The sequence below is a fragment of the Mya arenaria genome, chromosome 16 (assembly GCF_026914265.1).
Source record: "Mya arenaria isolate MELC-2E11 chromosome 16, ASM2691426v1".
NCBI classification, from domain to species: domain Eukaryota; kingdom Metazoa; phylum Mollusca; class Bivalvia; order Myida; family Myidae; genus Mya; species Mya arenaria.
In genome coordinates this window covers 37,082,885-37,227,063 of record NC_069137.1, presented here as the reverse complement: position 1 = coordinate 37,227,063, position 144,179 = coordinate 37,082,885, and the positions used below count along the sequence as shown (strand labels likewise).

The window sequence follows — 144,179 nt, the reverse complement described above, 5'->3', positions numbered from 1 at the left end:
CACTGAGCAAAAAGTATTGGCAACCAGCCCATTTCACCATGCACAGTTGCATAAGTGGTATTTTTACTGACACCCAAGAAGAATCTTATAGCTCAATTCTGTACTGTATTAATACAACTAAAATATTTATTCCCCCCCCCCCCAAAAAAAGGAAAAGTGTTCTGGCAGCATTAACCCTAGGTAAATATGTATTGCCTAACAATATACACACCCAAATTTCTTCTACCAGATCAAGTGACATACACCAATTTCTCTTCATAGACAAAAGGTATTGTAAGTCATCTTCAGTTTCAGCAAGTGAAACAATATCGCCAGTATAAAGCATAATTGGCTCATAATCCAGATCCTATCTTAACACATGCAAACTCTTTGACATAAATATTAACAGGAACCGTAGAAAGCGAACATCCCTGCCGGAGATCAAATGTTACTGTTAGCAAAATAGCTCTTGACACGGGAAAATGAATTAGTAATTGGTATATAAAGGTTTCATAGCAAACACCATATTCACTAACATACCGTTATATGAAAGCTTATGCCACAGTATATCTCTGTTGATCGAGTCGAACTTTTTTTGAAAATCAATGAAAGCACAACATGTAAATAATTCTAACTTCTTACGAGTATCTGTTATAATTGTCAAAAGATGATCAGTTGTGTATCTGCGTCGTCTAAAACCATTCTGCTGATCCACACTGAGATATTCTCGTCAGATCACACAATTCTATCATTTAGTATGCTAGAACATACAAATACATGGTTATTCCTCTGTAAGACATGGTTTACGCGGCGGCCTTGATTTAAACATATTTTATTGCCTTTTTTTCTTTCAACATGATCGGTATTTACAACAATGATATAGAGTATACAAAAAGCAAATTGATTGGACACAAGTTTTAACAACATTAGTAACGTCTTCTCCATGTGGCGGCCTTATTGCCGGACTCTTCGGTCTTGAAAGTTATCGTGTTGGAAACGTACATACAATAAACTAGGGAACATAATAAAGAAGCATCATTTTTCAATACCTTACGGATAGTCCGCAATGTCGCCCTATTGTTTGAAAAAGAGCACTTATTTTCTTGAAAGTATGGTTTAACTAGTTTGAACTAATTTTATGAAATAAAGTTGTTTCTTGGTAAATAAAAGTATCTCGTCAATACAAGTGTTCATTGTTTTAAAAACAAATCGATGAAATATCTCTATAAAACTAATGAGATGAAGAATGGTAAACTCGTGTATTGAAATACAAAGTTTTTATATGATTCTTTAGGAAGTCGTGAATAGAAAGTGTGCAATAGAAAGTCATGAATAAAACGTGTATATGTACATGTGCTTTAATTATGGGTGATACTTTTTCGGTTGTTTCACCGTATTAAAAAGTACAACTTCAATCATACACTCACTGTCGATGTAAAATATCTCCCATGTTCAGTCTTTAGAGGGATGTTATATAATGATATTTAATAAAAGAAAGACTTTCGCCGATAGGAGTTTTAGTACCGTTAGTCCGAAACTCTGGAACGAGCTTCCAATTAACTTTAGGAACTCTGTATCTTCAGACTGTTTTCAGAAAAACTTGGAAACGCATTACTTCAGGGATTACTATGCATTGTTCTAAATAACACAATTTTGGTGGGCGGACTGTTTTAATCCCAATCAATTTCCGTTTTGTGCAACATTTATGTTAATAATATTTAATCCTTTCATAAATATTTTAAAAAGATATTCTATGATAATCTATGAAATGGGCCATACAGTACTCACATAGTGGGGGTATATGAGGGCTAGTGTGGTTTCAAGTTGAAATTTTTCATATTATCTTAAGCAGTATAATTATTAGATTGTAATTCCGTGTCTTCCAACTTGTTCAGTTCGTGGTAGGGAGGGACACCAGGTATTTTACTTTGAGTTTTCTAAATCAATACCTTAGAAAAAAAATTTGTTCAGGCTTTATAGTAGATACCCTTAAGTTTTAATTTAACTAATTGTTTTTATTTTCACACAATTGCATTGTATTTTTTTAATGTCGCATTTAACTGTCTTAAAGATATTTTGTGTGTTTTATGAAATTGTATTGATGTTTTATATTGATTTACATTACTGTGTACAACGCCAATAATAATAATTGAAGCGAATCTTTAAAAATAAATAAAATATATTTATCAGTAGATGTATGCATTTACAGCGTGTGGAACAACGTAACTTCAAAGGGGGTTTCAAATGGTTCACAGCCGGTCACAACCGATTTATACAAACAAGTAAGTGACGTTAATATCTGCATAACATTGGTCACAAAAAAGAGATGAAAATATTTCTTAGCCTATAAAAGACTGTGCTATTTCCGCTTCTACGAGTGTAATATAAAATTGAAATTCAACTTCAGTGAATTTTGTAGATCGATGCAACGCTGAAATTTTGGCCAAGGACTGCATCATTAAATACATGCAAAAGCAAATCTAAAATAATTCACACGCTATTTAGAATTTATTTAGAAATTAACGTGACACTGCTTTGCTCTAAACGGCTGTTTCTTGGAAAACACAAAACAACGGCTTGTTTGATTGCTTGCATTTCTTGAAACACAGGAAATTAAAATTAAACATAATATTCATACAATTTATAAAATTCATTTATTATATCGTCAACCTCGGTAAAAAGTTTTAATGAAGTTTTTATTAAATTGTTCTACAATACATTATTTTCAGTACATTGTTTACATGTATACTTAAATATACTTCGACTCAAACCAATGAAAGGTTATATATTATTAAGTAGTATAGAGAAATACACATTTATACACACATGTATTATAAATATAACATGGTCATTAAAATTTATATAATTTGTAACATATCAGTATTAAATAAATATCTCTAAAAGTATGAGGAGTGATTCTATATGCATGCCCATGAAACAACAGGATGTCTTGGAACTGCAATTTCTGGCCGGTGTGACATGTATAAAGCAGTTAAAATTGGTAACATTATTTTCTACAGTGAGCTGTCTTTATTCATTGGTTCAGTTATCATAAGGCTGATATCATATCACTTGCCTAACAATACAATCACACCATTTCTATTCTAGGATGTTAAGAATTCCTTGGACATGATAATAGTACTTGTGTCATTTCTTTAATATTATGTTGCCATCAAAAAAAATATATATATATATTTTTCATGATTTAAATGTATTTTTTGTTTTGAAAGTATTGAATAATGTCTTAATTTCTATTGTTCACTCGTGCCCACTTTCACCCTCGATAGTTCCATCAAATGATGCTGCCAATTGGTTTCTTTTCTCTATTTTAACTCCCGCGTGCTCAGTTTCTTTCACAACTTCCTTTGATTTAATTCATTTTTATATTCCATTATTGCGATTTCTCTGCGTTCACGCCCTTTAAAGTAAACATACTCCCTTTGAAATTGAAGTAAAGAATATTATTTTTAAATTAATGTTATGATTATTGATTGATCTACTTATCACTTTACCAAAATTTGAAGAAGTATTTTCTTCTCTAGCAGCTTTCATCTCATTCATATCAAGAAATGACAAGCATTCTTTTTTATTCAATTAATGCAATGTCAGACGAGTCAATGAAAACATCATCTCCATAGTCCGTTTTCGCTATGTTATTTAAATAACCTTCATGGGATTCAAGTTTCCTTTTCTTTTTTTAATTTATTTTTTATGTATTTGATGACTTTTTACTTTTGTAGTATTTTTACTCTATTCATGGTATGGTGATATAAATACTTTGTCCCCCCTCTTGTTTGCCTGATATTTTGCTATATATACTTGGGGAGACCATGCTGGCTCTAAAAAATCCCTGAGGGCACCGCCGTAACATCTAACAAAAATGAAACGCGAAAACATCTATTTCTCATTTTACCACCATCAAATTTAAATCTAATAATCATCCATGATACTGCAAGGTTGCTGGTGAAATTGCCAATTAGTCTTTCTGCACGTCCGCCATTATGTTCAGAAAAAGAAAACAAACACATCGAAAACTCTCGATTTCCTTCAGACAGTAGGCACAGAACGTTGAATGCCAACAATGATATTAATTGCTATTAGTATCCTCTTCGTCATCATCCTCAAATACATTCTCCTCTTCCCTTTCATCATCATCAACATAATTTATCATCATCATCATCATCATCATCATCATCATCATCAGCAGCAGCAGCAGCAGCAGCAGCAGCAGCAGCATCACAACCACCACCATCATCATCATCAGCAGCAGCAGCAGCAGCAGCAGCAGCATCATCATTATCATCACCATCATCGACATCGTCAACATTCATGTGACAATCATCAGCAAGATCAACATTACCAACACTACTTTTCAAAAAAATTGCAAAATTCTGTGAAACACAAATCGAGTAGGCCTCAAACATGCCTTCTTGTAATTATGATGTCTTGTCTTAGTTTTTTAACAGAGTTTTTTTTTATTTGTTTTCAATTCTTCTCTCGTGATAATTGCGCATTTTACTCCTGATGTTATATTTTGAATTTCTGCCTTGCTTAATCCGCCTTTGACCTTGTAATGTTGTTTCTACATCTACTATTTTTCCGAACTACTTCTTAAACATGATTGGTTTTCATGATTGGCACATTCATTGTTTTATGTTTCTGACATCCCCAAACTGGAAAAAAATCAATATATACTGATATACACGTAGCTATTGCCATTTCCAAATTCGCATGTAACGAAGACCATTCATTGATTCACATGAAGGAATCCCTCGTAAATTATGTCCAATTCAATCGACTGCGAAGACGCATTCCAGTTTTATAACATTCATGATTTCGAGCTTGTTTCCTCTCTGTTTTGCCCCTTCTACAAATTTAACACAATTTGTTTTCTAATACCAATGGGTAACATAATGTGTTTTTTTTGTTTGGTTCTTGCTCCAAATATAACACCAACTCCAACCATAGTAGTTTAGGAATGTTTATAAGTATTTTTACCAACATTAAAAAAATACGTGTACGTTTTGTAATGTAAACTATATCGATGACGAACTGCACTATTTATTTACATGTCCATTTTTTAATCCTATCAGGAAAAAAAACATACGCAGTCGTTTTTACTCAAGACCTAATGTCTTGAATTTTAGTGAAGTTTTAAATTGTAAGAACTCGGATGCCTTAGGAAAACAGCAATTTTTGTTACAATCTTAGTTAATCACTTTAAACGAATCTGATCATGTGTTCAATAGTTTTCAATTTGTTATCTCATTACTGTATCGATTATATTGTATCTTTATTCAAATAAGTGAATCTGTTTTGTTTAAAAAAAAATAATACTATTTAAACTAACCACATTTCCCTTGCTAATCATATTTGTTTGTATAATGATGAACTCCAAACCTATTGTGAAACCGCCATTAACCCACCTCTTTATACCTGTGTTAACATATATATATTGAGTTTACACATGCTTTTACTTTAATGTAAACTGTGATACAATAAAAGATTATTGAGTTGAGTTGAGTTGAATAACTATTGTTGCACGCACCTCTTGAAAAAATCCTCATCTTCTTCTTTTTTTTCTTTCTTTCAGCAGCCTCGGGCATTTGTTTTTCTAAAATAATTCCACAATTCCGTCAATTTCTAGTTCTATGGAGCTCCCCAACCAGATACAATACAACCCAACACATCCCTGACATCTATTTTTTGAAGGTTTGTATTCTCTGGTTTGTCAGAGTTTTCTATTTGAAAAAATGACCACAGCCATTACATTTTACAGTTTACAGAGAATACAGTCCACTTCTCTTTTTGCTGACGATTGTTTACACATCCTCACCTTCTACAGCTCTCCGTCTCCCTTCCTCACAAAGAGCACTGTGACAACTAATCTCAGAAAATATGGCTTTTAAGGTTTTTTTTTTTTTTTGGCTTTGTTCACACACATTCTGTTTAGAAAAATTGTCAACCCCTGTTTGCATAATTTGATTTTGAACTATGTTTGAAAATTTCTGTCCAGTGATTTTAACATATACCTTTTCTTATTATTATTTGTTACAGCAAAACTATTAATACCACCTGCTTTATTAAATTTACATTGCTCTTTAATTCATGTTTTATTTGCCACGTTAAAAAATGTCATCAATACATTCCGTTTGTCCACAAAAAAGATAAATGTTATCATATAAATGTATGAGTGTATAATTGTATGTATAACAATCCAATCTAAGCGTAATGTTTGCCACCAATTACGAAGATAAATTATTCGATATTAGATTTAAATCAGATGTGTAGCATCATTGTTGCACAAAACTTTATCTAAAAACATGATGTATCAATAATGTGACACCTTAATTATTATTATATTGACATTTTTTATATTTGTTCATGAGTAATTGTTTTTGATAATAAATTTTAATATATATATGATACATAAAAAAAAAGAATAAGTATATAAAATTCAAAAACAAATAGAATATACGTCATTATTAAATATTATTAACCGCTACTTAGCTAACCTTTCTTCAGCAAATATTTACATGACCATCAGCAATCCATTTTACCTGTATAAATATGCTCGATCTTTTCATATAAACTCATCTACGGTAAAATAATATTTCTTGCGAATCGTGACGACCTTGCTCGTCAGCCATGCTGTGAAAGTTGGTTCACGTTTGTACATGAAAATATTGGTGAAAGTGCTGGGAAATAATTACTTCCGACTAATTTCAACCGGACTGAAAATTATTTCTCTATGTATTTTGATGTATTTCAAAACATATATAATATTTTGCTTATGAATTTAGTTTTAAAATTACAATCGTGTTTTATGGATGCAAATATTAAATTAATTAAATTACATTATTTTTAAAACTAAAAAAAAATGAAAGGAGTAATAACTTCAAAGAGTGATTCGGTGTGACGAAGAACGTAAACAAATAGCAAAACGGTTATTTATGAAGGAATTCCGTAAAAAATAAATGTTTGTTTCCCATTCGAATTTATAAACATATCGTAAACTAAGTGTTGCATTGTTTTTCAAACGCAATAATTATGTAATTAATGTGTATTATTGCCTTTCATAGTGCAACACAAGTCAATCAAGACATTTTGCAAAAATCCAAAATGGCTGACACATTTAGAACAAAAAAGCCAAGTCCCTTAGCCCTACATTGATACATTGTCATACTATTATACTCAATAATCAGTGTCTGTTTCATTTATTGAGATAACTGACACCTCATTTATGGTATGGATTTTTACTGAGAAATATCATGTTTCTCTATATTTGTCTTAAAAATGCTCTCATTTGAAATAACAAACAATGCATTCGAAATATGTTCTATATTTCTTTTAAAGATAAGAAATATAAGAAATGTGAAAGACATCTCATCATTTTAAATTTTTTTAAATATTTTTCATGAAATAATACATTTGGAGTAGCGGGATAACCTAAAAGGAATAAGATCAACACCCACAAATTAGTCAGCTTTGACATCCACAACCCCATTAACAACTTACAGTATACATATATCATCATCTGAAATGCCAACACGTCTGTCGTCTGCTTGTTTCATTATTTATAGTTAAGATATTACTCAACTCATATTTCCACTTATTAAGGGCATCTTGAACATTGTTTGATGTACTACCGTATTCTAAACCCGTTTTCATTGGTATAAGCTTAGAACGTTCTGATGTTCAGAAGCGGGGCCAGATTTTCGAATGTTTTTTTTCCAAAGATGTTTGTCGTTTTTAGTCGCATCTCCCAACAGTTTGTTCTGTGTCTTGTTTATACCAATACAAACGTTGACATCTCTGTTCATTTCTATAAAACGATTTTTAAACGTAACATATATAAACCCTAGCTTCTGCTTTTCTGTTCTACATTTGCTTAACATCCAATTCGTTTTAGCTAGCTGCAATTCTTTCCAAATAACGTCAAACTCTTCACACCTATTTACTCCTATTTTTATGATTTGTAAAGTTACTAGTGTTTACAATTTCGTATGGAATCATATCCTAATATTTGGTTTACTGACATTACACCATCCCTCATACACGACATTTAACTAAGAATGTGTTCACATACCTTGTTAAATAGTTGGGACAAAAAAATTCACTTGTTCAATAGTATGGCTGCCTAACATGAAATCATTTGGAATTGATTTCAAACGGAACGTAGCAAACCTATTTCTAACATATGAGTCTGGTGATGTGTCATCTTATATAGTGACATTTATATCCCATGAGATTATAAAGAGCTATTCTTTATTTCCTCCAAAACAAAGATACATTTCAAAATATAACCAGAACATAAAAATAAACACAAAGAACAAAATATTTCATTAAATTTATACAATAAAAAATATATCAGGTACGTTGAGCAACTATAGATGATACCATGACTACTGCAGTATGATAACTTTGCATCTATATATGAACTTAAATTGCGTGGATGAAACATAGTTTTATTATTTATTTACATTTTTTCGATCTACGACTATATACAATTTACTGTTATTTAAATTGTAAATATAATCGTTTCTTGCTCATATTTGTAAGGTATACCATGCTTAGCTAAAAATAACCTAAAAGCGAAAGTCTAGGTCTTATTCATGGAAGTTATACATTTGCTCTTTTGGTAGCCATACATGATCTGAATGTACTCAAGTATGGCTTTGAAAGCTTTGAGTCTGTGTCCTCTAGGGCTAGCAGCGGAAAACCAGCTTACAGTTTGATTATTTGTTCATCCGGTTTAAGGTTACTAAATTTGAAGAAAACTTTGGCACAAAGACATTTACACATTTATAATCCATATATCGTCTTTTGACGAGCACGAGAATGACGATTTTACAAAACAATATCTTGTGAAAAGCTATTTGTTGACTACTTGTGGAATATATGCTAATAACATGCATAGCAGTCCTGCATTGTTCAGCTGGTCTCTATAAAATTACTCAACTGCCCCGTTACACAAGGTTAATATTCACAATTAACTGAATTAAACACTTGCAATGTCATATCATTTTCCTGTGATTTTTTGTTATAGATTACAACACGATTATGGATGGATTTATTCGCAGTAGACCTCCAGCTATCAGGAGTCGGGAAAATCAATACCTCTGAAAGTAGCATAACTCATGTATTAGTGAAGATATTAGTCTAGAAGCATGTAAATTTGCATAGTCTTTTCAGGAATAAGTTTTTAATCTTTTTGAGTTGATAGTACGGCATAATTGTCCAAAACAATAATAATTTTCTTTTGTCTATATATGTCTATATATGTTTCTAGGGAATACTTTCCAGTACAGCTTAAAGCAGTCACTGTAATTGTATCTACTTTCATATTTGGCATAGGTTCCATACAAATTCTGTTTGCTCGTTGAATTGCCAATTTATGATGGTCTTGTAAGTCACTCCATAGCTTCGGAATCACGATGCTGAGGTATAGTTTTGCAAAGCCTTGTCATTTAAGCCATATCATAAGCTATATACACGTGTTATGTAATCGACCGATTCGTTATAAGTTTATGTAAGTACTCCTTGGTGTTTTAAATTTATGGAGTCCGATACTTCGGTGTTGACTATTTTCTTACACACTCTTTAAATTCACTCTGCTTTTCATTAAATGCAATGTCGTTGCATTCATTTTGATTGTTTTCATACCGATCCATCGATTGAAGACGTTTAGCGTTAAACGAGAGCAACATTATAACGCCGGCTACTGTATGACAGGCAAAAGAAGTGTCGTGTGTTTTAAGACCGCTGTCATGGCAATCCAGCTTTTCAATTAACCTATTTATGTAGATGACGTAATAAAATGAACTTATCCATTGGCCAGGCCCTTTTGGTATTTGTAAACATGTTGACAACATATTGTATGTTCAAACACAACTGTACATGGGTGTAAGCATATTTGTCAGAAGTTTGGAAAATTTAGGTGAAATCCCAGTGTCGTAAAGTTTGTAGACAAGTATTTCAAAATTCAAATTGTCAAAACCCTTTACCGCGTCTTCATAACATGGAAGTCGATTTGAGTTGTTTTCACATGTAAAACGTTTCATTCTTTAGTCATAAATGCAGTAGACATACAGTGTAAGCTTTTTTGGAACCCTCCGTGTTATAAGTGTATATCAATGTTGATATTATCTAAAAAAAATTCCATATAGCATTAGAATTGTGGAGCATGATATCGCTCTGTAGTTATTAGGATCGGATTAATATTGATTTCCGCCTTTAAAAATGATTGTTATTTTCCGCTTTTTCCACTTTTTTTTCATTTTACGGGACAATGGCCTAACTTCGTCATACTTGAAAACAGTTTGTTTAAAGATGCACTCTTACTCCCAAATAAGATTTACCACAATTAATAATATTGTTTTAATATTTAAAAAAGAGTGAATAAAATTCAAAAACAATGGTTCTTATGAAGGACGCCGAGTTTGATTGGAAAGAAATGTGCATAAAACACGGTAGTTCTATCTTATGAGACTATACTAGACCACAGTTAATCTTTTAGCATTCACCAATCATTGAATATTTTTGCGTTTTCAGCTATTAAAAACACGTTAACAATTTTGTTATCAATCAGTTATATTTTCCATAAGTGCATTATTTGGTAAGAAGTTTATTGTTCTGGCTCCTCACACTTAGACCAGCCCAATTGCGTTCATACCTCGGCTGACATCAACCCCGCAATTCATTCCTTAAATAATAAATACCATCATATCAACATGCCTTATATTGTTTCCGGGTTTTATGTTCTGCTATTATGATGTCCTTTTCTAGTAAATGATATCACTACCTTTATGATTATTTAATTACTTCATTTATCGTTTCCAATTTTTCCTAATTATTAGACAGATGATTGTGTACGGGTGTCCGAATGAGTAACCACGTTTTCAAAGTATTCCTTCCAATCATGGTTATTTTCATCAGGGGTTTTACTTTGTATTCCATCAAAAAACATTTGAAATGTTTTGCTACGGTTTCTTTTTCGTCTTTTCCTAAACCCATCGATATCAGGTTCAGCAGTCTCATTTAGCTCATTAATAGTTTAGTTGCGCGGCTCAGAAATTATATTCAGTGCTATTGTTCGCAAACAATTTATCAATGTGTATGCTATCCATAAGACTTGAAACATATTATATAAATATTACATGGCTTCCAGTGTGACAGTACATATTGTCAACATGAGGGAAATACTGTTACCCGAGGCGAAGCCGAGGGTAACAGTATTTACCCGAATGTTGACAATATGTACTGTCACACTGGAAGCCATGCAATATTTATTTTATTATACCGAACACAGTTACATTTATATACATATATAAGATTTTTACCATTACACAACTTTCAAATTTAATCATTTTATTCTGTAATTATTGTTTGTTTACATTATTAGCTATCATTTTGTTGCAAATGACGTTTAGAAATAATGCAAACACCGGTTGTAACCAGATTAACAACACATTTTAATAAGCGCTTACCACCTCAGCCTTGGGAAACCAAAAAATGCCTATATTTAGACCTTTTTGTACTTTTGGAATCTTTATAGACTCAACTAATGTATTTCCATCGGCCTCCGTATGAGAGGCAAAAGGTTAAGAATTCAGTTTCCACTGCCTCTGATGCCCAGACAAAAATATTATTATTTTATTTTTTTCATATCGTAGTCGAAAACTTGAACGGTTTTGTTATGCAATTTTATTTATTGTGCGGGCATCAGCTCTTATTATTAATGCGGCCATTAAAAATTCTAAAGCGCACGCGCATCTTTTCTGTGCATGTGATATTACTTTGCCAGTCAACATTACCGGGCAATATTAAAAAAATATTGACCGCTCGGGTATTGGGAATTTAACATAGAGAATACAAGTGAGGTATAATAATGCACATTATTGGACATTAAACTCTTAATTAAAATTATTTAGCACTTCGTAATTGACTAGACTATAACTGCACAGACTTTAACAGATGTAAAATCATTTGTTTAAAAACATGGTCTATTGAGTATGAACATGTTGTTATCAATCATAAAATGTATCAAACAATCTCCATAGATATTGAATTTAAAGAAGAATACTTTATTATGCAAATAAATCTGACAAGATCCATAGCATAGCAGAATTAACACCAAAGTATAATAATAATATACTGGTACAGCAAGATGTCATCTGGCATAGTAAGTTTACATAATATATTCAAAAAGCAATAAGAAACTTATCAACTTGGAGGAAGAATTTCATGTCGAGAGAGAAAACATGTATTCGATTCAAATAATATAGGTAACAGCACGTCAGTCATATACTAAATGGCGTCTTATTTCAAAAGCCTTAAAAGTAAATGTGGCAAGATGTTTTAATTCGACTGAACTTTCACTATTTATCAATTGCATAAATTTGAAAAGTCTTGGATAACGCCAAAATTAGTTGTTTATATATTTTTTAAAGGCGACTACATGGAACGAGTGATATTATCAACACACTACAACGACTTTTGAAATAACCACAAATCATAAAAACTCCCTAATTTTGAAATTCATACATTTTTTTCATTAAAACTTCTTTATTTTATTTTTGTTAACATCAGTATAATGAAATGAATATCCAAGTGGTAAATGACATATACAATGTACAATGCAAGATTTTGCAAGTGCATTTGCACATTCCCAACAAGTTTACATCAAATTTATTGTAATACGCCAATGGGCTAGGAAATGGAAGCAATATTACAGTCGAATCCCGTTGGCTCGAACTCCAAGGGACCAGCGAAAATACCTCGAGCAAACAGTTCTGAAAATTCGAGCCAAGCGGAAATGCTTACCTTCCGTAGATAGAAAAATGTCCTTAATATGCGGCGTTGTTGGGTGTCGAAGAGTCGTAAAATATAAAATTTAGAACACACTATGTCCCTTGAACCAAAGGCTCTCCCCCAAGGACAATTATGAATACATTCTTCGAAAGTGTGTGATATTGACGATTTTTTGTAAAAGACACATTTTAATACTGACATTTATATTTGGTTGCATCCGGAATACAGTCCGAAATGTCCAGGAATCCGGCGTATCAAAAGTAAGGATCAAACGCTTTTGTATATGTTTTTTTTTGGAATTCGTTACAATTTTTAACAAGTGCTGTACTCCGTCAACATACTATCTGCCTGAATATCATGTGTAGGGTTAAAGCTGCGCTCTCACAGATTTACCGTTTTTCCAACTTTTTTTATATTTTTTGTCTTTGAACGAGCAAATGTTTGCGTAAATATCTGCTAACCAGTGATGAAAGACTGCTGACAAAAGATCGGATCGCAGATTTTCATATTTCCATTCCAAATTTAATGTTTTATGTCTTAAACCGTTACTAACGGTTTAAGAAAACCCCCCATAAAACATCAATTTTGTGACGGAAATATAAAAATCTGCGATCTGATCAGCAGTCTTGTATCACAGGTTTGCAGATATTAACGCAAACATTTGCTCGTTCCAAGACAAAAAAAGTTGTCAAAACGTTCAGTCTGTGAGAGTGCAGCTTTAAAATAAATTATCAAATCTGAATGACACTGTTGGATAAATAAGTTGTCAGAAAAATCTTTATTTGCAGGAATATTCATCTTGATACAACCTGTAAAGTTTCAGTCCAGTGCTTATTTTGTTAAAATTATTCTAGTTAGCCTTTACATACTATCGATGAACTTAGAAAGATGATTTTTTGATTGAGTTTATAGGCAGTGTTGTTTCTGTGTCTGTATAAAAAAGATTTCGAAAGTAAAAAATAAATAAAAATGAAATTAATAAGTTTGTAGTTTATTGTTTTCGGCGTCTGGCTAACATTTCTGTATAAAAACATACTACATATCGGGCGTCAAAACTGTTCATTTACAACATAGATTAATGAAATAATTTGACCAATGGAAATATTTTAACCATACTTATAATAAGTTGTCTACAAATATGTTCTAAAGCATTAAATAAGTTGTAAGGGTTTTTCAAATTTGAAAATATATTAGTAACAAGTCTGTTTTTTTGAACTACTTATTACTACCCTCCATTTTGTTTTCTTTGTATTATTATATGTTTTGTTTTATTTTTTTAATGTATTATATGTATGTGTAAGTGTTTGTTTTTTAGTGTGTGTACACTTCTGTGATCGTTTGTATGATGAGAGACTTTGAAGTCTTAATCAAAATAAACTTCTGTTCTGTTCTGTTTTGATTTAAAGTGTCGACTTAGTGCGAAAGCGGGACAGTTATGTGTGGCAGGTATCTATTTTAACCCCACGCTATACACAACCTGAGCGCTGGGTATCATGGTAATCTTTGCTATGGTAATAACTCCTGATTAAAGTATGTTTTTATCTAAAATCGTAATAAACGTAGTTAGCAATACATATTGATATCAGACATAATATAGTTAGTGGTCAACATATTTTTTCTCCAATGAGAAATTTTGTCAATACATGTTTTCCAGTAAATCAACAGAAAGACGCTTTTGATTTAAATCAGGTGAACCGGTATATATAAACAGTGGCTTGTCTACTGATTGGGTGGCATACACTCTAGTATGTAGACCGCCTAAAAAGTTAAACATTGTCAATATAAACGGTTATGCGACAGCGCCATATCATGCCATTCATTTTATGTAAGTTTACATACTAACAAATTTTAACCATTTATACTTAAAGCATGGCCGATGCGTACATAAATATACGATGAAGACTCTTTAAATAACTTAAGTAAAACTGCACTGTACACTATCTTATGGTCCACTGTATATCGCCTTAAACCACCACCTTAAAAAGCACAGAGATATCGATAAAAATCTTACACAGCTATATTACTGTACAAACATGCTTAAACAGGGTTGATAAACCCCGCATACCACACCGTAACACGGCCTATAGCGGTAAACTCGTACAATGGAGAATTAATACTATACTTGTATAGCGAAAATCAATGGGCCGTTTGCGTTTGTCAATAGAGTGCAGATTGTAAGGGTAAACTTGTTTGGACCGGGCTTGTTTAATGTAATCTGTAAAGTCTTAAGGTTGAGATTTTAAGATTTGTGATTTTAGTTTACTGAAAGAGTTTTGAACCGATAGGATGTGTGTTTGTGAATAAGGAGACGAAAGGAGGACACTGTTTAAGTTTGGGTAAGTGTTTAACGATTTATGTTTGTTTGTTTGTATAACATACATGGGATATATACTTATATAAGTTGTTATAATAGTATACTGTACTCTGCTAGAGTAATATTTGTTTAAATTAAGCATTGAATGTTACAAAAGTGGCCATATTATTGGGAATAATGTCCCATTCAAAGCAAGAGCAGAATTTATGTGAAGGGATTATACATAGCTTTGAAGAGCAATCTTGTTTGTTCACGCTCTTTGATAACTGTATACACGTGTAAATTATGCATGGTGTGGCTGTATTTGCCTCAATTCAAAAGCTTTGGGACACGATATGCAACATGTTATTGTGAATATTATTCGGAAGTTAATAAAGATATTATTGAACAGTTTTCTCATTCGCTGAGTTAAATTGTACAGGTTTATGTGGTTTCTGTATCGACCTGTAATTTAATCATACACGTGGCTGACATTCGTGCTTGTATAAATTGGATAAATAGTTACATGAAAGTTAATATTTCGATGCACGTAAGTATATCAACGAAAATAACTAAAACTACACAGGCAGTTACATGTTAGTTATTATTCTGGTGTATTAATGCGGTACAGTCGAACCCCGTTGGCTCGAACTCGCTTGGCTCGAATTCCTCGTTAGCTCGAACTGGATGTAAAGGACCGTTTTTATATTGAAGGTAAGCATTCTCGCTTGGCTCGAATTTTTCGAGGCTCGAGGTATTTTCGCCGGTCCTTGGGAGTTCGAGACAACGAGGTTCGACTGTAACTGTTGACACGTGTAAATAAATCGTGCACGTGGCTGACATTCGTGCTTCTATAGACTTTGTTACACAGTTACATAGTAGATAATATTCTTAATTAAGTATATATGTACCAATGAAAAGCAGTTATAGTGTATGTGTTCATGTGGTAACTGTTGACACGTGTACATAAGTCATACACGTGGCTATATTTTGCCTGGTGACAAGCATGCATAATAATTATATACGTTGATACACAGTAATACGGTAGATGGTGTGTTTCTAAGTCATAATGATTTTGTTTAATAAATATGCACATGTCAACTCTGACACGAATGGGGGGGGGGGGGCACGAGGGTCGCGTGCATGCATGTCCCATAAAAGCACCCTTGACGCACATGATATTACTAGTCTCGTTGATATTGCATGTCCCATAAAAGCACCCTTGACGCACATGAATATTACTAGTCTCGTTGATATTGCATGTCCCATAAAAGCACCCTTGACGCACATGAATATTACTTGTCTCGTTGATATTGCATGTCCCATAAAAGCACCCTTGACGCACATGAATATTACTAGTCTCGTTGATATTTTATGTCCCATAAAAGCACCCTTGACGCACATGAATATTACTAGTCTCGTTGATATTTTTTCCCATAAAAGCACCTTGACGCACATGAATATTACTAGTCTCGTTGATATTTTATGTCCCATAAAAGCACCCTTGACGCACATGAATATTACTAGTCTCGTTGATATTGTTTGTCCCATAAAAGCACCCTTGACGCACATGAAATTACTAGTCTCGTTGATATTGTATGTCCCATAAAAGCACCTTGACGCCATGAATATTACTAGTCTCGTTGATATTTTGTGTCCCATAAAAGCACCCTTGACGCACATGAATATTACTAGTCTCGTTGATATTGTATGTCCCATAAAAGCACCCTTGACGCACATGAATATTACTAGTCTCGTTGATATTTTATGTCCCATAAAAGCACCCTTGACGCACATGAATATTACTAGTCTCGTTTGATATTTTATGTCCCATATAGCACCCTTGACGCACATGAATATACTAGTCTCGTTGATATTTGTCCCATAAAGCACCCTTGACGCTAATATTACTAGTCTCGTTGATATTTCTTGACGCATATGATATTACTAGTCTCGTTGATATTTTATGTCCCATCAAAGCACCCTTGACGCACATGAATATTACTAGTCTCGTTGATATTTTATGTCCCATCAAAGCACCCTTGACGCACATGAATATTACTAGTCCGTTGATATTTTATGTCCCATCAAAGCACCCTTGACGCACATGAATATTACTAGTCTCGTTGATATTTTATGTCCCATCAAGCACCTTGACGCACATGATATTACTAGTCTCGTTGATATCTTATGTCCCATCAAAGCACCCTTGACGCACATGACTATTTCTAGTCTCGTGATATTTTATGTCCCATAAAAGCACCCTTGACGCACATGAATATACTAGTCTCGTTGTAATTATGTCCCATAAAAGCACCCTTGACGCACATGCATATTACTAGTCTCGTTGATATTTTATGTCCATAAAAGCACCCTTGACGCATATGAATATTACTAGTCTCGTTGATATTGTATGTCCCATAAAAGCACCCTTGACGCACATGAATATTACTAGTCTCGTTGATATTGTATGTCCCATAAAAGCACCCTTGACGCACATGATATTACTAGTCTCGTTGATATTGTATGTCCCATAAAAGCACACTTGACGCACATGAATATTACTAATCTCGTTGATATTTTATGTCCCATAAAAGCACCCTTGACGCACATGAATATTACTAGTCTCGTTGATATTTTATGTCCCATCAAAGCACCCTTGACGCACATGAATTTACTAGTCTCGTTGATATTTTATGTCCCATTAAAGCACCCTTGACGCATATGCATATTACTAGTCTCGTTGATATTTTTATGTCCCATAAAAGTACCCTTGACGCACATGAATTATTACTAGTCTCGTTGATATTTTATGTCCCATAAAAGCACCCTTGACGCACATGAATATTACTAGTCTCGTTGATATTTTATGTCCCAAAAGCACCCTTGACGCATATGCATATTACTAGTCTCGTTGATATTTTATGTCCCATAAAAGCACCCTTGACGCATATGCATATTACTAGTCTCGTTGATATTTTATGTCCCATTAAAGCACCCTTGACGCATATGCATATTACTAGTCTCGTTGATATTTTTTATGTCCATTAAAGCACCCTTGACGCACATGAATATTACTAGTCTCGTTGATATTTTATGTCCCATAAAAGCACCCTTGACGCACATGAATATTACTAGTCTCGTTGATATTGCATGTCCCATAAAACACCCATGACGCACATGAATATTACTAGTCTCGTTGATATTGCATGTCCCATAAAAGCACCCTTGACGCAAATGAATATTACTAGTCTCGTTGATATTGCATGTCCCATAAAAGCACCCTTGACGCACATGAATATTACTAGTCTCGTTGATATTTTATGTCCCATAAAAGCACCCTTGACGCACATGAATATTACTAGTCTCGTTGATATTGTATGTCCCATAAAAGCACCCTTGACGCACATGAATATTACTAGTCTCGTTGATATTTTATGTCCCATAAAAGCACCCTTGACGCACGAATATTACTAGCCTCGTTGATATTGTATGTCCCATAAAAGCACCCTTGACGCACATGAATATTACTAGTCTCTTTGATATTGTATGTCCATAAAAGCACCCTTGACGCACATGAATATTACTAGTCTCGTTGATATTTTATGTCCCATCAAAGCACCCTTGACGCACATGAATATTTCTAGTCTCGTTGATATTGCATGTCCCATAAAAGCACCCTTGACGCACATGAATATTACTAGTCTCGTTGATATTGCATGTCGCATAAAAGCACCCTTGACGCACATGAATATACTAGTCTCGTTGATATTGCATGTCCATAAAAGCACCCTTGACGCACATGAATATTACTAGTCTCGTTGATATTTTATGTCCCATAAAAGCACCTTGACGCCATAAAATTACTAGTCTCGTTGATATTTTATGTCCATAAAAGCACCCTTGACGCACATGAATATTACTAGTCTCGTTGATATTTTATGTCCATAAAAGCACCCTTGACGCACATGATATTACTAGTCTCGTTTGATATTTTATGTCCCATAAAAGCACCCTTGACGCACATGAATATTACTAGTCTCGTTGATATTTTAGTCCCATAAAAGCACCCTTGACGCATATGCATATTACTAGTCTCGTTATTTTATGTCCCATAAAGCACCCTTGACGCATATGCATATTACTAGTCTCGTTGATATTTTATGTCCCATTAAAGCACCCTTGACGCATATGCATATTACTAGTCTCGTTGATATTTTATGTCCATTAAAGCACCCTTGACGCACATGAATATTACTAGTCTCGTTGATATTTTATGTCCCATAAAAGCACCCTTGACGCACATGAATATTACTAGTCTCGTTGATATTGCATGTCCCATAAAAGCACCCATGACGCACATGAATATTACTAGTCTCGTTGATATTGCATGTCCCATAAAAGCACCCTTGACGCAAATGAATATTACTAGTCTCGTTGATATTGCATGTCCCATAAAAGCACCCTTGACGCACATGAATATTACTAGTCTCGTTGATATTGCATGTCCCATAAAAGCACCCTTGACGCACATGAATATTACTAGTCTCGTTGATATTTTATGTCCCATAAAAGCACCCTTGACGCACATGAATATTACTAGTCTCGTTGATATTGTATGTCCCATAAAAGCACCCTTGACGCACATGAATATTACTAATCTCGTTGATATTGCATGTCCCATAAAAGCACCCTTGACGCACATGAATATTACTAGTCTCGTTGATATTGCATGTCCCATAAAAGCACCCTTGACGCACATGAATATTACTAGTCTCGTTGATATTGCATGTCCCATAAAAGCACCCTTGACGCACATGAATATTACTAGTCTCGTTGATATTGCATGTCCCATAAAAGCACCCTTGACGCACATGAATATTACTAGTCTCGTTGATATTTTATGTCCCATAAAAGCACCCTTGACGCACATGAATATTACTAGTCTCGTTGATATTGTATGTCCCATAAAAGCACCCTTGACGCACATGAATATTACTAGTCTCGTTGATATTTTATGTCCCATAAAAGCACCCTTGACGCACATGCATATTACTAGTCTCGTTGATATTTTATGTCCCATAAAAGCACCCTTGACGCACATGAATATTACTAGTCTCGTTGATATTGTATGTCCCATAAAAGCACCCTTGACGCACATGAATATTACTAGTCTCGTTGATATTGTATGTCCCATATAAGCACCCTTCACGCACATGAATATTACTAGTCTCGTTGATATTTTATGTCCCATAAAAGCACCCTTGACGCACATGAATATTACTAGTCTCGTTGATATTTTATGTCCCATAAAAGCACCCTTGACGCACATGAATATTACTAGTCTCGTTGATATTTTATGTCCCATAAAAGCACCATTGACGCACATGAATATTACTAGTCTTGTTGATATTGTATGTCCCATAAAAGCACCCTTGACGCACATGAATATTACTAGTCTCGTTGATATTGTATGTCCCATAAAAGCACCCTTGACGCATATGCATATTACTAGTCTCGTTGATATTTTATGTCCCATAAAAGCACCCTTGACGCATATGCATATTACTAGTCTCGTTGATATTTTATGTCCCATTAAAGCACCCTTGACGCATATGCATATTACTAGTCTCGTTGATATTTTATGTCCCATAAAAGTACCCTTGACGCACATGAATATTACTAGTCTCGTTGATATTTTATGTCCCATAAAAGCACCCTTGACGCACATGAATATTACTAGTCTCGTTGATATTTTATGTCCCATAAAAGCACCCTTGACGCATATGCATATTACTAGTCTCGTTGATATTTTATGTCCCATAAAAGCACCCTTGACGCATATGCATATTACTAGTCTCGTTGATATTTTATGTCCCATTAAAGCACCCTTGACGCATATGCATATTACTAGTCTCGTTGATATTTTATGTCCATTAAAGCACCCTTGACGCACATGAATATTACTAGTCTCGTTGATATTGCATGTCCCATAAAAGCACCCTTGACGCACATGAATATTACTAGTCTCGTTGATATTGCATGTCCCATAAAAGCACCCATGACGCACATGAATATTACTAGTCTCGTTGATATTGCATGTCCCATAAAAGCACCCTTGACGCAAATGAATATTACTAGTCTCGTTGATATTGCATGTCCCATAAAAGCACCCTTGACGCACATGAATATTACTAGTCTCGTTGATATTTTATGTCCCATAAAAGCACCCTTGACGCACATGAATATTACTAGTCTCGTTGATATTGTATGTCCCATAAAAGCACCCTTGACGCACATGAATATTACTAGTCTCGTTGATATTTTATGTCCCATAAAAGCACCCTTGACGCACATGAATATTACTAGTCTCGTTGATATTGCATGTCCCATAAAAGCACCCTTGACGCACATGAATATTACTAGTCTCGTTGATATTGCATGTCCCATAAAAGCACCCTTGACGCACATGAATATTACTAGTCTCGTTGATATTGCATGTCCCATAAAAGCACCCTTGACGCACATGAATATTACTAGTCTCGTTGATATTTTATGTCCCATAAAAGCACCCTTGACGCACATGAATATTACTAGTCTCGTTGATATTTTATGTCCCATAAAAGCACCCTTGACGCACATGAATATTACTAGTCTCGTTGATATTGTATGTCCCATAAAAGCACCCTTGACGCACATGAATATTACTAGTCTCGTTGATATTTTGTGTCCCATAAAAGCACCCTTGACGCACATGAATATTACTAGTCTCGTTGATATTGTATGTCCCATAAAAGCACCCTTGACGCACATGAATATTACTAGTCTCGTTGATATTGTATGTCCCATAAAAGCACCCTTGACGCACATGAATATTACTAGTCTCGTTGATATTGTATGTCCCATAAAAGCACCCTTGACGCACATGAATATTACTAGTCTCGTTGATATTGTATGTCCCATAAAAGCACCCTTGACGCACATGAATATTACTAGTCTCGTTGATATTTTATGTCCCATAAAAGCACCCTTGACGCACATGAATATTACTAGTCTCGTTGATATTTTATGTCCCATAAAAGCACCATTGACGCACATGAATATTACTAGTCTTGTTGATATTGTATGTCCCATAAAAGCACCCTTGACGCACATGAATATTACTAGTCTCGTTGATATTGTATGTCCCATAAAAGCACCCTTGACGCATATGCATATTACTAGTCTCGTTGATATTTTATGTCCCATAAAAGCACCCTTGACGCATATGCATATTACTAGTCTCGTTGATATTTTATGTCCCATTAAAGCACCCTTGACGCATATGCATATTACTAGTCTCGTTGATATTTTATGTCCATTAAAGCACCCTTGACGCACATGAATATTACTAGTCTCGTTGATATTGCATGTCCCATAAAAGCACCCTTGACGCACATGAATATTACTAGTCTCGTTGATATTGCATGTCCCATAAAAGCACCCTTGACGCACATGAATATTACTAGTCTCGTTGATATTGCATGTCCCATAAAAGCACCCTTGACGCACATGAATATTACTAGTCTCGTTGATATTGTATGTCCCATAAAAGCACCCTTGACGCACATGAATATTACTAGTCTCGTTGATATTGTATGTCCCATAAAAGCACCCTTGACGCACATGAATATTACTAGTCTCGTTGATATTGTATGTCCCATAAAAGCACCCTTGACGCACATGAATATTACTAGTCTCGTTGATATTTTATGTCCCATAAAAGCACCCTTGACGCATATGAATATTACTAGTCTCGTTGATATTTTATGTCCCATAAAAGCACCCTTGACGCACATGAATATTACTAGTCTCGTTGATATTGCATGTCCCATAAAAGCACCCTTGACGCACATGAATATTACTAGTCTCGTTGATATTGCACGTCCCATAAAAGCACCCTTGACGCACATGAATATTACTAGTCTCGTTGATATTGCATGTCCCATAAAAGCACCCTTGACGCACATGAATATTACTAGTCTCGTTGATATTTTATGTCCCATAAAAGCACCCTTGACGCATATGAATATTACTAGTCTCGTTGATATTGTATGTCCCATAAAAGCACCCTTGACGCACATGAATATTACTAGTCTCGTTGATATTGTATGTCCCATAAAAGCACCCTTGACGCACATGAATATTACTAGTCTCGTTGATATTTTGTGTCCCATAAAAGCACCCTTGACGCACATGAATATTACTAGTCTCGTTGATATTGTATGTCCCATAAAAGCACCCTTGACGCACATGAATATTACTAGTCTCGTTGATATTTTATGTCCCATAAAAGCACCCTTGACGCACATGAATATTACTAGTCTCGTTGATATTTTATGTCCCATAAAAGCACCCTTGACGCACATGAATATTACTAGTCTCGTTGATATTTCTTGACGCATATGAATATTACTAGTCTCGTTGATATTTTATGTCCCATAAAAGCACCCTTGACGCACATGAATATTACTAGTCTCGTTGATATTTTATGTCCCATCAAAGCACCCTTGGCCCACATGAATATTACTAGTCTCGTTGATATTTTATGTCCCATCAAAGCACCCTTGACGCACATGAATATTACTAGTCTCGTTGATATTTTATGTCCCATCAAAGCACCCTTGACGCACATGAATATTACTAGTCTCGTTGATATCTTATGTCCCATCAAAGCACCCTTGACGCACATGAATATTTCTAGTCTCGTTGATATTTTATGTCCCATAAAAGCACCCTTGACGCACATGAATATTACTAGTCTCGTTGATATTGTTTGTCCCATAAAAGCACCCTTGACGCACATGAATATTACTAGTCTCGTTGATATTTTATGTCCCATAAAAGCACCCTTGACGCACATGAATATTACTAGTCTCGTTGATATTTTACGTCCCATAAAAGCACCCTTGACGCACATGAATATTACTAGTCTCGTTGATATTGCATGTCCCATAAAAGCACCCTTGACGCACATGAATATTACTAGTCTCGTTGATATTGCATGTCCCATAAAAGCACCCTTGACGCACATGAATATTACTAGTCTCGTTGATATTGCATGTCCCATAAAAGCACCCTTGACGCACATGAATATTACTAGTCTCGTTGATATTGCATGTCCCATAAAAGCACCCTTGACGCACATGAATATTACTAGTCTCGTTGATATTTTATGTCCCATAAAAGCACCCTTGACGCACATGAATATAACTAGTCTCGTTGATATTTTATGTCCCATAAAAGCACTCTTGACGCACATTTGTATGTCCCATAAAAGCACCCTTGACGCACATGAATATTACTAGTCTCGTTGATATTTTATGTCCCATAAAAGCACCCTTGACGCACATGAATATTACTAGTCTCGTTGATATTTTATGTCCCATAAAAGCACCCTTGACGCATATGAATATTACTAGTCTCGTTGATATTTTATGTCCCATAAAAGCACCCTTGACGCATATGCATATTACTAGTCTCGTTGATATTTTATGTCCCATAAAAGCACCCTTGACGCATATGCATATTACTAGTCTCGTTGATATTTTATGTCCATTAAAGCACCCTTGACGCACATGCATATTACTAGTCTCGTTGATATTGCATGTCCCATAAAAGCACCCTTGACGCACATGAATATTACTAGTCTCGTTGATATTGCATGTCCCATAAAAGCACCCTTGACGCACATGAATATTACTAGTCTCGTTGATATTACATGTCCCATAAAAGCACCCTTGACGCACATGAGTATTACTAGTCTCGTTGATATTGCATGTCCCATAAAAGCACCCTTGACGCACATGAATATTACTAGTCTCGTTGATATTGCATGTCCCATAAAAGCACCCTTGACGCACATGAATATTACTAGTCTCGTTGATATTGCATGTCCCATAAAAGCACCCTTGACGCACATGAATATTACTAGTCTCGTTGATATTGCATGTCCCATAAAAGCACCCTTGACGCACATGAATATTACTAGTCTCGTTGATATTGCATGTCCCATAAAAGCACCCTTGACGCACATGAATATTACTAGTCTCGTTGATATTGTATGTCCAATAAAAGCACCCTTGACGCACATGAATATTACTAGTCTCGTTGATATTGCATGTCCCATAAAAGCACCCTTGACGCACATGAATATTACTAGTCTCGTTGATATTGCATGTCCCATAAAAGCACCCTTGACGCACATGAATATTACTAGTCTCGTTGATATTGCATGTCCCATAAAAGCACCCTTGACGCACATGAATATTACTAGTCTCGTTGATATTGCATGTCCCATAAAAGCACCCTTGACGCACATGAATATTACTAGTCTCGTTGATATTGCATGTCCCATAAAAGCACCCTTGACGCACATGAATATTACTAGTCTCGTTGATATTGCATGTCCCATAAAAGCACCCTTGACGCACATGAATATTACTAGTCTCGTTGATATTGCATGTCCCATAAAAGCACCCTTGACGCACATGAATATTACTAGTCTCGTTGATATTGCATGTCCCATAAAAGCACCCTTGACGCACATGTATATTACTAGTCTCGTTGATATTTTATGTCCCATAAAAGCACCTTGACACACATAAATATTACTAGTCTCGTTGATATTTTATGTCCCATAAAAGCACCCTTGACGCACATGAATATTACTAGTCTCGTTGATATTTTATGTCCCATAAAAGTACCCTTGACGCACATGAATATTACTAGTCTCGTTGATATTTTATGTCCCATAAAAGTACCCTTGACACACATGACTATTACTAGTCTCGTTGATATTTTATGTCCCATAAAAGCACCCTTGACGCATATGCATATTACTAGTCTCGTTGATATTTTATGTCCCATAAAAGCACCCTTGACGCACATGAATATTTCTAGTCTCGTTGATATTTTATGTCCCATAAAAGCACCCTTGACGCACATGAATATTTCTAGTCTCGTTGATATTTTATGTCCCATAAAAGCACCATTGACGCACATGAATATTACTAGTCTCGTTGATATTTTATGTCCCATAAAAGCACCATTGACGCACATGAATATTACTAGTCTCGTTGATATTGTATGTCCCATAAAAGCACCCTTGACGCACATGCATATTACTAGTCTCGTTGATATTTTATGTCCCATAAAAGCACCCTTGACGCACATGCATATTACTAGTCTCGTTGATATTTTATGTCCCATTAAAGCAACCTTGACGCATATGCATATTACTAGTCTCGTTGATATTTTATGTCCATTAAAGCACCCTTGACGCACATGAATATTACTAGTCTCGTTGATATTGCATGTCCCATAAAAGCACCTTGACGCACATGAATATTACTAGTCTCGTTGATATTGCATGTCCCATAAAAGCACCCTTGACGCACATGAATATTACTAGTCTCGTTGATATTGCATGTCCCATAAAAGCACCCTTGACGCACATGAATATTACTAGTCTCGTTGATATTGCATGTCCCATAAAAGCACCCTTGACGCACATGAATATTACTAGTCTCGTTGATATTGCATGTCCCATAAAAGCACCCTTGACGCACATGAATATTACTAGTCTCGTTGATATTGCATGTCCCATAAAAGCACCCTTGACGCACATGAATATTACTAGTCTCGTTGATATTGTATGTCCCATAAAAGCACCCTTGACGCACATGAATATTACTAGTCTCGTTGATATTTTATGTCCCATAAAAGCACCCTTGACGCACATGAATATTACTAGTCTCGTTGATATTGCATGTCCCATAAAAGCACCCTTGACGCACATGAATATTACTAGTCTCGTTGATATTGCATGTCCCATAAAAGCACCCTTGACGCACATGAATATTACTAGTCTCGTTGATATTGCATGTCCCATAAAAGCACCCTTGACGCACATGAATATTACTAGTCTCGTTGATATTGCATGTCCCATAAAAGCACCCTTGACGCACATGAATATTACTAGTCTCGTTGATATTGCATGTCCCATAAAAGCACCCTTGACGCACATGAATATTACTAGTCTCGTTGATATTTTATGTCCCATAAAAGCACCCTTGACGCACATGAATATTACTAGTCTCGTTGATATTGTATGTCCCATAAAAGCACCCTTGACGCACATGAATATTACTAGTCTCGTTGATATTTTGTGTCCCATAAAAGCACCCTTGACGCACATGAATATTACTAGTCTCGTTGATATTGTATGTCCCATAAAAGCACCCTTGACGCACATGAATATTACTAGTCTCGTTGATATTTTATGTCCCATAAAAGCACCCTTGACGCACATGAATATTACTAGTCTCGTTGATATTGTATGTCCCATAAAAGCACCCTTGACGCACATGAATATTACTAGTCTCGTTGATATTTTGTGTCCCATAAAAGCACCCTTGACGCACATGAATATTACTAGTCTCGTTGATATTGTATGTCCCATAAAAGCACCCTTGACGCACATGAATATTACTAGTCTCGTTGATATTTTATGTCCCATAAAAGCACCCTTGACGCACATGAATATTACTAGTCTCGTTGATATTTTATGTCCCATAAAAGCACCCTTGACGCACATGAATATTACTAGTCTCGTTGATATTTTATGTCCCATAAAAGCACCCTTGACGCACATGAATATTACTAGTCTCGTTGATATTTTATGTCCCATAAAAGCACCCTTGACGCACATGAATATTACTAGTCTCGTTGATATTTCTTGACGCATATGAATATTACTAGTCTCGTTGATATTTTATGTCCCATAAAAGCACCCTTGACGCACATGAATATTACTAGTCTCGTTGATATTTTATGTCCCATAAAAGCACCCTTGACGCACATGAATATTACTAGTCTCGTTGATATTGCATGTCCCATAAAAGCACCCTTGACGCACATGAATATTACTAGTCTCGTTGATATTGCATGTCCCATAAAAGCACCCTTGACGCACATGAATATTACTAGTCTCGTTGATATTGCATGTCCCATAAAAGCACCCTTGACGCACATGAATATTACTTGTCTCGTTGATATTGCATGTCCCATAAAAGCACCCTTGACGCACATGAATATTACTAGTCTCGTTGATATTTTATGTCCCATAAAAGCACCCTTGACGCACATGAATATTACTAGTCTCGTTGATATTTTATGTCCCATAAAAGCACCCTTGACGCACATGAATATTACTAGTCTCGTTGATATTTTATGTCCCATAAAAGCACCCTTGACGCACATGAATATTACTAGTCTCGTTGATATTGTTTGTCCCATAAAAGCACCCTTGACGCACATGAATATTACTAGTCTCGTTGATATTGTATGTCCCATAAAAGCACCCTTGACGCACATGAATATTACTAGTCTCGTTGATATTTTGTGTCCCATAAAAGCACCCTTGACGCACATGAATATTACTAGTCTCGTTGATATTGTATGTCCCATAAAAGCACCCTTGACGCACATGAATATTACTAGTCTCGTTGATATTTTATGTCCCATAAAAGCACCCTTGACGCACATGAATATTACTAGTCTCGTTGATATTTTATGTCCCATATAGCACCCTTGACGCACATGAATATTACTAGTCTCGTTGATATTTTATGTCCCATAAAAGCACCCTTGACGCACATGAATATTACTAGTCTCGTTGATATTTCTTGACGCATATGAATATTACTAGTCTCGTTGATATTTTATGTCCCATCAAAGCACCCTTGACGCACATGAATATTACTAGTCTCGTTGATATTTTATGTCCCATCAAAGCACCCTTGACGCACATGAATATTACTAGTCTCGTTGATATTTTATGTCCCATCAAAGCACCCTTGACGCACATGAATATTACTAGTCTCGTTGATATTTTATGTCCCATCAAAGCACCCTTGACGCACATGAATATTACTAGTCTCGTTGATATCTTATGTCCCATCAAAGCACCCTTGACGCACATGAATATTTCTAGTCTCGTTGATATTTTATGTCCCATAAAAGCACCCTTGACGCACATGAATATTACTAGTCTCGTTGATAATTTATGTCCCATAAAAGCACCCTTGACGCACATGCATATTACTAGTCTCGTTGATATTTTATGTCCCATAAAAGCACCCTTGACGCATATGAATATTACTAGTCTCGTTGATATTGTATGTCCCATAAAAGCACCCTTGACGCACATGAATATTACTAGTCTCGTTGATATTGTATGTCCCATAAAAGCACCCTTGACGCACATGAATATTACTAGTCTCGTTGATATTGTATGTCCCATAAAAGCACACTTGACGCACATGAATATTACTAATCTCGTTGATATTTTATGTCCCATAAAAGCACCCTTGACGCACATGAATATTACTAGTCTCGTTGATATTTTATGTCCCATCAAAGCACCCTTGACGCACATGAATATTACTAGTCTCGTTGATATTTTATGTCCCATCAAAGCACCCTTGACGCACATGAATATTACTAGTCTCGTTGATATTGTATGTCCCATAAAAGCACCCTTGACGCACATTAATATTACTAGTCTCGTTGATATTGTATGTCCCATAAAAGCACCCTTGACGCACATGAATATTACTAGTCTCGTTGATATTTTATGTCCCATAAAAGCACCCTTGACGCACATGAATATTACTAGTCTCGTTGATATTTTATGTCCCATAAAAGCACCCTTGACGCATATGAATATTACTAGTCTCGTTGATATTGTATGTCCCATAAAAGCACCCTTGACGCACATGAATATTACTAGTCTCGTTGATATTGTATGTCCCATAAAAGCACCCTTGACGCACATGAATATTACTAGTCTCGTTGATATTGTATGTCCCATAAAAGCACACTTGACGCACATGAATATTACTAATCTCGTTGATATTTTATGTCCCATAAAAGCACCCTTGACGCACATGAATATTACTAGTCTCGTTGATATTTTATGTCCCATCAAAGCACCCTTGACGCACATGAATATTACTAGTCTCGTTGATATTTTATGTCCCATCAAAGCACCCTTGACGCACATGAATATTACTAGTCTCGTTGATATTGTATGTCCCATAAAAGCACCCTTGACGCACATTAATATTACTAGTCTCGTTGATATTGTATGTCCCATAAAAGCACCCTTGACGCACATGAATATTACTAGTCTCGTTGATATTTTATGTCCCATAAAAGCACCCTTGACGCACATGAATATTACTAGTCTCGTTGATATTGTATGTCCCATAAAAGCACCCTTGACGCACATGAATATTACTAGTCTCGTTGATATTGTATGTCCCATAAAAGCACCCTTGACGCACATGAATATTACTAGTCTCGTTGATATTGTATGTCCCATAAAAGCACCCTTGACGCACATGAATATTACTAGTCTCGTTGATATTGTATGTCCCATAAAACCACCCTTGACGCACATGAATATTACTAGTCTCGTTGATATTGTATGTCCCATAAAAGCACCCTTGACGCACATGAATATAACTAGTCTCGTTGATATTTTATGTCCCATAAAAGCACCCTTGACGCACATGAATATTACTAGTCTCGTTGATATTTTATGTCCCATAAAAGCACCCTTGACGCACATGAATATTACTAGTCTCGTTGATATTTTATGTCCCATCAAAGCACCCTTGACGCACATGAATATTACTAGTCTCGTTGATATTTTATGTCCCATCAAAGCACCCTTGACGCACATGAATATTACTAGTCTCGTTGATATTTTATGTCCCATCAAAGCACCCTTGACGCACATGAATATTACTAGTCTCGTTGATATTTTATGTCCCATCAAAGCACCCTTGACGCACATGAATATTACTAGTCTCGTTGATATTTTATGTCCCATCAAAGCACCCTTGACGCACATGAATATTACTAGTCTCGTTGATATTGTATGTCCCATCAAAGCACCCTTGACGCACATGAATATTACTAGTCTCGTTGATATTGTATGTCCCATAAAAGCACCCTTGACGCACATGAATATTACTAGTCTCGTTGATATTGTATGTCCCATAAAAGCACCCTTGACGCACATGAATATTACTAGTCTCGTTGATATTTTATGCCCCATAAAAGCACCCTTGACGCACATGAATATTACTAGTCTCGTTGATATTTTATGTCCCATAAAAGCACCCTTGACGCACATGAATATTACTAGTCTCGTTGATATTATATGTCCCATAAAAGCACCCTTGACGCACATGAATATTACTAGTCTCGTTGATATTTTATGTCCCATAAAAGCACCCTTGACGCACATGAATATTACTAGTCTCGTTGATATTATATGTCCCATAAAAGCACCCTTGACGCACATGAATATTACTAGTCTCGTTGATATTTTATGTCCCATAAAAGTACCCTTGACGCACATGAATATTACTAGTCTCGTTGATATTTTATGTCCCATAAAAGCACCCTTGACGCACATGAATATTACTAGTCTCGTTGATATTTTATGTCCCATAAAAGCACCCTTGACGCACATGAATATTACTAGTCTCGTTGATATTGTATGTCCCATAAAAGCACCCTTGACGCACATGAATATTACTAGTCTCGTTGATATTGTATGTCCCATAAAAGTACCCTTGACGCACATGAATATTACTAGTCTCGTTGATATTTTATGTCCCATAAAAGCACCCTTGACGCACATGAATATTACTAGTCTCGTTGATATTGTATGTCCCATAAAAGCACCCTTGACGCACATGAATATTACTAGTCTCGTTGATATTGTATGTCCCATAAAAGCACCCTTGACGCACATGCATATTACTAGTCTCGTTGATATTTTATGTCCCATAAAAACACCCTTGACGCACATGAATATTACTAGTCTCGTTGATATTTTATGTCCCATAAAAGCACCCTTGACGCACATGAATATTACTAGTCTCGTTGATATTGTATGTCCCATAAAAGCACCCTTGACGCACATGAATATTACTAGTCTCGTTGATATTTTATGTCCCATAAAAGCACCCTTGACACACATGAATATTACTAGTCTCGTTGATATTTTATGTCCCATCAAAGCACCCTTGACGCACATGAATATTACTAGTCTCGTTGATATTGTATGTCCCATCAAAGCACCCTTGACGCACATGAATATTACTAGTCTCGTTGATATTTTATGTCCCATAAAAGCACCCTTGACGCACATGAATATTACTAGTCTCGTTGATATTGTATGTCCCATAAAAGCACCCTTGACGCACATGAATATTACTAGTCTCGTTGATATTGTATGTCCCATAAAAGCACCCTTGACGCACATGAATATTACTAGTCTCGTTGATATTTTATGTCCCATAAAAGCACCCTTGACGCACATGAATATTACTAGTCTCGTTGATATTTTATGTCCCATAAAAGCACCCTTGACGCACATGAATATTACTAGTCTCGTTGATATTTTATGTCCCATAAAAGCACCCTTGACGCACATGAATATTACTAGTCTCGTTGATATTGTATGTCCCATAAAAGCACCCTTGACGCACATGAATATTACTAGTCTCGTTGATATTGTATGTCCCATAAAAGCACCCTTGACGCACATGAATATTACTAGTCTCGTTGATATTTTATGTCCCATAAAAGCACCCTTGACGCACATGAATATTACTAGTCTCGTTGATATTGTATGTCCCATAAAAGCACCCTTGACGCACATGAATATTACTAGTCTCGTTGATATTGTATGTCCCATAAAAGCACCCTTGACGCACATGAATATTACTAGTCTCGTTGATATTTTATGTCCCATAAAAGCACCCTTGACGCACATGAATATTACTAGTCTCGTTGATATTGTATGTCCCATAAAAGCACCCTTGACGCACATGAATATTACTAGTCTCGTTGATATTTTATGTCCCATAAAAGCACCCTTAATATTACTAGTCTCGTTGATATTTTATGTCCCATAAAAGCACCCTTGACGCACATGAATATTACTAGTCTCGTTGATATTTTATGTCCCATAAAAGCACCCTTGACGCACATGAATATTACTAGTCTCGTAAATATTTTATGTCCCATAAAAGCACTCTTGACGCACATGAATATTACTAGTCTCGTTGATATTGTATGTCCCATAAAAGCACCCTTGACGCACATGAATATTACTAGTCTCGTTGATATTTTATGTCCCATAAAAGCACCCTTGACGCACATGAATATTACTAGTCTCGTTGATATTTTATGTCCCATAAAAGCACCCTTAATATTACTAGTCTCGTTGATATTTTATGTCCCATAAAAGCACCCTTGACGCACATGAATATTACTAGTCTCGTAAATATTTTATGTCCCATAAAAGCACTCTTGACGCACATGAATATTACTAGTCTCGTAAATATTTTATGTCCCATAAAAGCACTCTTGACGCACATGAATATTACTAGTCTCGTTGATATTTTATGTCCCATAAAAGCACCCTTGACGCACATGAATATTACTAGTCTCGTTGATATTTTATGTCCCATAAAAGCACCCTTGACGCATATGCATATTACTAGTCTCGTTGATATTTTATGTTCCATATAGCACCCTTGACGCACATGAATATTACTAGTCTCGTTGATACTTTATGTTCCATATAGCACCCTTGACGCACATGAATATTACTAGTCTCGTTGATACTTTATGTTCCATATAGCACCCTTGACGCACATGAATATTACTAGTCTCGTTGATACTTTATGTCCCATAAAAGCACCCTTGACGCATATGAATATTACTAGTCTCGTTGATACTTTATGTTCCATATAGCACCCTTGACGCATATGAATATTACTAGTCTCGTTGATATTTTATGTTCCATATAGCACCCTTGACGCACATGAATATTACTAGTCTCGTTGATACTTTATGTCCCATAAAAGCACCCTTGACGCATATGAATATTACTAGTCTCGTTGATACTTTATGTTCCATATAGCACCCTTGACGCACATGAATATTACTAGTCTCGTTGATACTTTATGTCCCATAAAAGCACCCTTGACGCATATGAATATTACTAGTCTCGTTGATAGTTTATGTCCCATAAAAGCACCCTTGACGCACATGAATATTACTAGTCTCGTTGATACTTTATGTCCCATAAAAGCACCCTTGACGCATATGAATATTACTAGTCTCGTTGATACTTTATGTTCCATATAGCACCCTTGACGCATATGAATATTACTAGTCTCGTTGATACTTTATGTTCCATATAGCACCCTTGACGCATATGAATATTACTAGTCTCGTTGATATTTTATGTTCCATATAGCACCCTTGACGCACATGAATATTACTAGTCTCGTTGATACTTTATGTTCCATATAGCACCCTTGACGCACATGAATATTACTAGTCTCGTTGATACTTTATGTTCCATATAGCACCCTTGACGCACATGAATATTACTAGTCTCGTTGATACTTTATGTTCCATATAGCACCCTTGACGCACATGAATATTACTAGTCTCGTTGATACTTTATGTTCCATATAGCACCCTTGACGCACATGAATATTACTAGTCTCGTTGATACTTTATGTTCCATATAGCACCCTTGACGCACATGAATATTACTAGTCTCGTTGATACTTTATGTCCCATAAAAGCACCCTTGACGCATATGAATATTACTAGTCTCGTTGATACTTTATGTTCCATATAGCACCCTTGACGCATATGAATATTACTAGTCTCGTTGATATTTTATGTTCCATATAGCACCCTTGACGCACATGAATATTACTAGTCTCGTTGATATTTTATGTCCCATAAAAGCACCCTTGACGCACATGAATATTACTAGTCTCGTTGATATTTTATGTCCCATAAAAGCACCCTTGACGCACATGAATATTACTAGTCTCGTAAATATTTTATGTCCCATAAAAGCACTCTTGACGCACATGAATATTACTAGTCTCGTTGATATTTTATGTCCCATAAAAGCAACCTTGACGCACATGAATATTACTAGTCTCGTTGATATTTTATGTCCCATAAAAGCACCCTTGACGCACATGAATATTACTAGTCTCGCTGATATTTTATGTCCCATAAAAGCACCCTTGACGCATATGCATATTACTAGTCTCGTTGATATTTTATGTTCCATATAGCACCATTGACGCATATGAATATTACTTGTCTCGTTGATACTTTATGTTCCATATAGCACCCTTGACGCACATGAATATTACTAGTCTCGTTGATACTTTATGTTCCATATAGCACCCTTGACGCACATGCATATTACTAGTCTCGTTGATACTTTATGTTCCATATAGCACCCTTGACGCACATGAATATAAGGCCTAAAAAAAATACATTTGGTTCGGGTTACCCGACCCTACCTACGGAATAGGCGCCGACCCTACCGTTTTTATAGTCAGTTTGAAAAAAAATTGAAAAACTAAAAAAAAAAAAAAAAAAAAAAAAATATTTCGTTTTTTTTTAAATTGCTTTTTAATGTTAAGTTTAAACCTTAAATGCTTGTACAGAAGATAGCTTTAACACCATTCTCCAATGATGAAAATTATATTCTTATATAAAACCTAATAAAAAAAATAAATAAAAAAAATAAAAAGCCTACCTACCCTACTTATTTTTTTTAAGGATGTAACCCTAACCAAACAATTTTTTTTTTTTTAGGCCTTACTAGTCTCGTTGATATTGTATGTCCCATAAAAGCACCCTTGACGCATATGAATATTACTAGTCTCGTTGATACTTTATGTTCCATATAGCACCCTTGACGCTTATGCATATTACTAGTCTCGTTGATACTTTATGTCCCATAAAAGCACCCTTGACGCATATGAATATGACTAGTCTCGTTGATACTTGATGTCTCATAAAAGCACCCTTGACGCATATGCATATTACTAGTCTCGTTGATACTTTATGTTCCATATAGCACCCTTGACGCATATGCATATTACTAGTCTCGTTGATATTTTATGTCCCATAAAAGCACCCTTGACGCACATGAATATTACTAGTCTCGTTGATACTTTATGTTCCATATAGCACCCTTGACGCACATGAATATTACTAGTCTCGTTGATACTTTATGTTCCATAAAGCACCCTTGACGCACATGAATATTACTAGTCTCGTTGATATTTTATGTTCCATATAGCACCCTTGACGCACATGAATATTACTAGTCTCGTTGATATTTTATGTTCCATATAGCACCCTTGACGCACATGAATATTACTAGTCTCGTTGATATTTTATGTTCCATATAGCACCCTTGACGCACATGAATATTACTAGTCTCGTTGATATTTTATGTTCCATATAGCACCCTTGACGCACATGAATATTACTAGTCTCGTTGATATTTTATGTTCCATATAGCACCCTTGACGCACATGCATATTACTAGTCTCGTTGATACTTTATGTCACATAAAGTCACCATATATTCATGCGTTCCTTTGAATTGCACCGCCCCATTTAAGCATTATTAGGGCCTGTGTTCGTGAAAGTGTCATTCAGATTTAGTGATCCAAAAACCAGAATATCAATCACTTTCAATAGTTAATTTAAAAATAAAACAATATGTTTCTCGGATTTAGTACAGACGGGAAATTTGAAACTGGTGTTATATTCTTCTTGGAGTTACAGTAGTAATAAACTCTGAAGAGTGAGACACGGTCAAGTTCATTCGATACATGGCATATTAAGCACTTCGCTAGTGAGATGATTGGCAGAAATATAAGGTTGGATAAAAAGAAACTCACTTTATTAGTAAGGCCACTGGCCGAGCCACCGACAGCGGACTTCTGCATTACTCTACCGGCAAAAGCTGACATGACAGTATTAATGAAACTGGATTTTCCCGCACCAGTCGGACCAACAAGTAGCAACCGGAAGTCAGTGATTCCACTTCCTTTTGGTGGAGTTAATGCCGCAAGCTCTTCTGTCATCTTAGACAAGTACTGAAATATGACAATTGCAATGTAACTCAGTATATTAACTAAACATAAAGAAACAAGAATGCGCCCGTTTCAATATTTAATTACAACCACAACATACATTAAAGGGACTAGACACCAGATGATACAAGTGCAAGAAGAAAACAAAAATTTTCAAAAACTTACATATAATTGACATTATTGGTACAACGCATTGAATCTTACTTACTGATTATCACAATGATTACGACGCATGCATCTTTCGATGTTGGTGCGCATTGTTCCCTTTCGAAACTTACAAGGGTTGTCTACCACGTAGATCCCAGTAATTTAAAAATAGCGTCGGCACACTTATCTGTACTCATAAACATACATGATTGAAACTGGTCAACTGCTATGCGCTATTCGAAACGGGGAAACACAGATGAGACAGCAACATGGTTGTCTTTTATCAACCATGTTAAGTGATGTATTATCGGCCTCCTAGAAACTGGCATTGACAGTTCTAGGCTTGTTTTGAGAAAATAATGTACTCGCCCATTTTTGGACCATCTGGGCGTCTAACCCCTTTAAGGCCTAGCTAGAACTTATGTAGTATAATAAAGCAATAAGACCGTCTTTTTTTATAAAACCCACAAACCGAAAACATTTTATTACATAGGTATTGATCACTGTTGTGTACCTTACTTTCAGTTAAAACATACCTCTTCATTGAGAGCTGGTGTTTTTCGCCACGTTGTTTGCATGGGCGTTGATGTTCGAGGGTCATCTGCTGGTAGAAAAATACACATTTAAAATTGATTTTGTATGTAGACATTGGCATGTTAACATTATGACGATAATTTAAAACTGAATAAGACAATGCGTACAAAAGCGAATAAATAGGAATGTTATACTCAAAATATAATATTCAATTTAAATAACGTAATTCAGAAAGCAATTAATCATTTACGCCCCGTGTATACTAATAATTGTTTTAACAAATACATACTATGTAAAGACCTTATTTAAGTTTTTAATAAAAATATTTTATAACAATAACGCCTCACCGGAAACAGCGTACACTTCCATCTCCGAGACAACCATACTCCCGTTGTTGATGTCGTCGTTAGAAACGCCGTTACTATGATAATAAGTCCCTAATGCAAGTGTGCCATTGAGAGGAAATGTTCCGTCTTTATCCATTGAAATCGTGTTTGAAAATGGTTGGAAATCTGGATAACCAAACAATGCACTGTACAAAAAACTGAAGAATAACGCCTTTGATGCATCTTTTGGTCTAAATGTATTCACAACACGTTTTCCCGAGAACATTAACCGGAATATAAATGCGGTGTCATCCTTGGTGTGACCCCCATCAGTCTTCCAACTAAGGCCCGCGTATCCACCGTACACAGAGCCCTGCGGGTTGTAGAGAACCGTCACGGTGGGTCCTTGATTGTCACACTTCCGGTGAAATTCGGTGGCACTGCAGCCGTCCCTTGTGATGCTGTAAAGCAGTTTAAAGCTCTTAGGTCCACAGCCGATCATGGCTTCTAATAGGTTCATCTGTTCTTCGGTCAGTTTTCCCGCCATTCTGAAACGTTTTAGATGCATAGTGAGTAGCTAAGCCACTTGGTCCGTATTAAATTAAACAATATTAATTCACTTTCATAACATGGTATATACAATGCACAAAAATATCATAAAAATTATATGTTTATATGAAGCCTCTTTATTTAAAAGTGTACCTTTTCCAAAAACTCAACAAGAACTGTATTATTTCAATGGTACAAAGTGTTACAATGCTTTTACATTTGCCTTTATTAGAAATATGGCTATTCGAATTTAAACCTGAAGGAAGGCATTTTAAATTGGTTATCAAAAAGGATATGTTGATGAGTGTTTGGTCTGTTTTTTGGTGTTTGTTCAAGTTTGTAGGGTTGTGTATCGAGTTACGATGTTGTTGTTTTTTCAAACAGGGTTTATATTTGAGTGTTTGACTACTGGACTTAGCCCTGAAGTTATTATTGTAATATCAAGATGTTTCTGTATAATTTTCCTTTGATGTTTAATATCAAAGGGCACAAGTCGATCCAGGATTTACTGCAGTTCTGAAGGGATGCAAATGCATAATAAGTCAAATAATCGCCAACTTGTCAAAGACGTTTAAGTCAAAAAAAGGGAAAAACGTTTCTTTTTTAGTTTCATTTTGAAAAATGTTCATGCTCAAACACTTCAACTTGGTAATATTTAACAGTGTTTCACGTAAACACTGTTCTATAAAGATTCCGTGTTGGGAAAACAACTTGAATTATAAGCTAGTTCAGTAGTTGTAGTATGGATACGTTAATGTTGCACGTCATTTCAGTAAATGTACTTTCGTAATGACGTCATGTGTGTGACGTAACATTAAGTATTCAAAATGCGCCATTCATGGTCTCACTTGGACACACGGATCTTACACAATATTTAACCATATGTGATGTTACCATGAAATATTCAATATTACTTCCTTAAATGTCATATAATTCAAATTCCCAATAAGATAACAAACCAAATGTATAAATGTCCAAAGCCTAAAATTGCACAATGCGGATCAATCTATTATAACATATGTCTATCGAATAGGCATACTTAAATTGCAAGTAAACAAGAACCTATCCTATTTTGAAAGTGAAGTGTCAATCATTAACAAACGTTGTATTGAAATCCGCCATTATAAATGAACCCTTGTTTACATAGGAATCTCACTTTATTGCTAACCGTCCGACCCCCTCATTATGCAATGTTCAACCGAAATGATATAAAAAAGGATCTCTTGCAAACTAAGTGTAAGCCTTCTGTATATAGTATGGATACGGATTCAGTAATTACCGGCATCTTATATGCGATAGCTGATTCTATTTACAATCTTACAATTACTTGCTCTTGTTAAATTTTCGCTCATTTTCATAATCTAGCGGCGTAAAAAAATGTTTAAAGGAATAAATGAATTTCGAGTGTTTACACCTTATTTTAACCAAGAAGAAAAATACGAAGATAATATACAGTAGATATTTTACTTTTAAATACTGTTATTGCATAGTTTGTAGTACTGGGACTGTTATTTATTAGAGGACAAATATGACAAACATCAGAAATAAGTATTTACAGATGAATGATAGAAGAGGTGAAACAATCAAAGTCAAGAACAACAACAATACATCAATATTCGACTACCGTTATGATAGTATCTGTTAACTGGAAGGATCCTGCCCTGTATTCTTTTCCATGTGTCAGGCCCTTTTTAATTTAAACATGCTTATAAGCTAACATTATTACAAAAAAACAGCATACATGTATATAATCATGAAAAGTCTTAATTCAAAACTGTACCTTTTCCATAAACTCAACAAAAACTGTTTTATTCCAATGGAACAAAGTGAAACAATGCTTAATGCTATGTTTTAAATTCAAACACTATTTTCTTGATCACTATGCCATGTGCACCTATTTATCAAAATCTCCTCTATGGAAACTAAACTCTTTCATTTGAACAAAACAAAGTATTATTTTCACTTGTGCAATCGTACATAACTGCCTCTAGGCGGTTCGGTTAGCAATGAGCAGCAATAAACAATACACGAAGACCAACCCTCCCTGGCGTATCGGGCTGATCACGCCTGCCCCATAATCGGTGTGCGACCAACAATTTCCATTTTTTATCATTTTTAGATAATATTAAAAAGGCAAAATCTATCAATTAAAATCATTTTCAACGTAGCATATGCCCCATGTCTCATCTGTTTCTTATGCACTTTATCTAAGTAGAGGAGCAGAATTAATATAAGTTATTTCTTGTTTTCTAATCCTCGAACATATTGTGATGTATTTCAATTCTATACATATAACGTATGTATGTTTGTATGCTATTTGTTAAATAAATAAAGTCTAAACTAAGCACTATTTTAAAGCATTTGCCTTTTAAGACGTATAGCAAATCAACTTTTAAACCTGAAGGAAGGCATTTCAAATTGGTTATCAAAAAAGATATGTTGATGCGTGTGTGGTCTATGTGTGGTGTTTGTTTAAGTTTGTAAGTTAGTGCATCTGACCCCAATTTCTCGAAACTTCTTAAGTCTCTTATTACATGTTTAAGCTAAGCTTACATTTTTTTCTTATATTGGTGTTATATTTACTTCTTTAAGCTTTTTAAACTTTAAATAGCAATAGTCTTTATGATAATTACAATTTACCATTTTTCATTTTGTCAAAATCAAATTAAAGTAAGTATTTTGGCTTATTGAAATAAGCTACTTAAGCCTGTTAAACTTTCGAGAAATTGGGGTCTGATTGCTATGTGCTTCTGTTTTAAACAGGGTTTATATTTGAGTGTTTGACTACTGAGCTTGGCCCTGCGGTTATTATTGTATTATGAAGATGATTCTTTATAATGTTTCCTGGGTGTATACTATCAAAGTGATATTGAAAGGAAAGGGCACGAGTCGATCCATGATTTACTGCAGTTCTGAAGGGATGCAGATGCATAGTAGTTCGTCAAATACTCGCCAACTTGTCAAAGACGTTTAAGGTACGACTGTTTTCACATTTCAGCAAAAGATGGGAAAACCGTTTTATTTTAAGTTTCATTTTGGAAAATCTGAACGGGCAAACACTTTAACTTTGTAAAATTTAACAGTGTTTCACGTAAACGCTTCAAGCTCAATTATTGTAATAAATACATAGTGAGAATTCAACACAAGCACAACTACTTCAGCTCTAGAAACGATTCCATGCTTTAAAAAAAAACATTTTTTAAACATTTCTGTTAATATGTTGTTTTTTTTTCAATTGCGAAGTAGGTGAACAAGCTCTAACTGCTGCAAACATCATCGTAGGCGATGATATAGCCCAACTTCCATGTTTATAAACAATCTCAATTAGGAGTTTTGACTCTGGAGTCTAAACTGTAAATCTAATGGCAGTGAAGTTTGCTTAAAATATTTCCATTCGAAATTGTTTTGTAATAAAATGCTCTTTCTGAGACTAAATCAGAAATCAGACTTATGATCATTCGTAAATATGGGCCCAGGCCCAAATATCATAAAAATAAATGTGTCCTGTCTCAACTGATTATAATTGAGCCGCATCGCGCGAATTAGGGCGTACATAAATATTTCAAATGCTTTTATCAATACAAAAATCACTTTTACAAACTTCTTTCTTTTAAAGAATTGTCATTGGAGCATCATTTTCTAGAGGATTTATGACCATTATTTTTTTAATGTTTCAATAGCAACCACGATTTTCGAACCGATTAATTTTGATTGCATTCATAGTATGTGTAAACAACGGCCCAATGGATTAAAAGTACAAAAAAGAATCATCAAAGTTTCTTCTTTCATTTTCCATAAAGATTCCGTGTGAGGAAAACAACTGGAATTATAACCTAGTTCAGTAGTTGTAGTATTGTATTGATACGTTAATGATGCATGTCATTTCAGTAAATGTACTTTCGTAATGACGTCATGTGCGTGACGTAACATTAAGAATTCAAAATGCGCAATTCATGGTCTCACACGGATCTTACACAACACTTAAACATATGTGATGTCACCGTGAAATATTCAATATTACTTCCTCAAATGTCATTTAATTCAAATACCCAATAAAATAATAAAGTAAATGTATACATGTCCGTATGCCTAAAATTGCGCAATGCGGATCAATATATTATAATATATGCCTATCGAATAGGCATACTTTAATTGCAAGTAAACAACCTATCCAAATTTGCGTCAAGCATTAACAAACGTTTGTTTGAAATCGCCCATTATACCCTTGTTTACATAGGAATCTCAAGTGTAAAGCCTTCTGTATATAATACGGATTCAGTAATTATCGGCATCTTTTATGCGATAGTTGATTGTATTGACAATTTTACAATAACTTGCTTCAATTTATTTTCCGCTCATTTTTATTATCTAGCAAAGGTTAAAAATTGTTTAATAATTAATAAATAATTAAATAATAATTAATAATGATTTTTAAGAGTTTACACTTTTTTAACTAAGGAGATAAAGATGAAGATGATATTCGTTTAACTTTTTAAGTACTGTTATAACAAGGTTGTAGTAGGGGGCCGAATATTCAAAATTAATATTTACAGATTAATGACAGAAAAGGTGAAACAATCAAGGTCAAGAATTACAACTATACATCAAACGTTATTCGACTACCGTTATGATAGTATATGTTTACTTCAATTAGTATTCTATCCCAGGTGCCATGCCCATTTTGAATTAAACATATAATTATGAGCTTACTTAAAATAATACAAAAAGGACTATAAATGAAAAAAACAACAACATGCCAATGGTTTCACAGTGGTTTGATGGGAATTAAATCCTGCTATGTCAGAAAATCTCGAAATGCATAAATTTCAGATATTTCGAGATTTGCTGACATTGTTACACTGCAGTAATTCATAGTTATTTTTATGCTAGATAGTTCGTAGGAGTGACTCCTTTGATAAATCTGAAGAATAATAAATATTTTGGATTAAATGTCACTAAATTGTGTACAGGTTATATGAAACCAAAGCAGGAGTTCATTCCCATAAAATCACTGTGAATGGTATATACAAAAAGATGTAATGAAATAGAATTGTAAAGCAGAATTCATTACAAAATTATGCATGACATGTAATTAAAGCATTTTGTTATTATATTCTCTGTAATGCACGCATTGTTCATTGAAACAAGTATTGCAAGTCATATTTAGACAATAGACTGTTATTATGAACTACAAATACCTTAGCGTATATTCCACTACAATAACAAAAACGAAAGCGAAAGTAGAATCCAGAAAATGTAGGGGACGTTACTCGATTAGCTTTAGAAAATATCGTCAACTTTCGGTTTCAATTACCAGACAACAGTTGAGTGGAATTCATAATTGACGAAAATATTGTTAACAGGAATTAGTCTAGCTTTTAAAAGACGCTTAGCAGGTTTGTTCTTGTAGTATATCACTGCTTTATTTAGTATATGACTAAATACTACTTATTATTGAATCAAATGTAAAGCAAAATGTTACCCTATTCTCTGCAAAGGACTCATTGAACATTTGAAATAATTGAGTTTTACAAGTCAGACATATTGGCAATAAACTTTTATCATTAACTACACATAACTTTACCTTATGAAGTATTCCACAACAATAAGAACCGAAAGCGAAAGTAGAATTTCTTAAATTTCTTAAATGTAGGGGACGTTACTCTATTAACTTTAAGAAAATATCGTAAATTTCAATTACATCACAAGAATTGAGTGGAATTCATAATTTACCAAAAGATTGTTAACTTAACAGGAATTATTCTAGCTTTAAAAGGACGCTGGGCAGGTTTGTTCTTATAGCATATATCACTGCTATATTATATTTTGTTAGATATTAAGTATACGACTAAACACTAATCAGTAGGCCTATAGAATTATTGAGTCAAAAGTAAAGCAAAGTGTTACTCTATTTATTGATGACATCTAAAGTAAAGCATTTTGTTATTATATTCTCTATAAAGCACTTATTGTACATTTGAACGAACTGGGTATTGCAAGTCATATGTAGACAATAGACAGTTATCGATAACTACAAATAAATTTACCTTAGCGTTTAAGTCCACTAAAATAAAAAATAAACGAAAGCGAAAGTAGAATTTCAGAAAATGTAGGGGACGTTACTCCAATTACTTTTTAGAAAACGTCTTCAACTCTCGGTTTCAATTATCAGACAACAATTTAGTGGAATTAATTATTGATTGAAAGATTATTTACCTAACAGGAAATATTCTAGCTTTTAAAAAAGCGCTAAGCAGGTTTGTTCTTTTAGTATATCTCTGCGATATTGAGTATACGACTAAAGACTTATTATTGAATCAAATGATTGAAATTAACGATGTGTATCTTGTACTTCATGGTGTACGTATGTACAAAATATTGAATATGCTTTGATGATATTTACATTTTCGTTATTTTATTTTTTGGATTGTTTAAAAGGCTAGTTTCAACCCCCAGTAAGTTTTACTGACCGTTCTAAGGCAGTATCTAACTCTCTTATTATGTCTCCCCCTCTCTGGGGGAGACATATTGTTTTTGCCCTGTCCGGTAGTCCGTCAGTCCGTCCGTACGTCACACTTCGTTTCCGATCGATAACTGGAAAACCGCATGACCTAGGATCACCAAACTTGGTAGGGAGGTTGGTCGTGAGGTGTAGAGGATCCCTATTGTTTTTGGGGTCACTAGGTCAAAGGTCAAGGTCGCGGCGACCCCAATATAAAAAACATTTCTGCTCAAAATCTTGAGAACGGTTTGACCTAGGTTCACCAAACTTGGTAGGGAGGTTGGTCATGAGGTGTAGAAGATCCCTATTGTTTTTGGGGTCACTAGGTCAAAGGTCAAGGTCGCGGCGACCCCCAATGTAAAAAACATTTCCGCTCAATATCTTGACAATGGTTTGACCTAGGTTCACCAAACTTGGTAGGGAGGTTGATCATGAGGTTTAGAAAACTCCTATATTTTGGGGGGTCACAAGGTCAAAGGTCAACGTCGCTGTGACCTCTAATGTAAAAAAATATTTCCGTGCAATATCAGGAGAATGCTTTGATCTAGGTTCACCAAACTTTGAAGTGAGGTTGGTCATGATGTCTAGATGATCCCAATTGTTTTGGGGGTAACAAGGTCAATAGTCAAGGTCGTGGTGACCTTCCATGTAAAAATCATTTGCGTGTAATATCTTTCACATATGTTTACCAAAAATTGTAGAGATGTTACTCGGGTGTACAAGACCCGCATTGTTTTTGAGGTCACTATGTCAGAGGTGAAGGTCACAGACACCTGAACATAAGAAAAGGTTTCCGATCAATAAGTGGAGTTCCTATTGCCTTTGAGTCTTGAACTTTTGCATGCTGGTAGGTCTTCTTGGGCAGATGATCCGTATTGATTTTGGGGTCACTGGGTCCAAAAAGATCATTAACTAGAGCTTATTGTGTGGAAATCCCTATTGAATTCTCACACCCTGCTTTCCAGCCAGATGTATCAGTACTTTACACCTCTAAGTCTTACTAAGCCTTCGGGGGAGACATGCGCTTTTCTCAAAAGCCCATTCTAGTTTTAGATTGTTGTTTTATAAAGTATATGTTTACTGTGTTGTTTGTGGAGATTTGTGTTGTTGTCACATGTTTCTGGATAGTGGTTGTTTGTTTTTGTCTTCTATGTCTTTGATGTTGGCTTTGTGCCATTAAACGGGGTTTATGTTTAAATTTTCGAGTATTGTGCTTTTTCTGCAGTTTTGCATATACATATTATATTGTCAACAGCATGTGAATCATTTTGAAGCATTTGTTTTAAAATGTTTGTACAAAACACAGGCCTCAAGAAATAAGAAGAACACCTTGATTATTTGTCCAATTTGCAATGTTATTCTAAACCATTCTCGTAACGCCATGCCGCGGAATACGTTTCGACGGCAAATTTATGTATTTACCTGTTAGCAAAAACAGGCATTACGGAACAAATGAAGCCATATTTTCCGCGCAAATATATCCGCCAAGAACCAAGAGGAAGACAGTAATTACACTTCAACAATTGGTGGATTTCTTGATCCCTGCTTCTCTTTTCCCACTGCCATATGGCAAGAGCAATGCTGGGGCGAAGCCAGGCTTAAGAAAACTTGTATGCCCGATGGTTGTTGGTGGGTTTGATGATACCCCCCCCCCCTCGATTTCTTTCTAAATTAGAAGCAAAATAGTGCAAGTTTGGAGCATTCCAGGAGCAAAACAAAAGACACAATTATATCCATTTTATATGCACTTTACACAAACTTAGATAAATATGCAATGATTACAATAAAATCAAGCCATACACCCTGCACGCAGTTGAAATAAACACCAGACTTGCTTTGGTTATAATAACGTTCTATCCAACTTTTGAGTTGTTCAAAGTGTTTGACTAGCCTAGCTATTAGTTTTATTGGCATGTTAGGGTTATTTAAATGTGATCATTTTTCAAAAAAGTTGTAGGCCAGGCCTACAGGGCCTATAAGTAAACTTAACATTACAATGCAAAAAATGTGAAACAATATTGAAAATATATAGACAATACAAAGTGCATAAATGTTTTTATGAAGACAAAATTCAATATGTTTTGACATTTTTGGCATCTATTTTATAAGTTTGGAATAAAATATTTTTTCTATTTAAAATAAATAAATTGAGTTAGAAAATTGGATGCCAGTGATGACAATGCAAAAAAATCAGTCTTCGAGATTCAATGAACATAAGATAAGTGTAATAAAACCTTAATTTTTAACTCTTAATGCGAACTATTTTTTGTTCAGCGATTCAGATTTGGGTTCGAAAACAATATCATACCAAGTCACATGTTTATTGTTTTATTGATAATATCCAAGTATCAATGAGTCACATTAACCAAACACAAGTAAATGTTCTTTTATTTAGAGTCAGTGTGTGTATACTACGTGATAAATTGCGTCTAAGATGCTACGTCGGATGGCAACATTTTGCTGAATATGAAGACTTATATCAAAGATAACTTTTCTTTTACTACTCCGTTTTAAATAAAACAAAGGGCAGTCTATGCCGCCTAAAGAGCCCCGCCTTCGTTGCATTACCGAAATTTGATAAGTTCATTAGTTTCATCAAACACTTCGACAAACCTGTTTCCAAAATAATGTTTTGACAGTGCTCCATCAGACGGCCGTATTGTGGAAAGGTTTGTCGAAGTGTTTTAAGAAACAAAAATATCACTAAAACTCGAAATCACCGATTGCGGGGCTCCGTAAGCGGCCTAGACTGCGCTAAGTTGACCCAGAGTCTAAACTGTAAATCTTATGGCAGTGAAGTTTGCTTAAAATATTTCCATTCAATAATGTTTCGTAATAAAATGCTCTTTCTGAGACTAAATCAGAAATCAGACTTATGATCATTCGTGAGTATGGGCCAATGCGTCCTGTCTCAACTGATAACAGTTTTAAAATATTGTTATTATATATAATTGAGCCGCATCGCGCGAATTAGGGCGGAAATAAATATTTCAAATGATTTAATCAATACAAAAAACACTTTAACAAACTTCTTTCTTTTAAAGAATTGTCATTGGCGCATCATTTTCTCTAGGATTTATGACCATTATTGTTTTAATGTTTCAATAACAGCCACGGATTTCGAACCGATTTATTTTGATTGCATTCATAGTCTGTGTAAACAACGGCCCAATGGATTAAAAGTACAAAAAAAGAATCATCAAAGTTTCTTCATTCATGTTCCATAAAGATTCCGTGTGAGGAAAACAACTGGAATTATAAGCTAGTTCAGTAGTTGTAGTATTGTATTGAAACGTTAATGTTGCACGTCATTTCAGTAAATGTACTTTCGTAATGAAGTCATGTGCGTGACGTAACATTAAGTATTCAAAATGCGCCATTCATGGTCTCACTTGGACACACGGATCTTACACAATATTTAAAAATATGTGATTTCACCATGAAATATTCAATATTACTTCTTTAAATGTCATATTATTCAAATTCCCAATAAGATAACAAATCAAATGTATAAATGTCCGAATGCCTAAAATTGCGCAATGCGGATCAATCTATTATAACATATGCCTATCGAATAGGCATACTTAAATTGCAAGTAAACAAGAACGTATTTAAATTATGTCAATTATTAACAAACGTTGTATTAAAATCCGCCATTATACATGAACCCTTGTTTACATAGGAATCTCAATTACCATCCGTCCGACCCCCTCATTAGGCAATGTTCAACTGAAATGAACTAAAAGGGCCTCTTGCCAACTAAGTGTAGAAGCCTTCTGTAAAAAGTATGGGTACGGATTCAGTAATTACCGGCATCTTTTATGCGAAAGTTGATTGTATTGACAATTTTACAATAACTTGCTTTAATTTAATTTTCATTATCTGGCAAAGGTTAAAAATTGTTTAATAATTAATAAATAACTAATAATGATTTTTAAGAGTTGACACTTTTTGTAACCAAGGAGATAAAGATGAAGATGATATACAACATACGTTTAACGTTTTAAGTATTGTTATAACATAGGTTGTAGAAGAGGGTCATATATGGCAAAAATCAGAAATGAATATTCACAGATTAATAACAGAAACGGTGAAACGATCATAGTCAAGAACTACAACAATAAATCAAACAATAATCGACTACCGTTATGATAGTGTCAGGCCCATTCCGAATTGAACATATAATTATGAGCTAACGTAAAATAATACAAAAGTGAAAAAAAACAACATGCGAATGGTTTCACAGTGGTTTGATGGAAATGAAATCCTGCTATGTCAGAAAATCTCGAAATGTATAAATCTCAGATATTTCGAGATTTGCTGACATTGTTACACTGCAGTAATTCAAAGGTAATTTAATGTTAGGTAGGAGTGACTCCTTTGATATATCTGAAGAAAAAATAAATATTTTAGGTTAAATGTCACTAAATTGTGCACAGGTTGAATGAAACCAAAACAGGAGTTCATTCTCATCAAATCACTGTGAATGGTATATATATATATACAAAAAGATGTAATGAAACAACCAACTGTAAAGCAGAATTCATTACACAATAATGCATGACATCTAAAGGAAAGCATTTTGTTATTATATTGTCTGTAAAGCATGCATTGTTCATTGAAATAAGTATTGCAAGTCATATTTAGACAATAGACTGTAATCATGAACTACAAATACCTTAGCGTATATACCGCTACAATAACAAAAACGAAAGCGAAAGTAGATTTTCAGAAAATGTAGGGGATGTTACTCTATTAACTTAAGAACATAACGTCAACTTTCGGTTTCAATTACCAGACAACAGTTGTGTGGAATTCATAATTGACGAAAATATTATTAACAGGAAATAGTCTAGCTTTTAAAAGACGCTTAGCAGGTTTGTTCTTGTAGTATATCACTGCTTTATTATATAGTATATGACTAAATACCGTAGTAGTTATTTTTGAATCAAAATCAAATGTAAAGAAAAATGTTACCCTATTCTCTGCAAAGCACTGTTTGAACAATTGAAAGAATTGAGTTTTACAATTCAGACAAATCTGCAATAAATTTTTATCATTTACTACACATAACTTTACCTAATGAAGTATTCCACAACAATAAGAACCGAAAGCGAAAGTAGAATTTCTTAAATGTAGGGGACGTTACTCTATTAACTTTAAGAAAATATCGCCAATTTCAATTACATCACAAGAATTGAGTAGAATTCATAATTGACCAAACTATTTTTAACTTAACAGGAATTATTCTAACTTTAAAAGGACGCTGAGCAGGTTTGTTCTTACAGCATATATCACTGCTATATTATATTTTGTTAGATATTAAGTATACGACTTAACACTAATCAGTAGGCCGATAGTATTATTGAGTCAAAAGTAAAGCAAAGTGTTACTCTATTTATTGATGACATCTAAAGTAAAGCATTTTGTTATTATATTCTCTATAAAGCACTTATTGTACATTTGAACGAACTGGGTATTGCAAGTCATATGTAGACAATAGACAGTTATCGATAACTACAAATAAATTTACCTTAGCGTTTAAGTCCACTAAAATAAAAAAAAACGAAAGCGAAAGTAGAATTTCAGAAAATGTAGGGGACGTTACTCCAATTACTTCTTCAACTCTCGGTTTCAATTATCAGACAACAATTTAGTGGAATTAATTATTGATTGAAAGATTATTTACCTAACAGGAAATATTCTAGCTTTTAAAAAGGCGCTAAGCAGGTTTGTTCTTTTAGCATATATCTCAGCGATATTGAGTATACGACTAAATACTTATTATTGAATCAAATGATTGAAATTAACGATGTGTATCTTGTACTTCATGGTGTACGTATGTACAAAATATTGAATATGCTTTGATGCTTTGATGATATTTACATTTTCGTTATTTTAATTTTTGGATTGTTTAAAAGGCTAGTTTCAACCCCCAGTAAGTTTTACTGACCGTTCTAAGGCGGTATCTAACTCTCTTATTTTAGATTGTTGTTTTATAAAGTATATGTTTACTGTGTTGTTTGTGGAGATTTGTGTTGTTGTCACATGTTTCTGGATAGTGGTTGTTTGTTTTTGTCTTCTATGTCTTTGATGTTGGCTTTGTGCCATTAAACGGGGTTTATGTTTAAATTTTCGAGTATTGTGCTTTTTCTGCAGTTTTGCATATGCATATTATATTGTCAACAGCATGTGAATCATTTTGAAGCATTTGTTTTAAAATGTTTGTACAAAACACAGGCCTCAAGAAATAAGAAGAACACCTTGATTATTTGTCCAATTTGCAATGTTATTCTAAACCATTCTCGTAACGCCATGCCGCGGAATACGTTTCGACGGCAAATTTATGTATTTACCTGTTAGCAAAAACAGGCATTACGGAATAAATGAAGCCATATTTTCCGCGCAAATATATCCGCCAAGAACCAAGAGGAAGACAGTAATTACACTTCAACAATTGGTGGATTTCTTGATCCCTGCTTCTCTTTTCCCACTGCCATATGGCAAGAGCAATGCTGGGGCGAAGCCAGGCTTAAGAAAACTTGTATGCCCGATGGTTGTTGGTGGGTTTGATGATACCCCCCCCCCTCGATTTCTTTCTAAATTAGAAGCAAAATAGTGCAAGCTTGGAGCATTCCAGGAGCAAAACAAAAGACACAATTATATCCATTTTATATGCACTTTACACAAACTTAGATAAATATGCAATGATTACAATAAAATCAAGCCATACACCCTGCACGCAGTTGAAATAAACACCAGACTTGCTTTGGTTATAATAACGTTATATCCAACTTTTGAGTTGTTCAAAGTGTTTGACTAGCCTAGCTATTAGTTTTATTTGCATGTTAGGGTTATTTAAATGTGATCATTTTTCAAAAAAGTTGTAGGCCAGGCCTACAGGGCCTATAAGTAAACTTAACATTACAATGCAAAAAATGTGAAACAATATTGAAAATATATAGACAATACAAAGTGCATAAATGTTTTTATGAAGACAAAATTCAATATGTTTTGACATTTTTGGCATCTATTTTATAAGTTTGGAATAAAATATTTTTTCTATTTAAAATAAATAAATTGAGTTAGAAAATTGGATGCCAGTGATGACAATGCAAAAAAATCAGTCTTCGAGATTCAATGAACATAAGATAAGTGTAATAAAACCTTAATTTTTAACTCTTAATGCGAACTATTTTTTGTTCAGCGATTCAGATTTGGGTTCGAAAACAATATCATACCAAGTCACATGTTTATTGTTTTATTGATAATATCCAAGTATCAATGAGTCACATTAACCAAACACAAGTAAATGTTCTTTTATTTAGAGTCAGTGTGTGTATACTACGTGATAAATTGCGTCTAAGATGCTACGTCGGATGGCAACATTTTGCTGAATATGAAGACTTATATCAAAGATAACTTTTCTTTTACTACTCCGTTTTAAATAAAACAAAGGGCAGTCTATGCCGCCTAAAGAGCCCCGCCTTCGTTGCATTACCGAAATTTGATAAGTTCATTAGTTTCATCAAACACTTCGACAAACCTGTTTCCAAAATAATGTTTTGACAGTGCTCAATCAGACGGCCGTATTGTGGAAAGGTTTGTCGAAGTGTTTTAAGAAACAAAAATATCACTAAAACTCGAAATCACCGATTGCGGGGCTCCGTAAGCGGCCTAGACTGCGCTAAGTTTCATTTAAATGGTGAAGAAAAAGTGAAGTTATCTTTGTTTAAAGTCATCATTCGAAGCAAAACATTGCCTTCCGACGTAGCATTTATTAGGTGAGTGTTCCTGACTTTCTAAATACAACGCCTCGTTGCTTAATGTTGATACTTTTTTTTCAAACCAAAAACATTATCTATAAAATACTACAGCACAGTGACTGTGATTGACTTCCTGATGACATATTTGTAAATATATTTTTCTTAAACTTGAAGTCACAACAATCATATAAATTACCACATAACCACAATGCATTGTTAACTCAATAATGTAAAACAATTTGGCACCTGAAACCATTCTTAATGTTGTAACACTTTACGAAAACGTTTTTCTCTCTTTGCCCAAAAAGCCAATTTTCTAAATGTCTGGAGACTGACAAAAATAAGATTGGTACCTCTTGAAAGCTATGGTATATTCGGGATCAAAGGGTATCTGCTCTTCTTCCGCAGCGCATATGGTTTATTCAGTGTTTAACACTATTTGACTCGATACATTTTAAAACAATTGACTCACTGTGTATCCGATTTTCTTCAGAATGGTGGGAAGACTGACTGAAGATCAGATGGACATTCTGGAAAATATGATCGGTTCTAGTCCGAAGAGTTTCAAGCTGCTCTACAGCATAACTAGGGACGGCCGCAGCGCCGCAGACTTTCATCAGAGGTGTGATAACCAGGGTCCTACTGTGACTGTTCTTTACAACCCACGGGGCTCTATTTATGGTGGATACGCGGGTGTTAGTTGGCAGAGCAGCGGGGGTTACACCGCGGACGACACCGCATTCATTTTCCAGTTGTTATTTTCAGGGAAACGTGTAGTGAATACATTTCGACCAAAAAATGTATCAAAAGCCTTGTACTTTTGCCACGATGACAGCCCACATTTCGGAGCTCAAGATTTGAAAGCTTTTTCAAAAATTGTTTCTTTGAATACAGACGGAACATTTAATTTGAATGGAAAATTAGCTGTTGGAACTTACTATCATAGTAACAACGTTACTAACGAGAACATCAACAACGGGATAATGGTTGTCACGGAAATGGAAGTGTACGCTGTTTCTGGTGAGACATTTCTTTCATGATACATCCTCTTCAGAGTAATAAATTTGTGTGTGCATGTTTGATATTTATTTAAGCAAATATGAATACAATCTTTTGCTTTGAAACAACATTATCTTTTAAATGGTGTTGCTTTCCCTTTATTCAATGTTGTGTTGATTTTAAATCGAAACCACTTCATCTTACTCGTAATCTAACGCGATCTTCAGATGAGGCTCGGAAATCTCCACCAAAGGGAACAGCATGGCGAAAAACTCCAAATCTTAATGCAGAGGTATATCGACAACATATTTTGCTTGCAATTTTCTGTCCAACTTACTTTTGTTTCTTTGGAATTATTGTTCTTTAATGTTCAACTTACAGAATGAGGCACGCTTTCTATTGTAGTACACGTCAAAAATGACAGAAGAGCTTTCACTGATTAAGCCACAAAGTGGACGTGGAATCACCGACTTCCGATTGTTACTTGTTGGTCCAATTGCTGCGGGAAAATCAAGTTTCATAAATACTGTCATGTCAGCTTTCGCCGGTAGGGTAATACATAAGGCTTCTGTAGGTAGCTCGGACAATGGCCTAACCAATAAAGTGAGTTATTGATTATGTATTTATTTGACAGTGTTTAACTCATCAAAGGCAATGATTTCTGGTATTCCAGTTCACTGAATTTAATTTGCCTAGTCCGGCAAACAAGAAAATAATTATAATCATCTATCAGAAGTAATTGATATTCTGTCCATTTTTGGCCCTACAAATTTTCCAAAAAAAATGTCATTGTCGTGTTCGCAACATAAAAATAAACAAACTTAAAATAATACAATGTTGAATGCGTTTACATTTTTTTCGCCAAATAAATTGGAAAAAACAACAACTTGTTAATTAGATCCAGATGGTAAGATAGTGGCGCATTCGCCATTTTATATAAATTTGAGAACAGGTTTTCGTCGTGTTTTTTTTTTTCGAAAAAGTCCCATCCAGCTTTAATGTTTTCCCTACATTCAGCGTTTCTTATAGTTAATATGTTGATGTATTTTTATAAAATATGCGACCACATTTATTTTACATTTAAAAAACCCCATGTTTAAATAGGGCTTTAACAGGATGTGTATAATAATGTTGCGCTTGCCATCGCTGTTAAAAATAAAACTAATCAAACAAAAGCTGTAGTTGTCATACTTCGTTAGTATGTATGTCTCTCGTCTAGAATTTGAATGTTGATTCTATGTTCATCACTTCCAGTACATGCCTTACCCAGTACGCCAGGAAGACGGATCTTGCCTCAACTTCCGGTTGTGCGATACACCAGGTATCGGCGAGCATTCGGCGATGGACGTAGTAAACCTGCATTTTCTTTTAGATGGACACTTACCGAACTCATTTCAGGTAACAATTAAAAATAGTTATAGAATGAATTTTCAGCTATACCAAGTGCTTGATTTATGTATGATATATCTACATGGATGATTTGCATTGGGTGCACTAAGACTAGTCACGTTTTTATTCATTTGACGTCAATAGCGTTGATAATGTATAGTGCGTTGTAACAAAATGGGTGTTGTTTTAAGTTCATATATAAAAGTAAAACTGTTTCTATTTTTATTTCAGTTTTCTCATTCTCATCATGTGAGCACTAAGACGGTTGGTTTTATTCAAAAACCTACTCTGTCTGACGAAGTTCACAGCGTTGCCTTTGTGTTAGATGCCTCAACAGTCGGCGATATGTCACCAACAGCTATTGTTCGCCTAAATGACTGCAAAAGATTGGCACAAGAAAAAGGTAGCATTGTAGAATTTTAATTTAATTTACCCTTTTTGTTCGTCTTTCTGAGAAAATATAATGTCAAAAATAATAATTTGATATTAAATAAGACTTCCATATGTAAATAAAGGCATTTTAAAAAATAAACGTAACCTACCGTATACTAGGGGAATGGTTATGTCAAACGTTTTCTTCAAGAGGAATGCTCAAACATTTGATACGTACTAAATGATCATTACAAACTTAACAAAACGCTTGATTCAAATTTGATGTCATATGATATATTTAATATCTTTTTTTAAAACGTCATGACTTTGTAAGATGAACGTCCCCGAGAAAGAACTATCAAGGGATAAACAAACTAATATACGCCACCGTTTATATTCTGAAACACATCAAATTTCAACACGAAACGTGTTATTCACTCCTAATGTCTTCGAGTAGATCAGACTGACCACTGACATTAAATACGATGAATGAAACTCAAAACATGTAAAATGGACTTTAATCTTAAGGTAATTGAAATTTACCTAGATAACTCTTTTAACCTTTTAAGTATTTTTGTCAGTAAATGACAGTTCGTATAATTTTGTCATATTATTCGTGCGATTTTAGATTTTGTTTAGAATTTGTTTTATACACTGACTTTGATTAATTGTACCATAAATACTTTTAGCAAAGTTTATTGATAACTGTTTATAATTATTTGGTACAAGAACGCCAAAAATGATAACAGTCAAAAATAATATTAGAAAAGTATTTCTCCACAAGCCGGCGTAGGAATGACAGTATACCTAATCGGCGATCACTACTTCGCTTGAGGGGTGTCCCATAAGTAGCAAAGGGGTCTGCAAGAAGGCGGTATTAATTAAGAAAATTCATTAAATACTAAAAACCTTCCATAAATGAGCATCAAAGAACATAAACCAGATTATGTAAGTGTAAGATCGTATTTTATTTCACTCGTGATCTTAGAAAAACTTTGAAAAGATAGAAGAAAAAGTCTAATCTACTAGTCTATAATTTTTATTTTAATACGTCTACTTTTCAGGCATACCAATTGTGGTTATTCTCACCAAAATCGACAAACTTCACGAAGAGATTGAAGATAATCTTGCGGACATTTTTAAATGTCAAGAGATCAAGGCCGTCGTAGATCAAGTCAGCGAGACGCTTGGTATTCCACCAAATCACGTGTTTCCGGTGAAGAACTATCATAGCGAGATGGAGACGGAAGTTGACATGCACGGGCTAGCACTCATAGCACTTCGGAAGTTAATTTGCATGGCCTCTGACGTCTTGGAGGAGCGCATTTCCGGTAGCGAAGATAGTCTAGCGGAGTCGACTGCAATTACGGAGTCTGACACTGCGTAGTCTCTTTTGTTGTATACAGGCTAAACAAGTGGGGAGACATGAATCAATGTGTATTGTTACAACGTTTAGCATAATTGTATTGGTCTTATAGTTATTTACGAAACTGAGTGTAATCGGTAGTAGCCAAAAGTGATTTCATTGGCAGTGTTTCGGGAATAATTATCTGTTTAATGAAATCGCACTGTAATGGATTCTTATTTTGTCCGCATAACACAGAGTGGTAGGTTAACCTTTTTAAGTAAAACAACATATTATTCTAAAACAATTTAGTCATAATTTTTCTGTGTCATACTCGACATTTTCCTCGTACTGACCACTTGTCCGAATAAGGTATGACATTCCTCTTGCACATAGACGAATCATAATGGCGTTCTGTATCAACACGTTTTTATTTATGCTTTCCGGTAGTTTATAGAGATTAATCAATTAAACATATTCGATATTTTAGTGTTTTTAAACATTTAATATAAATAACATTTTGAAAGAGTGAAATAACATCTTGTAGTTGCTCCCCATGTAGCAATCATAGAAAAATAAAATACAAAAAACATATCTTAAGTTGCTTCCTTTAAATAGAGCATGTTAACTATAATGCATATATTTTTCAGGCGACTACTACAAAACAAATTTAAAAAAGTTGACGAAACTTGGTTTTCAAGAACTTAGTACTTTTCTGTAGAAACAAAGTGACGTTTATTTACGCATGAATGCTCATGACGAATCAACGACGTAGCAGTTTCGGTCGACCTACTTATAATGCAAATGTTAGTAAAGCGCATGCGCAATGTGGAACGTTCGCATGTTAATTCAATTTGTAGCTTCAAAATCAAAATGGACGGGACGCAGGATTAACTTCATTATCACAATTTATTGATCCGTTCAAACAGTTTATTTCTTAAATTTTGTAAGGGAGGCAAACGCGACAACAGTTTAAGCATATGCTAGTATGCTATAACCAGAGAATACTATAATGGCGTCGTTGTTTTATTCAGCGTTGACATTGAAAACGATGTAAACAAAGCGGCAAGTTTGTATTTCCTTACATTTTGTACACTGTTAATACATTTCGACATCAAGAATACAAGGTATCTGTTTATTTTGAACATAATGTTGTTCTACTTGATGTTGGTTCGTGCTTAAAGTGATGAATATGATTGTTTCGTTTTAATTAGTATCCATCGTTCATTGTTTTTGTGTTGGCATCAATTAATTTGCCAGGGAAGTTAATACTGTGTATCATTTTGGGATCATCAAATATGTTGTTATGCTTATTGAAAATTAGATTTTTAGTCAAGTCAGATCAACAGTGTGTTTGTAGTTACCGGCCACCGGCTAAGAATACATGACATACAACGAGAACACTGCAACAATCATGAGTTGTGTCACGGTATTAAATCGATACAAGCATATATTTATCAAATCTCCTTACGTTTAACAGACGATTGTTTACATAAAAAAACTAGCTTGTGCAGGTTTTTTAATATTAATTAAAAAAGTATCACGTACGTATGCCAAAATATTTACGGCGTATAAAGAAAGCATGGTATTTACTGTCTAAACATAAACATTTATATTATCTAGACACAATAAACAAACACGTTTTTCTCTTGTAGTATGATTATGCCTGCAAATTTCAAACAATAATTTATGATTTGAACATATAATTTTGTAAATGCGAATTTATGTTTAAGGTATCTCCTATAGCAATAGCGAAATCAACAGCATGTTCTTTATACAGCTAGCCTAGCATGTACGCCCAAGGCTAAATAATATTATCAAACATTTTAAACAAATCTCTGGTTGGAAAATAAGCAGATGGTTTTTGATAACGTTTAATAGCAAGAATAGCTCTTTGCACTTTAGCTGCCAATTTGTCTTGAGCAGTGTTAATGGAGCTGCTCTTTTCATTACTGTCAATCCACAGTTTCGATTTAACCGAAGGTGTTTGATTTCATACTATGGATGTAGTTTCTGCTTACAAAATGTCTCTATTCCTAAATGTACCTGGGTGTCTGTTAGTTTCGTTTGTGGTCACCAAGCCGGACATGTGGGTTTCCTTCGGGTACTCTGATTTACACACTCTCGCGTAGCATCGTGCAAACGAGATTTATTCAAACAATAACAACTTCACAATCGTTGTGAAATAAATAAGTTTAAACTGAACTTATGTAAACCGATGGAAATTCCTATATTCTTCCCTCGCATATCTGCCTCAAACCACCGTTAAGTAGTTGTATATATCATACTACGAATTGCGGTTTGTTTGTTTTACAAAGTTTGTTAGTCCATTTGCCATAAAAAAGACAATGCGTTCATTGAACTATGATGTCCCTCATCCACTAACGTTTAATATAACTATAGGTTGTCTCGCTTCAGAACTACACGATGTCAAACCAACTGAATGAACCATTGTGTAAACGTTTTATTAAATGGCACTACATGAAATGGAACACATATAGTGAATTCGAAAAACGGTAACGCATGTTAAGTGTAAGTTCTTCGGCTTTGCATTGTCAAGAAAGTTGCCAATTCCGTCTGTGAAACAAAATTGAACGTACTGTTTATCAGAACCCAGCTCGGTGCTAACCAAATAAAACAAATTTCAACGAAATGATTAGAAAGCGAAACAGATATAATGAGTAATATGAGCTAAGGCGCTGCCTCTACGGGCTTGAAGTGTTATTGCCGGAATCGTTGTTCTTTTTATGAAACACATGTTGTACAATACATCGCGGCAGGCATTTTTGGCCTCTCGGGCCATCCAGAACAACTAGCTGTTTTATATAAACAAGTCGCAAACCTTTCAGTACATGTTCTTTCAAGTTAAGCACAGAGCCTTAATTTATGAATATTCATATGGCAAGGACGAAGAGGCTTTTTTGAACGTGTTTTTCAGCTGTATAATTATTTTTATATCGGGTCTACAGTCCAGTACAGTCCATACTTTCAGTGTGTGTATACCACGTGATAAATTGCGTCATAAATGCTACGTCGGGAGGCAATATTTTGATTTGAAAAAAAACTTTAAACAAAGATAACTTTGCTATTTCTTCACCATTGTAAATGAAACATAGCGCAGTCCACGTCGATTACGGAGCCCTACCTTCGTTCATTAACCAAATTTTGATTGCGAGTTTAGTTTCTTAAAACACTTCGACAAACCTTTCAGCCGTCTGACGGAGCACTGTCAAAACATTTTTTTTTACCTCATCAAATTTGGAAATAAAACAAATGCGGGGCGCTTTAAGTGGCATAGGCTGCCCTTTGTTTCATTTTAAATGGTGTTGTTAATGAAAAGTTATCTTTGATTTAAGTCTTCATTTTATGCAATTTTGCCTTCCGACGAAGCATATATATAACGTAATTTATAACGTGGTATATACTAGTGATGGGCCGATGATCGCCGATAATCAATTATATCGGCAGACATTCGTAATTTGGCGATCGGCGACCTTATCGTTCCATAATCGAATAATCGAAAAAAAAGTTTGCTTGAATTCAGTAAATTTCCAAGTTTATATAGCGCAGTAACTTAGAGCTAAGGGAAGTAACCGATACTTTGAGTTTTAACAGTACTTTCATTTAGTTTTTCTTTGCGTTCAAATAGCTTTATGATGGCGGACGGCCATGGGGACATCGATCTAAAAATATTTGATTACCCTGGATATCGGTCGTCCAGGTGCTGGACAAGTGCAAATTATTCCAGCAAAATGGTTAGGGTCATTCAAGCCCAGATTCTTCCCAGAAACTAGGCTTGATCGACCCCAGCTGTGCTCACATATTGAAATGAACGTCAAGATCATTGTAAAAACTGTTAGAAGAATGGAAATGTTTGTCCAACTCCGAGAATACGTGAGAAAAGTTTTGCTTATTTAATTTCCAATTACTCGTTATTTTTAATAGCTAATGCCATCCAAAACCAATGTGTTATGTCTCATTTTTTCAATTTAATTTTCAAAACTGGTGTAATTAATGCACCAGTGTCATTGTCAATTGTAACCAAGCACCCCCCCCCCCCCCCATTATTCAATATGCCACAAATAATACCTGTTTTCTGACTGAAGCATTAGAAATGGAAACTAAGGTCCTTATTGATATATACATCAGAAAATGATGCTTTTGTGATACTGTCAGATTACAGCCGATTAATCGGATAATCGATTATGAAAATCCAAGCCGATTGCCCATCACTGGTATATACACACTGTACTTTGCATAATCTGTTAGTATTTTGATTAGTAATGCACAAGTCAATTGTAACCACGGCTCCCCCAGGTCCGGGGAATAGCGGGGAGGTTGAATTTCGGTCCAGCCAACCCTGGCTAAAATCCCCTCCCAGCGGGTATGAACAGATGGTAAAATCCCCGCCAAATGCCCCCGTAACCCAGGGACCCTAGGTAAGGCCCATTCCCCGCTATATCTAAAGCGAAGACAAAACCACCGCATTCAACCGGCACTCCAGGGCCACCCGAAAGGTAAAAACACGGCCCATTTCCCGGGCTATCCCCGGTATACACCCGGACCTGGAGGGCGTTGTTACAATTGACTGGTGCATTATTAAGACTAAAGTATCCATTTCATAAACTATGTCGATTTAACTGCAACATTAGTAAAACATTCCTTTAAACAAATACACCCGAAAGGTAAAAACATGGCCCATTTCCCCGGCTATCCCCGGTATACACCCAAACCTGGGGGGGGGGGGGGGGCGGGGCGTGGTGACAATTGACTGGTGCTTAATTAAGACCATAGTGAAAGAAATCAGCTAAGTAGTGTGAAGGAAATGGTTCCTATTACCAGATGTAAATCCTTATAATTATTGGTCTTTCACACCTTCCATAAAGCAAGCAGTAAGTATTTCACAGTTTATTTATGAGTCCTTAATTTACATAGATACACTATCTACATACATTTATATACTAAAGCTATAAAATATAAGATAAATATGCACATGGCCATTTTAAATGAATAATGTGAAATGCATACAGTTATGTTGCAGTAGAATAAATTATCAATTATTATTAACAAAAACTAGGTAGCATATAATTATAATGAGGATAAAACATGAGCATTCAGCTGATACTGAAGACATTTTAAAAAAGAGAGTAAAAGATGAGTATATATTCTTGTAACAATAACATTCAATATTCATATTTGAAGATTTAACTTCAACACTATCCATTTCATAAAATATGTTGATTTAACTGCAGCATCAGTAAAACATTCCTTTGACCAAATGCATGAGTATAATCCCTGATTAACAGTAAATAAAACAATTAATTTTAATATCACATGTCAAAAGCATTATCACATTTGAAAAAAACTATATTGTTTACACAGAAAAAAATACAAATAAAATAAAAGTTAAGGAAGTTTTTTGTAAAAAATATGAATGCAATAAATTGTCCATTGAGGGAAGGGTCAAACATAAGCACATTACTCAACTTCATTTTTTCAAACCAAAAGATTTAAGGGGTTTACTTCCATTTTCAAAAACTAGTAACTAATATATTTTTTAAAGCACATTTCAATATCTGCACTATATTTCCATCACATAAGAGTTTCGTTTATAGTATAATTGTAGAATAAGTCTGTAATTAGAAAATAAATATATAAAAAAGTAACAGAAAAAATGCATGAATTTTTTTTAATTGAAAATGAAAACAAAAGTGAGCCTTACAAGTTTCAAATGTTTTATCATTTGAATGTGGAGGGCAACATAAGTGAATGAATAAGTTAATGCTAAAATATATTTAAGGCTTATACTAAGAATAACTGATAATCTATTGAAAAAGAATGGATTGAAAGTTACTACTACATGGTCTTAATTAAGCAGTGTAATGTACATGATTGTCAAGTTTAGAAGTTGTTAATAACTTTCCTGCTTGTACATGAACAAAAACAAGTACTTTTTGCTTTTGATTGTTTTCCTTTAAAGCATTGATATAAAATAAAGAAAAATCCACTTATTTGAGGTTGTCATTTCTGCACACATTTGATTATGGAGGAAAATATCAAAATGCAGTAAAAGTTTTGCTGTTACTTAAAGCTGCGCTCTCACAGATTTACTGTTTTGACAACTTTTTTTTAAATTTTTGTCTTCGAATTAGATTTTTTGTGTGTAAATATCTGCTTACCAGTGATGAAAGACTGCTGAGAAAAGATCAGATCGCAGATTTTCATATTTCCATTCCAAATTTAATGTTTTATGGCTTAAACCGTTACTAACGGTTAAATAAAAATGCATAAAACATCGTTTTGGGGACGGAATTTGAAAAGCTGTGATCTGATCTTTTGTCGGAAGTCTTTTATCATTGGTTTGCGGATATTTACGCAAAAACTTGTTCGTTCGAAGACAAAAAATAAAAAAGTTGTCAAAACGTTCAATCTGTGAGAGTGCAGCTTTAACATCAGAAATCACAATAAATGAAAAAAAAACAGGTATCACACATGTCAGAAAATAAATTACATAAAAAGCTGTTTAATTTCTGATAAAAATAGGATAGAAACTCTATCCCTAAACTACGACAAAAACAGTGCTATTACTTTGATATAAAGTCTTCTTAAGCATATATGTACATTTTTTTTGTCCTGAGTAATATCCCAAAATATGTCATTACATAAATATTTACCCGAATGTTGACAATATGTACTGTCACACTGGAAACCATGCAATATTTATTTTATTATACCGAACACAGTTACATTTATATACATATATAAGATTTTTACCATAACACAACTTTCAAGTTTAATCAATTTATTCTGTAATTATTGTTTGTTCACATTTAATAGCTGTCATTTTGTTGCAAATGTCGTTTAGAAATAAGGCAAACACCGGTTGTAACCAGATTCACAATACATTTTAATAAGCGCTTACCACCTCAGACTTGGGAAAACCTAAAAAAGCCTATTTTTAGAATCGCATGCTATGTGGTGTGAGACCACAGTTATTATGCCCCCTTTTGAAAAAAGTGGGGTATATTGTTTTGCACATGTCGGTCGGTCGGTCGGTCTGTCTGTCTGTCGGTCGGAATACCAAATGGTTTCCGATCAATAACTTGAGAACGCTTTGACCGAGGGACCTCATACTTGGTATGTGTATTGGTCATCACCAGCAGATGAACCCTATTGATTTTGAGGTCAGTGGGTCAAAGGTCAAGGTCAGTGTGACCTTTACATGAAAAACGGTTTCCGATCAATAACTTGAGAACGCTTTGACCCAGGAACCTCATACTTGGTAGGTGTATTGGTCATGACCAGCAGATGAACCCTATTGATTTTGAGGTCAGTGGGTCAAAGGTCAAGGTCAGTGTGACCTTAACATGAAAAACGGTTTCCGATCAATAACTTGAGAACGCTTTGACCCAGAGACCTCATACTAGGTAGGCTTATTGGTCATGACCAGCAGATGAACCCTATTGATTTTGAGGTCAGTGGGTCAAAGGTCAAGGTCAGTGTGACTGTAAGCTGAAAAAAGGTTTTCTGATTGTCCATATTTTAGTGTCCAAATCCTACTAACAATTTGGCTCCCAAGGGGGCATAAATGTTTCACTAACATCTCTTGTTTTTAATATATGTTTCATTTAGACACTAACCTGGCTTCTTACTTTAAAACAGTCCCAATTGAAAAACAAGTAACTGGCTGCTGTAGAACAATCCAAGACACAAAATTTAATAACAAGAAAACATAGGGTGGACTATTGCGTTTTCTCACAAAATTGAATAGTAAGACATGACCCTGAGGTCAAGACGGAATAAGGCTACAAACAACCAATTTACAAAGTTCCACAGGCAATGATTTTTCCAATTTTTACACTGAAAACTATCAGTTTTTGCAATACAGTGTCAAATTATGTTAAGTTCTATGCAAAAAGGCCACCTGTTTCTTCTCTTTCATTAAACTTTAATAAAATATTGGTATTTGAACACAAGCACTTTTTTTTCTATATTCACATCGGGTCAACAGGGGGCAGATAACTGTGGTCTTGAGCCTATTTAAGCAACATTTTTTCAGAAACAGACTTCAAATCTCCTATAGTTCAACTTAAGGCTATATGCAACACATACTGAAAGTTTGGCAATGATATATTAAGCACTAAATGAATGAGACAAGTATTAGCACCTGTGGTATTTTCATAAAAAAGCAGAAACAGCCATTTCCCTCAAACCTTTGAAGAGCCTTTTTTCCTTATGCATTGGAATAATTTGACAAAGTCACTTATATACAAAGGTAACAGAACTGTTCAGTTTAACAAAAGAAAATTAGTGATTATGTGTTTATAGTCAGTCTAAACACCACTATATATGCCAAATTGTATGCTTCTGTGACAAATGGGGCAAAAAAGGAAACGGCAAAAAAACCCACAAAAACTGAAAGATTCATGACAACTGCTAGTGTTTTCATCTATGAGGTTGCTATATGATGTAGAAAATGCAGATATAACATTATTATGCCCATTTAAAAAAAAAATACTTTAAGTATCTGTTTTGAAGGCTAGATTTGGCATTATTAATTCAGAGTACAGCACTTCACCATTGTCTGTAAGATGCTTATTTACACCTGATTTGCTATAAATCTCACTCTTTGGAATCATTTACACACAAACAAGTACTACAGAAATGACTAACATCTTCATTCTTCTGAAATATTGGATTCAGAGCTGCATCTCCTGGATTCAGATTGCAGGACTACAGCCGGGGGGTGGGGGTGGTGGAAAAGCCGCAGCTAACTGGAGCTTATTGGCACATCATGATCTGCAAGCAAGACACAAAAGCAATGTTTTACACTTATAAAACTATCTGCAACTACTGTTAAAGTTTGAAAAAGGCCTATAAACACTCATTTGAGGCATACACAATCTTTTATGAATCATAAATGTGATAAATATGCAGAAAAGTTCATGAGTTCAAGGATTTTCAGGACAATTTTATGAAATATATAGTCTTTTGGACATTTTACAATCAGTTATTAACAACTCAAAGGTTAATCTCATTTTATTGAGTACCCAGATGCATTTTGAAAGCATTAAAACCAGACATGCTTAGAATTTCTTCTTACTTGGAGACGGTATTCCTTTCTCGGAAATCCTTGCCGAGAACCGGTATGAAAAACCACACGAGACCACATTTTGACCAGCACTGGTTCTTGTCCTTGAAAATTCCTCTGTGGCTACAGCAACCAGGCTGGCTTTTGAAATAAGCAATAAATTAGGGTTTTTAAGACATTTATAATGTATTAAGGTTGGTTTTAATGCATGAAGGGACAAGCCTCTAATATTTATGAAAGCGGCTCACTTTTTTATTTCATTTGCCTTGAGAAATGTCAAGTTTTTCAATGTATAAACTGAATAAATGAATGAATTAATGAATGTATATATATGAATGATTGATTGAATTGATTAATGAATAAATGAAAGGTGGCATTATTTCTTTAAAATAGGGATCTCATTGTGTTGCTGTGATTGTTGAAGTAGATGTTTTCTTGTCCATAAGCTGAACATCATATGCACACTAATGCTTCAGTCAATTGTACCCACACCCCCCCTGGTCCGGGGGTTTACCGGGGAAAAAGGGCCGTGTTTTAACTTTCCAGGTGGCCCCGGTGACAGCGGTGGTTTTGCTTAAGCGCCAAATTTAGCGGAGGTGCGGGGGCATTTGGCCGGGGTTTAACCATCAGTTTGTCCCCGCAGGGCGGGGATTTTACCCCAGGTTGGCTGGACTGAAAGTCAAAGTCCCGGCTATTCCCCGGACCTGGGGGGGGGGGGGGGCGTGGTTACAATTGACTGGTGCAAAAATAAAACATCATTCTGCAGCAAATGTGTAGTAAGTTTTGATTAATTGCTTATAGAATTTGCAATTTATGTAATGTTTGCTTAAAAGAGCAAACAAAATGTGCGAGTAGATGCACAATACAGACACATACAAGTCAGCAGCTTCATTAGAAAATAATATTATTATCAAAGCCGCACCAGAAATGATGCACAAACAACATGAAAGAAATTCATTTAGAAATGGAACAAACAGTATCAATGGGCTTATATCTCCAAACTTACTCACTTTATACTTCAGTTTGGATACAATTTTCCATTATATGATCTTGAAGTGCTAACAAATTTTAGCATGTCGGTATATTGGCATACACCAAGTACAGCTCGGCGGGGTGGCAGGTGGGCTGTCTGGCTGGTTCATCATAATTTCCTCCCGGGTCTTTTTAAAATAAGAATGGAAATAACACAGCACCTACCCAAACATACAATCATTGACACCCTTATAGTATATACAACATACTCAATTAACACATCTCTGGCCTACCAGTTTAAATTGATGGGATTCAATATTTATTTGAGAGCACAGGTGTTCGTCACATAGCCTGGATACAGTAATACATTCTTTTTTTTTAAATATTTTTTTTTATTTTTAATATTTTTTTTATTTATTTATTTCGGTCAAGATAGTGAATACATGTCATTTAAAAAATTATTAGAAAATTAGTATAATTTATATATAATACTAATTTTCTTTCATGAAAAATTGAATAATTTTTTAAATGGCATATATTCACTATTTTGACCGAAATAAATAATAATTAAAATATTTTTTTTTTTTTTTTTTTATAAAAAACTGTATCCCGGCAATGTGACGAGCACCTTTGTTTGAGAGCTGGCTGAAATTTCAAACAGTAAAAAATATCTCAATATGTTTGAAACAGTGAAAGATTGTTTTTATTGTTTATAAATGTCTATAAATCACCACAAAGCATATATATAATAAAAATGTTTTGAATTTTGGTATGCATTGTAAATGTCTTGTTAATTTTACATAAACAATATCCTTTTTTAAGTAATTCATATAGACTGTTTTTTAAGAACAAATTGAGAAGAAGATATTTCTCGACCATATTCTATCTCAAGTCGAAACAGCTGTTAGGAAGAGTAAATTGCACACTGCATGAAGAAAAATCACTGATCTACAAGCAATTGTTAAAAACTTCTGAAAAATATTGCAAAAAACGCCACTGTTTTTGAGCTGAACTGATGACCCCGCATTTTCTGATTATATGCAGGAGAAAAAGGTATTATTAGCATTGCTTGTCGGGAGGGGTTTTGTCGGGAGGGGAAACCCCTCCCGAACCCACCCCATTTAAATAATTAATTAATTAAATGTCATTTTTTACTTTGTAGGAAAGAGTTTGTCTAAAACTGTCTTGCATGCTTAAACATGCCTTCAGCTGATTAATTTTGAAAAGAGGTTAACTTAAAGAAATTCTGTGCAGAAATATATGCCAGTTTAAGCGAGACATGTCAATACATTTCATCTCGCCTAATGGTATCCTTCTGAAAACCTTGTTAAAAGAATCACCGGTAAGACGCTGTAAGCTCTAGCGTTATCATGTAATTCTGCCAAAAAGAAACACTGCCTTTTATGCTTAAACCTCCCCCGGGTTCATAATCTATAATACTCACATTATAATGCTTGTTGAAACCAGGTCAAACATGCCAAATTTGATGGTTGTAAGGGGAGGGGAAACCCCTCCCGAACCCTCCCCTGTCAATCACATTATGAATTACTAAACATTTGATTTCATTGTTTGTGCTGAAGTGGTTTTTCTGTAATTTCATTCATACATCTTTATCGCTTAAATTATTCGCGAGTTATCTGCCCAATTAAATGAGCCATGACAAAAATGTTAATTCAATTTTAAACTGGGCATAATTACACTCAGGTTACCCACAATCGTGGCAGCAGTAAAAGAGCAGGAGTGCCTACATGTCGGCCTAAATGGTTAAAAGGACTGTGTCACATTTCGATGCCAAATTTATGATATTTTTCGACAATTTTCTTTTCTTTTCGCTATTTTATCATCTGTAAGACAGCCCCTTTAATGGACGGACGAGTCTAGTCTGTGTGAGTTGAAACCAGCTGCCCATTTAACTCAGTTGGCAAGAGCGCCGTGCTAGTGTTCCTGCGGCCGTGAGTCTGAGCCCCACACCAGGCTCACTTTTCTTCTCAGGTTTACCATAAGCATGCACAATGGTTTTTAATGAAAAAGGAATGTTTTTTAAGATTTAGTTTTCACTACTTAAGTTTTAACATTTTTATTCAATACTTTAATTTTACAATACAATACAACGAAGTACACAATCGCACAGTTAACAGTTAGTTTGGCATGTATAGTGATGAGTCATAAATTATGACCTGAAGGTCATATTATCTGGATACCGATTGCATCAATTTAGCTTGTTCATTATCCGTAAAAACCAACGTTATGTCATTATGGTGTCCAAACAGCAACGTATGAACGATTGAATTTTAATTCTTAGTACAACTCACCGTGAAAGCAACGTTAAATCCGTGTTATTGCATCATGATGAAAGTTTCAATATAATAGACACATTGAAGGAATACGTCACGCGCACCTGCAATGTGCCTATATGCAAATCATTGTTTACATCAGCTGTCGTAAAATGCGCATAAATACATTTAACTTAACTATTTCGATATACAGTTTAAACTGTATTTTTTAAGATGTGGGGTAAAAAAAACCAGAATTGTTATGACAAACCCTGTTCGTTTTGTATTATTATTGCAGAGTTATGAAATATAATTTCCGGTCAAAAGTAGTACTCTTTAGACGTGTATTCATTATATGTGTTCTCCACTCCTTTCATGGAAGTGCCGAAGGTGGATTGTACATGTACCTCGGGTATTTCCGTATTGATTTTCATTGGTTAACGGAGGTCAAACCCCGCCCTAAACATGTACAATTTGCTTGCCGGCATGCACGCGCTTTATATGAACAATGTATGACGAGCTTTTCTGGTTCTCATTTTCACGGTTCAGTGGTGCCCAAATTTTTTAATGCCTATCACTCCGGCAAAAAAGAAGTAGTCCCTTGCATACACGTACAAACCGTAAGAGGGCTTGTACAGACAAACGCGTCGCGTTTGTCTTCAAGCCCGTATTATGTTCGTAACAAATATTAAACTTTTGACTTTAAATTTTCTCTTATAATTCTAAAGAAACAGCATGGGGAACACCTAGTTGTACAACGGAGACATTTATTCGTTTTTAAAGGCATTGCTACCGATACACGTTCACTTTCAAGTATTGTTTAGCAACTTCTTTTGAACCTCTGTAAAAACGTAGCTACACGTACAATTACAAGTAGTGGTTAGAAACCTCTCTTATACCTCTGTAAAAAGGTAGCTACACGTACAATTACAAGTAGTGGTTAGAAACTTCTCTTATACCTCTGTTAAAACGTAGCTGCACGTACAATTACAAGTAGTGTTTAGCAACTTCTCTTATACCTCTGTTAAAACGTAGCTGCACGTACATTTACAAGTAGCGTTTAGAAACCTCTCGTATACCTCTGTAAAAACGTAGCTACACGTACAATTACAAGTAGTGGTTAGAAACCTCTCTTATACCTCTGTAAAAAGGTAGCTGCACGTACAATTACAAGTAGTGGTTAGAAACTTCTCTTATACCTCTGTTAAAACGTAGCTACACGTACAATTACAAGTAGTGGTTAGAAACCTCTCTTATACCTCTGTTAAAACGTAGCTAAACGTACAATTACAAGTAGCGTTTAGAAACCTCTCGTATACCTCTGTTAAAACGTAGCTACACGTACAATTACAAGTAGTGTTTAGCAACCTCTCGTATACCTCTGTGAAACGTAGCTAAACGTACAATTACAAGTAGCGTTTAGAAACCTCTCGTATACCTCTGTTAAAACGTAGCTACACGTACAATTACAAGTAGCGTTTAGAAACCTCTCGTATACCTCTGTTAAAACGTAGCTACACGTACAATTACAAGTAGTGGTTAGAAACTTCTCTTATACCTCTGTAAAAACGTAGCTACACGTACAATTACAAGAAGTGGTTAGAAACTTCTCGTATACCTCTGTAAAAAGGTAGCTACACGTACAATTACAAGTAGTGTTTAGAAACCTCTCTTATACCTCTGTAAAAAGGTAGCTACACGTACAATTACAAGTAGTGCTTAGAAACTTCTCGTATACCTCTGTAAAAAGGTAGCTAAACGTTTTATAACACGTTTTGTTTAGAAACCTCTCTTATACCTCTGTTAAAACGTAGCTAAACGTACAATTACAAGTAGTGGTTAGAAACCTCTCTTATACCTCTGTTAAAACGTAGCTACACGTACAATTACAAGTAGTGTTTAGCAACCTCTCGTATACCTCTGTAAAAACGTAGCTAAACGTACAATTACAAGTAGCGTTTAGAAACCTCTCGTATACCTCTGTTAAAACGTAGCTACGCGTACAATTACAAGTAGTGGTTAGAAACCTCTCTTATACCTCTGTAAAAAGGTAGCTACACGTACAATTACAAGTAGTGGTTAGAAACTTCTCGTATACCTCTGTAAAAAGGTAGCTAAACGTTTTATAACACGTTGTGTTTAGAAACCTCTCTTATACCTCTGTAAAAAGGTAGCTAAACGTACAATTACACCTAGTGTTTAGAAACCTCTCTCATACCTCTGTTAAAACGTAGCTAAACGCACAAATACAAGTAGTTTTTAGCAACCTGTCTAATGCCCCAGTGGAAGAGTCCTTACATACTAAGTACACGTAACGTTTCACAAAATTTCCAAAACTTCAGTAAAATAGTAGCTACACATACAAGTAGTCCTTCGCTAGCTCTCTGATACATCCGTAAAAGAGTCCTCCAAAAAAGGATAGAATGTTAGAGATGACCTAAAAGGACTCATTCGATGACTAATGTGGTTGATACTTTGTGACAGTAAATAAAGGGGAATCAATCCATTTTAACCATGTCGATTGTATTTTTATCACAAACAAGTTAAAAGTTAAATATTTAAAGTCTGTTTGCAAACTTCCATATCCCTACATTCGCTTTGTTGCACCCATCTATGCATGAAACAACACGAACACAAAACTCAACACGCTAGGCAGTATCAGATTCCGTCACGTCGGCGGTAGCCTCTTGCCTTTCATCGCTACCGGTGCGCTCATCCAGGGCACCTGAAGCAATAAAAACCAACTTCCGGAGCGCTAGTAGTGCTAGCCCGTGCACTGCAACCTCGGTTACCATCTCGCTGTGGTAGTTTTAAACCGGAAACACGTGGTTTGGAGGTATACCATGCGCCTCGCTGTCTTGCTCAACAGGCTCAAGACCACAGTTATCTGCCCCCCGTTGACCAAGATCCGGATGTGAATACAGAAACAAAGAGTGCTTGTGTTCAAATATCAATATTTTATTAAATTTGAATGAAAAAGAAGCAAAAAAAATTCTTTTTGCAGAGAACTTGACTGAATTTGACACTCTATTGCAGAAATTGATAGTTTTCAATGTAAATATTGGAAAAATCATAGCTTGTGGAAGTCTGAAAATTAGTTGTTTGCAGCCGATTGACTCCCTGGCGGAAGGGTTATGTATTTGAACTCAATTTTGACAGTCGGGTCAATGGTCAACATGGTGTTCTCTTGTGATTATATTTTGTGTCTTGAATTGTTCTAGAGATGCCATGTCCTTGTTTTTCAATTGGGGTGTGTATAAAGTCAAAAGCCAGGTTAGTGTCTATATGAAACATATAGTAAAAATAACTGTGGTCTCACGCCTGATATAGAGGAAGCTTTTGGAGGGGTGGCCTATTTTAAATTGTTATAAATTCTTAATTTATACAGCTATCTGGTTGAAATTTGGCCAGTTGACAGTGCTTAGCCATAGAATATTGGTGTTTGAGTATGAAATGTGAAAATCTTATATTACATAATATAAATTAATAATATATAATTTTCTTATATATTTTTGACATTTTTAAAAAAAACTACTTTCACTTTCAATTTAATGTTTGGAAATAGTTCCAAATGATGGTAACTAATGAATGAAAGCCACCTTTCATTAATTCATTCATTCATTCTATCAATCATTCATTTATATTCATTAATTCATTCATTTATTCAGTTTATTCATTGAAAAACTTGACATTTCTCAAGGCAAAATAAATAAAAAGTGAGCAGTTTTCATAAAGAATAGAGCCTTTTCCCTTAATGCATTAAAAAACACAACCTTAATACAGTATAAATGTTTTAAAAACCCTAATTTATTGCTTATTTTAATAGCCAGCCTGGTTGCTGTAGCCACAGAGGAATTTTCAAGGACAAGAACCAGTGCTGGTAAAACTGTGGTCTCTGTGGTTTTCCATACCGGCTCTCGGCAAGGATTTTCAAGAAAGGAATACCATCTCCAAGTAAGAAGAAATTCTAAGCATGTCTGGTTTGAATGCTTGCAAAATGCATCTGGGTACTCAATAAGATGAGATTTACCTTTGAGTTGTTAAAAACTGATTGCAAAATGTCCAAAAGACTATATATTCTATTAAATTTGTCCTGAAAATCTTTGAATTCATGAACTTTTCTGCATATTTATCACATTTATGACTATATTAAAGGTTGTGTATGCCTCAAATGAGTGTTTACAGGCCTTTTTCAAACTTTAACAGTAGTGGCAGATAGTTTTATTTGTGTAAAACATTGCTTTTGTGTCTTGCTTGCAGATCATGATGTGCCAATAAGCTCCAGTTAGCTGCGGCCTTTTCCCCAGGCGGTAGTCCTGCAATCTGAATCCAGGAGATGCAGCTCTGAATCCAATATTTCAGAAGAATGAAGATGTTAGTCAACTCTGTAGTACTTGTTTGTGTGTAAATGATTCCATTGAGTGAGATTTATAGCAAATCAGGTGTAAATAAGCATCTTATAGACAATAGTGAAGTGCTGTACTCTGAATTTAATGCCAAATCTAGCCTTCAAAACAGATTCTTAAAGTAAAAAAAAATTAAAAATGGGCATAATAATGCTATCTCTGCATTTTCTACATCATGTAGCCACCTCATACATGAAAACACTAGCAGTTGTCATGAATCTTTAAGTTTTGGTGTGTTTTTTGCCATTTCCTTTGTTGCGACATTTGTCCCGGAAGCCAACAATTTGGCATATAGTGTTGTTTAGACTGTCTATTAACACATGATCACTAAATTTCTTGTGTTAAACTGGACAGTTCTGTTACCTTTGTATATAAGTGGACCAGAAAAGCAAAATTTTGACAAGTTGAGGCAATTCAGTTTGGCTCTATGTCATTTTTTATATAAAACACTAAGCCGATGAAGTGGAAAAACCTTATTTTGCTTAGAAAAAAATCTTAAAAGAGTAGGCAGGCCAGTTTTGTGGTGCTGTTCTATAGACACTATTAAAAGCTACAAGGAAAACTTTACTTGGTCAAATTATTCCAATGCATAAGGAAATAATGGCTCTTCAAAGGTTTGCGGCTTAACATTTGATGGAAATGGCTGTTTCTGCTTTTTATGAAAATACCACAGGTGCTAATACTTGTCTCATTCATTAAGTGTTTGATATATCATTGCCAAACTTTCAGTATGTGTTGCATATAGCCTGAAGCTGAACTATAGGAGTTTTGAAGTCTGTTTCTGAAAAAATGTTGCTTAAATAGGCTCAAGACCACAGTTATCTGCCCCCCGTTGACCAAGATCCGGATGTGAATACAGAAACAAAGAGTGCTTGTGTTCAAGTATCAATATTTTATTAAATTTGAATGAAAAAGAAGCAAAAAATTTTCTTTTTGCAGAGAACTTGACTGAATTTGACACTCTATTGCAGAAATTGATAGTTTTCAATGTAAATATTGGAAAAATCATAGCTTGTGGAAGTCTGAAAATTAGTTGTTTGTAGCCGATTGACTCCCTGGCGGAAGGGTTATGTATTTGAACTCAATTTTGACAGTCGGGTCAATGGTCAACATGGTGTTCTCTTGTGATTATATTTTGTGTCTTGAATTGTTCTAGAGATGCCATGTCCTTGTTTTTCAATTGGGGTGTGTATAAAGTCAAAAGCCAGGTTAGTGTCTATATGAAACATATAGTAAAAATAACTGTGGTCTCACGCCAACAGTTGCATTGACCTCTGGACGATTGAAAACGTCAGCAAGATCTTGAGCAATATCTTCGTGAAGCTTGTCTATTTTGGTCAGGACAATCGCAAGTGGTATGCCTATACATGATAAAACAAGACTGATTTTAAAGCTGTACTCTCTCAGATTTACCGTTTTGACAACTTCTTTTAATTTTGGTCATGGAATGAGCCAATGTTTGCGTAATTTTTTGCAAATCAGTGATATAAAACTGCTGACAAAGGATAAGATCGAAAATTTTCATATTTGCGTTCAAAAAATAATGTTAATTAAAAATTAATGTTTTATGGCTAACGCGTTACTGACGGTTTAAGAAAAAATCCCAAAATATCAATTTTTAAACTTAAATATGAAAATCTGCGATCTGATATTTTAGCAACAGTCTTATATCACTGATTTCCATGGATTTTCGTAAAATTGCCCCGTTCCAAGACAAAAAATAAAAAAAGTTTGAAAACAAATGAATTATATCGATTACGGATTACATTCAGCTTTAAATTGTTCGAATCTGTATATTTCATAAACATCGTACCTTTTTCGAGCGCAAGGTTTTTGAGGTCGTTTAACAAGGTCATGGTCACTGCGAGAAGGTCATGTATTGTAGAAGAATCCAGCACAATAGCAACACAGTGGGTTTCCTCAGCAAACGATGGGCGGTGTACAAAACCAGGCGTCTTTGCTGATATGTGGCACGAACAAGAGAATTGCAAGATTATATACACGTAAACACACGTGTGCAAACATATTTCAGAGCAGGGTACACATACCCAAATAATTAAATTGTGAAAGAAAATGTTTTATTCTTTGTCAGCAATGGTATTTCATAGAAGCCCCTGTTGATGAACTTAACTCAAACGACGAATTAATCAATACAGTAGTTTTAAGCTTAGCTACATACAAATTAACCGGAGGCTTCAAAATATTTGCTAATGATATAACAGTACCTCAAAGGAGGAGGGAACATGACCATCCAGCAGGAAGTAGATGCTCAACGAATCCATCCCCGAATGGTCCCCAATACCTGGCATGTCACAAAGCCTGAGGTTGAGACATGAGCCGCTAGTTTTGCGTACTGAGTAAGATATGTGCTGTAAACAATATATTAATACCTCATGATTACGTTGAAGACAGATACCTTTTCATTGTAATGTTTTGTTTTAATTTCAACGAAAGTCGTTTCATCCAGTATCATGAGCGTGTATTATAATAAATGATTCATTTATGGAACCTTTTATTAGTCAGCATCATTTAGATTGTGACTTTTAGAACTACTTCTATCTTAAATGTTAGTTTTCTAATGATCTTATCTCCAAGGTATTTATGTAAGACAACCATCGTGAGCGTTTTGTTAACATCTGTCGGCCAAAGGGGGGATGACCGGATACAAAATAGAAACCGGAAGTTTGTTATTACAAATCGTCTTGGTGGAATTATTGACGCAAGCTCTTCTTTTAACTTTGACGTATACTGAAGCAGATCAAGTAACATTAACATGAAGAAAAAATCAATACAGTAACTGCAAGTCCTCTTTACCTTAAAATGTTCAGCATTTGTCTCGTTAACTTCTGTGTTTCAATTCATGCATTATATTACATTGAACGAGCTGTAGTTAGTGTAAAATGTTGTTAGAGAAGACGGTATGCTGAATATTTTAAGTTGAAGAAAATTAATTATTTTTTTGACTAACCGTTTAATTGGAGTGGTGAATATGGCAAAGCTTTGTGGCCGTAATACCTGTGTCCCCCGACTTTATTGGTAAATACAACTACAGGAAATAACATTTTCAAAGGAAAGGAAAGCTAAAAGCTGCTTTAATACGACGGGGCTTCCGTTTTTCGGTCTGGCTAAAATATCCATAAAACAGCCGTAGTGAAGGTGTAATAGTGTAATGTAACCACAACATTTATGTTTTGATTTTTAAGTTTACACATTATTTTAAAAATAAAGGCTTTTGTGTTCGTGATTTATTGAAAGGTAATTATTGAATAGAAATAAGGTTGATGGTCTTATTAAATACAATAATAAAAAAATAATGGTATTTTGTTGTGCAAATGAATTGACCGAATCGCTGTGTTGAACTTTTTTGGGATCCTTTCTAAAACTTGAACAAATATCTTCAGATAGATGCATGTTCATGTTAGACTGCTGATTGGAGGGTAATCTGCATGTAGGCTGCATGTTTTTGGTGCAATCTTTCGTTTGGGTACTTTTTTGGAATGTTTTTTGTTCTGAAAACGTTTCGATCAAATTGAAGTTGATTTACTTCCTGATATAAATTTAGGCATTTCGAGGTCATATGACACCTAGGCAAGAGTTAATTCCCATCTATAGAAGATATTCTGTGTCCGTTTGTGAAATCATGGATGCCCATTTGTGAGTTGTTGGTACGTAAAGAAATTGGGCCAGAAATCACGAACGACTTGAGTATAGTATTTCTCAACTGATGAACATATATATGTAAGCACGACCGAAATCAATATAATAAAGCACCACTTTGATTTAAATAAAACGAAAGCAAAAGAAGAGTTTCAGGGAGTATTACTCTTTTAACTGAATATTTGTTGATTTCGACTTTCGGTTTTTATTTCATTACTCTTTGTTGTACATTTGTTTTTAGATTGTGTATTCAAATACTGTTATTATCGTTGGTTTTAAGGAGAGGTATATTATATATTATAAGACGTGTTTGCGTGATTTGTGTGTATGTGTTTTTGTTTGGATCAAGTCGTTTTGTAGTCGAAATGATCGCAAATTTTGCTTGTTCTGATATAAATGGTGGCAATATTATTTTTTTCAAAGCACAATAGGAACTGAAGCCAGACTAACTGAAACAAGATACATTATTAACACATTGCTTTAATATTTTTTTACAGTTTGACATCGAACATGCCTGTGCATGCCAACATTTTCGTTTTACAAATATTTATTTATTCATGACGATAATGAAAAACGATGTGTAAGGACAAGAACAGAATTCGACTTTAGATAGTTAGTTTTAAATATATATATTATTGAGCAATAATCTTCAATTGGACATTTGTTTTCACAACTAGCAACGCCCCTTTCCACCAAAATTTGTCCAAGCAAACTGTATTATTTCATTATCGGAAACATTATGTGAACAAAATGCACCAGATTGCACCATTTTAGACTAAAAAGACATTCTTCAGGGGGAAGGACCACACTCCGACCCATGTAAACATCATTTCGGCTCTATAAATGTTTGTTTCTTGGACAATCTTACGCACAGTGGATCAAAAGTTACGACCTGAGGCTGCAATCCCTCAAAATGAAATTGAATCGGAACTGATTACATGTTGTTGTTTTCCTACAGTTCTACTCTTTGTATGGATAATAGATTGCAAGAAGTGGCTTAAAATGTTCATGACTTCAGGACAAAAACATCAATGAAACATAATATTCAAGAGTTGACGAGAAAATTCGCGAATTCGGTGTGTCGCATGTCGGTCGTACTAACCATTGCCATACCGATAATAAAACCAATTTAAATGTCGAAGGTGTCACTAAGGCCTTAACCGGAAAATAAAGAACGTAGGACTTTTGGTTTGCAGTTTAAGGGCAAATCAAATTTATCATAATTTCAGATGGTATTACATATTCGTTTAAAGGATATTATTTTAACATTTACAGCAGTGATTAGTGGAAACCGGACTAGCTCAGACAATTATACTCTTGATAACAAATTAGGGACCGTGATAATGATGCAAGCTCTTCTGTTTACGTTGGCTAGTACTTAAGCAGGTCAAGTACAACTTACATTTAGAAAATAGGCATATACTAACTTCAAGTTTTCTTCACCTTTACACATTCAGTATTTGTCTCGCAAACATCTGGGTTTAAATTCATGCAATATATCAAATTTACCGAGCTGTAGCCAGTGTAAAATGTTGTCAGAGCAGACGGTAGCTTAAGTTTAAAGTTGAAGAAAACTTGCAGTTATTGTATTGCGTACACCATTAAATTGGAGTTGTGAATATTGCAAAGCGGGGTGGCCGTCGACTTCATTCGTGAATACAACTTCTAAAAAAAACATTATAAAAGAAAATGACAGCTTAAAGCTGCTTAAACACGACGGGGCGTATGTTTTTGGTTCGGCTGAATTATTCATAAAGCAGCCGTGGTGAAGGTGTAAAAGTGTAATGTAAGGACAGCATGTATTTTTTATTATTTTGAGTTTACACATTATTTCACAAGTAAAGGCTTTTGTGTTTGTGAGTTATTGATAGGTAATTCATGATATATGAATAAGGTTGATAGCATTATTAAATACAATAGTATAAAAAATGGAATTTTTGTTGTACAAATGAATTGACCGGAACACTGTTTTGAATCTTTTTGGGATACTTTCTGAAACTTGAACAAATTTCTTCAACTAGACGCATGTTTAGGTGAGAATTCTGGTTGTTATTAAAATATTTGAGAGTATTCTGCATGTAGGCTGTATGTTTTGGGGCCACCTTTCGTCTGGGTACATCTTGGCATGGTTTTTTTTGTACTGAAAACGTTTCGATCAAATTGATGTTAATTTACTTCCTGATCTTTGCCATTGCCATACAGATATTTATATTAATTTTAATGTCGAAGTGGTCACTAAGGCCATGACCACAAAAACTAAGGACTTTTGGTTTACAGTTTTAGGGCAAATTAAATTTATCATAATTACAGATGGTATTCCAAATTCGTTTCAAAATTTGAAGCAGTGATTAGTGTTAACCGGAATAAGTTTGATTGTTGCATCTCAAAATACACGTGTGAGAGGCAGTATGCGCCCTAAATCATGTTGGATTTAGAATGGCGGGACGGCTAACTGAAGATCAGAAGGATCAGCTCGAGACTTGGATCGATTCTGGACCAAAGACTTTTAAACTCATATACAGCATCACACGGAACGAATGTAGTGCCCACGAATTCCACCGGAAATGCGACAACCAGGGACCCACCGTAACGGTTCTCTATAACCAAGAGGGATCCGTGTACGGAGGGTATGCGGGTATCAGTTGGCAGAAAAATGGGGGATACATGAAAGATGAGAGAGCGTTTATCTTTCAATTGATGTTCTCTGGAAGACGTGTTTCAAACACGTTTCGATCCAAAGACGCATCAAAGGCGTTGCGATTTGAAGCCAAAGACGGTCCTTGTTTTGGTAACCCAGATTTACTAACATTTACCGGGGAAGTAGCTATGTTTGTTGACGGATATTTCGATCTAAATGGAAAAGTAGATCTAGGAAATTACTTCGAAGACAAAGGTGTTCCGAGCCGCCATATTAACAACGGACATATGAGGGCTACTGAGATTGAGGTTTACTCTGTCAACGGTAAGCACTATTTTCTATTTAGCTTCAATTAATGCTCGTTCATCTTGTTATTAATTTAAACTAATTATCAATGTTTTCTGTTCATCATTGTTTCAATTGTTTTAAACCCCGAAAAACATTATAACGTGGTGGTATTTATTTCGCAACTGTGCAAAGGCGACCAAATAATGACTTATTGCTGTCGAAAACATTTCTATTTTCAACTTATTAAATTATGTGTTGACATTACTAACTTTATCTACAGTTGTTAAACTACATCCAGAAACGAAAGCTTTTATTCGCGCCAGAGAATCGCAATGTTCAGGATATATTTGGAGAAACACTTTGGAATTAACTGATGAGGTACAGTTTTGATAGTTGGTGGAACTGTATGAAAGACAACAGTTAAACGTTTTAAGAGAATGAGTCAATTGCGATAAGCTAGTCGCCATTTGTCGACTAATGGTATATGAAAATATGTGTATCGTGTTATGTCGATTTATGATAGTATGTTCTTTTATGTATATGTCTTAATAATAGTACTTTTTGATTTAATTATTGATATATTTCTTTATTCAGGAAATATATATGAACATTCAATTCAAACAAAGGATGAAGTCAGATTATCAAAATGTATTAACATTCAAATATACTCTGAACGAGAAATCTTTCGGAAGCACTAACCATTGTAGAATCTTTACAAAACAGTCATTCATTTGAATAAAAAGGTTTTGTTATCTTAAATAGTATGTGTGTAACGTTTATTTTGCAGACAGTTGAATCCCTCCGCCAGGAAATCAGAGAAGTCAGACCGAAGACTAGAACTGACGTCACAGACTTTCGGTTGCTGTTGATTGGTCATATCGGTGCCGGAAAATCAAGCTTTATCAATACTGCCATGTCCGCTTTCTCCAGGAGGGTCATGCACACGTCTCCTGTTGGTACTTCGGAAACTGGGCTTACCAAACAGGTACAACAAAATGTTCAAACAAACAAAAGTAATTACCCTTTACTGATTTAAAGGAGTCAATGTATAATAATATATAGATTTACACCTTACGTGAACAGCTCGCTCATCCATTCAATGCATATATGTCAATATATTTAATGTATACACACATTTATCAACTTCAGTTCATACCTTATCAAGTACGCGAGACGAACGGTTCGCTTCTGCAATTCCATCTTTGTGACACACCTGGCCTTGGGGAGACTTCTGCGATGGATGCAATCAATTTGCACTTTCTTTTGGACGGACATATACCGCCATCATTTGAGGTAGTTTAGATCCTAGTTTTGATTTTTTCTTTTTGTTTGGAAAAATGAGTTCTGTATTAGTGATTTACAACATAGATAATTCAACTTAGTAACCTGGAAATGAAATGAAGCTTTACAATGTCGTTTTCATTTGTAACCGATAAGGCATACTGCTTTTAAGCTTGGACAGAATTTTTTTCTGCAGATTTACATTTTTTTAAATGTTAAATCACTATTTCCGTGATCTTAAACTTTGTTTGATATAATCAAGGTTCAAAAGGAAGTGTTTATTTTTCAAACTATCTGCTTTCCAATCTACTTTTATCTTGAGGATCTTCAAACAAGCTAACACTAACTAAACAACTGTTATTTTCGATTCTTCAATCTTAAATCACTCTTGCATATCATTTTTATGCTTCAGTTTTCACCGTCGCGACATATGAGCGCAAAGACTGTTGGCTATATTTCGAAACCTGCACTAGCACAAGAAATTCACAGCGTAGCTCTTGTGCTGGACGCCTCCACCGTCAATGGAATGTCTTTAACAGACACGTCTTTGCTCAACTTTTGCAAAAGATTGATATTAGAAAAAGGTATGACCATATTTTTCAGTTGAGTAAACAGTCTGTATAGATGTTGATTCTATCACATGTTCAGACGTGAATTAAATAAATTGATATGTTAGAATTGTTTTTCCTTTCTTAATTAAGATCGGTAAACTACGATGATTCTAATTTTAGCCATACCTTTCGTGGTTATTTTGACCAAAATCGACAAACTTCACGAAGATATTGCAGACAACCTAACTGACGTATTTAAGCGTCCAGAGGTCAACCAAGCTGTAGAAAAGGTCAGCGAGGCGCTGGGTATTCCACCAAATCACGTGTTTCCGGTTAAAAACTACTACCGCGAGGTGGAAACAGAAATGCCTGTTAATGCTCTTTCTCTTATGGCGCTTCGGAAGTTGGTGCTCTTGGCATCGGATGTTTTGGACGTACGCACTTCCAGTAGCAAAGAAAATCAAGCGGATTCAGCCGTGACAGAATCTGATTCTGCGTAGATAGTTTTTTTTACAGATGAAGCGACAGTAACAATTAACAATGAAAACAAAAAGCTTAAAAAATTGTTATTTCTGGATGTTTTGTCTTTCCATTACAAACCGTCCACAAAATCAGGAAACTATTGTTTATTAGTTCAGCCTAAAATACATAATATGGTATTTATTTCTAGAAAGAAAAGTGTGTTGAAGGTATCGTTTTAACCACACCATCAACCGTTACCGAGATCAATGACATGGTTTCTAAGCAACCTGATTGTTTTGTAGAAGCTTTAAAAATCTTTTAAGTTGTATATGTTGTCTTGTGTGTGTGTGTGTGTGTGTGTGTGTGTGTGTGTGTGTGTGCTGTTATACGATAGACAATGTTATTCACAGAGGTCAAGCAATATGTGAGAAAGCGAGCCTTTTGCGAACTAACTTACATATTTTAGGGACGAGTCATTTTATATCATGACGAGTGTCAGACTCTTTTTATAAAAGGCGTTTTGCAGTGAAAAATAGCAAAAATAGAGAATTATTTTCCCTTCAAAAAGTGAAAAAAAAAATTGTTATAGGCTCATGACATTATTTCCTGTTTGAACACATTAAGTTTCGAACGTCTAAAAATGTTTCTAATCAAAACACCAAGACACAATACCACGCTTTCATCGTTAGAATAAGAATGAAATTACACTTTTTCCTTGCTAGAATATTGCAAATAAAGCATTTCTTGTTTGTTCACAAACATGTGGAGTGATATGTTTTCTGACCAATAGAAATAGAGCAATGTACATTTTGTAATATAGGGAAAAACGTGATGTATTTTAAAGTATGCGTGACGGAAAATATTACATTTCAAATTAACTTTAAAGTAAGTTTGCTGATCAGATTTCGAAAGTATTTGGTTTGCAGGGTTGTGACTTAATTAATGTTGTTGTTTTGGGTTTTATTTAATCCTCTTGAAGGAGAGGAGCAAACAACCCTTATCAGAATGTTGTTGCTGAGATAATAGATGCATTTGTTTTACAAAAGCTGTTTTAGTTTCGTTTTCATGATTAAGTTGTTGCTTTACTTTGTTTGCATACATTGCATATGCGTTTGTTTTTATGTATACTTCTTTCATGTTAAAGCTGTGTTGTAGTCTTGTTTTCATAATTTAGTTGATTTAATTTGAATTCATTTCATATGCGTTTGTTTTAACATTTGTTAGATATGTACTAAAATATCTGAAGTAAAATAAAACATAATGTTGTGGCTACAGTTTTAGATACTTGTTTTAATGTTAAAGCAATGTTGTAGCATCGTTTCCATAATCTAGTTGATGTCATTAATTTGAATTCATTGCACATGCGCTTGTTTAAATATTTGTTACATATGACCTAAAATAGTTGATGTAAAAAAACATAATGTTGTGGCAACAGTTGTAGATACATTTTTAATGTTAAAGCTATGTTGTAGCATCGTTTTCATAATTATTTTGATTGAATTAATTTATATACATTAAAAATGCGTTTGTTTTAACATTTGTAAGATATGTACTAACATATTTGAAGAAATATAACTTTAATGTATTGGCTATAATTTTAGATACTAGTTAAAGTATAAAGCTGTGTTAAAGTATTGGTTTCATAATTAAGTTGATTTAGTTAATTTGAATACATTGTATTTGCTTTTGTTTTAATATTTGTTAGATATGTACTTTAATAGTTGAAGAAAAAACCATTATGTTGCGGCTGCAGTTTTAGATACTTCTTTAATGTTAGAGCTATGTTTTAGTATCGTTTTTATTATTAAGATGATTAAATTAGTTTAATTAGTTTGCATACAATGCACGTGCGATGTTTTTTTTTGATTTGTTACATTATTTAGGTATGTACGACAGTTTCTTCTCAATGCACTCTTCTTTACTCTTCAAAAACTGTGTATTCTCGCATAATCATGTCTTATCCCCATTATTATGTATTTTCGTGTGTATTCTATGTACATTTTAATATAAAAACTTAACTTTTATCTGTGAGAGTGCAGCTTTAACATGTGGACAAGTCGTGCAGATAACGCTATAGTGTTATTCAATGCCATTATTGCTGTTGAGCGCAGTACCCACTTGTTTATGACAATGCTATTTTACTAATCGTGTGACTAAAATATTGTGAGTGTGATATTTATTTCGGATGTTCAAAACATTAAGATAACAATTGAAAAGCAATATATTATTCGTTCCATTTTCGCACCTTTCAGTTTTAATTGAGACAACGATGAATTTTATTTTAAATTTCATACTTATTTCTTTAAGCTCGATTTTGACGAAAGGTGACAGGTTTTATAGAGGTATCAGGCTCGAGTGCGTTTCCTTCTAAGAAACCAGTACTTGTGAATATATTTTAAAGATAATGAGGATGTACCCCTGGAGGGGATCGAACCCACAACCTCTTAGGTGAGTGGCGGACATTATACCACTATACCAAATATTACCCTCGATGATGATTAAGAATATATGCAATATTGAAGCCCTTTAAAACGTCAGCACTTTCGGAAACTGGGCGGATTATGTTGTACTTTTATGGCAATATCGTGGGTCACAACAATTTCGCTATCCAAACGAGCTTTTAAAGTATTTTTTTATTTGCTCGAGTGCGAATATTTGGCTTCAAAAGACAATTTGACTTAGTTCATAGTCAAAGACAATACTTTTTCAGTTATTGAGCTTAACAACAACGAACGATTTGTAATACTGGCATTTGGGCCTAGAACTATTTTCCAAAAGTATTTGCCAATTGTAAATAGTTCCTTTAAATGCAAAGCAACGTGATTGTGTAATTCCGCCAAATTAATTCTTCTCATAGCTGATATTTTTTTAATTCAGTTTATGTTTGGGAGGTCTTATTGTTAAATGAAAACGTTTGTGTGTTCATATTTATATTTTCGTTGATAAAACGATGTTTCCATTGTAAAATCAATATACTAAAAAAAAAAAATTATATATTTAAGCAGAAATAATTAGATAACAAAACAAGCAGTGTTCGATTTCACTTTCGTTCAAAAGCGACTGCAAGAATAAATACAGATGCTATATGTGGCGAAAAGAGAAAAAACAACTGCAAACACGTTTAAAGGCATTTCAACGAAACAATTATACAGCAAAAACTACAGGGACAAGCCAAGTAGTCAAACATTCAAAATAAAACCTGTAAAACATGACAATGAACTATAGACACAAACATACAACAAACACATATATGAACACCACACACAGACCACACACTCATTAAAATAGCTTAATCGATACATGATAAATGATCAATACGATGTACCATTTATGGCAAAAAACCAAATCCGTTTGTAGAACATTTCATCTGTCTTCTATTCGGGATTTCCGTTTACAGTCATAGGCAACCTAGTGCTCCTTTACTTTTATGCTTACTTAGTATATTGGAATTTACGAAATATACGGAATCATGTCATTTGAAATAATTCATCTAGATCTGTAAATCAACATACTCAGTCATATTCTGAAATGGTCTAAAAGTGTATTATGTTTATGCGAGTAAACATTTCTTAAAATGTTTATCAATGGAGTAAATGAAGTATTTTTTTAAACTTATCTTAATTTTGTTAATCTGATTTTCCCAAAATTTAGGACTTATTGTCTGACTCAAAAAGGCATGGGCAGTTAATCAATACAAAAAAAAATCACTGATCGTGTATCACCTTACCCTATAATACTTAGTTTTGTGTATTGAACTAAGTTTCTTGGATTAGGGTATGGTAACCTCTGTTCAAAGTCTAGGCAGTATCAGACTCGGTTACTTCGTTCGGCTCCGTTGGACATTCTTCTCTGCTGAACATGCGCCCCTCCAGGAAATCCGAGGCCATGAAAATCATCTTCTGAAGCGCCATAAGAGCAAGTGAGTGTATTGACACGTCTGTTTCTACCTCAGTGTGGTAATTCTGCAACGGAAATACGTGGTTTGGTGGAATACTTAGCGTCTCGCTGGCTTTGTCTACCGTGGCTTGACGTCGGGACGACTGAAAGCGTCTGCCAGATTGTCTGCTACTTCTTCGTCAAGTTTGTCAATTTGTGTAAGTATTACCACCAGTGGTATGCCTGAAAATCAAAATCATATAAATTCATGTTAAAATAGATTAAGGATGGAGGCTTAAATTCCTAGTTTGTTTTAAAAGCAACACTCCCGGCATTGGTAAAGAAAAGAAACAACGGTTTGAACTTGAAAGATATTTGACTGCTTCCGACTAACTACCTAATGTCGACAAAGTTAAAGCTTTCTCCATGATAACATTAATCCATCAACAAACCAAGCCTAAAACAATCAAATTTTAATTACCTTACAAACGCTTGTCGGCAAAAAGAATAATTAGAAACAATACAGCTTTGATTTAAATCTTTGATGTTTTATCATTGAAACAAACACTTCACAATATTTTTTTTCGACATCTTACCGCTTCAATACCTAAACGAGTCCCTTTAACCGACATTCCCTTTTATTACTAGTATATAACAAACATCAATGCAATCTACCTGCTTCGTAGCTTAAATAACTTGTAAATGAAAACAATAGATATTCCTGTTTCACTGTTGGATTAATTGATGGATTAATGTTATCATGGAGAAAGCTTTAACTTTGTCGACATTAGGTAGTACAAGGCAACAATAGATGCAATCTGCCTGTTTCACTACTGATATTTCTAGTTCAAGGCAACAATAGATGCGATAATCCTGTTTCACTGCTGATATTTCTACATCAAGTCAACAATAGATGCGATATTCCTGTTTCACTGCTGATATTTCTAGTTCAAGGCAACAATAGATGCGATATTCCTGTTTCACTGCTGATATTTCTAGTTCAAGGCAACAATAGATGCGATATTCCTGTTTCACTGCTGATATTTCTAGTTCAAGGCAACAATAGATGCGATATTCCTGTTTCACTGCTGATATTTCTAGTTCAAGGCAACAATAGATGCGATATTCCTGTTTCACTGCTGATATTTCTTGTTCAATGCAAAAATAGATGCGGAATTCCTGTTTCACTGCTGATATTTCTAGTTCTAGGCAACAATAGATGCGATATTCCTGTTTCACTGCTGATATTTCTAGTTCAAAGCAACAGTAGATGCGATCTAGCAGTGAAACAATAAATCCGATCTACCTGTTTCACTGCTTATATGACCAGTTTATGACAAAACTAGATGTGGTCCACCTGTTTTAGACAACAATAGACACAATTTACAGCATTCACCTTAATAACATAAAGCTAAGTATACTGCCTTGGATATGAGTAGCGTAAGTGATGTTGAGGTAGAATTTAATCGTTCTTTGAACTACGGTATTGATTTGGTATCAATAATTCTAGATTAACCGTAAAAACAACAGGACCAAGCCTAAATGCCCAACAACTTTTATAAACTTAATGGCCTAACAGTAAGACGAGAACATACAAACGAATATTGGAACAAGACATAAAACAGTTACAAATAAAACAAGTTTCGATGAACTTTAAGGGTACAGCTTTGCTACTTTCAGTGACGCCAAACTGGTATTCGCTGGAATAGCATAATACTTACCGTATCATTATACACAATACAAAGATATGAAATTTCAAAAATACTATCTGTATCCAAAACAGAAATTATAATTAAATACCATAATGAAAAAAACCGTGACAAGCCAAGTCGAAAATAAAACCGTGTACGAGAGAGAGCCACGGTCGAAAACTCGTAGTTTCATCTGCATAATGTATTTCTTCAAGTGTATACTATATCGTATAAATTAGAAATACCTTTTTCTTGTACAATTCTCTTGCAGTCATTCAGCCATATTTTGACTGCTGGCGACATATCGCTGAGGGTTGAGGCATCTAACACAAAAGCAACACTGTGAACTTCGTCCGATAGAGTAGGCTGTTGAATGAGTCCACCTGTCTTGATGCTCACATGGTGGGAAGGAAAAAACTGGAATGTCATTCGATACATTAATACTTATACATACGATGGTTATTTAAAACACACGTAAACACTATACAGACAACACGAACTAGAGGAAATAGTAACATTTATATATATATATATATATCTCAACGGAGAACAATTACAACTACACTGTGAACGTAGAGCCAGGACATTAACAACTAAACTGTTGACGAATAGCCAGTACATTAATTACTACACTATGGTCTAAGGTCAAATGCCAAAGATTATTCCATTGTGAAAGAAGGGTCAAAACATTAACGACTGCACTAATGACAAAGGGCCAGGACGACATGAACGACTTCACTGTGGAAAAAGGGCCAGGACATGAATTACTCCACTGTGAACGAAAGGCCAGGACATTAACCACTTCCCTGTGGACGTAGGGCCAGGACGACATAAACTATTAAACTTGGGATGAAAGGCCAGGACATAAATTACTACACTGTGAACTAAGGGCCAGGATATTAACGACTTCACTGTGTTTGAAGGTCCAGGGCATTAACGACCACACTGTGGAAGAAGGTCAAGAACATTAACAACTACACTGAGGACAAAGGTTCTAGACAATACTAACTACACTGTGGAGGAAGGTCCAGGACATTAACGACTACACTGTAGACGAAGGGCCAGGACATTAACAACTACACTGAGGACAAAGGTTTTAGACATTATTAACTACACTGTAGACGAAGGTCCTTGACATTAACGGACTTCACTGTGAGTAGGTCCAGGACATTAACGGACTTCACTGTGAGTAGGTCCAGGACATTAACGGACTTCACTGTTTGTAGGTCCAGGACATTAACGGACTTTCCTGTGAGTAGGTCCAGGACATTAACGGACTTCACTGTGAGTAGGTCCAGGACATTAACGACTTCACTGTGGACGAAAGTCCAGGATTTAACGACTACACTGTACAATACGGTCTAGGTTATAAATTACAACCATGTGGACGAAGGGCCGAACTACTACACTGTGGACGAAGAGACTTGTACAATAATTACTACACTGTAGAAGAAGGCCTAACACATAAACGACTATACTGTGGACAAAAGGCCATAACATTAACGGCTACAATGTGAACGAAGGGCCATCACATTCACGATAACAATGTAACAATGAAGGTCTAGAACATTTACGAATATACTGTTAACGAATGTCCAGGACATAAACGTCTGCATTGTTGACGATGTTGACGAAAGGCCAGCACATTTACGACTGCACTGTGGACAAAGGGCCAGGACATTAACGACTACAATATGGACGAAGGGCTAGGACATCAACGACTGCAATGTGGACGAGGGTAAAGGACATTTAATACTACATTGTGGACGAAGGGCCAGGACAATTACGACTTCACTGTGGACGAAGGGCCAGGACGACATAAACGACTATACTGTGGATAAAGGGGCGATACACAAATAACTTCCCTGTGGTCGAAGGCACAGGACATTAACGAATTCACTGTGGACAAAGGTCCAGTATTGACTCCACTATGGATGAATATCCAACATATTTACTACTTCACTGTGAACGAAGGTCCAGGACATTTACGACAACACTCTAGATAAAGGTCCAGGATATTGACTACATTGTGGGCGAAAGGCCAGGAAATAAACGATTAAACTGTAGATGAAGGTCCAGGATATTAGCTACTATACTCTGAATACAAATCCAGGCGATTTACGACTTTAATGCGGGCGAAGGTCCAGGACATTAGTGACTACACTATGGACGAAGGTCCAGGACGTTAACGACTTCACTGTAGACGATGAATATAAATGATTTCTTTGTGGACGAAGAGCCAGGACATAAACGACAACACTATGGACGAAGGTCCAGGACATTTACGACTTCATTGTGGACGAAGGACCAGGTCATTAACGACTACACTGTGGACAAAGAGCCATGACAAAAATATTAAAATGTGGACGAAGGGCCAGGACATTCACAAGCACACTGACGACATAAACGACTACACTGTGGTCGAAGGGCCAGATTATTAACGCCTACACTGTAGATGATAGGCAAGGACGACATAAACGACTTCACTGTGGACGAAGGGCCAGTAGACAAATTATTATATTGTTGACGAAGGACCAGGACACAGAAACACCTTCACTGTGGACGAAGGTCAAGGACATAAACGACTTCAGTGTGAATAAAGGACGAGGAAAATAACCATTACACTCTGGATGAAGGTCCAAAATATTACCGACTACACTGTAGGCGAAGCAACTAAACTGTGGACAAAGAGCCATGACATAAAATACTTAACTGTGGACAAAAGGCCAGGACGTGCACAATTACACTGTGGACTAAGAGTCAGGACGACATTAACGTCTACACTATGGACGAAGGGCCAGGATGACTTTAACAACTACACTTTTGACGAAGGGAAAGGATGACTTTAACGACTACACTTTGGACGAAGGGCCAGGACGACAAAAACGGCTTATACCTATTACATTCTGGATAAATGTCCAGGACATTAACGACTACACTCTGGACGAAGGTCCAAGACATTAATGTTTACATTGTGGACAAAATTCCATGACATAAACGCTAACACGTAAACGACAACACTGTGAACGATGAACTAGGACATAAATTGCTACAATGCGGACAAAAGACAGGACATTAAAGACAAAAATGTAAACGACGAACCAGGACATAAACGACAACACTGAGAACGAAGGACATGCCATTAACGACAACACTGTGAACAATGACAAGTCAAAAACGACTGCATAGCGAAAAGAAGACAGGACATAAACGACTAAACTGTGACTTTTTAATAACAATGCAAATATAGGTTGGTTTAAATAAAGAAAAATAACGCGTGTGTTCATATGTTCAAATGGTTACCTGAAATGAATTTGGTATGTGACCGTCTAAAAGAAAGTGCAGGTTTACAACGTCCATCGCCGAATGTTCTCCAATACCTGGTGTATCGCATAACCGGAAGTGGAGACAAGGTCCGTCTCCCTGACGCACTGGGTAAGACATGTACTGGAAATGATAAACACAATATCAACTGAACAAGTACATTATAGAAGCCAAATACAAAGGATGAAAACAGTTTTTATTTGATTAGTATATACAAGTTTCCTTTAGCTCCATTTTGACGAAAAGGTATAGGTCAATCCCGTTTCCTGTGGGTAAAAAATGATCATTGTGGCTATTTTGAGATGGTACGAGAAAGTAACCATAGAGGAGCTTAATCTCTCTTTGGCAAAAGACGGACCGGACACCTAAACCATTAGACCACTCCAAACCTTGAGTTTGTATTAGGATTTATTTCTTTAACAACAATCGCAAGCGTTTATATTTTCCTGGAGTTACAGTAGTAATTGACTCGGAGTAGTAAGAAGTCGGTCAATGTCATTCGATACATGGCATATGCACTACGCCAGTAAAATGATTAGCAACATATAAAGTTGGATGATAAGAAACTCACTTTATTGGTAAGGCCATTTTCTGAGCCACCGACAACAGCCTTATGCATTACTCTACCGGCAAAAGCTGACATGACAGTATTAACGAAACTGGATTTTCCCGCACCAATTGGACCAGCAATTAGTAACCGGAAATCGGTGACTCCACTTCCTTTTGGTGGAGTTAATGCCGCAAGCTCTTCTGTCATCTTAGACAAGTACTGAAATATGACAATTGCAACGTAACTCGGTATATTAAATAAACATAACGAAACAAGAATGCGCCCGTTTCAATACTTAATTACAACCACAACAAACATTAAAGGGACTAGATACCAGATGATACAAGTGCAAGAAGAAAAGAAAATTGTCAAAAACTTACATATAATTGACATTATTGGTACAACGCATTGAATCTTATTTACTCATTATCACCATGATTACGACACATGCATCTTTCGAGGTTGGTGCGCATTGTTCCAATTCGAAACTTACAAGGGTTGTCTACCACGTTGAACCAAGTAATTTAAAAATAGCGTCGGCACACTTATATGTACTCATAAACATACATGATTGAAACTGGTCAACTGCTATGCGCTATTCGAAACGGGGAAACACAGATGAGACAGCAACATGGTTGTCTTTTATCAACCATGTTAAGTGATGTATTATCGGCCTCCTAGAAACTGGCATTGACAGTTCTAGGCTTGTTTTGAGAAAATAATGTACTCGCCCATTTTTGGACCATCTGGGCGTCTAACCCCTTTAAGGCCTAGCTAGATCTTATGTAGTATAATAAAGCAATAAGACCCTCTTTTTAATAAAACCCATAAACCGAATACATTTTATTACATAGGTATTGATCACTGTTGTGTACATTTATTTCAGTTAAAGCATACCTCTTCATTAAGAGCTGGTGTTTTTCGCCATGTTTTTTGCTTGGGCGTTGAGGTTCGAGCGTCATCTGCTGGTAGCAAAATACACATTTAAAAATTGTTTTTGTTTGTAGACATTGGCATATTAACATTATGACGATAATTTAAAACTGAATAAGACAATGCGTACAAAAGTGAACAAATAGGAATGTTATACTCAAAAATATATTTCAAAATAAATAACGTTATTGAGAAAGCAATAAATCATTTACGCCCCGTTTATACTAATAATTGTTTTAACAAATACATACTATGTAAACAAAATTATTAAAGTTGTACACTACAATATTTCATAACAAAAATGCCTCACCGGAAACAGCGTACACTTCCATCTCCGTGACAACCATGCTCCCGTTGTTGATGGCGTCGTTAGATACGTTGTTACTGTTTTGATATGTTCCTAATGCAAGATTGCCATTAAGAGGAAATGTCCCGTCTTTATCCATTGAAATAGTTCCGAAAAATGGTTCGAAATCTAGATTACCAAACAAGGCACTGCGATTAGAACCGAAGTACAATGCTTTCGATGCATCATTTGGTCGAAATGTGTTCACAACACGTTTTCCCGAGAACATAAGCTGAAAGATGAATGCGGTGTCATCCTTGGCGTGACCCCCATCAGTCTTCCAACTAAGGCCCGCGTATCCACCGTACACAGAGCCCTGCGGGTTGTAGAGAACCGTCACGGTTGGTCCTTGGTTATCACACTTCCGGTGAAACTCGGCGGCGCTGCATCCGTCCCTTGTGATGCTGTATAGCAGTTTAAAGCTCTTCGGCCCACAGCCGATCATGCTTTCTAGTAGGTTCATGTGTTCTTTGGTCAGTTTTCCCGCCATTCTGAAACGTTTAAGATGCATAGTGAGTAGCAAAATAAACGTTTACTTGGCGAATACATTTAAGCCACATGGTCCGTATTAAATAAAACAATTTTAATTCAATTTCATAACATGGTATATACAATGCACAAAAATATTTTTTATCATGTATGTATATATGAAGCCTCTTTATCTAAAAGTGTACTTTACCATAAACTCAACAAGAACTGTTTTATTTCCAATGGTACAAAGAGTTACAATGCTTTTACATTTGCCTTTATAAGAAATATGCAGTTCGAATTTAAACCTGGAGTAAGGTATATTAAATTGTCAAACGAAAAAGATATGGTGATGTGTGTATGGTCTGTTTGTCGTGTTTGTTCAAATGTTTAAGTTTGTGTATCGCGTTACCATGTGTTTTTATTTTAAACAGGGTTTATATTTGACTGTTTGAATACGGAGCTTGGCCCTGAGGTTATTATTGTATTATGAAAACGATTCTATATAATGCTACCTGGATATCTAATATCAAAGGCAATGTTGAAAGGAAAGGGCACAAGTCGATCCATGATTTACTGCAGTTCTGAAGGGATGCATATGCATAGTTAGTCGTCAAATACTCGCCAACTTGTCAAAGACGTTAAAGGCACGGATTAAAAAAACACTATTTAAAACATTTTAATTAATATTTTTTTAGGAAACAAGTGTCTTAAGATTGTTAAAAATATAGTTCGTTTTTCAATTGCGTCATAGGTGAACAAGACGGACACCATCGAAGTCGATGATTTAGCCCAACTTCCATGTTTAAAAATAGTCACAAGTAAGAGTTCTAAATATTTCCATTCAAGTTTCGAAATAAAATTATCTTTCTGAGACTAAATCAGAAATCAGACTTATGATCGTTTGTAAATACGGGCCCAGGCCCAAAAATCACGAAAATAAATGTATCCAGTCTCAACTGAGAACAATTTTAAAATATTGTTATGATTAAAATTGAGCCGCATCGTGTGAATTAGGGCGGACATAAATATTTCAAATGATTTAATCAATACAAAAAACACTTTAACAAACTGCTTTTAAAGAATTGGCACATAATTTTCTCTCAGATTTATGACCATTAGTTTACTATTGTTTCCACAGCAACCATAAATTTCGTACCGGCTTATATTGACTACATTCATATAAAACAACTAAAATTATTCACTAGTTGTAGTATTGATAATTAAATGTTGCACGTCATTTAAATTATGTACTTTCGCTATGACGTCATGTGCTTGACGTCAATTTATGTATTCGAAATGCGTACTACATGGTCTCACTTTCATCTCAAAAGGCCACTATTAAAAGGGGTAACCCGGACCCCCCTTTGCTACATATCATGTTATATACCAAAACGACCGGAAAGGTCTGAAGTTTATCAGACTGCCGGCATAAATTAGCATAAATGGCGGCAAGCCGAGAAAATCCAAGATGGCCGACAAAGATGGCCGCCAAAATCTAAAAATCAAATTTGCTCTTTTTTGCCTTGTTAATCGACCTTTTCATCTCGTTTCAACATTATTTTTCACCTAAACTGTAAGAATGATCATAGTTTATGCTTTTTAGTGATGACATAGGGGGAAAAAGGGGAAAATATAACTTTTATACAAAAAAATATATAAAAAAATGCCCAAATTTTGCAAGGGAGTGTGGAATTCTAACATATATCTTTTGAATAATTGCATTTAGTAACCTTTTCTTGTATTATAAGATAATTTTTATTACTTATACATAAATAAATATGTTTTTATATGAGTTTTAACCAATTTTTATCCAACCAAAAGCTGTTTCAGGTGGGTGGGGTAAATTGAAGCGGTTCTGAAAACCGGACCAAAAAATGAGAATTTTCTTAAAGTTTCATTATGAGGAAAAAACTGCTAGGTTGCATGCAACTGACACCTGCAATTATGTTGTATCAAAGCATGACTATCAGGGTGAAAGCATAAATTTGAATAAACAGTGGCGAGCTAAAATTATCCAAAATGGCTGACCTTTAGGTTGGATTACTGGCAACATGGACAATTTTTCATGATTATATTTATAATAGTATTAAAAAGTGTATAAGTAGATGAAAGTTTATTAATGAACAAATAACAAAATAGTGATATTTAAACAATTATATCATTTTTCAAAATGAATTAACTTCATTAAATCAATGATGGATAACATAATGACTTCCAAGGTGGTTGCTAATATTTGATATCTTTGACAAAATAACAGTAGGCACATACAAATAATTTTTACCATTTTGCATATGAGTATATGGAAGTGCATCTTAATAACACTTCTGGGAACTAATAAAATCATAAAGCTAATTTAGCAATCTTCTAACTCAACATCTGCGAGTTCAGTAAACAAGTTCTGACATGAACTTGTGTTTGTCAAGCACCCCTTACAATCGCACGCTTCGGTACAAGGTTGCTCATTCGAACAACAAACACAATCATCTTTGCATGAATTACAGCAACTACAAACCAAATCACTTAGCAATTCAGGGGCAGCTGCAGCCTGTGTCATCATCTGAGGAATAAAAAATCCTGAATGTGGATCAACAGTATAACCATAGTCCACTGGATTAGCCAATGGTGTTGGGGATAATGCACCTCTCCACATCAACAATTGGTACATACATCGAAGCAAGTGGAGCATGAAACTGTCATTGGTTGGAGGAAGTTTCCTTGGTTTTACTTTTTTTTTGCAAGAACAAGATTTGTTCTTAAAACATTCAGTGATTTACAATTGTTTTGACCATACAACAAGCCAACAAAAACAACAGCTGCTGCCTTTGTCTGAGGTAAAAGTGTGGACTGAGCCCCAAGGTCTGCAAGATCACTGACTTGCTCTGCCGATTTGGTCATGACTTTGAAAGCTCTCTTTTTACCAATACCAAATAATGAAGAACATGTATCACAGCCCGTGATACAAAATACCGGTAACAATATTTGTGTTACTTCTGGCTGAAGAGATTCAACTGCGGAATGAACTGGAATATACCTTGTTCGATCAGAATACGCCACTTTACGACCCGTTTTGAAAAATATCTTTTCAACTCTCAACTGATCAAAATGATGTACAAGGAGAACAAACACGTCGGTGTCCGGACTAGCAACAACAATTGTATTTGCACCTAAATCAGATGCGTGTGCAACATGAAATATCAGTGGAACATTTGCTTCCTCCTGGTCGGATGTTAGGCCACCAACAAATGCTACTGACAGACCGGTGACTTTTAAAGCCTTTGTACCCATACCACCAGCAACAAACAATGTCTCACCATTGACAAGAATATCATGGGCATGCAATGCAAGGTGTTCTGTATAAAGTTTAGTCAACTCACATTTACTCTTTGTGCTGGTCAGTATACTTTTCCAGTCCCTGATCTGCATATTTGGTTGAATTGTAACTGGCGCATGGGAAAGAGTTTCACCCCGTTTTTGGCGCGTTTGGGCCTTCAAACTGTTAGTCACATACCTATCGAAAACCACATGGATGTATTTGATACCATAACTGCTGGCTAATACACATCTCCAAAACTCTGAAGCCATTTCCGAGTAAGTGATTTGTCTATTTGATGAAGGTTGAAGCATTTGGACAATAGCCATCCCATCAAAGACAATACAATTAGCAGCTGGGATACTGTAAATAACCTCATCTTTAACAAGACCTTCAATTTTGTCTAGGAAGTCGGATTTCTTTGTCATTGTTATGGAACCTTCATCAGTGAACAAACTAAGAGGGACTGGGGCATTTTCAAATGATAAAACCCGTTGCAAAGGCGCCTTTTTGGATGTATTAATGGCCAAAAAGCCGAAGATACCACTCCTCACCATTCATCTGAACCGATTTTGTGGCCGTTCGAACAACAGACTTAGACAGAGCCATGGTTTTTAATTTAACCCGTGCCATTGGATCAACGAATGTCTTTTTTGTTAACTGGTCTTCTTCAACTATGAATCTCTCACTAACAAAGGTTTGCAGCAATCGTTTGCCTGTATCATGACAATTTAAAATGCTCTCATCCACCTCAAGTCGGGCTGCTACTCCTGTAGCAATGTTCACTATCTTTTCAGGGGGAGACGAAAGAGAAAACGGATCTATAAATGATTCATTCTCAAAAAGGGACAACATCTGACTAACTGCACTATTGTATGCATTTGTATGGAATGGAGTGTCTGTGTGATGTTTTGTTGATGTGGTCTGTCTGCGGTTTGCAAATGCTATGGCATACTTTGCGGTTAACGGTCTCGATAAAAACCACCGTGTTAATGCACTGTCATTGTGTGTTAACCCTATAATACCACCAGAGGATTTGAGTGCCTTATTTTCTGTGACTTCAAGCACATAATCTATCCAGACAGCATTGAACGTGCCTTTTGTGAGTTTAGCAACAAACTGACCTTGATCGAAATTCTTTGTTAGGTGTTCAGGAATTCGATTCATCTTCAACACCATGTAAGTCATGAACCTGGCATAAATAGATCTATTTGAGGCAAACAGAAAAGGCAAAAGCATCTGTTTGGCATCCTGGTGAGCACTCCAAATACCATGCCTCGAGGAAGATAGATACACTTTGATAGGCAAAGATACCTTAGTGAGATAGTCATCCCAAAATTTGAACAATGGTGACATTGATCTTCCCTCAGATCTGAATAACTCAATAAGAGGAATCATCTCAGAATCGATCAATCCTGAAATACACTTTGATAGGCAAAGATACATTAGTGAGATAGTCATCCCAAAATTTGAACAATGGTGACATTGATCTTCCCTCAGATCTGAATAACTCAATAAGAGGAATCATCTCAGAATCGATCAATCCTGAAATGCTATCAAATTCATTGCTATCAGAGTCGGAACTTTGTTTCATAGAGGCAATCCTCTGAAAAAGATTGTGAGGAAACTCTTTCTTTTTTTGTTCAGCCCATGCTCTTAGCTGAAAGAGAAATCTGTTGTTCAACAATTCATCAATCATGAGAATAGCCCGCAAAGCTCGGTCAAAGTCTTTGCCATACAATATATGACCAGCTGTCAACTTTGCAAAAACATCAGACTCTACCATCAACTGTTTTAACCCCGCATCATAAATGTGCCCTATCCCACCAAAAATACTCATCATGAAATGCATGCCACTTTCAATAGGTATAACGCCCTCAAACTCACTCGGGCAGGCCCAGACATTTCAAGGGCCTTTGTCAATAAGCCCATATCAAACACAATTGGACAAATATGTTGTCCTAAAGCACCCATCTGTTCTTTTGTACGGACTAATGTGGTATACACAGTGTTAAGATCAGTAGGGGGAGCTAATATGATTGGGTTATAAACAATGTCTGATGTTTGAAGTAATGAAAATACAGTGGATATATTCGAAGGGATATAATTTACAGTTGCACCGTTTTTCATATATAGAATAGATTTATTTGCATTTCAAACATATATTGTAATATTTATAGTTATTCAGCTGTCTTATAGTGAACATACATGTAAACACATGTTTTTGAACCATTTTCACTCATAACATTATTGCAAATTATCAAAACAAATAGTCCAGGACACTCTCAATTCAACTTTTCAAGTTTCTGATCACATAAATAAACAATCCATCCATCTCTTAAATATTTTAACATTTTATACATGACAAAATACACTTACTATGTTTAAGAAGGAATAAATGTTTAATATTCATTATAATTATACTCACTTTAGTGTCAAATGTTGAAAAAAATGCCTTTGTTTACATGTTTTTAAATTTTCCCGCCGAAACAACTTCCACGGTGCTGATGTAAATTTTATCTTTGAAAATGATCCTACCTGTATAAATGGCTTTTAATTATAAAATTCTTAAATTAATATGCTTTGATCAAACATAATTATAGATGGCAGTTTTGCAACTTAACAGTCTGTTCTCTCTAGTATAATCTGAACTAAATCCACACCTGGTCCGAATTTTAATCCACTTCAATTTACCCCACCCACCCAAAAACAGCTTTTGACAATTTATGACTTGGTGGTAGATGATGGAAACAAGTTTGTAAATTATGTATAAATGTTTATAATTATCTTTTAATCTAAGAAATAGGTAATGGGTGCAATAAATAAAAAGATACAAATTAAAATAGTACCCTCATATGCAAAATTCTGGCAAAATTTTCACTATTTATTATGAAAAAATTGTAAATCTTTTATATTTTTACCAAGTTACATCCTGAAAAGACATAAACCATCTTTATTCTTGCAAATGAGATGGAAAAATATGTAAAAATAAGATGAATAGTTCTATTAACAAGGCAAAAAAAAGCATAGCTGATTTTCAGATTTTGGCGGCCATCTTTGTCGGCCATCTTGGATTTTCTCGGCTCGCCGCCATTTATGCCAATTTATGCCGGCAGTCTGATAAACTTCAGACCTTCCCGGTTATTTTGGTATATAACATGAAATGTAGCAAAGGGGGGTCCGGGTCTCTGTTTTCAAAAGTGCTGAAAGTCACCCTACCATAATGCGTAATTAAAGTGATGAAGCCATGATTTTTTCAGTATTATTTCCTTTAAAGTCATTTGATTTAAATCGCCCATGAAATAAAACAAACAAATTTGTGTATGTCCGAAGGCCCAAAATCACGCAGTGCGGCTCTATTAATTATAAAAACATATACTTAATTGGCATACTTTACTTCAACAAGAACAAGATTCAAATCAACAAGAACTTGTCCAAATTGGCGTTACGAGTTGAGTTATCACCTTTTATGCGATACACATGTAGTTGATCTTATTGACAGTTTACAAAAAAAACCTGCTTAAAGTTTATATACGAACGTACCGAGAACACAAAAACAGTATCATCAAAACAATTTAAACTGTTAAAACAAATAGAGGACATCCTGATAAGATAACATTTTTATTTCAACCAAGGAGAAAACTGTGTAGATTATATACAGTAGATCTAGAAGTACTGTGATACAATAGATTGTAGTAGAGGGCCAAAGATGGCAAACAACACAGATTAATGTCAGAAAAGGTTTAATAAATAAATTAAGAAACAATAACAATATATATCAAATATTATTCGACTACCCATCATAAAAGTATCTGTTTACTCGAATGATAATGATTCCCTGAGTATTTTATTCCAGATGTCTTGCACCCCCATAATAAATTAAACATATTATGGGTTAACATAAAACAATATAAAAGTGACGATGAAAAAAACAAGTAAATTGTTAACATATCAAGATGTAATTAAACGCTGTAAAGCAGAATTCTTTCTTTATCTAATTGAAGAATGATGCACGGAATCTAAAGCAAATTGTTATTATGTTCTTGATAAAACACTAATTGTACATTAATTAATACGAATTGAGTTTTACACGTCAGAAGTTAACAACACTGAATATACAATTATCAAATCAACAAATAAATCTACCAAAGCGTACCTTACTATATGAAGTATTCCTATGCAATAAAAACCAAAAGAAAAAGTAGATTTTCAGAAAATATAGGGGACGTTACTCGATTAACTTGAAGAAAATATCATCAACTTTCGGTTTCGATTTCAGACAGAATTGAGTAATAATGATAAAAGGATTGTTTACTTACTAGGTATTATTAAAGCAAAAAGACGCTTAGTATATTTATTCTCTAAGGGTATCACTTATTTTATATTGAGTGCCTTTAGTGTGTGTGTAAAACATAACATACTGTATACATGTACGGTGTAATGTAATCTTCTTAAAAAGCGTTAGAACAGACTTTAGAAATTAAGAGTACTAAGAAAAAAGAGTTTTTAAAAACAATAAAACGAAAACGTTCTTTGTTCGGATCTTACAGTTGCTGTTCGTGTCAAAAAGTAGAAGATTTTAGTCAAAGTGATCGATATTTTACTTGTTCTAGTAATCTAAATCACAAATCAAAGTACTGAAGTTACTGAAATCCGGGCTTCAGCTCCCTGGAAGCCCTCCATCTTAAAAGCTCTTATGGTAAGAAGATAGCTCTGGTTCTCAGTTTTTCCTATATGTAAGATGCATCAGGAAGCTCTATGGCGTAAAACCTGGACGTGGGCTGTGAACGTTGAATAAAAGAAAGGGCTTTATAAGTTCATAACTTAATAATAAGTTTATATCTAAATAATAAACCCTTTGTTTTAACTTTGATAATAATAGTAATAATAAAAATAGCGATGATAATGGTAATGAGAGTAATGATAATATTTAATAACGATATAGAAGGTATAGCTCGATTATCAACTACACTTTTTATTTCAATTTTCAATATTGTTTATCACATGCATTTAAAATAATTTTTTAATTAATGTTATGTTATTTTGTTATCATATTTGTATTATTTGTTTATCTTTGTTTGTGTTTTGGCTATACCAAATTTTACGTGGCTCAACGTCATCCGATCATGCAACTAGGTTTCCTTTACAATATTCTTTATAGGAATTTTCAGTGTCATCGTAACATCAATAGTTTGCTACATAAATATAAATAGAATTGTGCGAATGGAGCATATTCCTTCAAAAGCTGGACGATTCAAGAGTACCACAAAATCGCTACAACATTATAAGGCAACAATGATTGTGTTCGCATATTTACTTGTAATCATTTTAACGTCGATTGCTATAATTATTATTTAATCCCTTGGTTTTAACACAACAACTATTGACTGACGGTGTTTATACAATCAACTGCATGCTCGACAAATGTATTTACGTTTTGTGGTTCCGGGAATGTCGAATGGAAATTCTCAAAATGGCGTCTCTGCATTTCTGTCCGGGAATAGAGCACAAGATTGAACAGATACGCCTGGAATTATTTGACGTGGTTACCTTAGAAAACATGAAGATTCGTCGGAACACTTTTTACCCTATGTTGAAGCGATCATGATTTCCCCCATCAACGGAATATGTATTGATACATTTTTGTAAGGCGCTGTAAGTACAAAAGAAGTTACCCGTCACTTTTGATAGTGATGATTTAACAAAATTTGCATGTATCTTCAAGTTAACAGACTCTTGCGTATTGACAACAATAATCAATATGTGGTTTAATTTATCTATTATTAAGGACGAAAAAGGTATCCACAAATTTAGATAGTGGGGATTAAACCACAAGTAAACATATCTTCAAGTAAACCGATTCTTAGATGCCAGCAACATTTGCCATTCAATATTTGTGTCAATTTATATACTCCAAACCAATACGCATTGTGTTAGTTTGTTTTTGTATGCATTATTATGATCAAAATACGAAAAGGCAAAGAATTTATTTTATGATAAGAAAAACAAAGACATTAACAATGTACGCGTCTTGTAGGAACAGCGTCGACAATGTACGTTGCCATTGCGAGGAATATAAGTATTTTTTCATGTGTACGTTGACTTTGCGGAGAATATAAGTAGTGCTCATGTGAACGTTGACATTGCGAGGAATATAAGTAGTGTTCATGTGTACGTTGACATTGCGAGGAATATAAGTAGTGTTCATGAGTACGTTGACATTGCGGGGAATATAAGTAGTGTTCTTGTGTTCGTTGACATTGCGGGGAATATAAAAAAAATCATTTGTCCGTTGTCTTTGGTAGACTTTCGGTAGATGTGTAACCGGCTGGGATGTATTGCTGATGAATAAATGTAACCTAATCAAGCTATATTGAGAACAAAAGAATGCATGAAATGTCAAAAATGAGCAAATATATCTCAAAAGCGCTTGCCCATCGTACACTTCTATTGCATTAGCGACCTATCTGTTTCCAAAGACAGGCTTGATGAGTGTGTCACCGCTGTTTAGGGTTAGGAATAGAGCTCTTGTAAAGTGTTCTTTTACTCTTATCATGCATTTTCGTTTTGTTAATTTTGCTATAAACGGGAGAACAGGTCACATATTTCATTATTCTAAAAATAACTGGATCAGGGTATAATAACCCGATTGAGGTATGAACCTCCATCTGGAATATTTACCCAGCCTGTTTAATGACAAGTTAAAAGATTGAATAGGCTGAATTTATAATATGTTTCATGGGCATATTACATTCATAAAGCACCACAAACCATTAAACAGTTGCGTGGATCTATCAAGTCTATAGGGAGATGTAGCAAGTGTATTTTTAACATTTTTCGTACTGGCTTTGTAAGAAAACATGACAACATGACAAATGTTCTTGGATTAAAATCAATGTCAACAAGTGTGACTGGAATTAAACCTTGACAGTCAGTTTATACGAGGATTTTACACAATGCACTCGTGGATAGCAATATTGAAATATTAAAAATCGTTCTTTGTCGTGTTTGTGTATAGCTAAAATGGATTCCCGTCAACCAATTCCCGATGGCCAAAACAAGTGAAACCAGCAGTCTTCGAGTCCGAATTCTAAAATCATAATTAAATAACTCCGCAGCAGTGTTTGTTTGAACGATCGTTACTTCGGTAAAAGTAATGTATAAGTAGAAGTAATGTCTTGCACTCATTATACCTATGTAAAGGCAAGGCTGCATGAACAGGTAGAAGTAATGTTTCGTTACCGTTCTACTACCTCCGTTAAGGCGTAGCTACATGTACAAGTAAAAGTAAAGTTTGGCACCCTTTCTAATACCTCTGTTAAGGGGAAGTTACATGTGCAAAATGAAGAGATGATTCGCCCCCTTTCAAATACCTCTATAAAGGCGTAGCTACATGTACAATCAGAAGTAATGTTTCGCAACCTCTCTAATATCTCTGTTAAGGGGTAGCTACATGTACAAGTAGAAGTAATGCTTCGCAACCTCTCTAATACCTCTGTTTAAACGTAGTATCACGAACAAGTAAAACAACTCTGTCGCACACTTTCTACAACACCTCAATTAAGTAGTAGATACATGTATAAATAGAAGTTATGTTTCGCACCCTTTTTAATACCTCTGTTAAGTTAAAGCTACATGCACAAGTACAAGTTATGTTCCGTACCCTTTCTTATACCTCTGTTAAAGCGTACATTTATAAATACACGTAGTGTTTTACAAAAGTTCCAATACTTCTGTAAAATAGTAGTTACACATACAAGTATTCCTTCGCAAATTCTCTGAAACATTCGCAAACGAATCTAAAACAGGCTTAAAAGTTAGAGAGAAACTTAAAGGACACATTCGAAGACTTATGTGGTTGATACTTTGTGACAGTAAATTAAGGGAAATCAATTCATTTTTACCATGTCAATTGTATTTTTATCACATGCAAGTTACATATTAAATGTCTGTTTGCAAACTTCCATGTCCTTACATTCGCTATAATATAACTTTGTTGCACCCATATATGCATGAAATAACACGATTTTTCTAAAGTGTGCAGCTTGCTAAAAAGCATCAAGACATTAGCATTTGTCGCTAATGTTAACTGTGAATATATGAGGCCACGCTAGGCAGTATCAGATTCCGTCACGTCGGCGTTAGCCTCTTGCCCCTCTTCGTTAGCGGAAGTGCGCTCCTCCAGGGCATCTAAAGCAATAAAAAGCATCTTCCGAAGCGCTATGAGTACTAGTCCGTGTACTGCAACCTCGGTTTCCATCTCGCTGTGGTAGTTTTTAACCGGAAACACGTGGTTTGGAGGTATACCAAGCGCCTCGCTGACTTGGTCAACAACGGCCTTGACCTCTGGACGATTGAAAACGTCAGCAAGATTTTCTGCAATATCTTCGTGAAGCTTGTCTATTTTGGTGAGGACAATCGCAAGTGGTATGCCTATACATAATAAAAAAGGTTTTTATTTAAGCTACACTCTCACAGATTAACCGTTTTGACATTTTTTTCTATTTTCTATCTTGGAATGAGCCAATGTTAGCGTAAATATATGCTAACCAGTGATATAAGACTGCTGACAAAAGAAAAGATCGAAGATTTTCATTTTTCCGTTCGAAAATTAATGTTTTATGGCTAAACGCGTTTCTCAGGTTTTAAGAAAAATCCTAAAATATAAATTTTTGAACTTTAATATGAAAATCTGCGATCTGATATTCTAGCAGCTGCCTTATATCACTGGTTTTCATGCATTTCCGCATAAATTGCCTCATTCCAAGACAAAAAATAAAACAGTGGTCAAAACGGTTAATCTGTGAGAGTGCAGCTTTTAGGCAGAACAAAGTGGATACTTTAGTTGAAGAGAAATGTGTTGACCTACATGTCGATCATTGAATGTAACAGAGGGTTGGAATTCGAAACACAAGTCACTATGAGGACACTGATAAGTATGGCACATCAAAACAGACTTAATTTTCATAATGGTAAAATTTAATGTCTTATTTGAAAACAAACATATTAGATCGATGGATTACTTTCTGCAATATTCTGTTTATATCAATAATTCGTTTATCTCTATATAAGTCATGAACATCGTACCTTTTTCTAGCGCAAGGTTTTTGAGTTCGTTTAACAAGGTCATGGTCACTGCGGGAAGGTCATGTATTGTAGAAGAATCCAGCACAATGCCAACACAGTGGGCTTCCTCGGCTAACGATGGGCGGTGTACAAACCCAGGCGTCTTTGCTGATATGTGGCGCGAATAAGAAAACTGCAAGAGCATAAACACTTGCATACATGCACACACATTGAAGAGCAGGGTACACATTACCAACCAACAAATGTGAAAGCAAATGTTTCATTTTTTTCATCAATGGTATTACATAGTAGCCCTTGTTGATGAAACTACCTAAAACGACCAATTAATTAATACAGTGGCTTCAAAGGCCGGGGTAATAGTATAAAAGGCAGACAGTCAGAAAAATGGCCACTTCACTTGACCTCACAGAGCTGTCTGCTAGTACAGACTGCCAGTTTATTTCTTCAAATATACAAATAATTAACGAACACAAAATGCTAAAATTTGCAAGATGGTTCATTAAATGTTTCATAAACATATTTTATGAATTTTAAATCTTTCAAACAGTTATAAATACTACTTGCAAATATTATTTTTATAACTCTCAAACAAATTCAAATTTCCCAGCAATGTTGATTGACATATCTTGCAAGTTCATGACCCTCTAACGGCCAACTGCATTTCATTACCAATTCCTGTTTACTACAGGTTTACTATCATACTATGAGTATGTAACTGTCATATGGTGGAAAACATCCGTTATCTGGGGTGATATATACTATCAAATGGCTTATTATAACACAATTCGTAGAAGTATTGGTCATGGTATATGAAACTTTATTTATCTAAACTCAAATGAGAAACCAATGGACAAATTTTTCTGTACCACTCTGTCCGAATGATATAACACCACAAGCCATGTGAATGTTTACAATCAAAACTGCTGACCAGAGTAGACCTCATAAACCCGATTAACCACGCTTCATCTGCCAAATAGGCTTAATTGTTGTCCGGTAGGCTATTTGGGGTCAGGTATCCCGGCCTTTAAGTTTAGCTACATATACATTAACTGGAGGCTTTATATTTTTTGTTGGTGATATAATAGTACCTCAAAGGAAGAGTGAACATGACCATCTAGCAGGAAGTTAATGTTCACCGCATCCATCCCCGAATGGTCCCCGATACCGGGCGTGTCACAAAGCCTAAAGTTGAGACATGAGCCGCCTGTTTTGCGGACTGGGTAAGTTATGTACTGTAAATAGTATATAAATATGTCATGGTTATGCTGAAGACAGAAACTTGTTCATTGTAATGTTGTTTACTTTTGATTCTACGAGATAGTTGTATGCATTATCATGAGCGTATGCAAGAATTACTGATTCATTTATGAGACTTTTGATTTGTCAGCATCATTTAGAGTTTGATGACTTATAGAACCACTTCTATTTAAAACGTACGTTTCCCTTTCAAGATTTTGTTCAAACAAAATAATTATTATATCTTAGCATCAGAGAATAAGACAACCATCAAAACGTTTTGTAAAAATTACGCTGCCATTCCGTACCTTTCTTGTGACGTTCTGCGATGAAGTACCGACGGCGGCTTTATTTATTATTCTGTCGGCGAACGGGGACATGACGGTATTGATAAAGCTGGATTTTCCCGCACCGACAGGGCCAACAAGTAACAATCGGAAGTCCGTAATTCCACTTCCTCTTGGTGGAGTTATTGACGCAAGCTCTTCTGCAATCTTTGAAATGTACTGTAATTTGGCAATAACATTGTTCTTTAGAATATAAATTGACCATTAAGAAACAAGAATGCGCCCTTTTTATTGTTAATTACAACTACAACACCACTTAAAGCTTCGCTCTCACAGATGGACATTTTTGGCTTTTCTTTAAATATTTGTCTCAAAATCACCTGATTTTGGCCTCAATGCCTACTTGACAGTCATATAAGTTAACTCACAATAGAACAGATCTCAATTGATTTGAAAACTGCCGAAAACCTCGAACGCAGATATGAAAAACTGAGATCTGATCTGATCTTTTATCAGCCGTCTGGTATCACTGGTTTTCAGACATTAACTCAAAACTTTGCTCATTCATAGACAAAATTTAAAAATGAAATGTCAAAATAGTCACTATGAGAGAGCAGCTTCTATGGCAAGCTATCTCTTCAGTAAATTATGAAGTATACTGAAGCATTAAGACCGTCTTCTTAATAAAACCCACAAACCTAAAACATTTTCTGCCCGGATATTGATCATTGTTGTGTATCTAACATGAAGAAAAAACAACATACCTCTTCATTCAGAGCTGGTGTTTTTCGCCAAGTTGTTTGCTTGGGTGTTGATGTTCGAGTGTCATCTGCTGGTGGTAAAATACACATTTCAAAATTACTGTTTTTATCTCGACATTAGCATGTTATTAATATGACGATCCTTAAAAATAAATGCGTAAAAAAGTGAACAACAAGGGAAAAAAGTTATGCTCAAGGTATGATTTCCATAATAAAAACGCAATAAATCATTAACGCCCCGTTTATCCTAATATTTGTTTTAACAAATACACACCATGTAAACAAACTTATACAATAAAACATATTTCACAACAATAACGCCTCACCGGAGACAGCGTACACTTCCAACTCCGTGACAACCATGCTCCCGTTGTGGATGGCGTCGTTAGAAACGTTGTTACTGTTATAACATGTTCCTAAAGTAAGTCTGCCATTAAGAGAAAATGTTCCGTCTTTATTCACTGAAATAGTGTTTAAAAATGGTTCGAAATCTGGATTACCAAACCAGGCACTGCGATTACAACCGAAGTACAACGCTTTCGATGCATCTTTTGGTCTAAATATATTCACAACACGTATTCCCGAGAACACCAGCTGGAAGATGAATGCGGTGTCATCCATGGTGAAACCCCCAGTACTCTTCCAATTGATGCCCGCGTATCCACCATACACAGAACCCTGTGGGTTGAGGAGAACCGTCACGGTAGGTCCTTGATTGTCACACTTCCGGTGAAACTCGGCGGCGCTGCATCCGTCCCTTGTGATGCTGTATAGCAGTTTAAAGCTCTTCGGCCCACAGCCGATCATGCCTTCTAGTAGGTTCATGTGTTCTTTGGTCAGTTTTCCCGCCATTCTGAAACGTTTAAGATGCATAGTGAGAAGCAAAATAAACGTTTACTTTGCGAATACATTTCAGCCACTTGGTCCGTATTAAATTAAACAATATTAATTCAATTTCATAACATAGTATATACAGTGCACAAAAATATCATTTATCATATATGTATATATGAAGCCTCTTTATTTAAAAGTGTACCTTTTCCATAAACTCAACAAGAACTGTTTTATTTCCAATGGTACAAAGAGTTACAATGCTTTTACATTTGCCTTTATAAGAAATATGGCAATTCGAATTTAAACCTGAAGTAAGATATATTAAATTGTCGAACGAAAAAGATATGCTGATGTGTGTATGGTCTGTTTGTCGTGTTTGTTTAAATGTGTAAGTTTGTGTATCGCGTTACCATGTGTTTATTTTAAACAGGGTTTATATTTGACTGTTTGAATACGGAGCTTGGCCCTGAGGTTATTATTGTATTATGAAGATGATTCTATATAACGCTACCTGGATATATAATATCAAAGGTGATGTTGAAAGGAAAGGGCACAAGTCGATTCATGATTTACTGCAGTTCTGAAGGGATGCATATGCATAGTTAGTCGTCAAATACTCGTTCAAGTTTCGAAATAAAATTATCTTTCTGAGACTAAATCAGAAATCAGACTTATGATCATTTGTAAATACGGGCCCAGGCCCAAAAATCACGAAAATAAATGTATCCAGTCTCAACTGAGAACAATTTTAAAATATTGTTATGATTAAAATTGAACCGCATCGTGTGAATTAGGGCGGACATAAATATTTCAAATGATTTAATCAATACAAAAAACACTTAAACAAACTGCTTTTAAAGAATTGGCACATAATTTTCTCTCAGATTTATGACCATTAGTTTACTATTGTTTCCACAGCAACCATAAATTTCGTACCGGCTTATATTGACTACATTCATATAAAACAACTAAAAGTATTCACTAGTTGTAGTATTGATAATTTAAATGTTGCACGTCATTTAAATTATGTACTTTCGTTATGACGTCATGTGCTTAACGTCAATTTATGTATTCGAAATGCGTACTACATGGTAGCAATAACAACGTAAAAAATTAATTTAATGCGGTATATTAAAGTGATATATAATTTTAAAGGTTACGTCATTACAAACTCAAATATGCACATTTTTTCAAAATCCATCATTTTTTTTACAGAATTATGGCCCTTTTAATTTTCCATTTTTATCAATTTTTCTGCCAAAATAGGTCAAATTCAAAACTTCGGAATTTAAATGAAATAAATAATGTCAAACAACACATTTTGTTTATTTTCTATAAATTTAATACACATTCCTAAATATCAGAACCTAAACAATGTTTTAAGCAAATTATTTCACTTTAAAAAAATGATGAAAAAACGTCCATTTTTAAGAAATTTTAAAAATGCTTTATATTTTGAAGAATGAGCTTGAAAAAGGTAAAAGACAAAGAACATTTACATTCTTCCATTCACTGCTTGACTGTTGCATTTTTACAATTAATAGTCTTATAAATAGGAAGATTAAAGGCAAACAAAAAATTAGTTGCCATGGTAACCATTCAATAAAAATACAAAAAATGCTTTAAACATCCCTTTTTGTTAAAAAGGAGAATAATTAATATCTTGCCATGATTTGCCTGACAATTGCAATAAAGGTGAACTTCAACCCATCTAGCAATTCTGAATATTTCAATATAAGTATGAGATAGTCAGCAATTTTCAAGGTTAAATTATAAAAATAATTGTATATAAAGTATGACCAAATGATTAACAAATAACAGAAATATTTCCTTGACTGAAGCGGACATGCTAAAAAAGTATCACATTGAAAATACAAAGGTTTTTAGACAACAATTACAGTTTCTTAAGAAAACTAAACTCTAAAGTTACCATGGCAACTGTTTAAAGTGACACTCTTATCCAGTATCAATGCATACACATGTATAACAAACATATACTTTGACTGTTAACATGGTCTCACTTGAAAACACGAATAATGCGTAATTAAAGTGATGTCGCCATGATTGTTTCAGTATTATTTCCTTTAAAGTCATTTGATTGAAATCGCCCATGTAATAAAACAAACAAATTTGTGTATGTCCGAAGGCCCAAAATCACGCAGTGCGGCTCTATTAATTATAAAAACATATGCCGAATTGGCATACTTAACTTCAACAAGAACAAGATTCAAATCAACAAGAACTTGTCCAAATTGGCGTTACGAGTTGAGTTATTACCTTTTATGCGATACACATGTAATTGATCTTATTGACAGTTTACAAAAACAACCTGCTTAAAGTTAATATACGAACGTACCGTGAACACAAAAACAGTATCATCAAAACAATTTACACTGTTAAAACAAATAGAGGACATCCTGATAAGATAACATTTTTATTTTAACCAAGGAGAAAACTGTGTAGATTATATACAGTAGATCTAGAAGTACTGTGATACAATAGATTGTAGTAGCGGGCCAAAGATGGCAAACAACACAGATTAATGTCAGAAAAGGTTTAATAAATTAAGAAGCAATAACAATATATATCAAACAATATTCGACTACCCATCATAAAAGTATCTGTTTACTCAAATGATAATGATTCCCTGAGTATTTTATTCCGGGTGTCTTGCACCCGCATAATAAATTAAACATATTATGGGTTAACATAAAACAATATAAAAGTGACAATGAAAAAAACAAGTAAATGGTAAACATATCAAGATGTAATGAAACACTATAAAGCAGAATTCTTTCTTTATCTAATTGAAGAATGATGCACGGAATCTAAAGCAAATTGTTATTATGTTCTTGATAAAACACTAATTGTACATTAATAAATACGAATTGAGTATTACACGTCAGACATTAACAACACTGAATATACAATTATCAAAACAACAAATAAATCTACCTAAGCGTACCTTACTATATGAAGTATTCCTATGCAATAAAAACCAAAAGCGAAAGTAGATTTTCAGAAAATATAGGGGACGTTACTCGATTAACTTGAAGAAAATATCATCAACTTTCGGTTTCGATTGTCAGACAGAATTGAGTGGAATGATTAAAGGATTGTTTACTTAACAGGTATTATTAAAGCAAAAAGACGCTAAGTATATTTATTCTTTAAGGGTATCACTTTGTTTTATATTGAGGAATAACGTACTGTATACAGTACGGTGTAATGTATACGTCTGAAAATGCGTTAGAACTGACTTAGAAAATAAGAGTACTAAGAAAAAAGAAGTAAATAAGAGTACTAAGGAAAAAGAAGTAAGAGTTTTTAAGAAAAACAAACGGAAACGTTCTTTGTTCGGAATCTTACAGTTGCTGTTCGTGTCAAAAAGTAGGAGATTTTAGTCAAAGTGATCGCTATTTTACTTGTTCTGGTAATCAAAATCACAACTCAAAGTACTAAAGTTACTGAAATCCGTGCTTCAGCTCCCTGGAAGCCCTCCCTCTTAAAAGCTGTTATGACCAGAAGATAACTCTGGTTCTCAGTTTTCCTATATGTTAGATGTATCAGGAAGCTCTATGGCACATAAACCTGGACGTGGGCTGTGAACGTTGAATAAGAGAAAGGGCTTTAATGTTCATAACTTAATAATAAGTTTATGTCTAAACAAAATAAACCCTTTGTTTTAACATTCGTCTTTAGAGCCTTATTTTGATAATAACAGTAATGATCAAAATAGCGATGATAATGATGGTAATGATAATACTTTATAATGATATAGATTGTATAACTCGATTATTAACTATATTTTTTATTTCAATTGCCAATATATGCATTTAAAATATTTTTTTATTTAATGTAATGTAATTCTGTCATTATATTTGTATTATTTGTTTATCTTTATTTGTATCTTGGCCATACCAAATTTTACGTGGCTCGACCTTATCCGGTTATGCAACAAGCCTTCATTTACAATATTCTTTATAGGAATTTTCAGTGTCAATTTTTGTGTACAGTATTATTGAATTACTTTTTAAGTTATTACATTTACATTTTTATCGAATCGACTGATAATCGTTAGTTGAAAAACGACATTTCTTCGACCGAAGAAAGAACGTGGCCATTTACAAGGTACAGTTTACAGCGTCCATTCCCGAATGATCCCCAAGACCCGGCGTGTTACAAAACCGGAAGATGGTCCGTCTCTCTGACGTACTTGATAAGGTAGTACATGCAGTATACTAGGTCGGATTAACTTTATGGATACATTTTGCAAAAATGAGTCAGAAATTGACGATGTGTATTTTGTAATTAAGCGTGTATGTCGAGAACATGTATTCTGTCGAAATCGTGTGCCTTGTAACATTTCGATGCAATATAAAACAATTAAATGCTTCTACCTTAGTCAGGTAAATTGGTTATGAACTATGAGTAAAACACATTGATTGATTTTGTTATTCTGTACCTGTCAGCAAAAGCAGACATTATAGTATTGATAAAATGAATTAGTTCAAGTACGATATAAAGCGCATGCTAAAAGAATTAGATCTTTAAAAGACTTGCTTGAAAACGCTTCTAAACGCTGGTTACATTAAACGTCTCACTGGTGCTAGCGTATTCTAGCCCATTGGCATATTGATATGAACCAAATGAATCAATTAAAGCTCATGTTGACATACAAAATAAACTTTCACCATCGGTTATAAAACCCATGGCCTATAATACAATAAAATTTGGCTGTAAAATGTCAAAATGCCATTTTTTAAAACATCATCATTTAAGATAAATGACACTAAAATCTTTCTTTTTTTCAAATTTTGCTATTTGTCTAGAAGGTTCTTTTAGGTCAATTAGGGATGAAACAAGTTGTCTCAGGCCTAATTTGCCCTTTAGTTAGGACAATTTAAATCTCCCATATTGTTCATTGTCTGTGTTTTATGGGTCTTGTGCGTATCGTCCTTGGTATCATGTATACCAAGATATATTCGAATAACTTCGAAGATTTGTAAATTATTGCCAAGGTTAAAGTCTTTGCACTTCTAATACGGGGTCACCGACTTTTTTCGTCAAACTACAGACGAGTTTAAAACAGACAGATTAAAAAAACGCCCTATCCTTATTCGGCTAAACAAAACCATCCTGTAAAATTATATATGATTTCTTTCCAAAAAAGTATTAACACTTTTTGAAGTATCGAACTTTTATTGAGTATTCAACAAGCATACAGAGTTGACAATAGATATAAATAATAAAATGAAATGATAAAAACAAACTGAGTATATTCCCCTATTATTTTGATTGTCAATGCACATGTGTTGAAGTGATCTCTGAAATGAATGTTCTAAGTTAAAGTTAAGTCTACTAGGCTTGCCGCTGTAGTTTAGTTACACAAGTGCCAGAAGCATTATCAAACGAACAATGCCAGGGAATGAGATGGTTATCCTTTTGTCCCTCCTCAGGGACATTTTCCGTATGCGCTTTGAAGACTTATTAATAATTATTTCTTTGCATTGAGTGCCAAATCTTTAAAACACTTAATACAACAACTACTGGACGTAAAGGTCGAGCCAGCGAAGATGTAGTAAAACAAGAGATGTTTCTAAAACAGTGTACTCCCAAAGGATCCGCTTTGTCAGAAGCATGTTGGGCATTATATAAAGATGATTTTCAAGACATTTCTGAAATGCATTAATTTGTTATGGTTCCATAAAGCTTTAAAACATGAATACAAACATTTCGACCTTTGACCTGCGGACAAAGTTTTCATAGTAGTGTTGTTTCTGTGAAGTTTTCCTTTGACCTACTTACCTAAACACGATGTAAAAGTCATCTATGAGTAAAGACCAACCTTGTGCCAATGTCCATTGTCTAACCGTTCTCGAGTTAATGTGTGAACAATGCAATCATTAGAAAATCATGCATGTGTGATTCAAGTAAGAAATATTCAGAAAGGCCCACCTGAAATTCTCAAGCCCTTTAAACAAAAATGTTCTAGTTTGTTACAAACAAAAAACGATTTTCAGACATTTTGGGCCTAGCTTTCTCCAACACTTAATAATATTTTGACGTTTGTTTCGAATATTCCAACATAAATCGTCAAACTATATAGTGGGAGACCGTTAGAGCTTTTTTTAACGTGTCTGTGCATAGCGGAATACAATAAACAAGAGAAACACAATCATTCCGTAGCAACCGATATCATATAAAATGAAATTAATTACATGTGTGTATTTTAATGAGACGCATAAATTTCCTCTCATATACGATACAACCGAAATCGAAAGTAGGAAGTAGGAAAATCCAAAACGATAGGGGGCGTTACTCGAGTTACCTTAATATTTGCCACTTTCGGGTTAGATTCGCAGAAAAGAGTGTAATAACAAATTAAGTGAGATATATCCAATAGTTTCTAAAGTGTTTCAAGCGGGTTTGTATTTTATTTTATTTCGTTTTCCTACTGTTATATAGCGTTAATTTTCTTTGAATGTGTGCAGGGTTTGGTAATGTTTACGTTATTAAACATAGTTGACTATATTTAATTCAACGATTGTTTCAAATGCCTCTTAGCTGATTTTAAATTAGTCACCTAGTTTAAACGAAAAAAAGATAATTGATACAGAACGTTGATTTTCAATTCTTATCGTGAAATGTATTTCTGTTCTGCAATGAATATTTGGAAAAGTGTTACAGTTGCGCTAGAACTCCGAGTAGCGTATATCAACAGTATTTTCAAAGGCTTGTTACTTTTTTGGTATAGTTATTACCGTTACCTGCAAAACGCAATCACTAATACAGTATGGATAACTACAATTTTGAACTATTAAAGAGTATCAAGATTTGTTTTCCTTTGTCATATAAAATATGGAAAAGGGAATGCCAACATATAAAGGTTTTACAACTGTATATCATATAGTTTCTAGAAACAGCTTTTTCAATATTATAATTAAAAGATATCCTTAATATATACATATTTTACAGATAATTGATGAACGAAACGAAACTTTAAAATGAAATATTGAACCTTAAAAATACATATTTAACCTTTTAGTTTTTATAGCGTATGTTTTATGTCAACTAGTGTTTTGATATATAAAGTAAAAGTCCATTCAAAAGTAGCATTTCTTTAAAAACTTTAATATCATATAAAGCGTGCATTGTCTACAGAATCTAAACATATCTATTTTTATTTGTTAAAAATACAACGTTGGCTACACTTATTTCAATATATCACCAGAACGCCACAAAGCATTGTTGTTTTAACAGACTATTTGGAATTCAGGTATTATACTTTGTATAGTAAACTTATATCTTTTCTTTCGTTTTCAATAGGTCAGCCCTGAGAAGCCTATATAAGACCAATCTAAATCTATAGAAGAAATCGTTGACAAAATGTTTTCTGGAAAAGATATGACCGTTGTGTACCTATGAAATCCTGAACAATTTTCTTTGCAGTAACAAAGAGCTCATACGCAGTCAGTGTGTTAAATAATTACTATATAAGTATAATTTAGCACATATATAGAGAGGCTAAAAATGGTTGCGACTTATTAGTTTTAGTTATAATTTATTTCTTTTTTGGGCTCACTTTATGAATGGAACATTTTCAGAATGGAGGGAAAATTGACCGAAAGTCAGATGGACCTCCTGGAAGTTATGATTGGCTCTGGACCGAAGCATTTCAAACTTCTATACAGCATCACAAGAGACGCTTGCAACGCCACTGAATTTCACCAAAGATGTGACAACCAGGGTCCAACTGTGACTGTCCTTTACAACCCACAGGGTTCTGTGTATGGGGGTTACGCGGGGCTGAGTTGGCAGAGCTCCGGGGGTCACTTTAAAGATGACACCTCCTTCATCTTTCAATTGATGAGCTCGGGAGAACATGTTGTTAAAACGTTCCGACCGACACAAAATAGTAATACATTGTATTTTGCGGCGCAGCGCAGTGCAGACTTTAATGATTTGGTCACTTTCACAGACTCTGTTTGTAGAAATGAAGATTGAACGTTTAACTTTAATGGAAGACTTGCCTTAGGGAATAGTTATAAAAACAACAACATATCTAACGAAGCCATCAACAACGGGAATATGGTTGTCACGGAGATGGAAGTGTACGCTGTTTCCGGTGAGGCGTTTTGTTATTTCGTTCTCTATGAAGAAACTACGTTTCGCTCAGCAAAAATCCATTTCCAGTTGTTTTTTTAATTTCATTCTTTTACTTTTACGTTCACCGTGAATAGCAATTCACTTAATTCTAAAATAAGGCGTGTACTTTGATGTTTAAACAAACGCAACACGTATTTTATAATACACATTTATTAAACAGTTTTGATCCATACAGGTGCAGATGGCAAGAAACGTCATCGACCTTGGCGGAAGTGCAGTGATTTTAGTGACGAGGTAAAACGTATTCTTCTTATAAACAATGGTAAAGGAAGTATGTAAAGGGTTAAAAATCAAGTAACCCAGGTGAACAAGTTTACATGTTTTTTCCGATTTTTCAAACCCTTACCTTTGCAATTTAATTATTTTGCGTTAAGATTTATATTTCTGTTTTGTTTTGTATAATTCCCCTTTGTATAGGAGACTCGTATTGATAAATATGCTATTAGAAGCGATGTTATCTGTATAAAAGAATATCGGATACTAAGCATATTATTTTAAGGACTTGGTATCATTTAAAAGTCGGCATTATATATCGAGAAATAAATGCAAAACCTTATACTCTAAACATGTTTTTTTAGCAGGATAATATCACAAAACTACATTTTATATACATTTTTGTATTGTTATCAACCAACTGACGTCCAAATTATGTGGGGTCACCTGGCATCCATATTCAACTTTAATTGTTATTTATACATATGCATTTCATTGTATAAAATCAGATAATTTATCCATGGGTACGTTTGCAGGTAGTTAATTAAAGTTGTGCATAGCTTGTGCAACAACTTTCTATGCTACTTTATAAGATTAGAAAAAGCATGCAGTCAACGTCCGAGTTCCTTTATTAAAACGAATAATGTGTTGTGTTTAGTGTGTAGTGTTCTGTGCACTGTTTGTTTATTTCTTAGCATTGATCCTTGGGCCTTGTGTTGGAGAACTGGCCCTATATATAACAATGTATTATTTATGCTTTGAATTTATAAAACATACATAGCGATGGGTAGTTACAAAGCACTACACGTAGGACAGTTAACTTATAATTTAATTGATAACCGATGACATTCATCGGGCAACATAAATTTAGTGACATATTAGACATGTTTTTAACCAACTTTTATACATATTATGAAGCCGGAATTCTATAGTGAACCCTTTATTCATATATCCTGATGCTTTCAGTATATCAAACTATTAACAGAAGAGTTAGCGCCATTGAGACCACCCAATGGAAGTGACGTCACCAACTTCTGTTTGCTGCTGATTGGTCCTATCAGTGGGGGGAAATCGAGCTTCATCAACGCAGTTCTTTCCGCTTTTGCCGGAAAAGTGATACAAAAGGTTGCAGTTGGAGAGAGCGAGCAGGGGGTTACCAAAAGGGTAAACTATTGAAATCTCAAAGAAAGGTACTTAGGCGATAGTTATCATGGAATACCTAGAGAAGGGATCATGCAAATGTACTCATGATTTTATTAGAAAATATAACTAACCAAAGTTTTAATGTAAGGTGAGATTCTATCCTACGGTTTCGTATGTAAACTCTTTCAATTTCAGTACGTTCCTTACCAAGTACGCCAGGCGGACGGTTCGCTTCTCCGGTTACACCTCTGTGACACACCAGGTCTTGGGGAGAGTTCTGGGATGGATGCAATTAACTTGCACTTCCTTTTGGACGGTCATTTACCGCATTGGTATGAGGTAACCAATTACTCAGCTGTTTTAGTTTATTGAAATGTTGCACTACAATAGCTTACGGTAATTATAAATTAAGTATTATCATTTGAAACTTATATACTGGATAAAAGGGACGTTTAGAAACCGGCCAGAAATCTTGCTGTCCATAACCGAATGATCGTTGTATTTTACGACGATTTCTTACGGCTATTTGCCATTGTTTTAAGATTAAATATTATAAGTTAACCATAGTGTCAGAAAGAAAACCATGCAATATGATGTTATTAATCATCATCCATTTTACGAATATAATTTATACATATTTCGTAGAGATAAAGTAGCTACCTGGTAAATTGTTTCAGTTTTCCCCGTATCGTCACGTAAGCCTAAGGAGCGTTGGTTTTATTTCAAAACCTACACTTGCACAAGAAATTCACAGCGTCGCTCTTGTGTTGGACGCATCGACAGTCAGTGATTTGTCGCCGACAATCAAGTGTATGATAAATGACTGCAAACGATTGATATTAGAGAAAGGTAACTATATTTAATTCAAGAAATAAATAAAGTTACTCGTTATTCGAATGCTTTAAGAAATATTGAATACCAATGAAACATTGGTTAGCATAAAATACTGTCAATTTTGATTTTTTCACATTTAGGCATTCAGCTCGTTGTCATTCTTACAAAAATCGACAAACTTCACAAAGATATAGCAGACGATCTTGCTGACGTTTTCAAGCATCAAGTGGTCAATGCCGCCGTTGAAAAAGTCAGCGAGATGCTTGGTATTCCACCAAACAATGTTTTCCCAGTGAAAAACTACCACAGTGAGGTTGAAACGGAAGTGGCAGTACACACGTTTGCTCTTATGGCGCTCCGGAAGCTGATCTGCATGGCATCAGATGTATTGGAGGAGCGCACTAACGACAGTGATGATAGAACAGCCGGATCAGGCGAGGTGAAGGAATCTGATACTGCCTAGGGTGCTTAAATCGAGATGAAATTTAAGAAGAATCTCAATTAAGTCTTATTTTCAGCTTACCAACCACTAACAGTATGTGTTGTCTTATGCCGAGCGGACATGCATGCTTTGTATAAAGCAATTTCAAAGGACAAAAACGTTTTTGAAAACATGACTTTTGTGTGTTTAGTTTTAAATAAAAGTTCAACATAAACCAGTTATTATATATATAATTATATATATACCAGTACCAAGTACAGATTTCGAATCTGTATGGATAGCAAAGTTCTGATTACAATAACTTGTTTTTACAATACACAAGATGAGAAAGGTATATCCTACTTCAGTATAACAGCAAAAGCACTGATCATAACGATACCAACGTTATTCAAATGTTTATATGTTTAAGTTAACCATACTAACGTTAACAGTGTATACGTTGCCGAAAGTCAATTCAAGTGAAGTCATCACATTTATTCACTCGTATTAATGCACACCATGAATAAATGAGGTAATTGATAAAGACAATACAAATTGGGGTTTTAAAGATATAACCTTCATTCAAGTTTATCAAATATCTAAAATACGTAATGAATTAGTTACCGACATATAAAAAAAACTTGGTAGTTTTGTCGTATTATCGTCCTAATAATGATTGAAATTAATTCGTTTGCATTAATTACATGTGCAATCGTTTTGACATGATTTGAGTGTGTTTATTTCTTTCTAAATAACAGATCGGCATTTACTAGTTATAACACTATAGTACTTATATCTGTATTAAGGACAGATTTTGAAACTAATTTGTTCTCAATGACCTCTTTTTATAACGTGTTGTTGTCTTGGCATGTGTTTAGAGTCATATGTTTTTGCAGGAACAGAGCAAAAACGCTAGCCATAATTATGCCAACGTTAAATCTAAATGAATTCTCTTTATCAACATTTGAATGTTGTTGAATAAGCATCGTCCGTCCCTACCGATATTTGAAAATGATATTTCGAAATTTATACCAAGAAGGTGTCTTAAACCATATTTACAATTCAGCATATGAAAAAATATAGATGTAATTGCAATGCCGCAGTGTTCATTATTGATTTGCGCAATTGCAATTCAAATTTAAACAAAAGCGCTAATTTGAGAATACATATTGGCGGCCATATCACATTGATTCCGCTCGGTTGAATTGACGGAATTAAAAAGTGATGTAATTGATAGGTAATTCCTTTATTTACGACAATTCTGCTTATGATCGAGCATTCGTTGTGATGCGGCGTTGTGTGGAACCCATTTCAAGAATAATTATTTTACATATCTTATGTATGAAAATGTTTGAGTCTTACTTTAACAAAAATGGCATTTTCCTTTAAGTTCAATATTTTTCAACATAATATTACTATATATGTTGTATACATTGAATCCGTTTATTCGCATTGTTCTTCTATTTATTTAAAGGATTCAATGACAGACTCAAATGCTCTCTAACATATTTTCTGACAGCAACTTGACTGTAATGAAGCAATTTAACTTACCTTACTGAAAAGACACTTGAAAGTAATTCGCAGGAACTCACTTTCTAAAACTTAGCCTTAAATCATTTATTTTCCATAGCTTTTCTATCCCTTTTCAACATAAAAGAGCATTTTCTGTTACATTAAAAAATGTTATCGAACGACTCTGGTTAAGAATTATTTTAATGTTTTATCAAATGACACAACCATTCTGTTCACATTTTACACGAAATTATATTATCCCATGTCAAAATCCTGTAAAACGTGAACTAGTCCCTTTTACAATAGATATAATTTGGACATTTATTGATTTTTTATTTAGCTTGTCCAACTGAACTATCGCAAACACTTGCCTAACTGTTATAACTGTATGAAGCGAAATGTATCGGCAAAGCCCCTTTCTAAATTTTAAATATACGGTTTAAGTGATTTAAATTTTGACAATATTTTTTTTATCAACTATGAAAGGTAGGCAATTTCTTTTTTCGTGGAGTTTGTTTATGGGCCGCCCACGTCGTCCATCGGCAACATTGTGGCTCCAAAGGACGTTGTTAAAGATAACTGTGAGTTCAACCTCATAGACGAACTCAATGAACAGTGATAAAGCAACCATATGGCATCTGACATATAACACCATTTAGAAAGAAGTTTAAACGAACGAGGCATCGCAAGCGTCTTTGTTTAGATAGTATCGATGCAGCAATAGTCCGCACAGAGTTAGGTCAAAGCCCCTAAAATTTTCAATGACGATACTGAGGCAACCAATAATTGAAATATTAATTGAGAGCTTTTGATGCCGTCAGAACGAACCAATCAAACGATATTGTCCTTCCCGCCTTTAAGGCTTGGTGGAGAGTCCATAAAACTTGGACAAAAACACGTGCGTATTGAGATGTGTAGCTTAGAAATATAAAACAATACAATGGAAACAAAATGGACAAGCCCAGCAGCCGATTGAATAAATCAGTTTAATGGGTCAACAGTAATAATGGAATAAATATGGACCAATCAATACACACTTCGACTAACTGAAACTTACAATTGGCTACTACAGACGCATGTATTTGAAATGCCATAAAGGTCTATGGCTTACAAATGCAAAGCTAACGACAATTTTACAACAACCAGAGATTAAATCAACCTTTGTATGTCGATATTAATTAATATTAGGAAAACCGACCAGGAACGGCCGTTTCAAACAGGACATACATTATTACTGTGATGTCCATTGTAAGAACTTAATTTATTCATTAATTATTATTGAAAATGTCTAAATAAGTTAGCATTTGTTGTCAACGGCAAATTTCATTTTTCTTTTCATTTTTAATACCTTGCTTAGCAGTTTGGGACAACCTTATTTTTAAATTTCAATAAACAATATTATCGTCAACGAACAATAATTATTCTGCTCAAGAGAATGCGATGGCTGTAGAGAAAGCCGTTCACATATAGATGTGTAACATTTCAAAATACTTGTTTGAATATTTTACATTGAGGAACACAATCTTAATAAACCAGTGTGCATATTAATTAAGACTTGCAGTAATACCAACACTGGTGAAAACACTTATTTTTCATACGCTTTATTATATTGATATTCACTGGATGAACTTGTATGCTTATGTCATGATTGGTAATCATTGTAAATTCAAGTGATCCTTTTGGGGAACTTAAACAGTTATTCGACTCGACTCGTTATGACTTTATCAAGGGTCATTAGCCGCCCGATGATCCCGATATGATCTTACTGAAGCGGGAACTAGTCACACTAATGAATCGTCGACATATTTTTTAATGAATCGGTTTCCACAATGTTCTTTAAATAGGACCTTCAACTGGTTGTAATGGATTTATAAAGTGTATATCAAGAACCTAACAAAGCGGACGAAATTCTAAAAGCGTGTTATGCTTGTTCAAAACTATCAAAACATAACATTTACTTGATAATATCATAAACAGTTTTTTTTTTCAAAAATCTTAAAAAGTCTGCCGAACAATAATGCTTTACTTTTATTGAGATTTTTTTCTGATTTCTGCCATCTCTTTGGTAACCCGATAGCTCTACGCTTTCGCTTTTATAGTCGGACATCGTGCTGACTATAATTATTTCCGTATATATTGTCTCATTATGGAATTTTCTATCAAATTCGCCCGCTAGCTAAGTCGTTAATTCTGATGTGTTTTGCCTCTCTTTATTGAACTTTTAAAAATACTTTCACTAGAATTAAGTTAAGACAACACAAAATTGTGTCTAAGCATTTTTTTCTTTCTGACTTTTCACTTTTGTTGCCGTATTGTGTATTTTATTTCGTAATTCCTGAAAACGTATGCATTAATTCGAGTGAACATGTTTAAATTTGACTAATTTATATTTAACATTTTCGACAATAGTCATATACCCTGATAACGATAGTTTTGTTGCAGAATACCTGATCTCCAAAAAGTTTTTTATCCTAGCTGACTACATTTGACAATGGAACACATTGCCTTAAGCGAGAGCTCTATTTTTAAAGTTGCACTTTCCTGTGTCATTTTTGTTTTCAAATATTTAATCCTTTCAATTTTTGGATATGTCTTCTTTTGTAAACAAATGAACATTATATATTTTTATATCATTAACGGATTTAGTAATGATTAAAAACAATCAAAATATATAATTAATAGTTGGTTATCGCTTGCTACATCCTGATTTTGTCAATCCATTTGATAATTTTTGACATTATACCTCCCTAAATATGTATTACATGTTTTGACTTGAGAGACTGGTCATAGAATTTTGTGGGAAGGATAATTTTAAAATCGCTCATAAGTAAAAAATGTTCACGATTGATTTAAAAAAAAACATCATTTTTTGTGTATCTACGATTGTTATTAGTATGGAAAGTGAATGTGTCTGCTTATATAACCGACCGTTCAGTGTGCTTAGTTCATGCCTTACATATTTCTACTCTTTATTTTGGACTGAAATTCTGTACAGGTGGCTGCTTACCAAATATATTTATCTCTTCGATCAAGGTTGAGCACCACCTACGAAAGTACCCCTTCTCTAAAGTGATCACATGAACTATTTCCTTGCGCATCCGTTCAATTTTTGAGAGGTGAATAATTTGACAAATTCTTGAACATTTTTGAAGAACATAATAAAACTAACCAATGTGATTGTTTTAAAATTAACAGAAAGTTTACTCTTGAATCTTTATCGCATTTCAATTAACGAGCTCGTCAGAAAAAAACAAAAGTTGCTTACTGTTACCATTCAAGAAACGGCTTCACTGGAATTTTGTTCGTTTTGCATCTGTTCATGTTATGTAATGCTTAATATGTGACATGGTAAAAGGACCGCCCGGTTAGCTCAATCGGTAGAGCGTTGGACCGTAAATCGGACAACCCAGGTTCGATTCCCGGTCGTTGTGATTGGTTATGAAATCCTTTCTACGACCATTCGGACTGTACCACTGCCCCTTGCATATACAGAAGTTGTCAGTTCCTCGCAGAGGTGAAGGCACCTGGTACTTGTTAACCGACTGAAAGTCAGCCCAGGATAGGTGTGCGGTGGTTGAATCGACACTCTGGGATTCTTCAATGTGCTCACGCCGGGACCCGGAGTATAAACTACTAACACCACCACCAAGGTATAAGGAATACACATGATATGTTAAAACGATTATTTCGGCGGACGAATACAAAAGGCATAGAATAAATCACTTATATATATATGATTTCTTATAGGTGTATATGTAGATTTACTGGATAATATAAATATATATTATTCTCTGTCGGGGTTTTATCGCACGAAAACTGATTTAATGCTTTAGGAGTTTCACTAATGATAGCCGTACCATTTTTTTCACAGAGGGATGATTCCACTGATGTTAAATGTTAATGTCCTATGTCTTTTAAAAGGCATGTGGTTGTTCTCGCCTTGTTGACATATAGCATGTACTGGTATTCTAATTAAAGTAATTTCAGCTTAATGAAAACGATCTTTGTTCATGTAAATTACATTATAAAATGTGTGTGCTCCGGATATTGGTTTCTGTGGCGTTGGCTGTCTTCGAGTATCGCATTTCCGTCGGTGTAGATTGTCAGATGGGGTTAGCCGAAGTGAAGAAATATAACTGTTTAAAATCTTCGAAGCTCAATAATGAGCAGTTAATGAAAGTTACAGGGACTCTGAACGAGTTCAGTGTTGTTGATTTGTTTTCAGTAAACCGTCGACAAATCATATCTATCATCTTATACAAAGTCTATACACATTTATGGATCGGGATTTGTGAGAAGACTATAGATTTTTTTCTGCGATGAAGTACATAATCGTGTATTCAAATCATTAAGCATGACCTGAGTTTCTTTACTTCTAATGAAAAATAACAGGTTTCACTCTTTAATCCATATACTGGCTATTCAAAGGATCAACCAATCGATCGGTAAATGTAGCATCAGCTAATAACTCCGTCCTTTGTAGACAGTTTTAAATATATTGTCTTATGTTTGTGTAAATGTATCATCCACCTACTTACCCAACTTGTGTAAAAGTGTAGGCGTGTTTTCTTGTGTATGCGTGTGTGGTTGCGAACGCACCCTTTATTGGTATTGTCTTTTTGTCACATTGGTATTCCGCTTCATTTAAAGCTGCACTCTCACAGATTGAACGTTTTGACGACGTTTGTAATTTTTGTCTTGGAGCGAACGAATATTTGCGGAAATCCATCAAAATCAGTTGTATAAGAATCATTACAAAAAATGAGATCGCAGATGTTTATATTTAAGCTAAAAAAATAGATGTTTTATGCATTTCTCTCAAACCGTTAGTAACGGTTTTAACCGTAAAACATTAATTTTCGATCGGAAATGTCAAAATCTATGGTCTGAGTTTTTGTAAGCAATCTTATATCATTGGTTTGCAGATATTTACGCAAAAAGTTGCCCTTTCCAAGACAAAAAAATAAAAAGTTGTAATAATGGTAAATCTTTGAGAGTGCAGCTATAAAAGTGAAGCTGAAAAGACAAATTTCAAAACGACTAAACTGCACTTTTTATCTTTAGTTAAATACGTATGAGGCGACATGGATACAATATCTTCTTCAATAAATATGTTCAGAACAATGTCTTTGTACTTTTAATTCCGAAGCAGACACTTTAAATCACGCTGAGATATGTATGCTTACTTTACATATACATGTATTCTAACTATCCCTGTATAGAAACCAAATGACAATAAATGACATTTTCAACCCATAACTACTTGCTGTGGCTCCAACGATTTCTCGTCGAGTATAATCATTGGGGAAAAGCACAATGTCAAAGAAAAAACTAATAGATTTGTTTATTGAAGGAAGCAGTGATTTTCCTACCTATTTAAACTCTCTTGAAGACAACAGATATCATTAAAACGAGAGATTCCATAGTAAACGCGTATTTGTATGATGAACTGAAAACGATCCATTGCAAATCATTAAAAAATAATGATATGACGACTATTTTATTCGATTAACATATATTTCTTGGACTTATCGAAAAACAATAGAATATAAATTATTATCAAAAACTAATACATATTTCGTACATGACAGAGAAACATCGCGAAGATATCGTCATTGTAGGTTTTATCTTATCCGACATAAAAAAGAGTAAATTCAAATTCATTCTGTAAATAAACTTCTGTATAAGAACTCTTTTTGAACATTTCATTTCTAAGTAGCTCATGCTTATCACTAACGGCACAGACAACAGCAGGACGATGTATTTGACAAATGAAACGCAAACTGTGAACATGACCTCTCCGTTCAGCGATGATAACTTCAGTACGTGGATTAAGGTGCTGTTCACTGTGGTCAACTCTCTAGTAGTCGCATTTTGTCTGCTTGCACTCGCCGCACTCAACCGGACGAAGAGAACACCGAAGAATGCAAGGTAAGTATTACCCAATCATTAGTAATACGGATGTACAAGTCAAATATTGTTATTGTATAAGTTCAATAAAAAAATAACATGTCAAGTTCACTTGTTAACTAGAACATCAAATCTGCGAATTTAGATAACCTTTCTGACATAACGTGTCAAATGACATGGTTTTTTTTTTCTTTTTCAAATTTTATTCAACACATACAAAAAACAACAATATTATAATACATGAAATGCACTAAATCCTTAAATGATGCCGAAATATTCGGCAAAACTGTTCAAACATCTGTTTGTGACTCTATGCTTTTTATAGTATGAGAATAGAATGACAAATTCATTTTTAAAGATATGCATAATATCGACATGTTCTCGTCTACTATCGCTGATGAAATATGCTTTATTTACGCTATAACCTAGAGTGGCGAATATAAGGTTTAAATAAAAAATATTAAGGATTATTAATATTATATCCAAGTACAAAATATTCAATCTTTCTTATATTCTTGTTTACCCCGTATTTTGAAAAGGCATTTGAAAAGATCTGCCAAACAGAGTTGACTGCTAAACAATCTATGAAAACATGTTCATACAAATGACATGTTTTACAGGAAGAGGGATTGTTTTCGTATTTATAATGTTACAGTAGCAGTGAACGCTTTTGAATTTAAAGCCTCTGTGCTTTTTAGGAGTCAATTATTAGAGAAAAAAAATAAAGTGAGTATATAATTATGATATAGTCTCAGATTATGTCTGATAAATCCTGAGGTCCACACGATGGTTTAGTAAAGAATGTGTTTTGGAAATACCAACAAAATTCATAACTGGACCATTGACTCATTATATGCTAATGAGGCAGTTAAGTGGGCGGAGCATAACGCTTAGCAAATAATACGTGAGCATTTGCCAGAATGGACTGGATAAATAACTAGAAATATACTGAACATTTCAAATGAAATTTAACATACAGAAATTAAGCTCCTATTCATAATAGATATGATACAAGTATTTTTGAATGAAAAATTATCAATGTTCTTAAGTATGACAAAATAAATTGTGGCAAATCATTAGATGTGTTAAAACTGAGATACAAAAAGCTGGAACTGTTGATATTTGCTCAAATATCGTTTATGACGACGACAATTTTCAAATAAACGTGACCAGCTTTGTTGTTGCATAATTGGTCGCTTGACATTATCACGTGATGTTATCAATGTATGGTTAGCATGTAAAATGTATTTACCCCGTAAGAAAATTCCGGTGGTCTATTGGTTATGCTGTTGATTATCTTTAGGTATTTTTCTTCACTGTTTCAGCGCGGGTTCGCCTCAAACTTAAACCAACGTCCTTTTTTATCACACTGGATAGGCATCTCCGGTCAATTCAGCCGTGCTGAAAAATTCCACCGTGCCAGAAGAGTCACGCGCTGTGACGTATTACTTTTTATTCCTTTCAGTATACACTTAACAAAACCATTATTTTGAGATTTCAATAGATGAGTTCCATTAACATTAACTTTACAAAAATATATCTTCAAAACAAAACAAAAAACACTTAAAAGACGTGATAATGGAGGAACTCCTTGACGTATGCAGTGAATAAAAATTACTGCGCGTTTCGAATGCGCTTTATTTTGAAATGCAAAAAATGCGCTTTACCATGTATTTTTCACATATCCATTTTGTGTGATTGTTCTTTTATCTTTTTTTTCAAAAGAAAACATCTGTTAATCAAGGTATAAAAACAACCAACATTGAACCACACATAGGCAGACAGCGAACCCTACGATTATTTTCCAGTAGTAAGTTGGTTTCAGAGTAGGCGATTATGTTTGAGTTGTGTGATTGCTTTTGGGAAGATGAATACAGATGCTAAATTGCCCTGATTGTATTTGCCTTATATTCCCTTATCATAAGGATCTGTTAGAAACTCATATATAAGTGGAAAGAGTAAAAAGTATATGGCGATTAAATAAAACTATACTTATCTCGGCCACTGTACCACATCAAACTAGAATTATACTATACAATTGACATCCCATTGAGTGTCTTGACTTTAAATTATTGAACAATGAATTTGATCAAACACGATGATCAAACAAACACAAATAATTTAAGAAATTAAAACAATACAAGATTTTTTCCTAACGCAATATTACATAATTCTGTAAATTGGTATGTGAGGACTTTCATACCCGTCACTCCTATCCATTTCTTTCGTTTCCATTATTACAATGCTCACATTTAAACACCAAAATAACCATGCAATTGTTTTCAATTAGTTTATTTGGTCATCTGAACTTGGGTAAGGATGTGCAATCCGTAATTTCGAAAAACAAATTGGTAGGTACTGCGTTAGATAAATATTACACTCGCATATAAATATATTTCTTCATGTTCCATAGGAGTAACACGGCAACTCGTTTAGCATACATATTATTATCGTTTACTAATATCATTACTAAAATAATGTGTAATTGGGATGTTATTACAATTACATTTATAGTACTTTAATAAATGTATGAAGTTTTTACTGTTCTTTTCACTCTCTTTTCGCGATTTTTTCAATGTCGATAAGTTGTTTGTAATTGTGGTTTCTGTTTTTTTATAACATAGCTTCATATAATATTTCGTTCGTCAATAAAACGAGTTTCATATGTTGAGCAATGAAAATTGTTTATTTAATTGCTTGCACCTTGAGCCAGTATTAATTTACTTTAGTCGTAAAGTGAAAAGGACATTGTGTCACATTTGCAATGTTTTATTTTCTAAATTGAATATAACATATAAAACACTGTAAATGCAATACAAATATGCTGAAATTTATGATGTTATAACAGATTTAGGTTTTCATGGTCTCGACTAAAATCCCTTATCATCGGCATTAAAATCGGTATTTCACAAAGACCATTAAATTTCATAAACACGGGATTCGCCATACACCAGGTGAAATTAAAGATTCGAATTTGTTGTTGCAGGTTCCTGTCAAGTGTCCTGATAACCATGGATGTTTCAGCTGTGATCGGATTTACCATTCGAAAATTCACCGATGACCAAACTGCCAATGTAATGATTCAAGTGATCAGCGGCAACTTTGCCTGGCTAGCCTATTTAATGATCGGGATAATGTGTCTTGAACGACTCGTAGTATTTACCTGGCCACACTCTTATATCAGAATATTAACCACATCAAATGTTAAGAAAATTGTATTTTGTATATTGCTTCTTATGTCGACTTTATATTACTTTGTACGTATCGGTGCATGTTACCTTACGACGCCACATTTTACGTGGCTCGACGTCATCCGATCATGTAACAAGGCGTCTTTTACAATGTTCTTTGTAGTCATTTTCAGCGTCATAGTGTTATCAATAGTTTGCTACATAAACATATTTAAAATTGTGAGAGTGGAGCACATTCCTTCAAAAGCCGGTCGATTCAAGAGTACAGCAAAGTCGCTACAACATTATAAATCAACAACGATTGTGTTTGCATATTTACTTGTAATCATTTCAACGTCGATTGCTATAACTATTATTTTATCCCTTGGTTTTAACACAACAGGATTGCAACAGCTATTGATGGACGGTGTTTATACAATCAACTGTATGCTCGACACATGTTTGTACGTGTTGTGGTTCCGTGAATGTCGAATGGAAATTCTCAAGATGGTGTCTCACTACTCTTCGGGAATAGAGGACAAGGTTGAAAGGATGCGCTTGGAAATATTTCATGTGGTCACTATAGAAAATGGGACAACCATTCCAACAAACACGGACCCAAATATCGACTGAACGAACAATGGCTTTACCCAACCTTGAGCATCAACTATCGACTTTAAGTTATCGACGGATACGCTTGTTTAAAGTGACACTCTTATTCAAAATCAATACATACACATGTAAAACAAACATAAATTTTAAGTGATACACCCTCAACTACTTACTTAATAATGCATTTATGGAAACTATTAATTAATATTCACAATATTATAAATGTGTATTTAATCTGAACCACAAAAAACTGAAAACGCCAAAATATTAAAGGATATGTATATTTCAACATTAACTTAAAAGTGTTTCCACTCTACCGTCAAAATACGTTCAAACTCTACCAGTAAAGTATGTTTCCACCCTACCGTTCAAGTATGTTTCCACTCTACCTGTAAAGTATGTTTCCACTCTACCTGTAAAGTATGTTTCCACTCTACCAGAAAAGTATGTTTCCACTCTACCTGTAAAGTATGTTTCCACTCTACCAGTAAAGTATGTTTCCACTCTACCAGTAAAGTATGTTTCCACCCTACCGTTCAAGTATGTTTTCACCCTACCAGTAAAGTATGTTTCCACTCTACCTGTAAAGTATGTTTCCACTCTACCAGTAAAGTATGTTTCCACTCTACCTGTAAAGTATGTTTCCACTCTACCTGTAAAGTATGTTTCCACTCTACCAGTAAAGTATGTTTCCACTCTACCAGTAAAGTATGTTTCCACCCTACCGTTCAAGAATGTTTCCACTCTACCAGTAAAGTATGTTTCCACTCTACCAGTAAAGTATGTTTCCACTCTACCATTAAAGTATGTTTCCACTCTACCTGTAAAGTATGTTTCCACCCTACCGTTCAAGTATGTTTCCACTCTACCAGTGAAGTATGTTTCCACTCTACCTGTAAAGTATGTTTCCACTCTACCGTTCAAGTATGTTTCCACTCTTCCATTAAAGTATGCTCCCACTCTAACATTAAAGTATGATTCCAATATACCGTAAACATATGATTTCACTCTACCATAAGAGTATGTTTCAACTCTACCGTTACAGTATGATTCCACTCTACTATTGAAGTTCGTCTTCACTCTTCCGTTAAAGATTGTTTCCAATTTCCCATACGTTTTGAAGACATTTTTAAAGCATGCCTAAAATCACGTGATATATCGAAGAAAAAGATATAAAGTAGAGTCTATAATATTACACGTTATGACACTTGGCTAAAACCAATACAAGACAACATCAGTTCCAAAATAGAGAACACAAACTTTAATAGCCTGATTGTACTGCTCTATAATATGACACGTTATTACAAAGAAATATCAGTTCCAAAGTAGTAAAAACGCATTTTAATAGCCTAGCCTCATTTAACTATTTTATAGTAATATACGTAATGACACTAGGAAGAAACCAATACTAGAAAATATCAGTTCCAAAGTAGTAAAACGCATTTTAATAGCCTAATTAAACTGCTCTACATGTATAATATGACACGTTATGACACTTGGAAAAAACTAATACAAGGAAATATCAGTTCCAAAGTAGAAAAAGCGCATTTTATTAGCCTAGCCTCATTTAAGGACTTTATAGTATTATACCTAATGACACTAGGAAAAAAAACAATACAAGAAAATATCAGTTCCAAAGTAGTAAAAACGCATTTTAATAGCCTGATTAAACTTCTCTACATATATAATATGACACGTTATGGCCCTTCGATAAAATGAATACAAGAAAATATCAGTTCCAAATATGACACGTTAAGAAACTTGGATAAAACCAATACAATAGGTTTGTATTGGTTATTAGTATTGCGTTTTGATCCGGAGGTTGTATTCGACTCAAGTGGATTTTTGCAGATTTGGATTTCAACGAGGCGCTAGCATAGATCCTAAAGCTACACAAAACAGGTTATGCTTTCTTAGTAGAAACAAAAATGTCTAATTTTGTACATGACGTCATTTTTTTCGGGCTGGTCGTCTTACCTTGAAGGGACGGCGTAAGAAAGACATTCTTAATAGCAATTCAAATCGGTTTTTATTTCCTTGAGATTTCTGTTATTCACAATGCAAAATATATATGTTTTGCAACTTAGACCTCGAGGAGGGCATCGATGACGAGTTGCTGGTCAAGGGATTTTGTGGTGTTGTCTACGGTTACGTCAAAGGTTGAAGGATACTCGATACATTCATGAATTGAAAACACGAATATAAAGTATATTAATTACAAAATAAGTAGAAATTGTTTATGATCTCAAAGAGAGCGACCGCTATATCAGCTTCCTTCATCCATGTTTTATTATATTAGACTGAGTCGAGTGATTAACGCAAGTTTCTATTACAAGTGTATATGTATAAATTAGTAAATAAGAAATTTACCAGATTCTACCGCTAGTTATTTTGTGAAAAATTTGCTTGAATCTGAAAACAAAACATTGTCTAAACCGACAAAGCGTAAAGAACCCATTTTAACAGAATATTTTATAGATATTTTTATATTCTAAGAGAATTGTCTAATTGTTTTTGCTTCCAATGGATTATTGTGTGTTGATGTTTTTGTTTTGTAATGATGTCAAGTTTAACGATATTTATTTTACAGTTAGTATCAGGGGAAATAAGACTGACCCATGTCGCATGGGAGATCAGATGCAAACTCGAAGGAAGCCACATCGGCTTTTCACGGCAAAATTGTCAACCCTTGAAAATAGTTCATCACTCATTACACAAAGGGGCGCGACTTGCGCAGCCATAGATTGAGTGCATGCGCGCTGTTGGAAGCGTCATGGTAGCTAGGAGAGCAAGAACGGCTAAGACAGATTGCGACTCCATGGCGAGGAGATCGGAAGTGTCTATATCTTAAGCTTTGTAAACTTATGCGCGGCGATTTGACCATTTTCATAACACATTCTAAATCTTGAATGACATTTTGTGTTGTTGTTTTTAGTAAAAACGAAGTAAAGCAAAAACTCGCAAGTTGCGATAGTGAAGCGTGAAATGTTTGTTTAGAGCGAATTGAGAGGGTTTTATTGTAAGGTATTGATTGGTTAGTTTTGCATGAGGATTTCATGATATAGGTGTAAAGTATCATGTGGTCATTCTTCTACTCGACTTCACGCTGTATAAATCGTTCATTAATTTTGGATTGGTCGGGTTATATTATGCGTTATGTCGTATGTAAAGAATATATTATAAAGCAGACAATGAATGAGGCTCAATATTCATACTTTTTAAGCCGAAACTTGGCATATATGCCAAGGTTTCTAGAGTTAACCGTCTCTGGCTTACTTAGCCGATCGGTTGCACAGTTTAAGACATGCGTAGCCTGTGTTTGCTTCAGTGCTAAAATTTGCTTGTTTTACATATCTATACTAGTGTTTCTTTGCCGACTGTACGTCATCGCTAAATAAACTTCTCGTCTGGTATTGTATAAATGTGTTGTTGCATTAATAATTGTCAATGATAATTGTCAATGCTAATGTTCAATTATCAACTAATCATTCTTTTAGAGAAAGCTTAGTCCTACTAAAACAAATTGTTCTACTATCAGTTAATAAGTCTGAAGCGTTGTATAGGCTTTTAAATTCATCCAGTGAATATAAACTTAACAAATACACTTATGTCGGTTAAGTGCCTTTTAATAAAGAAGGCATTTAGTCTTGATTACAGCTTATTTTATCTTAATTTCAAATGGTGTAAATTAATTGGCTGATTTGGGGCAAACTAAATTGACATTAAGCCTTTAAGACTAAGTATCATACACGTGATTGATACTTTTTGATGAATTTCTGAAACGTTATATTTTAGCAAAATTTGCCGTTGCAAATGCTGTTTTTTATTTTTTCACAAATTAGCTCGCGCGGAGTTGTTTACTGATGTTACCGTTATGACTTATGTTAATTTGAAATCAGTGACAACTTGTTTCCACGAAACGTTTTGTGACTGTTTCACAATCTTACCTTAAATGTAACACATTCCCTAGACTTGTTTCTCATCTCAGATTTCTCTCTTTATTTTACAGTTACAATGTAGTTGTGTTTGTATTACTGCGCATGTTCTTATATTTAATTGTTTAAACCTCAACCTCATGAATAAGATAAAATACAGTGTGAAAGAACTTGCTATTTACAATGCATGTGTTATTATTCGCAATAATGATTCTTTATATAGTGATAAAAATCCCATTGTCATGGAAACGATCAACATCTTTATAAATTATATTCTTAATTATTTTAGGCGCAGTAGGATTTTCACAAGCTGTATCAATTTTCTGGTCATGCTGAAATAGAAATAGTCGAGACTTGCCTTAGATGTGACTATTTGTCGGTTTGAAATTATCAGAAACTTATGGATATTCTTTCCCAGCGTATTCAACTGTCATTTATCACATAAGTTTAAAATCATATAAAATTTAAAATAATATATGGAGCAAATTTCGAACTCCGCAAGTGAAATAAGTAAAAACATTTTACTAAACATTGCATGTTGGCATCGATCATGACAATGAATAACGGTACAAACAACAACGGATTGATGTATTTGACAAATGGAATGCAACAAGTGAATATGATCTCTCTGTCCAACCTTGATGACTACAGTACGTTGATTAAGGTGTTGTTCACGTGTGTCAACATTCCGCTGATCGCCTTCAGCCTGCTTGCCCTCGTAGCACTCAACCGGACCAAGAGAACACCGAAAAACGCCAGGTATTTATTAAAAATCTGTATAACGATGTTACACATTTCAATGTGAAATACTCGATAACAACTAGTCTACAAGTATAATAATAATAAAAACTAGTCGGACAAGCCAGGTAAATCAAAACTCAAAATAAACGTTATTAGAAGCACAAGTCAAGTGCCAATACGACAATGAATTAGAGACACAAACGTATAAAAACACATACACTAGTTAACATTTTACCTACAAGAGTTCAGTGATTTAAGCGATAACAGCGAGTTTGCAAGTACAAGCTTAAATATCAATTTCGCAAACGACATTTAAAATCCAACTTTTAACTGTACACCTGTCTACACGTACTCGCATTTTGTTAACAAGCCCTCTTATTTAGAGGAGGAAATGTGACAAAATAAATAATTTAACACCGACTTTTTTCTTTCATACTAAATAACTTTTCTGAACTTAACTATTTGAGAAAATGGCGTTAACTTCTGTTACTGAAAAGCCGCTTAAATCTATTTATATCACATCCCTAAATAACACCAATACGCTTTAAGTAAGGCCGCATACTTTCATGAGCTCTTTTCTTTATAATACATATTAAGTATGATAATCCTGACCCCTTATAACTTTATCTTCATTTGAATTGTAGGTTTTCATTTCGTATACAGAAAATGATCCTCTTTCCAAAGTTGTCAGATACGGTTATTCGTTGTTTCTTGCAAATTCGCTGCACTATATATCTTTGTATTTTCTTATTTATTTATTTCTGATGTGTTTTTTTTCTTTCGAGAGGGAATGGCATTATCATTATTGGTTCAAAGTTGCAGCAGTCGTTTTGTAAGTTTATTAAACTTAAGGTAATAACGGTGACTCCGACGATAGGAATTCCATATGTTTTGTTTGTTGCTTTTTCAAAGGATTCAAATGTGTATTAATTCCAAATGAGAACAAAAGTATTGAACTCAAACAGTTTTTTTAACAACAGTTTTTGAAAAGATAAGGGGTGTGTTTACCGAACATGTCCAAAACTGCCCTGATTGCTCAAGCCGTCTTTTGCGATTCAAAATCATGCTGCTCAATAAATATAAGTAAAAGTGAGAAATACAGCCATGTGTTATAAAAAAGCCACTGTTACCAGGTTATTAACACACAGCCAACTAGAGTATTTCCTTACGTAAAATACGCTATTTCAGTGAAAAGTTGAGAATTCCCACAACCCAGCAGTCCATTTTAATCCATCTCTGTCATGATAACCAATCTCACTTGGCAAGGTGTATTTTACATCTGTTTTCTGTAAAATTAAATAAACATTTTAATTGCATAAGCTCAAGTGCTAAATTATATTTCTTTTTTAAGTATTGACTTCCAAACGCAATGTATTGCCAAATATTATTTCTCGGCAATGATTAAAGTGGCACTCGTATTCAAAATCAGTAAAAACACATGTATAACAAACATAATTTTTGAGCGTTAAACCGTTAACCACTAACCAAATAATGCATTTATGGAATAAATTAATTACTGATAGCAAGATTGTAGCTGTGTATTTAATAGCTGACGACGCACAAATAATTATTGACGGGTGAATGCTAAACTTTTTACAGTGATCATCTTTCGTCTCATAAGGTAGAAATACCATGTTATCCGAACCTTTTTTCAAAGTCAACACGGTATCCTCTATAAGAACCTTTGTTTTCGATTTTAATTCATGCTTTTCGTTAAATTAAAACAATTGTATAAGTTGTGGTATAACTTATTTGGTGTAAAAGAGTGCATCTTTAAGGGTTATTTAAACTTCGGTTAAATGTTTTAAGTGAATGGTTTTATGTTCTATTCTTTTCTCTCAAATGACTTCGCAATTGTATTTGGTATATCTGGCAATGCATTAGATCAAAAAAGGCTTGTTAGGCATTTGGGTATTTCTTCACTATCGTTTATATGAATTCCCACATATTCAAACGGGAGTAAGTATACACTTCGTTTCACATACGTTTAAGAAATATCATTTTGTAATATAATTACTCAAAAACTGTAAAACAGATATATTAATACTACCTATAATTTTGAATTCAGAAGTCATCACTGTTTTTCGTCTCCTTTGTCATATTGCTTTCGTCGATGAAACAAATTATTGGTTCATAGATTGTCTGAAATAAGCATACTTCATATATAAAGAATAAGCGTTGGCATTCAATATTCATCTTATTGTCATAACGTGTCTCAAGTATGTCAGATCGTGGTAACCGTGCTTATGAGATAACTAACGTATACTTAGACTGGTCCGATAGGCTTTTGAAAAGGCAAAAATAAAAGTGGTGTTTTGATTGTAGGATTCATAGCATGTAACACATATATTGGTAACATACGATTATATTGAGATCCTATTTGACGTGTATATCGTTGAGTGTTCGGAATGGCGTCACTATTATACTACTGGCGTCATAATAATAGTAAGCCTTTTAAAACTAGATTTTAACTGCATCTGGTTCGCAAATAGCACAATAATCATGTTATGGGGGTTAACATAGGTTATGTTACGGGTTGCTTCAACTTACTGTTTAAAATCTGTTGTTTCAGGTATCTGTCCAGTGTCCTGATTACGATGGATGTTTTAGCTGTGATCGGATTTACTGTTCGAAAATTCATTGATGACAACACCGCCAACATGATAGTTCAAGTTATCAGCGTGAACTTTGCCTGGCTGGCCTATCTTATGGTGGGGATAATGTGTCTTGAAAGACTCATTGTATTTACTTGGCCAAACTTCTATATCAGAATGTTCACCATTTCAAGAGTCAAGGAATTTGTAGTTTGCATACTGCTTCTAGTGTCGATTATATATTACTTTGTTCGTTTCGGTGTATGTTACCTTACGACGCCAAATTTTATGTGGTTCGAAGTCATCGGATCATGCAATAAGGCGTCCTTTACAATGATGTTTGTAGGAATTTTCGGCGTCATTGTTTCCTCAATAGTTTGTTACATAAATATATTTAGAATTCTGAGAATGGAGCATATTCCATCACAGGCCGGTCGGTTCAAGAGAACTACAAAATCGCTACGACGTTATAAATCAACAACGATAGTGTTTGTTTATTTACTTGCAATCATTTCAACGTCGATTACTTTATCTATCATTTTATCTCTTGGGTTAAACACCAAAGGGTTGCAACAGCTATTGTTTGACGTTATGACTTCAATCAACTGTATGCTCGACACTTGTTTGTACGTTTTGTGGTTCCGCGAAAGTCGAATGGAAATTCTCAAGATCGCGTCACACTTCTGTCCGGGATTAGAGGACAAGGTTGAAAAGATGCGCTTGGAAATATTTCATGTGGTCACTATAGAGAATAGGACCATTGGTCGAACACAAACTGACCCTGATGTCGACGGCACAAACAATGGAAACGCACGACCTTGTGTATCCACTATCGATTTTAAGGTATCGTCAGATACAGGTGTTTGAGCCAAAAGGAGGCAGCTGCCTGTTTTGATGGTTATGATGAAACCACAATTGAATTGATCTAAGTAAATGAACTCCTATTTACAGCAACAAAAACTAGAATTATATAGAGCATCAAATTAACATACAGTGAACTTAAGAAGGTGTCTCATTTCTGTCTAGAGATATAGAGGACAAGATTAAACGGATGCGCCTAGGATAAAATCCTGTAGTTACCATGGCAGAGAATGGAAGGTTTCATCCGACAAGAATACCCCGATGTCGTTTATACAAAAAATGGCTTCGCTCAACCGTGATCATTCACTAACGACTTCATGGTATCGACGGATACTATTGTGTAATACGTTTTTAGAACAAAAGAAGTTAGCCGCCAGTTACGATAGTCACGATATAAGCAATTTAACAAGTAGATAAATGTCACCAGACTCTACTTCCAAAAGAAAATACAACACTTATGAAAGGCATGACATTTACATGGAGTAGACGGCCTATTACATAAGAATAAAACCACAAGCAATTTCGCTTCCCATAAAAATAACGGACACAGTTTAGTAAATTGTTAACAGTCCGTCATCAATTTTAACCTCACCCCCCCCCCCTCCCCCGATTTCAAACTCCTTAATAACCCCATAATTACCACTCTCCGGTTAAAGTTTGTTGGCTAGTCATTTTATTACAAACTGCTCAGGAATTTCGTTAGATATTGAACAATAATTAAATACATGTATACGCTTTGGGAAAAGAGGAGAAGCTGTCAATTATTAATACACCTATTACCTTCGCATACTGTCAATTATTAATACACCTATTACCTTCGCATACTGTCAATTATTAATACACCTATTACCTTCGCATACTGCCGGATTAGCAACTCATTGCAACAATATTAACGCAAAAATCGTCGAGTCAGTGAAATCATTCACGGACATTTACATTGTGTTGAAGATATTGAACAAAACAAGGAAAACGATTAAAAATTGTGCACATATTAATTATCATACACCATACCAAAATTTAACGCTGAATGTTTAAAATGCCGCACGAAAAATCACAGAAACAACAACATTGACCGGATTATGGTGAAAACTATTTGCATAATTTCACAGCTTATTCCTTTCTAAATTTATCTTCGGGTCTTTTCGTCCGTATTTTTATTACAAAGCACGTGGTCAATACAAACAAAGTCGTCAATGTAAGTTTCATTCTTGGAAAAAACGATAGTCTGGTAAATTAGCTCAAATGGTAACGAACTTTTGTATAAACAAGCACAGTTTTGTTACAACAAATTACGTGAGATCAATCCAGACACGCGCTTGTTTTTTATTACTACTTTGTTGTTGTTGTTTTTCATTTATAAATACTTAGTTATTTTTACAGTATTTCGTACCGTATTTTGTTTCATGAAATTACTCAGTGGGATATATAACCCCATATATCAACACCATCTACTGAATAAAAAACTGTGACAGTGGTAGACAATAGACATGAATGGTAAACTAATAAACGGCTTATGTGAACGGCAATCGAACGGGCTACATAATGACAAAATAATAGTGTCGGACAATACATCGATGGCAAAAGAACTAGACACCAGATGATACAAGTGCAAAAAAGTGAAAGTTATTTTTAATCTTTATCTGTATCTATATTTAGATGCAGTTATCTCGACTGGTGGTTCGTTTCAAAGTATTAATATTAAAGGGATATCTTTTCAAATCACTACTATCTATGTAAAACATATTTTAGATGGTAAAAATAAACTTGAATTAAATTTGAAGTACATCTAAACGTTGTTAATGTAGAAAAGCTGTTCGATGCAAAAACATGCGTTCATCACTTTATAGATCAAAGTTATGGATCTATGAAGATAGAATGACTGGAAAGGATTTATATTTATTCATAAAACATATGTGTGATAAGTTACACAAATCAAAAACCAACTGTTATGAGTTATTGTGGTAGGTACCCAATGTATATAGAATATTATAAACGTTGTGTCAAATATTGTCTAAAATACTAAAAATGACTAAATATGAATTTGTAAAGAAATGTTATATTATGATATTTATTGATGACCTGCATAACATACGTAACTGGTCAACAAAAATATGTGTGTGCCTACAATCCTCATGATTTGGATATGTTTTAAGACAACCAAAAAGTTGCTTCATTTTATTGTGTCTTTTACAAATGTATTAAATGATATGATACTGGCAGAGTTGAGCTTGTACAGTAGAAAACTAACTACATATTATTCTGTCCAAATAAGTTTAGAATATGATTAACACATAGATGTTTCAGATAACAAAAAGTTTCGATTTATTGATGTATCTTTTAGATAGTAAAAGATCGATATAATGCTATTACAACAGAACTTAAAGTATGTAAAGTATGTCGATTTCAATTATGTTGAAAATGATTCCCACTTTTTTTCTGGTTTGTAATTTCTAGAATGAATCTCAATATCCAGAAAAGAATGAATTGTTTTTATTCTTATTTTATTGAATGTAGAGTTATAATGGCATAGTCTAACATGTTTGTATAACGCATTTCACAAAAGAAAATTCCGACTTTATGAATGAAAATATAAATTGATCGTACTGTTGCACATCCAATGTTGTATCATTATACTGTGTATTTGTGTGTATAACATGAGCATGTGGCCTTAATATTTACATGTCACTATATGGCAGAAATATTGTATCTTCGTCTTGAAATCAATGGAATAGACATTAATTTTAGCATAAATCATGTATATAAAGAATGAAACCTGTATAACAATAGTATTCACAGTATTTATCATACAACCTTCGATGAGTCAGTAAATTCATTTACGAACATTTTACAATATTGTGCTTTTAAACGTTTTGGACAAAGATAGGAACACGATCAATGATAATGCAATACTACGAGAGCCCGTCGAAGGCATTCTCCACCAGATAGATAATTATATGCATGTCACACTTCTATTTAGCCTTGTCGAACCTCTGATGTAAGAGAATTGTCGAAGGCAGTGCCTTATTTCATATTTCAAATATCAATAGTCAGATTACAAACAACAATGGGTGTACGTTTAATGCCAGAAAATCATTTCAAGACGCACGAAATATATTTCTAAACACAAAAATAATTTACAATTACGACATGAAAACTTAATCGTAAAGAAAATATAAAATAGGATTTATAGAAGGGAAAATAAGCTGTATAACATGATGTAAAAATTGCAAAAGAATGGCAAAATCAAATCAAAAGCAATATTGGAAGACAAATATAAGAAACATACACTAAACATATATCTTAAAATAAACTATATGATATTTTTTTGTGTTTCAAATAATAGGCATTACTTTAATGTGCCATTTAAGAACTACAAAATGCTATATTTTTCCAAAAGGGTATATATTCAGTTACGTTTACTTACAAAAAACTACTATTTTTAATGTTTGCTAGAACTCTAAATGATAAAAATTAAAACTGATGTATTTTAATTGACGACGAGATGGCATACGCCAAATTTGATTATTTTATTTTTTGACAACATTTAATATTTGTATGAAAAACTACAGAAACAAGTCCAGTAGTAGAAAGATTAAACATAAGCCGTTCGTTTAATGGGTCAAGGTCAATGACATAGAACATAAAATCAAGCACTCACAAACCAGAAACATGGAGCAACAACACAAAACTACACATACTACACACTAAATAATTTATATAACATATTTAACTAGGGGTGTTTATCAAGGATTGTTAGGTTGAAAGAAATGTAAATTTATTGGGGGTTAAAAGTTCTAAAAAGGTTAACGCAACTTAGAAAAGTATGATTGAAATAGCCTACCATATGGTACGTAATAAAACTTATAACAATACCATTTTAACAATAAGGACTAGGCAATCATTAAAAACCTTATTAAACAAATCAAAAATACTTTGTCAATTGATATAAAACATAGAATATAATCGACCATTGCACAGACTCACGGTGCGCAAGAATGAATAATTAACCTAAATGTTATTCATAATCACTTTTCAAATACGATTTTGATCAAGCAAAATATCTGAGTTACATTACTTAATTCTTTACTGACAACTTCATCTGCTGATGTTCAGATAGGAAAAGGTAGATAAACTAATAAAGCACTCGATAATAAAGAAAAGGTAATAGATTAAGAATGACAGGTTCTGAAAATGAAAACCATTTTCTTTTAGTATACCCTTTATGCAGGGAGCTATGAAAAGATATCTAAATAGTTATAATTACTGATGTTGGCGAATATTTAAATAATTTGAAAAAAAATGCGTATTTTTTCTTATGTATTTTATTGTATGTTATTTTGTTTGTATATGATGTTGAACGATTATAATAAAATCTAAGCTTTATTATGTAGTTTTCAGCAGCTATTTTTTGTTGTTTCAATTTATATACAAAAACAATAATTGTTGTGTGTGTTTCTTCTTGTGTGTATTGAAATGCTTAAAAATACACAAACAGTCGCAAATGTAATCTTATGATGAGAAAAATGTGAAAGAAGACAGTATGAACAAGTACGTATCATCAAGGAGCAATTTGGACATTGGTGTTGTTTTTACTTGCCTGTTAGGTCATACCGCTTTTTTTTTCGTCCGATATTTGAACGAAAAGGCGAAAGAATAGAG

At 34.5% G+C, this 144,179-nt stretch overlaps 6 protein-coding genes and 1 long non-coding RNA gene across 22 annotated transcripts; 3 read left to right on the top strand and 4 right to left on the bottom strand.

Moving 5' to 3' along the window:
- Positions 1-36,696: 36,696 nt before the first annotated feature.
- Positions 36,697-43,936, bottom strand: LOC128222058 (interferon-induced protein 44-like). The gene is made up of 4 exons (XM_052930829.1): positions 43,906-43,936; positions 38,180-38,706; positions 37,835-37,902; positions 36,697-37,154 (listed from the first exon to the last, which is right to left on the bottom strand). Exons 2-4 carry the CDS (start codon positions 38,703-38,705, stop codon positions 36,759-36,761), a joined length of 990 nt encoding a protein of 329 aa, XP_052786789.1. The 5' UTR covers position 38,706; positions 43,906-43,936; the 3' UTR covers positions 36,697-36,758.
- A 98-nt stretch (positions 43,937-44,034) lies between these two features.
- On the top strand, positions 44,035-57,674 carry LOC128222056 (interferon-induced protein 44-like). Of its 6 annotated transcripts, none has more exons than XM_052930827.1 (7): positions 44,035-44,103; positions 53,469-53,995; positions 54,202-54,266; positions 54,380-54,577; positions 55,229-55,372; positions 55,595-55,766; positions 56,800-57,674. In XM_052930827.1, exons 2-7 carry the CDS (start codon positions 53,470-53,472, stop codon positions 57,120-57,122), a joined length of 1,428 nt encoding a protein of 475 aa, XP_052786787.1. In that variant the 5' UTR covers positions 44,035-44,103; position 53,469; the 3' UTR covers positions 57,123-57,674. The 6 variants fall into 6 exon arrangements, with proteins under 6 accessions (XP_052786787.1, XP_052786782.1, XP_052786785.1 ...); XM_052930822.1 differs by lacking the exon at positions 44,035-44,103 and adding an exon at positions 44,352-44,495; XM_052930825.1 differs by lacking the exon at positions 44,035-44,103 and adding an exon at positions 44,833-44,964.
- Positions 57,675-65,732: 8,058 nt separating this feature from the next.
- LOC128222055 (uncharacterized) lies at positions 65,733-67,314 on the bottom strand. Its single transcript, XR_008259061.1, has 3 exons — positions 67,182-67,314; positions 66,184-66,312; positions 65,733-65,879 (listed from the first exon to the last, which is right to left on the bottom strand). It is a non-coding gene; the product is annotated as an uncharacterized LOC128222055 (long non-coding RNA).
- Positions 67,315-77,000: 9,686 nt separating this feature from the next.
- LOC128222053 (interferon-induced protein 44-like) lies at positions 77,001-85,563 on the top strand. Of its 3 annotated transcripts, none has more exons than XM_052930817.1 (7): positions 77,001-77,077; positions 79,822-80,441; positions 80,686-80,783; positions 81,193-81,390; positions 81,555-81,698; positions 82,099-82,270; positions 82,418-85,563. In XM_052930817.1, the coding sequence occupies exons 2-7, from the start codon at positions 79,916-79,918 to the stop codon at positions 82,735-82,737; spliced, it is 1,458 nt and encodes a 485-aa protein (XP_052786777.1). In that variant the 5' UTR covers positions 77,001-77,077; positions 79,822-79,915; the 3' UTR covers positions 82,738-85,563. The 3 variants fall into 3 exon arrangements, with proteins under 3 accessions (XP_052786777.1, XP_052786776.1, XP_052786778.1); XM_052930816.1 differs by having other exon boundaries at positions 79,790-80,441; XM_052930818.1 differs by having other exon boundaries at positions 77,009-77,077; positions 79,915-80,441.
- A 71-nt stretch (positions 85,564-85,634) lies between these two features.
- Positions 85,635-101,379, bottom strand: LOC128222054 (interferon-induced protein 44-like). 3 transcript variants are annotated; one of them, XM_052930819.1, is made up of 7 exons: positions 101,357-101,379; positions 93,384-93,910; positions 93,038-93,105; positions 92,162-92,359; positions 91,570-91,713; positions 88,512-88,683; positions 85,635-86,818 (listed from the first exon to the last, which is right to left on the bottom strand). In XM_052930819.1, the coding sequence occupies exons 2-7, from the start codon at positions 93,907-93,909 to the stop codon at positions 86,715-86,717; spliced, it is 1,212 nt and encodes a 403-aa protein (XP_052786779.1). In that variant the 5' UTR covers position 93,910; positions 101,357-101,379; the 3' UTR covers positions 85,635-86,714. The 3 variants fall into 3 exon arrangements, with proteins under 3 accessions (XP_052786779.1, XP_052786780.1, XP_052786781.1); XM_052930820.1 differs by having other exon boundaries at positions 85,637-86,818; positions 93,038-93,102; XM_052930821.1 differs by lacking the exon at positions 85,635-86,818 and adding an exon at positions 87,855-87,932.
- A 3,431-nt stretch (positions 101,380-104,810) lies between these two features.
- Positions 104,811-115,684, bottom strand: LOC128222192 (interferon-induced protein 44-like). 5 transcript variants are annotated; one of them, XM_052931092.1, is made up of 7 exons: positions 115,627-115,684; positions 108,898-109,424; positions 108,575-108,642; positions 107,832-108,029; positions 107,376-107,519; positions 106,288-106,459; positions 104,811-105,633 (listed from the first exon to the last, which is right to left on the bottom strand). In XM_052931092.1, the coding sequence occupies exons 2-7, from the start codon at positions 109,421-109,423 to the stop codon at positions 105,311-105,313; spliced, it is 1,431 nt and encodes a 476-aa protein (XP_052787052.1). In that variant the 5' UTR covers position 109,424; positions 115,627-115,684; the 3' UTR covers positions 104,811-105,310. The 5 variants fall into 5 exon arrangements, with proteins under 5 accessions (XP_052787052.1, XP_052787056.1, XP_052787054.1 ...); XM_052931096.1 differs by having other exon boundaries at positions 107,832-108,017; XM_052931094.1 differs by having other exon boundaries at positions 108,575-108,639.
- LOC128222194 (interferon-induced protein 44-like) lies at positions 112,463-120,390 on the top strand. Of its 3 annotated transcripts, none has more exons than XM_052931100.1 (7): positions 112,463-112,536; positions 117,013-117,533; positions 117,750-117,808; positions 118,754-118,951; positions 119,126-119,269; positions 119,608-119,779; positions 119,905-120,390. In XM_052931100.1, exons 2-7 carry the CDS (start codon positions 117,497-117,499, stop codon positions 120,225-120,227), a joined length of 933 nt encoding a protein of 310 aa, XP_052787060.1. In that variant the 5' UTR covers positions 112,463-112,536; positions 117,013-117,496; the 3' UTR covers positions 120,228-120,390. The 3 variants fall into 3 exon arrangements, with proteins under 3 accessions (XP_052787060.1, XP_052787058.1, XP_052787059.1); XM_052931098.1 differs by lacking the exon at positions 112,463-112,536 and adding an exon at positions 113,551-113,629; XM_052931099.1 differs by lacking the exon at positions 112,463-112,536 and adding an exon at positions 115,732-115,832.
- Positions 120,391-144,179: the final 23,789 nt, after the last annotated feature.

Bases quoted from the DNA above. Each gene is read 5' to 3' on its own strand.
- LOC128222194 (XM_052931100.1), top strand. From the start codon at position 117,497: ATGGTTGTCACGGAGATGGAAGTGTACGCTGTTTCCG. The intron at 117,534-117,749 runs GTGAGGCGTTTT...TGATCCATACAG, and splicing joins GGAAGTGTACGCTGTTTCCG to GTGCAGATGGCAAGAAACGT. The intron at 117,809-118,753 runs GTAAAACGTATT...TGATGCTTTCAG, and splicing joins GCAGTGATTTTAGTGACGAG to TATATCAAACTATTAACAGA.
- LOC128222058 (XM_052930829.1), bottom strand. From the start codon at position 38,705: ATGGCGGGAAAACTGACCGAAGAACAGATGAACCTATTAGAAGCCATG. The intron at 37,903-38,179 runs GTGAGGCGTTAT...TTTTTCTACCAG, and splicing joins GGAAGTGTACGCTGTTTCCG to CAGATGACCCTCGAACATCA. The intron at 37,155-37,834 runs GTATGTTTTAAC...GTCATATTTCAG, and splicing joins CACCAGCTCTCAATGAAGAG to TACTTGTCTAAGATGACAGA.
- LOC128222054 (XM_052930819.1), bottom strand. From the start codon at position 93,909: ATGGCGGGAAAACTGACCAAAGAACACATGAACCTACTAGAAAGCATG. The intron at 93,106-93,383 runs GTGAGGCATTTT...TTTTGCTACCAG, and splicing joins GGAAGTGTACGCTGTTTCCG to CAGATGACGCTCGAACCTCA. The intron at 88,684-91,569 runs GTAACCATTTGA...ATGACATTCCAG, and splicing joins ACATACCAAATTCATTTCAG to TTTTTTCCTTCCCACCATGT.
- LOC128222053 (XM_052930817.1), top strand. From the start codon at position 79,916: ATGGCGGGACGGCTAACTGAAGATCAGAAGGATCAGCTCGAGACTTGG. The intron at 80,442-80,685 runs GTAAGCACTATT...CTTTATCTACAG, and splicing joins TGAGGTTTACTCTGTCAACG to TTGTTAAACTACATCCAGAA. The intron at 81,391-81,554 runs GTACAACAAAAT...TATCAACTTCAG, and splicing joins AAACTGGGCTTACCAAACAG to TTCATACCTTATCAAGTACG.
- LOC128222192 (XM_052931092.1), bottom strand. From the start codon at position 109,423: ATGGCGGGAAAACTGACCAAAGAACACATGAACCTACTAGAAGGCATG. The intron at 108,030-108,574 runs GTATGTTGTTTT...GCCAAATTACAG, and splicing joins CACCAGCTCTGAATGAAGAG to TACATTTCAAAGATTGCAGA. The intron at 106,460-107,375 runs GTACTATTATAT...ATGCTCTTGCAG, and splicing joins ATGTTCACTCTTCCTTTGAG to TTTTCTTATTCGCGCCACAT.
- LOC128222056 (XM_052930827.1), top strand. From the start codon at position 53,470: ATGGTGGGAAGACTGACTGAAGATCAGATGGACATTCTGGAAAATATG. The intron at 54,267-54,379 runs GTATATCGACAA...TTTCTATTGTAG, and splicing joins CTCCAAATCTTAATGCAGAG to TACACGTCAAAAATGACAGA. The intron at 54,578-55,228 runs GTGAGTTATTGA...CATCACTTCCAG, and splicing joins ACAATGGCCTAACCAATAAA to TACATGCCTTACCCAGTACG.